The 118,139-nt window shown below is 43.9% G+C and overlaps 9 protein-coding genes across 11 annotated transcripts; 7 read left to right on the forward strand and 2 right to left on the reverse strand.

The window, feature by feature from the left end:
- The first annotated feature begins 3,601 nt into the window (after positions 1-3,601).
- On the forward strand, positions 3,602-14,155 carry dub (duboraya). Of its 2 annotated transcripts, none has more exons than XM_083986196.1 (6): positions 3,602-3,709; positions 9,197-9,286; positions 9,366-9,434; positions 9,573-9,644; positions 12,064-12,309; positions 13,355-14,155. In XM_083986196.1, exons 1-6 carry the CDS (start codon positions 3,704-3,706, stop codon positions 13,814-13,816), a joined length of 945 nt encoding a protein of 314 aa, XP_083842322.1. In that variant the 5' UTR covers positions 3,602-3,703; the 3' UTR covers positions 13,817-14,155. The 2 variants fall into 2 exon arrangements, with proteins under 2 accessions (XP_083842322.1, XP_083842323.1); XM_083986197.1 differs by having other exon boundaries at positions 9,576-9,644.
- A 5,685-nt stretch (positions 14,156-19,840) lies between these two features.
- LOC310996834 (deoxycytidine kinase 2) lies at positions 19,841-26,977 on the forward strand. Its single transcript, XM_083986328.1, has 8 exons — positions 19,841-19,973; positions 22,408-22,523; positions 22,617-22,700; positions 23,916-24,025; positions 24,121-24,268; positions 25,427-25,542; positions 26,731-26,830; positions 26,917-26,977. Exons 1-8 carry the CDS (start codon positions 19,871-19,873, stop codon positions 26,941-26,943), a joined length of 804 nt encoding a protein of 267 aa, XP_083842454.1. The 5' UTR covers positions 19,841-19,870; the 3' UTR covers positions 26,944-26,977.
- A 5,257-nt stretch (positions 26,978-32,234) lies between these two features.
- On the forward strand, positions 32,235-42,469 carry oatx (organic anion transporter X; the record flags this gene model as incomplete). Its single annotated transcript, XM_083986320.1, has 14 exons — positions 32,235-32,261; positions 33,872-34,060; positions 34,111-34,169; positions 34,699-34,828; positions 35,311-35,414; positions 35,508-35,662; positions 37,491-37,659; positions 37,752-37,875; positions 37,958-38,073; positions 38,195-38,249; positions 40,672-40,831; positions 40,911-41,019; positions 41,991-42,069; positions 42,338-42,469. 14 exons carry the CDS (start codon positions 32,235-32,237, stop codon positions 42,467-42,469), a joined length of 1,608 nt encoding a protein of 535 aa, XP_083842446.1.
- Positions 42,470-51,968: 9,499 nt separating this feature from the next.
- Positions 51,969-56,970, forward strand: pwwp2a (PWWP domain containing 2A). Its single transcript, XM_083987335.1, is given in 3 exon segments — positions 51,969-53,300; positions 53,620-54,811; positions 54,813-56,970. Coding segments are annotated over 3 exon segments (2,928 nt in total). The 5' UTR covers positions 51,969-52,362; the 3' UTR covers positions 55,611-56,970.
- A 3,206-nt stretch (positions 56,971-60,176) lies between these two features.
- On the forward strand, positions 60,177-72,135 carry slc23a1 (solute carrier family 23 member 1). The gene is made up of 14 exons (XM_083987338.1): positions 60,177-60,224; positions 63,271-63,450; positions 63,585-63,742; positions 63,954-64,042; positions 65,045-65,112; positions 65,819-66,000; positions 66,091-66,211; positions 66,420-66,576; positions 67,690-67,837; positions 67,924-68,029; positions 68,154-68,283; positions 70,286-70,429; positions 70,509-70,604; positions 71,737-72,135. Exons 1-14 carry the CDS (start codon positions 60,207-60,209, stop codon positions 71,991-71,993), a joined length of 1,854 nt encoding a protein of 617 aa, XP_083843464.1. The 5' UTR covers positions 60,177-60,206; the 3' UTR covers positions 71,994-72,135.
- Positions 72,136-75,744: 3,609 nt separating this feature from the next.
- Positions 75,745-79,953, reverse strand: LOC310997583 (uncharacterized protein). The gene is made up of 5 exons (XM_083987336.1): positions 79,735-79,953; positions 79,104-79,500; positions 77,794-77,880; positions 77,521-77,713; positions 75,745-77,443 (listed from the first exon to the last, which is right to left on the reverse strand). The coding sequence occupies exons 2-5, from the start codon at positions 79,488-79,490 to the stop codon at positions 76,014-76,016; spliced, it is 2,097 nt and encodes a 698-aa protein (XP_083843462.1). The 5' UTR covers positions 79,491-79,500; positions 79,735-79,953; the 3' UTR covers positions 75,745-76,013.
- Positions 79,954-81,815: 1,862 nt separating this feature from the next.
- On the forward strand, positions 81,816-90,113 carry mat2b (methionine adenosyltransferase 2 non-catalytic beta subunit methionine). Of its 2 annotated transcripts, none has more exons than XM_083986385.1 (7): positions 81,816-81,982; positions 82,766-82,963; positions 84,776-84,890; positions 85,015-85,167; positions 87,438-87,631; positions 88,922-89,035; positions 89,744-90,113. In XM_083986385.1, exons 1-7 carry the CDS (start codon positions 81,953-81,955, stop codon positions 89,915-89,917), a joined length of 978 nt encoding a protein of 325 aa, XP_083842511.1. In that variant the 5' UTR covers positions 81,816-81,952; the 3' UTR covers positions 89,918-90,113. The 2 variants fall into 2 exon arrangements, with proteins under 2 accessions (XP_083842511.1, XP_083842510.1); XM_083986384.1 differs by lacking the exon at positions 81,816-81,982 and adding an exon at positions 82,227-82,363.
- Positions 90,114-91,427: 1,314 nt separating this feature from the next.
- Positions 91,428-95,862, forward strand: pfdn1 (prefoldin subunit 1). Its single transcript, XM_083987344.1, has 4 exons — positions 91,428-91,494; positions 92,997-93,163; positions 95,472-95,556; positions 95,713-95,862. The coding sequence occupies exons 1-4, from the start codon at positions 91,462-91,464 to the stop codon at positions 95,794-95,796; spliced, it is 369 nt and encodes a 122-aa protein (XP_083843470.1). The 5' UTR covers positions 91,428-91,461; the 3' UTR covers positions 95,797-95,862.
- Positions 95,863-95,952: 90 nt separating this feature from the next.
- ttc1 (tetratricopeptide repeat domain 1) lies at positions 95,953-102,317 on the reverse strand. The gene is made up of 8 exons (XM_083987341.1): positions 102,250-102,317; positions 100,180-100,591; positions 99,520-99,580; positions 99,321-99,433; positions 99,189-99,225; positions 97,621-97,769; positions 97,416-97,470; positions 95,953-96,113 (listed from the first exon to the last, which is right to left on the reverse strand). Exons 2-8 carry the CDS (start codon positions 100,582-100,584, stop codon positions 95,983-95,985), a joined length of 951 nt encoding a protein of 316 aa, XP_083843467.1. The 5' UTR covers positions 100,585-100,591; positions 102,250-102,317; the 3' UTR covers positions 95,953-95,982.
- Positions 102,318-118,139: the final 15,822 nt, after the last annotated feature.

Below are 118,139 nucleotides of genomic sequence, written 5' to 3' on the forward strand. Positions count from 1 at the left end.
TTTAACTCCTGTGTCATTGTGGGTTTCATTAGAACTTGGAAGTTGGATTTTCTGAGTTCTCACTTAGCTCCATCATCACAAATACCCAATCAAGTTCAAACTTAAGTAACCCCAAACTCTGAATCCAAGATGTTGATTTTGGAAATAACTAAACATCCTTCTCAGGAAGAACTCAGCAGTTTAACCACCAGGTGGCAGCACAGAACAGCTGGGAAACAGCTGCACTGGAAATCATCAAGATTTCATTGAGACGCCTCAACATGAACTCTGTGCTCTTCAAAGACATGTTCCTCATGTCCTGAGTAAGTCCTGAGTCAAGAATAACAGCCCTGAGTAAAGCATCAAGTCCCAAGTAGTAACCATTAAGTCCTGAGTCAAGACTGTCAAGTTATGAGTCAGGAACTACAGTCCTGAACAGACCTGAGTCAGAACCATAAGTCCTGATTCAAGGCCATCAACTCCTTGGTTAAGACTATCAAGTGCTGAGTCAACCAACCATCCTGGGTCAAGACCAGTCCCTAGGAAGTCCCAGGGGTGACTTGATAACAGAATGGTTGCCCTGAGCAACGACTCTCTATACATTGTTCAAGTAGCTGATTAGTTAGCAGGTACCAGGTGTGTACTATCAAACCCACTTTGTTTGAGACCATCCCACCACACCTGTAAGTTCAAAGGGACAACGAGGAGTTTTGGAAAAGCGAAGTGTTTTCACACTACATTTATGAGCCTCCGCACACCGTGAAATTCTTTGACCGGCGCAAGACAGACTCATGTTTTCATTCATCAAGAATTAAAGTCAGAGGTTGGAAGACGATCACATACCGTCGTAGTTCCCACCATAAACGGTGATTCGGCGGCATTATTCTCATGACTCGCCACGAAACCGAAAGTAAGGAAACGCTGGTCGGCTCGCCCAGCATTTCCACCACCACTAATAATAACAAAATAACCATAGAGACAGAACGATATATTTATCAAAAATGGGCCCATTAACAAGTGTGGGTAGCGGAGATTCATCCACATTAACGTGAGACTTTTTTTTATAACCAAATAGAAACTCCTCGTTGTCCCTTTAAAGGCAATACATTTCCTTTCTATCAGATTGCTTATTATTTGTGTTGAATTATGTTCACCCAGAATGATTCTTGACTTATAAAGGTATTTTTGTACAGCAGAAAATAAATGTGTTATTAATGTAAGAAAGGTAAAGGTAAGTGTTTTAAAGGGCCAATATTATGCTAAATGTTTTGTAGCAGTTATAGTCTGTGTGTGCCTGTGGCCTCACTATGACGCCTGGAGGTGAAAAAAGTCTGTTCGCTCTTGATTGCTTCACTTTTTTGAGATGGTGTCTCCAAACGGGCCAGTTGGAAGTGTAGTTCCACTTGACGTCACGAGGGAGCTAACTTGGAGTGACTCCACCTCCCCCAACATCCCAAGTGTGAAGTTATCGGCTGCAACAAGCAGCATGAATATTTATTTTTCTAACTTTGTGATGGCTGTAGGAGTCTCTCCATGTTCCTCCTGCGCCAGTAAAAAGGCAACATTTACATTCTCTCAGACAAGTCTCTAGGGTATTTGATTTTATTTAAATTGAACAACTATTGATCATTCATTCGATCATTGCCCACGCCTATTCCCAAAGTCAACATTAGCACATGGTGAGAGAACCACATGACAGGTGTGGAGTGGACGTGGTTTACACATCTTATTTGCATTTCAAGGTGCAGACACAGAAATGGCTCGTTCTCAGGAGAGCCACTTTTAGATGGCTGAGATTTAGAACCGCAGATTGATTTGGGGACAACACGCTAATAGCCTACAATGTGGTTGGACCACTGACCAATGTGAAATGGTTGAAAAACAGCATCATATGGGACCTTTAATTTAGCAGTGTAATGAGTTGTCCTGTGTGAAGATGTGGATGAACAGAAGGTTTAGATTCCTTTGGACCGTGGATGTTTTGATAATATTAGAAAATGAGTGGTGAGCTGTTTTTAAAGTGAGCAGCTAAGATCTAACTGGTCGATAACTGCAGTCTGAGTCCATCACATATCTGCATCTGAGTTTTACGTTTCTGACAGAAGAAGTGATATTGCGTAACGTCTCTCCACTCATATTTCCTGTGGCATTAATTTCACCATATAAGGTTTCCCCTTTCATAACACGCCGTTGTTTTTTTCCTGTCAACTTCACTCCCCCTCTAAAACCACGTCCTGTCACCAACTGTCACTGCTGATTGGTCACAAGACAAACTGATATAAGTTCAGCAGTTTTATATGAAGTGAGGTTTTTACTCCTAGTTTTCTTCATTCAATAATCACTCGTTTTTGTTGCCGTTTGTTCCAGTGAAATTCACAAAAGTTGTTAAGTCAGTTAAGTTCTGAGGCAGACGTGAAGAAATACAAAAGGAGAAACGAAAGAAGTTTTTTTTTTCTGCTCGTGTGACTCAACTTCCTGCTCAACAAACAGGCAGCAGCTTCCTCTTCGTCCGCCATCACAGGCTGGAAACCACATTTACAAGGGTCATTAAATGAGGCAGGGAGGGGGCACTAATTAACTGTCACTGAACTATAAACTAAGCTGCAGAACTAATTCTTCTGAACAGCATATACAGAAATAATATAAAGCCAACTAGATTATGAGGCAAGACCCACTGCAATGAAAGTTGATGCGTTGAATGCTGAAAATGAGGCTTCACACTAAAATGCAGAGCCGTTGCTAGGAATTCTGGGCCCTCTGAAAGAATACTAAAGTGGGCCCCCCTCCCCTGACTTCTCCACTTTTTTTCTTAGACTACGTATGTATTATCATTTTTTATTTACTTTGTTTTGATACTAATGCAGCATCACTGTGAGTATAAGTCAGGGTCTTGTGCAGAATAATTCAGTCATACAAAGAATGTTTTGTATTGTTTTGTTTTGTTTTTATCCTCTGTGAGGCACTTTGTGTTACTGCAATGTATGAAAAGTGCCATATAAATAAAGCTGATTTGATTTGATTAGACTACTGGGGTTTTTTGTGGGCCCCACTGGGTGCTGGGCCCCTAGAATTATCATCACCTTTCTCCCCTATACAACGGCCCTGCTAAAATGCCACAACGACCAGTGATACTGTACAACAGAGGAGGGAGTGGGGGGGGTGAATTGCTGCAGGTGAAGTCCCGGCCTGCTTTTTGAGGAATCACTTGATGAAAAATGTTGTGAATCAACTGTAAACACTCACTGATGATGTAACAGGAAGTATCATTTTGAAAGAACGACAGCCAATGGAGGACACCAGCAGCAGCAGCAGCAACAGCTCAGGTTGTTTACTGGAGTGGACTTTTTTACATTTATTCCCTGCTGACTTCCATTCTCTGTCGTCTGTCATCATGTCAACAATAATTAAAAAGAATACGGCTTTAATTAAACACCATGAACTGCAGAATGACACAACTATGATCAACATGTGACAGAACATGAGCCCCGCCCCTCCCATCTCTCTGTCACTATGTGTCAGTAGTGACTCTGCTTCTATATTTAACCTTTCTCTCTCTCTCACTCTCTCTCTCCCCCACACACTCTCTCTCTCTCTCTCTCTCTCTCTCTCTCTCTCTCACACACACACACACACACACACTCTCTCTCTCTCTCTCTCTCTCTCTCTCTCTCTCACACACACACATACTCCACATAAGCCAAGCTGCTGAGAGACGACGAGCAGGATGGAGGTAAAACTCTTCTAATCTCTTCTGTACTGCTGCTCTTCAGTTGTGTAGATATATATATATATATATTTGTGTGTGTGTGTGTGTGTGTGTGTGTGTGTGTGTGTGTGTTGTTGTTGTCTTGTTTCTGTTTCTACCACAGACAGAGGAGTAAACAGATTGATTCTAAGCAGACTTACTGTAATTTGGTGTTTGGTTGAACAGTGGAGCGTGTGATGTGTTGGACTGTGCTGCAGGTGTCAGTCAGCGTGTGCAGCTGTGTCAGTGTGAGCAAACACATGATTTGATTTGTTATAAATAGGAATATCTTCAGTGTCGACACTGGATTTATCAGAATATCACGTTTCCCTCCTAAACTTCACACGTGCACATCCAGAACCGGATGTCAGAGCTTTCCAGCAGCACTTGAACACAGCACACCTCTGTCACCGTGACAAACACGTCAAACAGGTAGAGAGATGTAAATGATCTCACACCCAGCACCTCAGTTTGATCAACAACAAACTACAAAACATGTTTCCATGTCTGTGACGCAAACAAACAAGTTCATGTTTATGTAGACACTTCCTCATCTAAGCAAATTTTTCACACAAGTGTGACATTAATGAGTTTGATCAACATGCAGAGCAGCGTGGTGCGTTCACTGACTGGAGGTTATCACAGGTCACTGTCATTCAGCCTGAGGTGCCAAGTCTAAACTACGTGACTCTCTGATTATCACAGATTTATTGAAGGAACATTACAACATGTTTGTGAATCCTAACTACGGTGGCCCTGAAGGCTGAACTCACTGTAACTGCAGAAAACACACACATAGACACAAAATGTGCTACAAATTCAGAAAACAACTCCATCAGTTTGACAAAAAATGAGCTGCAAAAACTCACAACACAACAGCAGTGTTTCAGTTCAAAGCTGGACTTCATACGTTGTGCAGACGGCTACTGGTTAGTGGGTTTGACTATAAGATGAGTTTGTTTTGTCATTATAACGTCAATATCACATGATTCACATATGTACTGTTAGCTTAGCATTAGTGCTTAGCCATGTCCATCACTTTTTTGCAATAAAATGGCAAAAATGACAGGATACAATTCTCACTTTGTTTTTACCAACAAATCAATGATAGATCACAGATGACTATCTTCTCCTGTCTTTAGCACTTAGCAAAACACACTTCAAGGTTATACATCTTAAGATAACAAGAATTGCTTCTTTAATTTTCCTTGTTAATTTACTTTAGCAAATCACACTTTGAGGTTACACATCCTAAGATAGTAACAATCACCTTTTAGCCAAATACACTTAAGACTCATCGGCCTACATTTTAAAATAGTAAAAATTACTCCTTAGCCTAATACATTTTAAAAGTTACACATTTTTAAAATAGCAAGAATTACTCTTAAGCCAAATATTTAAAAAAAAAAGTTATACATCTTAAAATAGCAACAACATTTTTTTTTACTCTTTAGCCAAATGCATTTTAAAATAGCAAAAATGACTCTCTGACGGTCGAGCCTGGGAACCTCAATCCTTCTTGACAGTGGGTTTGTGTAGCCTACTACGTTGCAGTGTTTTTTTCTTTAATCCAAACTTTCTTTATTGTTTTTTTCACAGAACAGTCAGGATCTCAGTTCTTACAAATGACAATGGTTCCAGAACAGGTTAAAGATCCAGTTCTTATTTACCCGTATCGACCCAGGTGTAGCCACCCACCCAGCCATCTACCCTGAACTACACACATTCAATCCATTCACACTCATACGTTGCAGTGTTTTGAGCCTACAGGGCCACCGTAGATAACACATGAAGCACCTGCATCTTTTCATCTCTGTGGGGTTTTCCACTTGTGGTCGTGCTCTGGAAAGTTTTTAACTTCAATCACAATATTTTCAGTTTGATGGATCATGGTTTCATTTTTAAGGGGGACACAGGTGAACAGGGATAATAAATTTATGTAAATCATTACGATTGGTTGTCGAATCAGAGGAAATGACTTTTCTTTTTGGAGCCTACACTGTTCAGGAGAGAGAGAGCTTTACAGCGATACCTGAAACGACATGGGTCAGGCAACAGGCACAGCACAGTGTGTCACAGTAGCTGCTAACTTTTGGTGAATTTAGGAGAAATCTATTGACAAAAGAGACACAATGAAATAATATAACCACCTTAATGTGGATTTTCTACCATTTCTTTCCACTTTTCTGAAAGAATACATGTTAAAGGGATAGTTCACCCAAAATTCAAATTTCACTCATCTACTCACTCAGTAGTAGCTAGGGGTGCAACGGTACAGGTAGCCCACGGTACAATATGTACCTCGGTTTTTGGCCACGGTTCTCGGTACGGTTTCGGTATGTGTTTTGTCTGGCGGCAGCGGCCAGCGGCGCTCTTTATGTCTGTGGTGCGTCCCTGAATGCAGCGGAGGCAGCTCCGTGACACTACTGTGTGTAGGCTGACTACCTGTGAGTGCCCGCGGCAGCGCCGCTGCTCGTTGAAAACAGCTGTGATAACGTGATTTCAGGTCCAGAAACGTTTGTAATATCATGGGAAAAAGTCGCTAGATTTGTCGCTAGTCGCTTTTGACAAAAAAAGTCACCAAGAGGGGTTGGAAAGTCGCCAGATTTAGCGACAAAGTCGCCAAGTTGGCAACACTGGATGGGGGGGAGTCACTGAGTGTGTGGAGGCTCAACAGTGATTGGACATCAACTCGCGGGGGCGGGCTTTCGCCTTAAACGGCCAGGCACACACATACACGGCACAGCTGCCTGTAAAGCAGTAAGAGCTGATGGATGCTGAATCTGAAATACCGCGGTCCAAGAGCGTATTGCACCGTGCAGGCCGTACCGAACGGTTCGGTATTTTACCGAGAACCGTTGCATCCCTAGTAGTAGCGCAGCAGTATTTGTCCATATAATGGTTGTCAATGGATACCAACTTTCTTCGTCCAAAAAGACACACCAAAAAACATCCAAATACCTCCATAGTGCTCGTCTGTAATGTCCCTCTTGTATTGAAGCCCCGACATGAGAAATTGTTCCAAGACAAATTAAATAAGTCTATATTTTAAGCTTGTTTGTAGCGGAAGCTCCCAGTGTCTCAGTTCACTGCTCTTCCTGTGTCAGTGCAAACCGGCGGAACAATTTCTCATGTCGGGGCTTCAATACAAGAGGGACATTACAGACGAGAAGCATGGAGGTATTCGGATGTTTTTTGGTGTGTCTTTTTGGACGAAGACAGTTGGTATCCATTGACAACCATTATATGGACAAATACTGCTGCGCGGACCCCCCTGTAACTCAGAGAAGGAACGGAGGACTCTGAAAATTCTCACAGCTCTTGTGAAATTTGAATTTTTGGTGAACTATCCCTTTATGGAAGAAAAATAGCCCAAAATCTCAAAATTAAGAATTGAGAAAAAACTCAGGATACGATGAATCACCATGAGAGTTCCTAACTCGCTCACTGGACATTATTTCACATTTCTAGTGATGGCTGCCTTCTGCCTTGCTGCACTGATTCGGTTTATGTCTGAATGCTGAACAACACGACTGAGATAATAATGTAAACCTGTTACAACACGTGTCAGCACCTACAGTAAGTGGGGGTTTGATTATGTGATGCCGCCAGATCAGACCCATCACCTGAGTCAACACATGGAGACAGGAAGGGAGGGGCGTGTGGTGTGGTGGCCTAGAAGGCTCAGGGGAGATGGAGGCAAAACTAAGCTAATGTGAAGAAATCTGCCTGTCAGTTTGAACAACAACCCTCAGAAACAGGAAGTGGTTTACGGCTCAGTTTTCATCACTCTGCCTTCAGTTCAGAGGTCAACGACACAAGACTGTGTGTGTGTGTGTGTGTGTGTGTGTGTGTGTGTGTGTGTGTGTGTGTGTGTGTGTGTGTGTGTGTGTGTTGCAGACTGAGGATCATGGTGCTTACAACTTCAAAAGATGTGGTTTTAGGGTCTGTGAAAGAATCAGGTTTACATTAGAGTCAACAAGAGTCTCCATAAAGGAACAACCACAAGTATGTGTGTGTATGTGTGTGCATGCGTGCATGTGTGTGTGTGTGTCTCCCCTCCAAGCGATGTGATTTCATTATCTGTTGAATGCCAGCTATGTGAGACCTTCAGCTGAAATGGACATGGATCAACCCCACGTCAACAGCTGTGTGTGTGTGTGTGTGTGTGTGTGTGTGTGTGTGTGTGTGTGTGTGTGTGTGTGTGTGTGTGTGTGTGTGTGTGTGTGTGAGTGTGTGGCCTGAACCTTTAATAGACTTGCATAGCTCTGAAGGTCGACACAGTCCAGACTGGTGTTTTGTGTTTACTAACAGTTTTCATAGCTGTGCAGCCAGGGAGGGTCCGATGGCAGCAGTACTACAAGTACACAGTGGGCTAGGAAAACTACTACTACTACTACAGTACTACTGTACTTCATGTAGCAGTAGCAGCAGCAACAGTAGTAGTGGTATTAGGAGTAGCAGTAGCAGTGGTAGCATTTGTATTAGGAGCAGCAGCTAGAGTCATATCAGTAGTAGTAGTAGTAGTGGTGTTAGCAGTAGCGGTAGCAGTAGTAGTAGTGGTACTAGGTACTAGGTATCAGGTCTTGTGGGACCATGTCAGTGTGTGACATCATCCTCCTGCTGTTAGCTTCCTGTTGCTGTCTCTAATGACAACACACACCTGTTCCTAATATGGTCACAGTGCCACAGACAGGAAGTGAGCAGGAGGCAGGAGGCAGGAGAGGAGACAGGAGAGGAGGCAGGAGGCAGGAGAGGAGACAGGAGAGGAGGCAGGAGGCAGGAGAGGAGGCAGGAGAGGAGACAGGAGAGGAGGCAGGAGAGGAGGCAGGAGAGGAGGCAGGAGACAGGAGGCAGGAGGCAGGAGGAAGGAGAGGACACAGGAGGCAGGAGGCGGGAGGCCTGGTTGGAACCAAGGGGGCAGTTGTCGGTCTGAGAAGTGAAGTCACTTCCGCGTTCAACAAGCTGCAATCCCCTCTTCTTCCTCTGGGGGCTGGTGCCAGAAAGCAGCATTCTCCATAGACCCCCATGTTAAAATCACCGACTTTACATCCTCAATAAACATGATCAAAGCCTGGTGTCAGAACGTTTTTTGGTCTCAACCGATAGTTTCTACCCCCGCACACACTCTGAGGGGGGTAAATTTTTTTTTTAAAAACTCTACCGTTTTACTATTATTAGCTTAAAATTCTGGTCAATTAGGGCGCGGAAACGTTGAGTGACAGGTCCGGAGCGGTCCGTGGACAGCTGCTTCGAGGCCAGTGGGCGGGTTCTCAGCCGGTAAATCCAACATGGCGCTGTTCAGGCCGCCATATCTGAGTCACAAAAACGACTCCCCAAAACCAATGGGTGACGTCACGGATGCTACGTCCATTCTTTTTACAGTCTATGGTTGGAACCCAGGTGTGAGTGTTGAGTCACATGTCTCATCATGTATCTAACATCTAACATCCATCCTGGTGTGATCCTCAGGAGGAGGCTGTGTCCAGACGCTCTGTGGCTGAACTAGCAGGAAAGTTTACAGCTCCTCCTCACAATGCTGCTGGGACTGGGAGCGAAGTGGTGAGTTCAGGGAACATCAGACAAACAGAGACATGTTTGCTGCAGCAGGTTTAGTTAAGAGGTTCATGTTCTCTTACAGGAGAAGCCGGTCAGACGACGACCGCCTCGCACTCTCCCACTCCCAACCACACAGGGAGAGCAGCAGGAGGTGAGACAGAGACGCAAAGGAAACATCAGCTTGTGTCACCTGAAGTAGGTCCTGTTAACATGTGTGTGTGTGTGTGTGTGTGTGTGTGTGTGTGTGTGTGTGTGTGTGTGTGTGTGTGTGTGTGTGTGTGTGTGTCAGCAGGCCCCAGGTGTCACCTCACCTCTACCTTCCAAAGCCAAGAGGAACTCTGCTCTGATTGAGAAGCTTCAGGTAAGAGCGGCTGCTTTCTGCCGGTCACAGGCTGCAAACTGACTTTACACAAATGTAAAATGATGTCACTAAAGTTTAGGTGAATGTAAAATCCTCTTATGAAGCATGAGAAAGTTACAAAGAGACAGAGACACAGAGCATCAAGGTTACCATAGTAACCATCATACACTTGCCATAGGGAAGCAGCAGAATGGGAATAAAAGACAATATCTAAGCTGTTGATATTTGACGATGCTCTGTTGGACCAGGAGCTGATGGTCTCATGACGCAGTGACCTTAAACTAAGCTCAGCTCTGGTGGCTCATATGGATGAATATGGCCACTATGTTAAAGCAGAAGCGGAATGTTTGTGTTAATATAAGTCTTAAAGGGACAACGAGGAGTTTTGGAAAAGCGAAGTGTTTTCACACTACATTTATGAACCTCCGCGCACCGTGAAATTCTTTGACCGGCGCAAGACGGACTCATGTTTTCATTCATCAAGAATTAAAGTCAGAGGTTCAAAGACGATCACATACCGTCGTAGTTCCAACCATAAACGGCGATTCAGCTGCGTTATTCTCATGACTCGCCACGAAACCGAAAGTAAAGAAACACTGGTCGGCTCGACCAGCATTTCCACCACCACTAATAATAACAAAATAACCATAGAGATAAAACGATATATTTATCGAAAATGGGCCCATTAACAAGTGTGGGTAGCGGAGATTCATCCACATTAATATGAGACTTTTTTATTACCAAATAGAAACTCCTCGTTGTCCCTTTAAATAGTTCTATCTTCCGACAGCAATCACTTCTATAGAGTGTTTGGTCTGAAACACAGGTCTGTCAGTCACTCTGCTCTGCTGTAAGCCGAGGAGAAAACTTTCCTTGTATCCTACAACCTTTATCCAATGAGGAGAGAGAACGGCATAAAGGGGCGGTCCTCTCTGTGTGTGCAGCCAAGGGATGCGCGTGAATGTGGTGACGTAGGGACGAGGGCGGGGACTGCTAACTCCATCTGCTGACAAGAAGTTAGACAAAACCACCGGATCGCTTACTTCTGCTTTAACTTGGTAACATGTTTAGAGTTGCTTGCTTACAGGCTACTTTGCTAACACTACACACACACAACGTAATAACACCGGCCTCATAATAACACAACCACAGGTGGTGAGTGAGCTCAGTGTGTGTCTGCTCTCTGGTGAAAGGGCAAAGGTCAGATTGAGTGGAGACGGTGAAGCACAAAAGTGACGACAGCAACATGGAACAGACCAGAATCACAGAAATGATCATTCACTACACAGGCAGCATGTTCAAGTTCAACTCACACACCCTGACCAGTGACCACAGCCTCAGTTTCATTTGATCCAACCTGGGGAGGGCACAGCTGCCCCGGCTCCGCACGTCCCCTGATGACATCACTCTGACATCACTGGAATCACTCTGATATAACCGTGACATCTTTTTTTATTTTTTTATTTTCTATAGCACTTTTCATGCCCATGGCAGCTCAAAGTGCTTCACATGATAAAACCAAGCAATATAGGGAACACATATTGGGAGACATAGGGAATACATTCGCACATACATTCGCAAACACATACACATTCACACAATCATTTTAGAACATTGGATTTTATCGGGGGAAACGCTATCTTACACTCAATCATTTGCAGTGGGGAAAACACCAGATAAAATGAAGTAAAATAAATGAGAAGATGAGAAAGACACTAGATAAAATGAAGTAAAATAGACAGGTGTAGTGGGATCAAATAGAAAGAAGAATGGATGAATTAAAATAGAATAAAAAAGATAATAATAATTATAAATAATACAATTAATTAAATTAAATTAAATTAAATTAATGTTTTAGAATAATAAAAGTAGTAAGAATCAGTTAAAAGCAAGGCTGAAAAGGTAGGTCTTCAGTTTGCTTTTAAAAATGTCCAGATTCTCTGCTCTCCTTAAGTCTTAAAGGTGTACAGAAAAGAAAATTGAATTTGAGCCCACTCTGGGTCATAAAATTTGTGTAATAACTCATCTATCAGACGTTGTAGGCCAAACTTTGTGCAAAATTCTATTTTTGAGTAAATCCGGGATGAAAGTGTGTATTTTTTCCACATTGGATAATGCAGGCGCACGGATTATACGTCAGCCTGTACACGATTCACCAGCCACTGATATTGGATCCGTCATTCAAACGTCTGAGACACACACACGGAGCTCGGTCTCGCCCCAAGCTTTGAATATCCCGCCCGCTCGATAACGACCAATCAAATTTGTTTTCCTTACTCGGGTAAACTCGTGTTGCAGCTCGTGACAACTCGGCGCGACAAACAGGACAAACGGCTCCATAGGCGTGGGCCGTAGTGATAAAATGATGATATGTGAGGTCACTGACATCACTCTCTCTCTCTCTCTTTTCTCTCTGTAGGCCTCCCTTGTTCTCCCTGGCTCCAGCCCCATCCCCTCTCCAAAGAGCCCGGGCTTCAGGTTGCTGCCCCCCACCCTGACCCCAGCCTGCCCCGGCTCTGCCTCAGAAACCGTGGTAACCTCCTCGTGCGCGGTGACACCCACCAGCCCAGTCACTGCCTCTCCAGTCACTGAAGAGGAAGGCCCCACCTCTTTTGAAGCCCCGCCCACTGTGACAGAGGGCTCCATCCTGGCCAGCATGAACAAGGTCAGAGATCAATTCAGTCATCATGTGTTTAAACCTCTGTGAAGAATACATATAGCTTGCATTTACCCACTGCCTGATGTGAGGCGTTTAGGGGACATCTGTAAACTGTAGTAGGTATTCTTAGTCTAGTAGCCAGGGGGGTTCCCATGCACCCGAAAGATATATTTTTCTCATAGCTTTTTGTAATCCTTAAGGTGTCTAGTACAAGAATTTTGATGATCTCCGCGTCAATTATTGTCCCATGTTTTTTTTTTTACCATCTTTTGTGGCCATCCTGGATTTCCGACTGTGAAAAATGAAAATTTTAAATCTATATAGCTCCTGAACTACACATCCTACAGAGACAACTGACCCCATTTTCTTTTTGTCTTTGCACGAGGAATTGGTAGAGATGAAGATTCCCATGATTAAATCATGTGTGGTACATAAAAAAAATCAAAAAAACACAAAAAAAAGTTAACACAACGGCGGAATTCTATCACAGGAACTCCTCCCCAATGCGCCCCATTGACATTTTTTCCTAACTTTTATATTTTTACAATCTTGAAGATGTCTTGTAAACAAATGTTGATGATCCCAACCTGAAATATTATCCCATGTACCGGTATGTTTATTTAGGCTATTTTGGCTGCCACTGGATTTCCTAACATGATTTTTGAACATTCCGAAGTGTTTAATTTGGTTGTGAGGGGTCAAACTCAGGGTTTTTCACGATACTGAGTTAATTGCAAGCATTAGTTTTTCACCCGAAACACTCATTGGTGGTAAAAAAAACAGCCATGCCCACATTTCCCGCTCATCGGAACCCCCTACACACACCCCACTCCCCCCACCACCAATAGAATGTATTACAGAGAGGCTATTCCTTAGGGGTTGTCTTTAATGTCACATAAATACGGTATGTATATTACTACTAAATAGAGCAAAGCTAAGTTAGAAAAATATATCTTTCAGGTGCATGGAACCCCCCCCCCTGGCTACTAGACTATCTATAAAGTCATAATTATTAAGCTCAACTTGCTGTTTCTGATTGGTCCTTCTCCAGAGCCGAGCCCGTCACTCCATCCGCCGACGTCCTCCGTCCCGCCGCCACAGAAAGTCCAGCAGTGGAGACGAAGTCGGGGTCACCAGTGATGTCACAGACAAAAGCACAGGAGGAGAAGGAGGAGGAGAAGGAGGAGGAGACGTTTTCAAGAAGGACGGACAAACAGACGACTTGAAGGACGACAAAACGGAGGCTTCAGCATCTCCTGGAGAGGATCAGCAGCACCAGACTGAGTCCAGAGAGGAGGAGGAGGAGGAGGGGAAGGAGGAGAAGGGAGAGGAAGAGAACAGATCTTTATCAGGAGGAAAAGAGGAGAAAGAGGAGAAGGGGCAGAAAGAGGAGGAAGAAGAGGAAAAGGAGGAGAGGGAGGAGAAGGAGAAACAATCTGGAGAAGGAGTGACTGAGAAAGTGACAAACACAGAGAGCAGCGGAGAAGAGACGAGCAGTGTGATTCCCACATGATGAACTCCACGTTACTATGACAGTGTCAGTAAAACTCAGCAGCCGTTTCACTTTGAAAGGCTTGAAGGAGGCCTGTTGTTTCTGTAGGCTTTCTGTGTGAAGGACCAGCAGGTAGGAACTTACACTGAAACTCTGGACTTTTCCTTTTTTTTAAATGACGTTTTCATTTTTGCATTGCCATGAGGTGCCTGATGATGATGTTTTGTATTCTATAAGTATCTGTGAAATCCTGGAGTTGACCGGTACGGAGGTTATTAGACCTGTGAGCTGATCACCTGGTTTCTAAAGGGAAATCCTTTTATTGTCTCAGCAACTGAAGAACCTGTAAACTCTCATTGTGCCTTGACGTTTGAAACAGAAATTAAAAAGCATTTTTTTCTGCAAAATAGCTTTTTGTCTGCTCTTTAATGTCTATGTTTTGATTGACTAGGACAGGGGGCGGGGATAAATAGGCTACACACCCGAAATCTGGTCAGTAGGCTACTGACTAGAATTGCGACACTGATGAGCCACTGCCAGTTAGAAGCTAAACGTCATGAAAAGAGACTAACAACACAAACTGCTGGCTAACCATTCTGAAGGATGCTTAGCCTACTATGTTAACTGTTCTAAAAGATGTAAACTGTGCTAATTGTCCTCAAGGTAAGATATGTTTATTTGTGAGTCATTCCATAATTAGGGGTAGCCTACATGTCATGTCCTTCGGCTTTGGTCATCAACTATAAATTCATTGATAAAAGTTTATTTAATGTAATTACTAATTTTATGTCAGGGCACATTTCCCTTTCATTTGATATGAAAATCCAACAGATCCCATCCTTTATTTTTTGTTAAAAATGCATATTCTGTGCTGAAATAGCTGTTTTTGGGATGTCCGATTTGCTAAGTACAAAGTTTTGCTCTTCAGGAGAACACGAAAAAAAAAAAATTTTGTGTACAATTTTCACAAATATTTATTGAAAAACTGTGAAAAAACATGAGAAATGTGTTTTTAAAAGTATTTTTGCTTTAATGTACACACAGGGCCGGATTTACTAAAGGTTTGCGTGTATTAAAATGTGTGCAAACGTGATTGCACGCGCAAACACATGTGGAACCTGATCTACTAACCGGACGCACCGAGGATTGCGTCTCTCACACGGGCAGAATAGCACGTGCAATCCATTTAGCGTGTTTGCCTTGATGAATATGTAAATATGGCCGTTTCAGCCAGAACGTGCTAAATACTGGGAGGAGTAGATGCAAATAGATTTATTTAGCGCGTGCAATGTGATTTACCAAACCAGGAAGAGATTGCGGTGGCTGTTTTTGCGTCTTTATTCACCACGTCTGAAAACCATGTACTAACTGATACAACTTTGCCAAAACGTATGCGGTTATTGATTTGATACCTGTCAGAGCCCCATGATCTTACATCTCTGCATTTCCTCACGTCTGGGTAATTCTCTAACAGTTTTTCAGCCGTGTTAAAAGTCTTTTACGTGCCGTTACGCACGGGGCACGTCTGTCCTGCAGTGCGCTCCTCTCCTCTCCACTCCTTTCCTCTCCTCTCCTCTCCTCTCCTCTCCTCTCCTCTCCTCTCCTCTCCTCTCCTCTCCTCTCCAGTACCTGGCTGCTCAGCTCCGTCTCTCGGTCCCGGACTGAGACACGTCACCACTGCCTTCACCCGTCTTTGATCCCTCTGGTCAGTGGTCAGAGCGTTTAGATCCGTGTGTCCCACCTGAGCTCTCTATTAATCCACTCGATCATGGGCGGCATACACACACACGTTATAGGTGTGATTGTCGCTGCAGCTGCTGCCTGTTCGTCACTATATGATGAGTTGGGCCCTGTAGCGATTTGTGTTTATTTATCTAAACAGAGCGCGAGAGAGATGAACACACATGCTGTCATTGTATGCATCGGATCAAATGTCATTCTGTCCCTTCGTCCGTCCAGCTCTCTGTCCACTCTCTCCATGGCGGAAATGATTACGACGCGCAAAACCCTCATTTACATATTGCGGTTTGCACGTGTTTTCATTTAGCAGGTTACTCTTAGTAGATCACCTGTTTTGCGTGCACTAACCAAACTCGCAATATTATAGCGGGCGCAAACAATATAGCGCCCGCTATCTGGGATCTTAGTAGATCCGGCCCTAAATCATTCATTTTGTGAGTGTCCGAGAACTCATGTCAACCGTGTTACCAGTCGACCCCTTCCCCAATAACCAAGCAATGGTTCGCTCCAAAGTCCAACATCATGTGATGCCACTTTTCTTTTTGGAGGGAAACTTGAAGATACTATGGTAAATTTCTACTCCTCCTCCTCAATATTAGGGTGTGCGCATAGAGCGGGTTAATTGACCGTCAACTGTGTGGGTCCATGCCTATGTTCCCACAGCCTTATGTTCCCACAGCCCTATGTTCCCACAGCCCTATGTTCCCACAATTCTAAGATTTTTCTCAAAATTAGGCCCTATGTTCCCACTGGACTCTCTACCTATCTGGGCTCTATCTATCTGGCCTGTCTAGCCTCTACCGGGTCTTTTTACTAAACTTAACCAACTCTTTTATTCATTGCCTAAACACAACCAATGGTGGGACCAAAGGGCTGTGGGAACATAGGGCCTAATTTTCAGTGACAACAAAAGTTAGAAATGTGGGAACATAAGGCTGTGGGAACATAGGGCTGTGGGAACATAGGAATGACCCCAACTGGGGTTACCAACATATTCTTTTGAACTTTCTTTAGTTGCGATATTATCAAATATGTAGAGAAAGTGTATAAAAATATGAGTTAATTAAGGTCATGTGGTGATGGATCAGAAGTCTGCAGTTAGCACAAGACCCCAAAAATAGCTGAAATGTCAGCCACCTGTCAACCGTGTTACCCACAGTTGAAAGGGAGTAACACGGTTGACGTTGTTGGGAGTTTCAACTGTATACTGCTGTCAACCGTGTTACTTTGTCAACTGTGTTGTCATAAATGTTTAACTCTGATAAACTGTAACAAAGACGATTGGGGCTCTCTTATCTCTGGATAAGGGGATATTACATAAATATGGTGAATATTTCTGAATTCAGTGTTAGGTGGATTTATGTGGGAAAAAGATCCATCCTTCATGGTAATATCTCACAGAATTGACATTATAAAGCTCAAAAATTCATAAAATCCAATTAGTTAAACAAACAACCTCAAAACCCATCGGTGAGTGGACCTGAAAGCTTTCAAGAAAATGTGTTATCAAATCTGTAGCACTTCACACATGCTTTCTATGACCAAACATTTGTCCGTAACACGGTTGACAAAGTAATGTATCCAATGTTGATCTAAATTCAGACAGTTTAAAAACAACAACTAGGCTACCTGTTTCCACAAAGCACTTTCACTTCACAGTGACAGTAGCTACACCACCACAGGGTTTCCCCCGGGAAATATTAAGCCATTCTGCTGTGGCAATCCAACATAAATAGACTAGTTGATAAACGCCAGGCCATCTGGTAGTGCCTTGTGGTGTTAAGAACAGCATTTACAATACGCCTGAAACAGGGGGTTTGACCATGTTGACTTGCCATAATAACCCTGAGGTGTGTGACTATCAGTGTGAAGTGAAATTGATTAGTGGAAACAGGTAGTTCCCTCTTTGTAACTGTGAATGTAGGTGGGATATTGGGCAATTGTTGAATTTCAGAAGACTTTAATTCTGTGTGATCAGTTCAGAAAATGTGTGTCTCTTTTATAGATCAGTTGAAAATCGACCATTCTGCTTATTTTAGTAGCCTATAGGCCTAAGATCCTACCCTTCAATCACTTGCACTTTATAGGCCTACAATAACAGTGAGTCACAATGTTTCTCTTTACAATTAGGGGGCGAAATTAGGGGAAGAAAATTGAAGGTATAGGCCAGGGTTTAAGTCTGCACCTCTTAACCAACACACAACTTTTATCACTCTTAATCAAAACACTAGACAAAAAAATTAGAAGTCAATTGGAGCTGTTTGACCTTGAAAAGTAACATCCTTCACCTGTCAACACTCTTCCAGTCATCTGAAGTGCAGAGGCCACACCTTCATCCCAGACCCTCAACTGTTGACTAGGGTCGTATGCAGGGACGCTCATTCTGATGTAGCCTGTAGTGTTTTAGTCTCCTATGGCCTCGTGTAGAGGAACTGAAACTTCTTCTGATCAGGAACAGAAAAATCACAGTTACAGAACAATCAGCATCAGTAGGCCAGGTCAAAGCAAACCACTGAGTGCAAATATTTTACACACACGCAGCAAATAAAATAATCACCCACTTAGCAATGTTTATCTGTGTTACTGCTGTATCCAGTGGTAAAGTTGCTGCTAATGCTAACTTTAGTGTTAGCTGTTTGTAGCAGCTGCAGCCTGCAGGGTCAAGTTCAGCTCATCAGTGACAGTGCTGTTGTTGCCAAGGTTACCATCAATACCACCTTTAGTTTTCTGAGTTATTGCTTGAAGAAAATAGATTATTTTCTGCTGCTTAATGCTGCTCCTCCTCACCACTGTGCTGGCAGACTGGACTGTGTGCCTGTGAACCTTCCTAGATGACTCTAGAATCAGATAGAATAAGAAGAATACAGAATCCTATTATGGATCAGAGGTTTGTGGTGCAGTTTCTATGCAAAGAAAAGAGGGTGTAGTAATATAGGTTAACCACAAGAGGGCTGAAGTCTACAGTCAGATACTGACTGAACCATAGAACTGTTGCACATTCCCTGCAGGTTTTAATATAGGTACAATCTGTCTTTTCTGTTCTTGTCAAAAGTCTTTTTATTTTCAGAAATTTTCATATAGATATAGATCAAATAGACTGTAAAAACTACACAAACCAAGACTAGATAGATAGATAGATAGATAGATAGATAGATAGATAGATAGATAGATAGATAGATAGATAGATAGATAGATAGATAGATTAGTACAGGCAAAATAGCGTTTTACGACATACGTTTTTTTTTCACCATACAACTATGAGGTGTCCAGAACAACATAGCTACTAAACGTCGATTTACTGTATCACAATGAAACTTTGCACAATGAAAGTATCCATGAAATGTAACATTTTTTGTATTAGCCTACATTTCTTTGAAAATTAATTTGAATATGCAAATGAGCCATACACTAATGGAATATGCCCAAAATACACCCGAATAGGCTGGTTTTTTCCCCCTTTACTCCTACCACAATGGTACTTTACACAATGAAAGTATGCATGAAACGTTTGTAGGCTATTACAAGTTTCTTGGAAAATAAATTTGAATATGCAAATGATGTATGGTGGAAAAAAATCTATTACAATTAGTTCTATTTTTGGTCCAAAATGAGCTAGATTGCCTGGACTAAGATACCGTAGATGGATTTTCTACACAGTCAGGTTCATGGGCTTCTTTTTTTTTTTTTCAAACTTTATTTAAAGTTGTAGCAACAACAACATCTTTCCAGCTCACATTTGTTACAACAGTAACAATAAAGTTACAATTATGACAGTATAACAAAGGTTAAGCAAAAGAAGAAAAAAAACAGAAATAATCAAGTAAATTTTGGTGACAGACCTCGACTCGTATCCCATGAAAATTATAATTATAGTTATTGTGACAGATTATTCATTAAACATTTCTGAATGTATGTTCATTATTGATACATTTCTTGTTTGTAATTAAGTTAAGAGACTTAAAATAATAATCAACTTCAATCAAAAACAACTATGATGGTGAAGAATTCTGAAATTTACATTTATGGATATGAAACTTCCACAATAAAATATAAAGGTTTACTATAGTAGGCCTACATAGTTTCTTTTCTTTGAAATCAAAATAGCTAAGTGATAACGTTCTTCCCCTCAATGTTGATTTTGTTTAGGTTCATGGGCTTCAGAAACAGTCGGACATGACGTCACGTCTTTAGTCCCGCCCCCGGAAAAGGAACTCTGTTCTACTCTATTCTAGCGCGGGATTTAACTGAGGAGGAATCTCGCAGCTGTTTCCCTCCTTGCGGAGAACAAACAAAGATCAATAACTACAGATCGATACCCGTTCATTGGCTGATCAAATGGCGACTCCACCGAAGAGGCCGTGCGGTGTCTCCAGCAGTCCGTCTCCTAGCAGCAGCTTCTGCCGCAGACTGAAGAAGATCTCCATCGAGGGAAACATCGGTGAGTTGTGAGTGAGCGCCAGCGGGCTGAGCAGCGGTGAGCTTAGTACCAGGCTGCTGATCTCTGGTCAGCCGCTTTAAAGCTCTTAAACTCCGCTCAACACGGAGATCATTAGTGTTTCTGAGCTCAGTCTTCCTACAGCTGATCAGCAGATCAGTCTGTCTGATCAGTCAACACTTTACTGATCAATAATCATTAACGTCTGTGGCTCCGTGCAGGGCGGGAACATATCCAGACGTCACTGTGTTTGCTGTAAACAGCAGAGCTCTGATCGCTGATAATCTATCGAATCTATAGATTCAGTCACATGTTATTCTGTCGGGTCACACTATAGATCAGAGGTTAGAATGATAAAAACAACTCGGAGGAAGTTTACAACTGAAAAGGTCCAAATGTTTCTTGAGGTTTAGTTTCAGCTTTTCAACACAACAAACTGTAAACAAGATCATAACCGAGATTAACATCTGTAAACAAACTGTCAACAAGATTATGACCATTAACATCTGCACACAAAATCAGTAAACTGAGATTAACATCTGTAACAGTGAATTTCTGCACTGGTAGCCTATCACTGATGTCAGTAGCTATAGCTATTAGATGGAACTCCGTCTCACTATTTCATAGTTTCAGAATCAACAGGAATATTAATTATAAGTCACATAATACAACTTTGAGTGAGAATGGAAACTAAAGTAAAAAGAACAGGATTACATAAAAAGCTTCTTTGTCATTTAAAGCAGATATCAGTGGAATGTTTTTGTTAATATAAGTCCTAAATAGTCCTATTTTCCGTCAGCAATCACTTACATGAAGTATTTCAGCCTAAACACGAGTCTCTCCGTCACTCTGCTCTGCTGTAACCCGAGGAGAAAATTTTCCTTGTGGGATACAAGTGTTATCCAATGAGGAGAGAGAACGGCATGAAGGGCTGTGTGTGCAGCCAAGGGATGCGCGTGAATGTGGTGACGTAGCACGAGGACCAATTGATGCCTGACAAGGGCGGGGGCTGCTAACTCATGGTGCGTTCAAAGAAACTCGTACTTTGTGTTTTTCCTTCCTGTGAAGTCATACCAGTTCGATCTGGTACGAGTTCACGGGTCGGAAGTTACGAGTGGCCGTTATAGGGAACTTTCACAGACAACAGGATGGTAAAAACACGAGCTACGGGTTACCTGGAACGCTACCAAGTCGTAGTTGTGACTTGAAGCTGTAACTTACGGTTTCAAAAGCCTGCCTTGAACGCAGCATTAGCCGAAACGGCCGTGAAGCTGATATCTGCTTTAAGATTTTATTCAATATTTTATGCCGACATCAAACAAAAGATCAGACTTCAACACAAACATCACCATAGTAAACAAAAATATACAGAAAAAAAAAGGAGGGAGACAAAACAAAACAAAAAAAACACAAATCACAGCCCAGAAACAGCGCAGCACATCTCCCAGCACTAAACACCATGGTAACCGAAAAAAAATATATACAACATATACAGCCATCCTGCCAATTTTCCTATAACTTTTTTCCAGAAAGGGAAAATCAAAGAGAAGAGAATTACACTGATCCAGTGAAAACGACCCAGAACGCTGTAGTACCTACATACTGCAGGCGTGTGTGTGGAGTGTGTGTGTCGCTGCAGCGCTGCCTGCCACACATAAACACTTAAGACAGCTGAAGAAGACGGGAAGTCCCCGCTGTAATTCAATAGAAGAAGTCCCCCGCTGTATTGAAACTCCAACATGGATTAAATGTTGACAGGGAGTCGTGTCAGAGTAAATATGATGATCAGTGATGATTAAACAGACGTGATTCAGCTGCAGCGTCTGAGCGACGCGACGGCAGTCGGCCGTTGTTGTGGTTACGTGCATATAGACTGTCAGTGTGCAGCTGCTGCTGCAGCGGTGTGTGTGTGTGTGTGTGTGTGTGTGTGTGTGTGTGTGTGTGTGTGTCTCAGGTTACAGGTAGCGCGGCGGGGGGCATGACATCATCGTTTTAGAAAAAATCCGTATTGGCCGTCCAGACGGATACGCTGGGGCGGCGTTGTCAAATTTTCCCACTCTGGGACCCGTTTTCAAAAAATACCATTTTCACCCCCTGAAAACGCCGGATCCGTGTGGACGCGAGGCCAATCCGATAAAGTATTTATCCAGATTCGAAAAAAACTGATTCGTCTGGACGGGGCCTGAGTCTTAAGATCATTTGTTTTGTCTCAATTGATTAATGATTATTGTTGATTAGTTTGTTAGGAAAATGTCCGTTTCAAAATGATACACCAGTCTCTCACCTGTCTGTGTCTCACCTGTCTGTGTCTCACCTGTCTGTGTCTCACCTGTCTGTCTTACCTGTCTGTCTCACCTGTCTGTCTCACCTGTCTGTCTCACCTGTCTGTCTCACCTGTCTGTCTCACCTGTCTGTCTCTTACCTGTCTGTCTCTCAGCTGCAGGGAAGTCCACATTTGTGCGTCTCCTCCAGGGGGCGTCGGAGGACTGGGAGGTGATCCCGGAGCCCATCGGAAAATGGTGTAACATCCAGAATGACCGTGACATTTACCAGGTGCAGTGATGATGTCACACTGTGGATCATTCAGGGCGCTTCCTGTCCTGTCCTTTCAGAATAAGGTGCTGATGTTTAGCTGTGTGTCTGCAGGAGCTGAGTTCTTCTCAGAAGAGTGGAGGCAATCTGCTGCAGATGTTGTACGACAAACCGAGCCGCTGGTCCTACACCTTCCAGGTGAGTGTCACAACCAGTGATGGGAATAACGCCGTTACTAACGGCGCTACTTTTTTCAGTAACGGGTAATCAAAAAAGTGACTATTTCCCCTGTTTTAATGCCGTTACTTGACTGAAGAAGTCCCGTCACAAAATATTACACTCATGTATGTCAAATCTAAACGGGAGGTTAGGGGGGCGAGTCCAAGTAATTTGACATATTTGAGCATTTTATAAAAAAGTAACACAATGTGGTCACAAAACTCACAATGTGTCCCTGAGGACCTTCAGAGGTGGTCTGGCCGACGGGATCACAGTCCGTCCTCAATGTGCCTTGGGGGCGTTTACACCTGTACTTTCATGTACAGGTGTAAACGTAGTCTGATCACTGACAATGCATGTTAAAGGGATAGTAGCATTTTTTTAAAGTGGGGTTGTATGATCTACAAATAGCCCCTAAGTACTTTAATTACAGTAGAAGACTCTCTGCACTCCTCCCGTTAGCAACGCCAGCCCATAATAGCCCTGCCCAGAGATTTACAACATACAGTGTTGTGAACAGACCCAAAGAAACGGCCTATTTTCGCGGCCTAAAAGAGGTTTTACCTGGAAAAAAAATACACAGTTCCATTGTTCGCCATAATATAATTTTTTCCAGCCCTTCAAGTGCAGGAAAAACACAGTTTTTATTTGGACCAAACCAACTCACGTATCCCTCCGCCCAGGGTTAGCGCCCGCCGGTCAGCAGTTGGTTGGATCCAAATAAAAACTGTGTTTTTCCTGCACTTTGAGGGGCTGGAAAAAATTATATTATAGCGAACAATGGAACTATGTATTTTTTTTCAGGTAAAACCTCTTTAAGGCCGCGAAAATAGGCCGTTTCTTTGGGTCTGTTCACAACACTGTATGTTGTAAATCTCTGGGCAGGGCTATGGGCTGGCGTTGCTAACGGGAGGAGTGCAGAGAGTCTTCTACTGCAATTAAAGTACTTAGGGCTATTTGTAGATCATACAACCCCACTTTAAAAAAAAATGCTACTATCCCTTTAATGCCAGGTGTAAACGGGGTACCGATGAACATCCTCGTCATGTGGAGGCTTTATTAGCGGTGGCAGGAAAGGCTGTTAAAGGCAGCGTAGCCTGTTAAAGGTTGAAAGGTTCAAATTGAAAATAAGTCCGTACTGAGTCTTCGGTCCAGAACATATCCCAACATGTCTCCTGCTGTGTGTTTCTGCAGAATTACGCGTCTCTCAGCAGAGTTCGTGCTCAGCTTGAGCCTCCGTCAGTCAAACTGCAGCAGGCTGAAAACCCCGTCCAGTTCTACGAACGCTCCGTCTATTCAGACAGGTAACCACACTATGGAGTTACTACAATCAGCATATAGTGTAGTGTATATAGTCAGTGTGAAGTATTACTACAGTGGGTGTGTACTGTGTGTACAGGTATGTGTTTGCGTCCAACCTGTATGAGAGCGGTGACCTGTTGGACACAGAGTGGCTGGTCTATCAGGACTGGCACACCTGGCTCCTGAAGCAGTTCCAGTCTGAGATCGCCCTGGACGCCATCATCTACCTGAGAGCCCAGCCACAGGTACTACTCTACTCCTACTACTACTACTGTTACTACTGTAATACTACTACTACTACTACTGGACGCCATCATCTACCTGAGAGTTCAGGGAGGGCAGAGAGCAGGCCAGCTTAATGGGAGGACTGGATGGCAGACTGGTTCATGGGAAAGGAGGGCAGGCCGGTTTAACAGCAGGGGAAATGGGGGTAAGGGGTCATGCAGGTGGCGGCTGGTGCAGAGAGATGGAGCTCCGGTGGATCTGTAGAAACACAGAGAGAGTGCCAAGGCCAAACTACAAAGTACAACAGGAAAAGACAGTTCAAAAATATATACTGAGAGAGAAGAGAAGAGAAGACAAGACAAGACAAGAGGAGAGGAGAGGAGAGGAGAGGAGAGGAGAAGGGAGAGGAGAGGAGAGGAGAGGAGAGGAGAGGAGAGGAGAGGAGAGGAGAGGAGAGGAGAGGAGAGGAGAGGAGAGGAGAGGGGAAGGGAAGGGAGAGGAGAGGAGAGGAGAGGAGAGGAGAAGAGAGGAGAGGAGAGGGCTCCATGTAACCAGATGTGTCCCCAGCAGTCTAACCCTATAGCAGCGTAGCTATAAAATGGTTCAGAGCTACCTGAACCAGCCCTAACTAAAAGCCCTGTCATAAAGGAAGGTCTTAGACCTCCTTCCTTTATTTCAGCCTTTCAAAACACTATTTATGCCTTCAAAATTTTCAAATCAGAGATTCGCCCTTTCAAAACTCAGGTTTCAACATGTCAACACTTTTTTCTAAATATATTCACACCAGTTTTCAGATCTCCATCTACAAGGTTTCAAAACTGGATAACAAAATTATACTGTGGGAGAATAGTGCCAAATTTTGAACTCTGAAAGTGTGTTGTTGAAACACTGTAAAAACAGTGCTGTAGTTGTAAAGAAGTGAAAGAAAAAAACAAAGAAACGCTGCAGAGATTTGAAATGAAAATTCAAATACAAAATAATGTTTTCAGAGATTTTAATTTTTATTTCAACCTTTCAAAACACTATTTACACCTACAAATCTTTTGTACGCTTTCAACATTTTTTTATTTCAGTTTTGCTTGATTGCAGTGTTTTAGCTCCATACTGCTACTACTATTGTTGGTGTGTGTGTTTTGGTGCTGCCTTCAGGTTACTGAGTGAGTGTGTGTATGTTTCAGCGGTGTATGCAGCGGTTGCACCAGCGGGGTCGGGAGGAGGAGCAGGGGATTCCTCTGGAGTATCTAGAGCAGCTTCACTCCAAACACGAGGCCTGGCTCTACCACAGGAACCTCAGGTGGGTCAAACATCTTCACCAACACACGCTGGAAACTTTTCTGTCAAACTGAAAGCTCTGCAACAGATACAGGAAGTAGCAGCAGCTTTCCAGTTAACACTTAGGCCCTGTCAACATTTAATCCCATATTTGAGTTTGAATACAGCGGGGGACTTCTTCTATTGAATTTCAGCGGGGACTTCCCGTCTTAAAGGGATTGTTCACCCAAAATTCAAATTTCACTCATTATCTACTCACCCTCATGTCGACTAAGGGCTGGGAGAATTTTCAGAGTCCTCCGTTCCTTCTCTGAGTTACAGGGGGGGTTGGCGCAGCAGTATTTCTCCATATAATGGTTGTGAATGGATACCAACTTTCTTCGTCCAAAAAGACACACCAAAAAACATCCAAATACCTCCATGCTGCTCGTCTGTAATGTCCCTCTTGTATTGAAGCCCCGACATGAGAAATTGTTCCGCCGGTCAGTGCAAATCTCGCGTGATTTGCACTGACACAGGAAGAGCAGTGAACTGAGACACTGGGAGCTTCTGCTACAAACAAGCTTGAAATATAGACTTATTTAATTTTTTTCGGAACAATTTCTCATGTCGGGGCTTCAATACAAGAGGGACATTACAGACGAGCAGTATGGAGGTATTTGGATGTTTTTTAGTGTGTCTTTTTGGACGAAGAAAGTTGGTATCCATTCACAACCATTATATGGACAAATACTGCTGCGCTGACCCCCCCGTAACTCAGAGAAGGGACGGAGGACTCTGAAAATTCTCACAGCTCTTAGTCGACATGAGGGTGAGTAGATAATGAGTGAAATTTGAATTTTGGGTGAACTATCCCTTTAAGTGTTTATGTGTGGCAGCGCTACAGCGCCACACACGCTCCACACAGGCCTGGAGGATGTACTACAGCGTTTTGGGTCGTTTTCACTGGATCTGTGTGGACGCAGATATTTCTGGAAACGATGCCGTGTTTACGGAGATTTTTTTCAAAACGATTAAGAAAAAGATCGGATTCAGTGAAGCCGCGTATTCGTGTGGACGGGGCCTTAAAAGTCACTGTCCACTGAGCCTAAACATGCAAACATCAGATTTCAGAGGGAAGATTTAGCAGTTGGAGTTTCAAATAAACTCCAAATCAGACGTCTTTAAAGTCAGTGAACACATCACAGTACTGACCCCACTTTGTGGCCAGGTTGGACTTTGATTACCTGAATGATCTACCTCTGCTGGTCCTGGACGTGGACGATGACTTCATGAACGATCGCATCAAACAGGAAGACTTCATCAGCAGGGTTTGTTCTGACTCTTTGTTTTTTAGTTGTTCACAACTTTTTAATTTTTTTTTACATTCTGACCTCGAGTCTGTTCCCTCCTGCAGGTCAAAGACTTCCTTACCACACTGTAGGTTCATCTACCAATCACAGGCAAGGATGCGAGTGGCGGCCGCGTCTGATTGGATGATATGTACAGTTCCAGTTTACAGATACAGTTTATTAATGTCAATGTTTCAGTGCACAACTCAACATTTGTAGCAACAGAGTTTTAACCTCATCTATGTTTTTATTTTTTTATATTTTGTAGATACTTGTAAATGAGCCAGTGAAGGCATCATATCTGTTTGTGTGAGTGTGTGTATTAACACTATGTATTTACTTGAATTATGTGACTTAGCTAATATTTATATTTCAGGCTGGATCATTTCTCTTATGAAAACCTGGTGCTTGACTTCAGTGACAACAACCTGTCAGTGAAGATGCTATGATGCCTTCAGGAACACTTGATGTTTTTCTCTGTCAAACATCTGTTTTTCTAAGTGATTTTTGACGTGTTCCGAAAACCCATTAAATCAAACTTCAAACCAAACTAGAGAATGCATTTCCTGAAGGAAATACATGTGAATGCTGAAAGCTGAACACCATTACTGAAGCAATGCTGAATGACCTGAAGAAATTACTTATGCAATGTTGAAAAGACTGACGCTAAAGCTGAAACATAACACTTGAAGAGCTGGAGATATTGGTGAAGACTCAGAAAGTAGACATTTATTTTATTTTTTCGAATCATAACAACACTTGTGTACATCCCACCTAATGGCAACTGCTTAAGTTCCATCTGAAGTTCTCCATGAAGTTGTTGCTAGGATACAGACTAAACATCCTGAGGCACTAGAGCACTGAAGAAGGAGGAGGCAATTCTGGACGGCCTGGATCATCCACTTCATGGCACCTTGACTGACCAGGAAAGCAGCGGTGGTGGACGGCTCCTCTCTCCTTGCTGCAAGATGGAGGAATATAGTAGTGGGGCAGATAGGCAAAATGATTTGGCCCCTCCACCAATGATCCTGATCCACCCAGCTGCCTCTTCACCATCGGTCCAGCTCCACCCGGCGGCCCTGCTCCACCCGGTGGTTCCTGCTCCATCCGGCGGTTCCTGCTCCACCCGGCGGTTCCTGCTCCACCCGGCGGTTCCTGCTCCATCCGGCGGCCCTGCTCCATCCAGCGGCCCTGCTCCATCTGGCGACCCTGCTCCATCTTTCTTTCTTTTTTGTGTCATTGTCATGTGAGCTACTACACTAATATGAATTTCCCTCCTCGGGATGAATAAAGTATTCTCTACTCTACTTGTAAGCTGATGAATGCCTTTAGGGGTAAAAGCAGTAGGAATGTTAAAAAGGTAGAAGAAAATGTAGAAATCCTGCCTGCTTATGTAAGTGAAACAGTTGAAGATTTCAAAGAGTTGAAATCTGCAGCTAACCTGAAAGTAAAGAAAACTGATTTACTGAAACTAACATAGCTGAAGCAATAGCTGAGAATAGATTAAAAAGTAAGACTTTAAAGAAGGAGGTTGATTTTGTATCAAATGGTTGGAAATTACTTGAATTGTTGAAAATTAGTATGAAGAAATTGAAAAGCTTAAGTCTACTCAAATATATTTAAAACTGACAGCTTGAAAATATGGTTGAACCATTACTTATATAGATGAAACAATAAATGAAGAGTAAAAGTAGAACATTTAACAGTAGAAATAAAAATAAAAAAAAGTAGAAGAAAATGTAGAAATCCTGCATATTTCAAGTGAAACAGTTGAAGGGTTGAAATCTGAAATAGGTATGAAAAGATTAAAAAATAGAATTTGTAAGAAGGTTGATTTTTTTATGGAAGTAGTGTGTGTACCACACTACTTTGTTAATGATGATGCTTTTAGATTGAAGGTTGGCTCTAATGGACATGATGGTCTGATTTTGTGGATGACTACATTTGTCCAGATGACTGTAGTGAAAAGTTGAATAGAGTTAGTTTTGCAGTTGTCAGGTTGATAACGGGCTAGTAAAACATGGTAGATGTTCATGTCCGAGGTCTTGTCCCAAGGTGTTAACAGACAATCTGACAATGATTGAAGGGTTTAACTGTGTAGTTAATGCTCAAGCGAAGGACATGTTGAGTCACCATGAGGTGGTGTACCTGGCTAATCACTGATGGAGCAACATGTCTCCGCTTTACAGCAACTAAAATGGGTCATTCAAACTGATCTGGGTGGTGTTAAGACTTACACAAGCTGTAAACACCAGCATACAGCATGGCTGACAAGGTGAGCACGTTCAGACTCAGACCAACATGAACACACAAGAAAACACAATTAATACTTACTCAAGGTTTCACATTAAAACTGATCCACACTCAATTCTAATTAACATAAAACATTATAAAATGCTCTTTGTCTTGAGAGCATTTGTTTCAGGAGGGGAGGGGGCATGGTGCGATGAGCATCTGTGTGTTGACTTTGTTGTCCTGAACCCTAAAAAGTTTGTTGACTCAAACTCAGTCGGACAAATTCCAGGACAGAAAAACTCAGCAAGAGGCGAGAACATGAAAACAAACTTTAATCAGACCCCCAAGAGACCTGGAGGAGGTCTGGAAAAGCCTGGAAGAGGTCTGGAGAGTCCTAGGGACTCGGGAAGAGGCCTACATGATGTTAAGGTAAGATCTTTTAGACCAGTGGTTCTCAACTGGTGGGTCGTTCTGGATGGGTCGCGGACAGCTGGTCAAAAAAGTAAATATTTAATGCACATCTGATGTTGGACATGTCTTTTATTTTGAAAAATAACTTCTTTTGAAAGGCACGGGTCACGTGAACACATGCAGTTGTAATGCTCCTCCTCACTTTCTTATTATTTGCTCTGAATGCAAATATATCAGTTTCTTATTAATGTGGCCTGAATGCAGTGAATCTTGTTTTGTTTTGTGGGTCTTTATTTTGTGCAATTTGATATTGCTTCACTTTTGTGAATATGTTCTGAATGCAGAGATGCATTAGAAGTCAAATATATTGTTTTGTTGGTCTCCATTTTGTGCAGTTTGATATCTTTTTATTCATTTCCGTACATGCAGTTGTCATGGTAACTCCTCAGTTTCATTCATGTGCTCTGAAATGCACTTTGCTCAATAAAGAGCAAAAGGAGTTTTTAAAGGCTTAAAAAAAATTCTTGGTTTGAATTCTATAAAAGTGGGTCGCGACTTAATGACCATGGGAAAATGTGGAGCCCAGAGTGAGAGTTGAGAACCCCTGTTTTAGACTACTGATTAGACTAATCTGATTTTTTTTTTTTTATCGTAGTGTGCCTAAAGGTGCTATGAGCACTTTGTCAAGTTTTTATCAAGTTTTTCATCTAGTTTGTTCAGAAATTGAGGCTTTTTTATTTCTTGCCTTAAGGCAATGTTGTGCCCTAAGGGATACTTTTTGAGAGTGTCTTTGTCAACATTGTTTTGGAGGGGTAATCACATTATTGCATGTGTTTTTGCCCATTTGAAATAACACATTTTCACACATGTTGACTATGGACAAAAAACTGTTTTATGGAAGGAAAGACAGGGATGAGCATGTTAGACAGATCCCATCTGAAAGTGAGGACAGTGACACAGAGTAAGTGTTCAATTTTCGGGGCGGTGCATAGCAGTGGTTAAGGCGGCCGCCCCATGTAGAGGCTACAGTCCTCAACGCAGGCGTCCCCGGTTCGAATCCCGCGTCGGGCAGACCTTTCCTGCATGTCATTCCCCCTCTCTCCGCCTCCCTCTTTCCTGTCTATCTCACTGTGCTATCAAATAAAGGCAAAAACGCCCAAAAATATACTTTAAAAAAAAAAAAAAAAAAAAGTGTTCAGTTTTCAGTGTCACACTGAATAAAATCTAGTGCAGCCCACATAATGTATCAATTTACACAGTATACACCCAGGCCTAACATTCTGAGCACTGACAGGTGAAGTGAATAACACTGAATAACACTCCATCATGGCTCCTGTTAGTAGGTGGGATATATTAGGCAGCAGGTGAACTTGTTGTACTCAGAGTTGATGTGAATGTTAGAAGCAGAAAAATGTTCAGCATAAGGATCCGATCCAGTTCTCCAAGGACGACTGGGTCTCTCGTGTGAAAACTGCAGCTCTTGTGGGCTGTTCCCGGTCTGCAGTGGTCAGGATCTATCAAAAGTTGGTCCAAGAAAGGAAGAGTGGTGAAGCGGCCACAGGCTCATTGATACACGTGGGGGAGAGAAGGCTGGCCCGTGTGCTCCCATCCAACAGACCGGCTCCTGTTGCTCAGACAAGTTCATGCTGCTTCAGATAGAAAGCTGCAGGATACACAGTGCAGCAGTTTGTTGTGTATTTGGCAGAAAAAGGGGTACAACACAATATTAGAAAGGTGGTCATGATGCTATGCCTCATCAGTGTATGTTATAATATGTTCAAGTAAGTACAAGTGTTCTCTCTCTTTTTACATGATAGATAGTTTATTTTTATGATGTTGCACTGCTTTCAAAGCATTGTCTGATGATCTGTACATGGATATATACAGTATATATTTGTATTTGTGTGTATATACAATGGTATGGCGTCATTTTTATCATGCATAATCGAAATGTGTGCAGTATAGGGTTAATATTAACTGTTTTTACTATCGATTTATTGATCTTCAACATCAGACTGAAGACTGAAGAGGGAGAGAGAAGGAGAAAGGGAGAGACATCAACCGTTAACTGAACAACAAATCATTGTCGAGCCAATCAAAACAGAGGAGTAGGAGGGGGGGGGGGGGTCATGTCTCTGCAGAGAGAAGGAGACAGCAGGACAGGACACAACCACAGAGTCTTTTTTAAAGTCACTTATTAATGTCCAGTCGTTGGTCATCTGCTGCGCCTCCTCTCCACATCCGTACTGTTCATCCCACCGCCTCTCCACTCGTCCACCCCGGCAGCTGCAGACTGTAGGTATGTTGAAAGCCTCTTTTCACTGTTTCCATGCAGCCCTAATCCGTTAAGAACTCTCACCAGACTCCATGCAAATATTTCCCTTTTTTAGAGTTGTGTGAAACGTGCTGAGTTGGGGAGAATCACACTGATGTGGATCAGCCCCCGAGTCTGCACTCACAGGAGGTCTGGGAAGTTATGGAGGAAGTTCTGGTGGTCCACAGGTTGTAGTTTTCAAAGAGGAACTAACTAAATAATTGTGTTGTTTTGTTCTCAGGTTCGTTCTTATGGAACCAAAACTCAAACCTGAAAGTGCATATTAGTATTAATCTATTATTATTGTAATTGAACAAACAGCTGTGGTGCAGCTGCAGACCACAGCAGCTACAGCAGCTGTCCAAGAAAACACTCAGACAGATAGAAAGAAGAGATTTTTTGAACTCAGATAAATAGAGAGGGATGGGCTTCTCCGACCTGCTGGACGAGGTGAGTTTACAACTGTCAACTGTAATCTGATTACTGGATCGTGTAATCTGATCACTGTGTAATGCAATTGTGTAACAGCATCTAAATGTAATCTGATTACTTTGTTTCTTAAAGCAGAAGTAAGCGATCTGGTCGTTTTTCTGACTTCTTGTCAGCCGATGGAGTTAGCAGTCCCCGCCCTCGTCGTGGATCTATTGGTCCTCGTCCCTACGTCACCACATTCACGTGCATCCCTTGGCATCACACACAGAGAGGACCGCCCCTTTATGCCGTTCTCTCTCCTCATTGGATAAAGCTTGTAGGATACAAGGAAATAAAATAAAAGTTTTCTCCTCGGCTTACAGCAGAGCAGAGTGACTGACAGACCCGTGTTTCAGACCAAACAGTCTATGTAAGTGATTGCTGTCGGAAGATACAACTATTTAAGACTTATCTTAACTCATTGAGTGCCGCGCTCCTTTCCAAAGTTTTAGTCAAGTGTACGGCAATTTAGACAATTTTTGGCGATTTTTGTAGAGCCACAGTGTATTCTATATTATTGCCACCAACACATACTGTGGCTCATTTGAAAGGTGAAACTTTATGCTTCAAATGGCCCTAAACCGTTTGTTTCTACGAGCCTCCGTTCCTGAGAAAAGTCAAGCTAAACATGGCTGGGTTTCACCAAAATGCTTTTTTTCTAGAAAAGGAGATAGAGCGTCTTTTATGAAAGGTGCGCTGTTTGTGTCTGTCGCTCTCCTGACACTGGCATTTCTGGATCAAAGGGCTCGTGTAAGATAAATATATACAACAATTGTTGTTGTATTCACAAAACCACCATCAGGGGTGGGGGTGGGGGGGGGGGGGGGGGGCACCACTGAAAACAACAATAACACAGACGCACCGTGCTGTGTCACAGCCTCTCGCCGCGGAATGGGATGGTCTCTCGGCCACAGCAGGTCGGGAACACCGGAATGTGATGGTCTCTCGGCCACAGCAGGTCGGGAAGACCGGCCCCACCGGTGGTCGGGGTCCTTCTGTGTTACGGGTCGGTGATGCCGGCCTGCTTTGACCGAGGGATCATCACATTTTACGGCGGGAGGACCTTGGGGAGGACACGGTGTTGCTCCAGGTGAAGACCGGGCGGGACTGTCGGCTGAGAGCTTCCTGTTTCGGCTCCGAGCTGCTGGAGCCTCGCGGGTGAGAGCAGAGCAGCTGCTGCATCCACATGCAGAACTTCGTTTGCAAAAGCCGAGTTATGATAAAAACTTCCAGATCATGAGCTGTCATGAGACTTTGATCGTCATCTATTTCAGTTCTACTCGTCATAGAGTCCCCAAATTTACACATCAGGTGTGTTAAAGTGTCTAGTTTCATAATAAAAAAAAAGAAGCAAAAAACTTAAAATCTCGTTTTTGGCACTCAACACATGGGAACGAAAAACAAGAAATTACGTGGTTGGCACGTTAACACAGACATTCCGCTTACTTCTGCTTTAACAGTGTCATTGACATGACAGTCATGTAAACTAACTTCAGTTGAACCCACCTAGCCTGGTAAACCAGATGTGTGATGCAGATGTGTGACCAAACCCCATCTACCCCCCACCCCCACCCTCCTGCCACGGTGAGGTGGGTGGTTTTGGCAGGTATCAGTGGCTCCATGTGACCCTGATCAGTTTCCCTGGTCTGATGATGGCCAGTCAGAACCTGCTCAACAACTTTGTCTCCGGAATCCCCGCCCACCACTGCAGTCTGCCGGCCAATCACAGCTTCTACAATCTGTCTCAGCAACAGGTAATCTGTCTGGCCACCATGCAGGTAACCTTTCTCTCCAGCAGGTAATCTGACCATGTGATTGGTTGTTTCAGCTTGTGAAAGCCTTCATCCCTCTGGACCCTTCAGGAAATAGACTGGACCGCTGCAGGAGGTGATGCTTCTTTTTGCTCTCCAAGTTTTACTGTGTCAATGAATAAACTTCCTCCTCCTCGGTAACACTTTACTTGAATAGGTATTCATAAGATTGACATAAAACTGTCATAACCATGACATAACAGCTGTCATAAACATCAATGAATACTTATGACAGTTGTCGTTAAGTGTCATTCGGTAAGTTATGTCACTTTTGATGCAAAGTTGACATTATTTGAGATGTCCTTGTTATGAGAACTTGACATAATTTTTTAAAGTTTGGCAATTAGGTCTGCTATGACAGTTTAAATTGTCTTTATGTCAAGTTGTCAGAACAAAAACATCTCAAACAATGTCAACTTTGCATTAAAAGTGACATAACTTACCGAATGACACTTAACGACAGCTGTCATAAGTATTCATTGATGTTTATGACAGCTGTTATGTCATGATTATGACAGTGTTATGTCAATCTTATGAATACCTATTCAAGTAAAGTGTTACCACTTCCTCTAACCTCACTTCCTATTCCACCTGCTGTTGTGCAGGTATGTGGAACCTCAGTGGCATCTGCTAAGCGCTAACAGCTCAACTAACACAAGTCAGCTACAGACTGAAGAGTGTCTGGATGGGTGGACCTTCGACCGCTCCGAGTTCCTGGCCACCACCGTCTCTGAGGTAACAGAAGAAAAACTTTCTTGCGTTAATGAATGTTAATAAGGTTATTAAAGGGATAGTAGCATTTTTTTTAAAGTGGGGTTGTATGATCTACAAATAGCCCCTAGGTACTTTAATAGCAGTAGAAGACTCTCTGCACTCCTCCCGTTAGCAACGCCAGCCCATAGCCCTGCCCAGAGATTTACAACATACAGTGTTGTGAACAGACCCAAAGAAACGGCCTATTTTCGTGGCCTAAAAGAGGTTTTACCTGAGAAAAAAACAAAAAAAAATAATCTTTGGGTCTGTTCACAACACTGTATGTTGTAAATCTCTGGGCAGGGATGGGCTGGCGTTGCTAACGGGAGGAGTGCAGAGAGTCTTCTACTGCAATTAAAGTACTTAGGGGCTATTTGTAGATCCTACAACCCCCTTTTAAAAAATGCTACTATCCCTTTAATGATTCTGTGCTGTCTGTGTCCCTGAATATGTCTGTCTCACAGTGGGAGCTAGTCTGTTCTCTGCGACCTCTCAAACAGATGATTCAGACTATCTACATGGGCGGAGTCCTAACAGGAGCCATCGTCTACGGTGGCCTGTCGGACAAGTACAACTCACCTCTTCATATGTCCACCAGCATGATGTCTTCATGTAGAGTTCCATGTTTTAGCTCCGATGTCCTCTATCTGTGTCCCCTCAGGTTTGGGAGGCGGTCTGTCCTTATTTGGTCATATCTGCAGCTTGGCATACTTGGTTGTAGCTCTGCCCTCTCTCCTACATACGCTGCCTACTGCATCTTTAGGTTTCTGAGTGGGATGGCGGTGTCTGGGGTCATCCTCAATGGAGTGTCACTGAGTATATCTATCAGTTCACCTCTCTGTCTGTCTGGAGCCTGGTTTATGCTTCTGCATCAACTCCACGCTGTAAGCACCCCGCTGCTTCGTTGCCATTGTGCACATTTTGATGTTCTGTGTTGAGGGAACACGTCGCTGTGCAGCTAGTGGGTGTGTGGTTTCAGGAGGGTTCTTAATCTTCCTGCTTCATTCTTCTGGACACAGTGAAACATGGAGACCGAAGAAAAAAGAGTGTTTTTGGTAACAACACTACGCTAGGATGAAGGAGAAACTGTCGGAAGATCCTGGAAATGACGTTCTGAGAGGACCACTCACAGCCCTTGTGGTCTGCATGCTTTTGACATTTTTTGTAGGTGCACATCAGGCGAGGGTGTAGGGGTTCATGGCGCCACAGAAGGCTCTGAGGGGGTATGCCGTCAACCTGATGCAGAAGCATAAATCAAGTCTGTCTGTCTGCTGTCCGTCTGTCTGTCTGTCTGTCTGACTAGCTGTGTCCCAATTCTGGGGCTGGATCCTTCGGGGGACCCAGCCTATTGAGGTCTACGGAGGCAACGGCTCTAGAAGCTCCTCTGAAGGCCGTGTCAGCCGTTAATGGGACGGTCTAACCTTCGGAGCATTACCCGATTGTGTCCAAACACAATCAATGTCCTAATGTCACGACAGAGTGAAAGATCGGTCGTCGCTCGAGATGAGAAATCCCAAGTCTCTGGCTGTCAGTCACTCAGCGCTGATTGGCTGCCGTAATCCTGGTGGTGCCAGTGTATACAGAGAGACATGGCAGTAGGTATGACGCCATCAAAGCAAAAAGGCAAGTTGTGACGAGTGATTGCAGCTGAGCAACAAAAATAAAAGGCCACACCTTCAGCGGGTGACCACGCTTCCATGCCGGCCACAGAGCGGGGCTACCATGGCAACAGCATAGAGCCACCTCAATGTTCCGATAGCCGGGTCCTATGTTCCCCACTTTGTATGGGACTGGGGAACATAGAACCCTTTTTCTACAAAAGGGTCCTATGTTCCCCTCTGTGTCCAGACCGGGGACTAACCCTTTTTTAGAAAAAGGGTTCTATGTTCCCCACTTTTCCCCAAAAGGATCTGGGGAACATGCAATTTTTGTACCCATACCTGTTGTGACTTTGCAGATTTTGGGATATTTTTGAGTGAGAAGTTGAGTTGTGACTTTGAGTGAGAAGTGTAGGCTAATTGTACCATTGGTTGGGTTTAGGCTGAAGAAAGGAGTTGGTTAAGTTTAGTAAAAAGACCAGGTAGAGGCTAGACAGGCCAGATAGATAGAGAGTCCAGATAAGTAGAGAGAGTCCATCGACCAGCAACAGTGGGGAACATAGGATTTTTTTTTTAGAAAAAAGGGTCCTATGTTCCCCAGTATGCATTGCGACCGGGGAACATAGGACCCTTTTTGTGGAAAAACGGGGAACATAGGACCCTTTCTCAAAAAGAGGGTCCTATATTCCCCTATGGGGGAACATAGAACCCGGGGAACACAGGTACGCTCACGCTAGCATGCTAGGTGGCTAATAATAACTGCGCAAATAATCTTGGGATAGGTGCAGTGCGTCCTCCTTCAAACTGGGACAGGCCTTGTCGGGACACTGTGGTGTTACCTGCCTACAAATGCAGGATGCAGCGGCTGGACTGGGACACAGCTACTGTCTGTCTGTCTGTCATTTCTACTGGCTCTGACGGGGAAAAAAATGATAATGATTCTTTGAGCAACCTGTCTCTCTCTCTCTCTCTCTCTCTCTCTCTCTCTCTCTCTCTCTCTCTCTCTCTCTCTCTCTCTCTCTCTCTCTCTCTCTGTGGGTCTTAAGAGGTGGAGTGGATCCCAACTAAAGCCAGGACCTTGGTGGGCACGCTCACCTCCTTCTTCTTCACGTTTGGTCAGATGATCCTGGCGGGGTTGGCCTATTGGCTGAGGGACTGGAGGAAGCTGCAGGTGGTTGTCTGTGCTCCTCAGTTCTTGTTCTTTGCCTACAGTTGGTCAGTAAATATCAATCTTCTGTCTGATTGCTCAGGTGGTTCTGATCCGTCTTCTCTCTGATTTCCTGTCTATCTTTTCTCTGCTTGGACAGGTGGTACTCGGAGTCGGCCCGGTGGTTGGTCCTGAAGCGTCGCTCTGAGGATGCCTTGAAGAGTCTTCACAGAGTTGCTCGAATTAACGGAAAACCAGAGATGGTCAACAAGTTAACACTGGAGGTACCTGCTCTGTCTGCCTGCAGTCTCTTTACCCGTCTGTTTGTTTGCCTGTCTACCTGTCTGTATGTCTGTCTACCTGCAGGTGCTGAACTCCCACATGAAAAAGGAGATTGAGTCGAGCCGTCAGTCTTTCACAGCGTACGACCTGCTGAGGTCCAGAGGGATGAGACGTATCTCCATCTGTCTGGTAGCTGTCTGGTCAGAGAACAGTCATCTCTACTCACCTCTTCTCATTCTGTGTTCATTTCCTTTCTTGTTTATTCCCACAACATGTGTCTTCCTGCTCACCTACCTTCCCAATCTGTCTCCCTGTCTACAGGTTCTCTACTAGTTTTGCATACTATGGTTTGGCCATGGACCTGCAGAAATTTGGGGTTAGTCAACTGATTAGCATCAATTCCACATGCTAGATAAACTTCCTTCACATGTTACCTTCCTGATACCTGAGGTTCAAATTCCTGACAGGCAGAAGGATGGAGAGGAGAACATCTCCTCCTATCCACCACTTTCCAGAGAATGACGCTGGGTGTCGCCATGACACTCCATTCCACCGTTACTGTATTGTTGATAGCATAGACTGGTTGATAGACATTGGCCGTGATGACTTTATTTATAATCATCACGTAATTTTAATGAGAACAATACGGACGAGTTTTTAGCTTTATGTCACATTTTCACGTCACTATATCACCGTTGCGACTACTCTGATGTTTATGAAGTCTATAAAAAGAATTGTTGAACAAACATTTTAGATTAGCTGGGCTAACCGTTAGCTGTTAGCCGTTAGCAGTGTCAATAAACAATAACTCAAACGGCCCATGAAAAAAATATTTTTTCCAGCGGATATCCTAGTTACAACATGACTGAGCTAACTGGAGTAGTTTCATGTCGTGTCCGACAACGGGAGGGTTTTAACAGCTGACGTCCTGATGTTTGCTGCTCAGCAGCAGCAAAGCTAACAACTATGATAACCATGATTAATTACAAAAACGTGCACACAGAAATAGTAATGTTTGTTCAATAATTCGTTTTATAGACTTAACAAACATCAGATTTAGTCAAAACGGTTTTGGCAGCCCGGAGCCCCCACATTTGGTGCCTACACCCAGAGGCGGATTAAGGTAGTCATGGGCCCCTAGGCTATTCTTTCTATGGGGCCCCCTTATGCAGCAGCAGCGGCATATAAAGCTAATAAGGGTACGTGCGGCGGGAGGGGGGGGTATGATCAGGAAGGTACCAAATCCATACAAATCCATCTGGTGGCGAACACACTCAGTTTCAATCCTGACGTCATTTGTGGGTGTGTTTTTAAGCAAAATATCTGAGAAAAAAATAGTTTGACTGGAGCGCAGCCACTCCTCTTTCAGGGGCTCCCGCAGCTCGAAGCTGAACAGGAAGGGATCTTCAGGTGTTGAGAAACACCGTGTGTGTCCCCGTGTGGCAGACTGTAAATGTACAGAAAGAAATATTTTTTTAAGTTTTACTGAAAGTCACGTAATCCAATGTGGCTGCCACCTGGTGACGTCACAATATGCAAATTAGATGAGTAAATTTACTCCAATCACAAACTTTAGGTCATTATGAATATTTTTCTCATTTACACCATAGATTTATCCCTCACCACTTGCAAGCTACAGCCTTGTGAAATCTTGAAATCCAAACTTAATGTTTTCCTAAATAAACTCTGGGGCCTAGAGGGTTAAGAAAATAAGTAAAAGTCAAGAAATTGGTCTCAGACCTCAGAGGATGTCTGTGTGTGTCTGTCCATTCAGTTGTAAGCAGTGTGTGTGATTTGGTGTTTGCATTTGGAGTGTTTTGGGGGCCACAAACAAGATCATGTTTAGGGCCACCAAAATCCTAGGGCCGGCCCTGTATGAAGGACTCGTGTGTGAATAACTGAACCAATAGCCTAAGCCTAATAGCTAAGGTCTAGAGAACAAGAAAGGCACTGCAAACGGATTTGATTCGGATACGTTTCTCTAGAGACTTTCTATTCTTGCATATTTGTCTTCTCTATTGTTTAGAGACAGCAGGCCTATACGGTTGTTCATAAAGGGTAAAAAAAAAAAAAAAAAAAAAAAACATGTGACGGTGGGATTTAAACATTAGCGCGAATAAGGACGGCAGCTAAAAAAAAAAAAAAGAGGACGGCAGCGGGAGCAGCGCTACAACAAAGGTAGAACAAGTTCTCTGGGAACATGAGGAGCAAAAACACATCCTTCACATCATAACACTGGTGCACAGTGTTTCTGCCCCCTGCCCTGCCGAATGAACGGGCAATTGAAAAAAGAAAAAGAAAAAAAAAACGGCATGTAACCCAGCTCTTTACAACAACAACAACAACAACAATATCCTTCTACAAATGAACGATCGCCCCCGTATAATCGTGTAACTTTGGCTCATCATGATGTAACTCACTCTCAGTGGAGGTGACCAGAGACAGGTGATTGAGTCCGTTTTGGCCCATATGGATCTCAGTTATAGGCTAGTTGTTGGTCTCTTTTTTCTTTCTCCCACTTTGCGCTCTGCTGTCGGGCTCCGCTGTTTTTTCTCTAACATTGCGGCTCCGTGACCACATAGCCTAATCTGACCAATCCCGGGGCCCTTCCACACGCGGGGCCCCTAGGCTGCAGCCTAGGTCAGCCTGTGCATTAATCCGCGCCTGCCTACACCGGTGGCTAACGCTACCAGTTCGCTAGAATGCTACTAAAACCGACTTCCGTTGTGGTGTGACGCAATGGATCATGGGAAAATAAAGTGGTGGATTGGCTGCTTCAGTCTGAGTTGTTGTTCCAGGTGAACATCTACCTGATGCAGATCATCTTCGGAGCTGTAGACTTTCCTGCCAAACTAATGGCTCTCGGCATGCTGTCTTACCTCGGGAGGCGGGTGTCTCAGGCTACCTGTCTCTTCCTGTCAGCCTTGATCATCTTTGCCAACATCTTCGTCCCCTCAGGTGACAAGTACACAAAATTCCCACAATACATATGGTACACACAATGATATCAACCTAACCCTTCACCCCCCAAAAACAGACATGCAGACCGTCAGGACCACCCTGGCGTGTCTTGGTAAAGGTTTCACCTCGGCGTCCTTCACCACCGTCTACCTGTACACAGGAGAGCTCTACCCCACCGTCATCAGGTGAGATGGAGGCTGCTGGTTCAAGTCCTGTTTGTGCTCCATTTAAATGTTTAAAAATATTACTGTGTATTTTATAGTCATTTGATTGTATTGATTATATTGATTGATTATATATACAGCTCTGGAAAAAATTAAGAGACCACGCCCAAAATGATCAGTTTCTCTGGTTTTACTATATGTGTTTGAGTAAAATTCTATTTTTTTGTTTTTGTTTTATTCTATCAACTACCGACAACATTTCTCCCAAAATTGAAAAAAAAAAATTGTCATTTAGAGCTTTATTGGCTAATGACTAAACTAGTCTAAATAACAAAAATATCAAGTCTTTTCAGACCTTGAATAATAATAATAATGCAAAGAAAACATGTTCATATTTATTCCTAAAGAACACAGCAAGAATATTTTAACTCAGGAAAAGAAAATAATGACTGTCGTACTTGTAGAGATGCTTTTAAGAAACATTTTGTGAAAGTGGTCTCTTATTTGTTTCGGAAAAAAATAAGAGAGCACACTTTCACAAATGTTTCTTGATTTATAACTGATAAATCTGATTTATAAACTCTTCCTGAGTTAAAATATCCTTGCTGTGTTCTTTAGGAATAAATATGAACATGTTTTCTTTGCATTATTATTATTATTCAAGGTCTGAAAAGACTTTGAGTAAGACTATATTTTTGTTATTTAGACTAGTTTAGTCATTAGCCAATAAAAGCTCTAAATGACAATATTGTTTTTCAATTTTGGGAGAAATGTTGTCGGTAGTTGATAGAATAAAACAAAACAAAAAATTGAATTTTACTCAAACACATACCTATAAATAGTAAAACCAGAGAAACTGATCATTTTGGGAGTGGTCTCTTAATTTTTTCCAGAGCTGTATATGTCAGTATTTTTACATTGGGTCAGAGCTCAACTCATGACAATCTATGAATCAGTGTATTGATCACCTGTGTGTGTGTGTGTGTTTTCAGGCAGACAGGAATGGGCTTTGTCTCGACCATGGCGAGAATCGGCAGCATGGCGGCTCCAGCTGTCCTCATTTTAGATGAGGTATTGTTTCTGATGCAAACTTAACTAAACCAAAATAATGTTCATACTGTGTGATGACATCACATGACATCAGTACGAATGAATTTTGCTGTCTTCATGTGAAAAAACGTTTCAGAATGACAGTAAATGAACCCTGAAATTATCATCACACGTGTGTCATTCCTACAGTTCTGACTCTGTAAGAAAGTCACAGCTCTTGTTTTAATGAGTCTTAATGTACAGAATGGTATCATCAGCATTAACTCTGGTGATGGACTCCATTCCCCAGGTCCTCCCTGCTCTACCCAGTATTGTGTATGGGGGAGCAGCAGTATTGGCCGGATGCTTCGCCTGCTTCCTGCCAGAGACGCTCAATGTCCCACTGCCTGACACCATTGATGATGTGGAAGAGAAATGGTGAGCTAACAACTAACAGTTAGCTTTAGTAGTGGGTGGGGGTGGGCTCATTTCACAGATTTGAACTCTTTAATTAAAGGGACAGTTCACCCAAAATTCAAATTTCACTCATTATCTACTCACCCTCATGTCAACTAAGAGCTGTGAGAATTTTCAGAGTCCTCCGTTCCTTCTCTGAGTTATGGGGGGGGGGGGGGGGGTCCGCGCAGCAGTATTTGTCAATATAATGGTTGTCAATGGATACCAACTTTCTTCGTCCAAAAAGACACACCAAAAATCATCCAAATACCTCCATAGTGCTCGTCTGTAATGTCCCTCTTGTATTGAAGCCCCGACATGAGAAATTGTTCCGAAAAAAATTAAATAAGTCTATATTTTAAGCTTGTTTGTAGCGGAAGCTCCCAGTGTCTCAGTTCACTGCTCTTCCTGTGTCAGTGCAAATCTCTCGTGACTTGCACTGACCAGCGGAACAATTTCTCATGTCAAGAGGGACATTACAGACGAGCAGTATGGAGGTATTTGGATGCTTTTTGGTGTGTCTTTTTGGACGAAGAAAGTTGGTATCCATTGACAACCATTATATGGACAAATACTGCTGCGCGGACCCCCTCGTAACTCAGAGAAGGGACGGAGGACTCTGAAAATTCTCACTGCTCTTAGTCGACATGAGGGTGAGTAGAAAATGAGTGAAATTTGAATTTTGGGTGAACTATTCCTTTAAAACAGGTGATTCTAATGGTAACGATGATGTTCCAGCCCTTTTTTTCATCTATCCCCTAAGTGTCTGTGAGAGGTTCATTAATGGGAGTGGCTCTCTGTTTGAGGATGTCAATATTGCACCTGTTCAATTCAAATGAGACGAACATGAAGCTGTAGATGAAGCTAAAGGCCAAGAGTAACTCTGGCCTGGACAGTCTGGCATCACTGGTGGAATATTAACAACACCCATACTGTGTAACAAATCCTCCAACACAGTTAGCTCATGAGAGCAAGTATTAGCTCCACCCAGTCGAGCAATAAGTTAACCCTAGCCAACACTCTTAACTTGAGTATTTAGGTCTGAACTTACTGCTGATGGTGAAACTCTTGAAGTGGGTCAGTGGGTTCTTCCATCTGGAACCACCTTTAACCTCTGTCCAGTCCATTAAGTGAAATCTGCCTGGTGTGTATCTGAAGCTCCTCTGTCTTCTTTTAAAGGCATATTCTCCTATTGCCATAATCCCTATAGTCATAGCAGTAGGTTGTGACATGCACATTCACCACGTTATGAGATAATAAAGTAAGAGTGATTTCAAAAGCACAAGTAGTTCCCGGTATTCACTCCATGCATCGTAATGTTACATAATTATACGTTATTATTTCATAGCGTGTTCGCTGAGCAGCTCGCATCTCTGCCCTGCAGATCTCAAAACAACATGCACCGATAGTTAAAGGTAATAAACCTATTGCTAAGACTATAGGGATTATGGCAATAGGCAAATTTGCCAAAATATTGAACTACACCTTTAATCGTTGTTGAGATTTATCATCTGTTTTCATGCTCATAGTTTTTGCTTTCATTCTTATTTGTCATTTCAATTGAGAACGTTAAATGTAAATACATTAGCCTTCACTAGTTGCATTAGTGTTAACATTCCCTACTGACACGGAGCAGAGTGATGCCGATGCTAATGGGTCACTAGTCTAGTCTAGTGTTGTTTATCACCCAACTGTTCACTGATGATGAATACTAGCCTAGAAATCTAGAAGCACCCTAGCGACCCTAGAAACGAGCCATTTAAAAAAAAAATTTTTTTATTTAAAGCAGAAGTAAGCGATCCGGTCGTTTTGGCTAATGCTGCGTTCCAGGCAGGCTTTTGAAACCATAAATTACAGCTTCAAGTCACGACTTACGACTTTGTAGCGTTCCAGGCAACCCACTCGTGTTTTTCCGACCTGTTTTACCTGTGAAAGTCACTATAACGGCCACTCGTAACTTCCGACCCGTGAACTCGTACCAGATCGAACTGGTACCACTTCACAGGTCTGAAAAACACGAGTTACGAGTTTCCTTGAACGCACCATAACAGTCCTCGTCCCTACGTCACCACATTCACGGCGTCCCTTGGCTGCACACACAGCCCTGCATGCCGTTCTCTCTCCTCATTGGATAAAAACTGTAGGATACGATAAATGTTTTCTCCTCGGCTCAGAGCAGAGCAGAGGGACTGAGAGACCCGTGTTTCAGACCAAACACTCTATGTAAGTGATTGCTGTCGGAAGATAGAACTATTTAAGACTTATATTAACACAAATATATCACTTACTTCTGCTTTAACCTTTATTTACCCAGGCGAGCAAATTAAGAACAAAATTCTTATTTTCAAGTGCAGCCTGAAGGGGGAGGGGAGTGCTAAAAGTGAAAACAAGGTTATATAAATTACACTTCAATATATTCACAAAAATTCAATATAATACAATATAATACAATCTAGTCTCGAACACCGATTGTGTTCACCAATCACAGCGCTCTATCTGTTTAGACAGTTGTTGGGCGGGCTTAACGCAATGACGACATACATTTTAATTATATCGTCGGGCTTGTCAGGCCAACGTCATCCTGCTCTTTGCTCTGATTGGTCGTAGCGCTACCCTATTGGTGCAGAGGCAGTTTGAAAGACAGCCTTCATCCCGCCCCCTGGATTGAGCCGAGGTCTACCGGTCGTTGCCAGACTAGACATGTTAATGATATAGTCTGGCTTGTCAGGCTAGATGAATACATCATTTTGGTAACTGATTACTGTTTGTCTGTTTTCATAGGTCAGGACAAAGCCCCACCCCCCAACAGAAAGAGGCCACGCCCTTACACGAGACCATGGTCTCCAGTGACGACGTCAGCGGGGTTTCACTGGGGGATGTTGCTCTAAAAGATTTAAAGGAAACAGAGGAAAGCGGTCTCAATGCCCTCTGACCAATCAGATGTTGCTGCATCACACAGTCAGAGCCAACTGAGTGAAACTGAAACTCCCTTGGATCATCTAACAGTCATGTTACTGACTAATCAGCTCATATATATCTCCAAATACTACATTACCCACAAGTCTCAGCTGCTGTGTCCATGGGGAGGAGATGTGAATCAGGGTGTAGTAGTAGAAGTAGTAGTGATAAATGTAAGTGCACTTCCTTCCTTTGACTTTTGTATTTTCATTAATTGAGGAAATGATGGAAACAATGTGGACAGTTTGATTTCACCGCAACATAATTGTTGGATTCATCAACGACCAATTTGATTATTGGTAGTTGTTGATTATTAGTGATTGATCAATTGCTCATGAAGTTAAGGCATGATGACAAACGTGTATTCTGTCGTAAATAATTCAATAAATAATAAATAATGTGCTCACTAAAAAGTTTAAAAAGTGTTTAAAAACAATAAAAATGATTCATATCAGTCAGGTGATTGCTGTCATCTCTGCTTCTATAGGAAGTTTACAGTGAGGAGTAAAGTGTAGGAGGTTTATTAACATGTGATCAACTGCAGTGCTGAATGTTACACCCACACTAGCATCAGTATTCTAGTGTTGTTTTAACTCGAGTCGTGTGATTAGATTGCTTACAGTTCACCCTGTGGAATGTTTTGATGTGGCTGTAGCAGAGGGATGGAGGGGAAATAAGTGACTGGTTTAAAGCCAGGAGAGGTGGAAATAAAAGCCCTGTGTTGCTTCTCTTCAATGGAGCTGCTCACCCAGCTGTGTTTGTCTTTCCAGGCCAGAATCTAAGGAGTACCTTCACATTGCTGTGTCCATGACAAAGGCACGGACATGTGACAGCATCATGCACGGGAATAAGTGTGGAAAAGATCACAACATCCTGAAATATGAAGTAACAACCTTGTAGTGTGCTTTTGACCGTCTCAAAGTGGCGCTGCTCAGTTCCGGTTGGCCATCAACATGGCGGTGCACAAGACCACGGGCGTGACCCCTGCTGTGTTAGCTCTGGGACGCAGCCTTCAAGGGCCCCTGGAGCGGCTGGTACACAACACACCTGCATACCATACACTACACTCAAAGGTCAAAGGTCAAAATCTTTATTTGCCATTTGTGTATGCACACATAGGAATTTTTGTACGGTTGTTCCAGCCAGGTCAGGTGGAGAAACAAAAGAGAACACACAAAGACATACAAGACACAACGAAAAACACTTTAAAAAGACTCAGGCCTGGGATTAAAAAAAGGACAAGGACATAAAATTTCTAAAAAGGCCAGAGATCTATGTCTATAAGTAAATAAATGTAAGAATAAATAGGTGTAAAGTGCCAAGTGCTACTGAGGTGGGTGCGTGTTGTGTTGCCATGTGCCCGGGTTATTTTGTGTTTGTTGAGGGAGGTGGAAAGACATGTAGGTAAGGCCAAAGCCAGACAGGCCAGGTACTACAATGCTCGGCGCAAAGAGGTACACTTTGCTGCTGGGGTCCTGGTTTGGATTAGGTCACATCTGCTGTGTAAAGCCTCCACCAAGTTCTCTGCCAAGCTGGCCCCCCGCTGGGTCGGACCCGTCAGGGTAGAGAAGAGGCTCGGTCCTGTAAACTACCGTGTGAAATGGTTAACTGATAAAGATAAGGTGGACACCATAAATGTTGTTGACATGAAGCCGCTGGCTGGGGGGGGGGGGGGGGTGTAGTGATCCACTGTGTTTTGCCTGGCCATAGAGCTATTGGAGCTGGGGGTAGTTAATTTGCAGTATTGCGCCCCAGGTTTTTCATTGTGTATTTGGCCAGGGAAGTGATCAATTATCCTTGTTTGCGCACGGGGAGGTGCGGACCTGTAATGAATTAATGAAAAAAAAAAATCTGCTGTGAGTTGTGTGCGTAATGCGCACAGGTGCATTATGGGACCGAGGGTTTAAATGGGGAAGTAACGTGGGGTTGTGCCAGTTCCCCTTATCATTATTGTAAGGGTAAGTGTTACAACCTAATCCTACACCTAGTAGAGTGTATTGTCACTTTTTGTCAAAGCAAAACAGGCTCAGGAGGTCAGAGACTGACATTAACATTGGTATGCAGAAGCCTTAAAGAAAGTGGAAGGGGCAGGGGTCCAGTCAATGTTAGGAGAATACCTGTGGGCGGGTCTTTGTTTCATCATCTATCATGTTGATTTTTTTTTTTATATACAATAGTTTGCATCCTTCATTTGAATGCAAGACCACAACAAAGAAAACATTATCCAGGACTTTGAGATATAACCTGATTTTTGATGTGTTGGAGTATATACTGTATGTCTGTACAAAGATAGATCTGATTGATCAGGACCTTTGCTAAAAACCCAGTAAAAAGTTTGTGAGTATGATTTATCCCTTGAGTGTTTCAGAGTAGAAATGTGGAGTTCTCAGGGGAAAATAAATTTAGTTAATTTTTGGAATCCTAAGCCTCTAATCCTGGTTATGAGGAAATAAGATCAAGTCCCCTGTTATGTGGCTTGGTGATTTTAATGCCCATAATCCACTGTGAGAAAGTCATAAGAGATGCAAATAGTTACTGAGGAATTAAAGCAGAAGTAAGCGATATATTTGTGTTAATATAAGTCTTAAATAGTTATATCTTCCGACAGCAATCACTTACATAGAGTGTTTGGACCGAAACACGGGTCTGTCAGTCCCTCTGCTCTGCTCTGAGCCGAGGAGAAAACTTTTCTCGTATCCTACAATTTTTATCCAATGAGGAGAGAGAACGGCATGCAGGGCTGTGTGTGCAGCCAAGGGATGCGCGTGAATGTGGTGACGTAGGGACGAGGACTGTTATGGTGCGTTCAAGGAAACTCGTAACTCGTGTTTTTCCGACCTGTGAAGTCGTACCAGTTCGATCTGGTACGACTTCACGGGTCTGAAGTTACGAGTGGCCGTTATAGTGACTTTCACAGGTAAAACAGATCGGAAAAACACGAGTGGGTTGCCTGGAATGCTACAAAATCGTAAGTTGTGACTTGAAGCTGTAATTTACGGTTTCAAAAGCCTGCCTGGAACGCAGCATTAGCCAAAACGACCGGATCGCTTACTTCTGCTTTAAGTAACAGTACCACATCGCTGAAAATGCCATCTTGATTTAACTTGTGTCTAAAGTCAGTTTGGGAGGACCTTCATTATGGATCCTGGTACTAAGTTTAAAGATTTGATTTTGTTCGAGGTAAATGGGTTGAGTTTCAGGTTGATAAAGGAGAAGGTTTGTGAGAAATCAATAATTGCGGTCTGGATCTGTTGATGAGTATAATGATCATTTAACGTGTTTGATAAGGCAGTGAGGATGAGAAAGCAAGCATTACAACACATCACGTAAAAACCTCAGGAAAATGTTATTTATTATAAATGGTGTAGGGCAACAGCAAGGGAAACTATCAACGATGGTGAAAAGAAAAGCTGGAGGTGATTTTGTGGCACTCTGGGTCAGTCAGACAAGTTTGGTCCCAAATTTATAAAGTATATGAGAAAGTGGTGAGATCAATAATACCAGCGCTGAGTGCTGGATGTGCTGACAGGCAGTAAAAAAAATAAAGAACAAGAAAGTATGTGTGTTAAGGTTTTTCAGGGGTTCGTGACTCCATATCTCTCAGATATGGAGTTTGAGGATGAAGGGGGGAGTTAAGCAAGAAAGATGGAATGATGCTAGTGAGGAAAGTCATTTTTACAATGTGTTCTGATGCCTACAAGCAGGGGCAAATACCACTCCACACCAAGAAAAGATTACAGTTAGATGATATTGCTTTGGAAGAAATTGGCAAATGACCAACAAAATGGAAACATGCTGTTGTGATTCCAGTTAGAAACCAGCAAAAGATCCATCCTGTCCATAGCATGTACATCTGTCTTGTGGAAATCATGGAGTGAATGGTTCATAGACTAGTTTCTTTTTTAATTTATTAATGATTTTTTTGAAAAAGCATTCAGTTAAAGGAAGGTGTGCTAACTGAACTCTATGATAATAACTAAAGTCAGTCAGTTGGAGAAGATTTCTCTAAAACTGTCAACATTGGAAATGGGTTTTCCCCATGGGTGAGTCATCGGTCCTGTCCTTTTCAATATAATGATTAAATATAGGCTATATTGATGAAAGTCCCTCAAAGCTCTACTTGCAGATGATGGTGCAAACAGGAAGAGAGCGAAATTGGTCAGTCTCAGAAGGCTTTGGATCAGATTGTTCACTGGGGTTTTAAGGATTTCCCTGTCTAAAAGTAAACTTATGACAGAAAAAATGAGGGGGATGGGGAGTGCTGCAGAGGCCAAAGGAAAAAAGGTGAAAAAAAATGTTTAGAATAGCTCAAGGTGCTCTTCAAGGGAAAATGAGTGACAATAAACTGAGGAAAAAAACGGCAGAGATTTTTTAATAATAAATAAAAAAGGACCCAACGCATTTCAACGCTGTCTTCATCAGAGGTGTGAAGCACAAGGTACACAGGTGGGTGTATTTAACCAATCATGTGACATCATGTGACAATCATGTGACAGTGGATTTTCTTGAAGGGACCACTTTACCCTACCATTGTAAATACAAAAACACATAGAAATACACACACTGCATGGAAAAAAATGTGCATTAAAAGACTATGGTTGGCCAACCACTAAAGTGAATGAGTTTCTTAAAGTACCATCGAAGGGAAAGAAGACCATCTTGGAAGAACACGAATAAAATTACATTCTATGAATAATCTTACAAAGTGCCATCAATGGGAGAATTTCAGATACCATCAAAGGGAAATCCTTGAATACCCACAGGGGGAAATATTAAGGTACCATTAAAGAAAGAAAATATAAAATTTTATTAAACTTATGACATTTGGATAAAAAGGAAAATTCAACATTTCTTTGTGTAATTGTTCTATAGAAAGGGTTGAGGTTTTTGAATTCCTGAATGTGGACGGATGAAAGACTTCCATGGAAATGTCATACAGATACTTTGTAAATGTGAAAAAGTGATTGGTGTCCTTCATAGTTTGTCAGGAAGTGACTGGGAGGTGAGAGAGACACTCTGATTATGAGCTATGATAAGGTCAAACTGTGCTTTTAGCTCTGCAGTCAGTGTAGGTTTTGGAGGAGTCAAGGGCCTGTTGCCTGTCCTGAGATTTGATGCTGTTTATTTAGGATCCATGTGTGTATATTTTTCGTGGGCAGTTGGACACTCAGGAGTTGAGGAGAATGATATCATTGATACAATCAAAAAACATGCATGGAGTGCTGCATGGGTATCAGTTGTCTTTGTCTCTTGTCTCTACCTCTGGTGCTCTTCAGTGTGACGATCCAAATACTAGATGGTAGCGGCACTGAGGCACTCAGAGTAGGAAGGTGATTTTAAAAAGCCTTTATTGCATGCTTTTTAAAATCACCTTACTGTGTTAAGAGACGCCATTGATTTGAAAGGGAAAAGTGAATTCTTTATCATTTGTAAAGAACAGGAACATCAGTGCACTGAGGAGCAGAGGGGCAGGCATTATTTCTCTCTTCATCTTCTGTAAAAATAATAATAATAAGAGGATTAATCTGTGCAAAGAGGTGATGTTGTCCCAATCGGACTGAGACTGTGACAAATTAGTCTTGCTGAATGAAAATTCTTCGGGAAAAATCCAGATAAACTGTGAAACATGTTGTGATCACATGAAATAAATGTGAAAGGCCGCAGTTAAGAGAATTGTCATATTTTAGTTTGTCTTTTTCTTCTTCTTGTGAGTCCATTTCTGGAACAGAACAGTCAACCTGTTGGGAGAGCTCATAAAGTATCTTCATTCTGCTGGACGGTAGCAGTGATGTGAAAAAATATGATAATGGATAATTATCTTATGCCGGGGGAGGGCAGCATCAGGCTCTTTGTGTACAGCCTGCTGAACCTTATCAGAAGAAGAACAAGCTCTATCTTTGTTTTCATGTAGGACAAAAAGTTGAACCTTTGATTTGAAAGGTTGGCTAACGATCAGTCTATTCAAATATTCATAGTTACCTAATTGTGTTAACACATTCTATGCCCACGGTGCTGTTATTCTGAAGGTCACAGAAAGGGCTTTTGTGGAGTTGTTTACAAACAACTTTCATCAATTTTTTTGAACTAAACTTATTTTTTTTGGTTTGACTCAAGCAAATACAGAATATTAAAGGGACAACGAGGAGTTTTGGAAAAGCGAAGCGTTTTCACACTACATTTATGAGCCTCCGCGCGCACCGTACATTTCTTTGACCGGGCGCAAGACGGACTCATGTTTTCATTCATCAATAATTAAAGTCAGAGGTTCAAAGAGGTTCACATACCACCGTAGTTCCGACCATAAACGGCGATGCGGCTGCGTTATTCTCATGATTCGCAACGAAGGAAACGCTGGTCGGCTCGACCAGCACTTCCGCCACCACTAATAATAACAAAATAACGATAGAGACAGAACGATATATTTATCGAAAATGGGCCCATTAACAAGTGTGGGTAGCGGAGATTCATCCACATTAACGTGAGACTTTTTTATAACCGAATAGAAACTCCTCGTTGTCCCTTTAATATTTATATTCTAGATTATTGATAACATGTTGTTTTAATCTGATCAAGAGGATTTTTTTTTCATATGAATTTTGATGTTAGTGGAGATCAGATTTTTAGTCATGACGTCTCTTTTCATCCGACTACAGTTTTATTCATCACATGGTGATCGATCACATAAATAATCAGCTGTTCACTGGTCTTTACTGCTTTTGTTTTTGTTCCTTGTAAAAGGAAACGCCCCCTGGCGGCGGTCTGACGCTTCACAGCCTCTGACAGAATCAGCCACTCAGAGACCACGCATTGCCCTATTGAGTTTGACTGACGGCCACCGGGGCCAATGGCAGCGCGCCTGAGCAGCTGGCAGCGTCGCGGGGAGGAGGGGCGAGGCGCTGCTCGGCAGCATAGCGGAAGAAAATGGCGGCCGTGGCTGCAGAGCCAGGAGCTGCGGCGGTTCCGACAACAAAACCAACCGCGGCGACGGACGACCAGGCCCCGCCAGAACCGGGTCCTGGCGGCCCGGGACTCACAGCGGCTCCGCTCGAGTCCAACGGGCCGCGGGAGTCCGGCACGGCCGTGGAGCTGCTCGTCCCCCGGGTGGAGGATGGTGAGGACGGGGAGGAGCGCCGCCATGTCAGGCCGGAGCTGGAGCCTACGGCGGGAAAAGCTCTCTGTGAAAACGTCGTTAACGACGACCTGGTCAGCAACTTCCCAGTGGACCGGATCGGCATGGACCGGTTTTCGCCCGTACTCCTGGGAGAGCCGGAGGGCGGCGGGAACGTGTACCGCAGCATCCTGCCGGACCCGGACCCGCAGCCCTCCGCCGTCTTCCTGCACTCCTTCCCGGCTCCGCCGCCGGTCACCGAGGCCGGACTGTCTCTGGCCGAACCGGCAGAACCCACTACTAACGAGACCACGGACCGGGCGGAGCCAGCGGGCTGCGACCGGGGCTACACGCTCTTGGTCCAACCTGAACTAAGGCCCGGGCCCGCGGAGGACGCCATGTTGGACGATAACGCAGATCCTCTGTCGGTCCCAGTCAGCCTGGCCAGCCTGGACCCGGAGACCGGCTGTACTAACAGCTCCTTAGGGGCCGAGGAGCGGGACTCGTCTCCGCCGGGGCGCTCTCCGAAGAGGAGGCTGATGACGGACACTGTGAAGCAGGAGGAGTCCTCCTGCTCCGAACCCGGACCTCAGCTCAGTCTTGGTGGTCCTCCTCTCGCCTCTTTCCAGGATCTGAACCCCGGGTCCGAGGTCCGGGTCTCCCTGGATCACGTCATAGATGACGCGCTGGTGGTGTCCTTCCGGCTGGGGGAGAAGGTCTTCTCCGGGGTTCTGATGGACGTGTCCAAGAGGTAATGTTGATGTGTCCACATGTCAGAGGATCATCCTCCACACACACTGTTGATGTTGTCTGATGTTTTTGTCGTCACACTGATCCATAAACAGAAGAGTAAAAGTCTATTAATCATTAGTTCTCTACCTCATTCAGACATATGGTTGTTTTTATGAAATAAATTCTAACAGTAGAGCAGAGTGAAGACACAACAGACACCTGATCATCAGCTCAGACACGTCAGCTGTGCTTCGATGTCAATGGTACTCATCCTCTGTCTGTGTGTTTGTGTTTATGTGTGTGTGTGTGCGTGTGTGTGTGTGTGTGTGTGTGTGCAGGTTTGGACCCTACGGTATCCCCATCACCGTGTTTCCCAGACGAGAAGATCGAAGTCCACCTCAGATGTCGCTACACTCAGAGCCCGTAACCGACGACAACCCCTCAACGAAGCAGGAGGAGGTGGCCGTCGGCGCCCCGCCCCCTCTTCCTCCTCCTCCTCCTCCTCCTCCTCCTCAGCCCTGGACCTCCAAACCGCCGCCGCTGTTCCAGGAGGGGGCGGCGTACCCCCCTCCTCTGTTCATCAGGGACACGTACAACCAGGCCTTACCTCAGCCGCCGCCGCGCAAGATCAAACGGCCCAAAAGGCGCTACCGCTGCGAGGAGCCCACCTCCATCATGAACGCCATCAAGCTCCGCCCCCGCCAGGTGCTCTGCGACAAGTGCAAAGGCGTGGTGGCGTCAGGCGCGCAGAGGGAGGTGCGGCGGGGCCACGTGGACCTACGGGGCGAGGAGGCGTCTCGCCGGCGGAAGCAGACGGAGGGACCGATCTCGGCCGAGGTGAAGAGGCTGCGGAGCGACGACCGGGGAGGACGGCCCGCCGCCGACCGCCGCTCCGCGCCGGGGATTTGCGTTTCATCTTCATCCTCCTCCTCCTCCTCCCGACGCGTCCTGAGGGGCGTGGCTTCGTCTTCGTCCTCGTCGTCGTCCTCGTCCAGTCGCATGCGTCTGAAGCTGAACTCCAAGAAGAGTCTGGCCAAAGGTCCGGCCGCCGGCGACCGCTCTAAAGCGCGGCAGGTTCTCAAGACACTGGCTCGGAGCTCGCAGCCGCAGCAGCAGCCGCCACCGCCGCCGCGCCGGCCCAAAGAGCACAACCAGGACCAGAGTCAGTCCCAGATCCAGGACCGCACCAAGGCCGTCACCCGGGCAACCACCCTGCAGAACCACAACCAGAAGGTTCACTTCACCCGCCGCCTGCAGCACCTCGCCGGCGCCGGCGGCGTCTCCTCCAGCTCCCACACCTCGCTGCCGCCCAGAATGCGCCTCAAACCCCAAAGGTATCGTACCGACGACAGCCAGACCCCCCAGACCCCCCCGTCCCCCTCCCCCTCCTCCCCCCCCACCCCGCCCAAACAGATCACAGCTCGCTCATCGCCTCCCAAACCCGCTTTAAGTCCCGCCCCCACATTGGACCTGCTCCCACCCAAATCCCCCCCACAGCCCTCAGCCGCGGTGCCCGCCCCCCCCTCGGTGCCCGCCCCCCCCCTCTCCTGCACTCAGCGTCGCTATGGAGACACAGGTCCACTCTGCAGCGGAGGAGGAGGCGGGGTCGGACCAGGAAGGAGGTGGAGGTGAAGAGCAGGTAGTGGAGCCCCCTCCGCCCCCCCCCTCCTCCTCTTCCTCCTCTTCCTCTTCCTCCTCCCTGGACTTGTCCCACTCAGAGTGTAGCTCCACAAAGACGTTTGACCCCCCTCCCTCCCTCTCCCCTCCCCACGCCCCCGCCTCCTCCTCCTCGCCGGTGCCTCGCTGCTCCCCCTCCTTCCCCCCCGCGCCCCCGCCCCTCAGACCCGACGGCAAGGAGCTGGAGGCGGGCGACGAGGAGGAGGAGGGGGAAGAGGAAGGAGCCGAGATGAAGATGAGGCGCCGCAAGTCTTCCACGTCCTCCTCCTCGTCCTCGTCGTCTTCCTCCGTCTTCTCCAAGTCGGTGTCCAAGTGCTCGCTCCCCGACGGCCGCACCGTGTGCGTGGGCGACATCGTGTGGGCCAAGATCTACGGCTTCCCCTGGTGGCCGGCGCGCGTGCTGGGCATCACGGTGGCGCGGCGCGGCGACACGGGGCTGGCGGTGCGGCAGGAGGCGCGCGTGTCCTGGTTCGGCTCCCCCACCACCTCCTTCCTGCCGCTCGGCCAGCTGTCGCCCTTCCTCGAGACCTTCCAGTCCCGCTTCGACCGGAAGAGGAAGGGGCCGTACCGCCGCGCCATCGCCGAGGCCGCCAGCGCCGCCAAGCAGCTGACGCCCGAAGTGCGAGCGCTGCTCACGCAGTTCGAGACGTAGCGTCGGCCGCCGCCGCCGAGCCCCGCGCCCGCGCCCCCCCCCCCCACACACCCACCTGTCAGAGACTGATGCAGACCGGTGGACTATGTTTGTGGCTCTGTTGTGTCTGTATGCGGTGGGGGGGCGGGGCTTCTGTCAGCAGTCAGTGTGTTGGCGAGGGGCCGTTCAGGGAGCTCCTCAGTTTTGGGGGTCAGTCGTTTCCACTGGCCGTTGAGTTCTGGCATCAAGTCCCCGATGATGTCACAGTGATGTCAGCGTTCATCCGTTCCCCATGAGCGACATCACTGGAACTGTGATACTGATTGGCTGACAGACCAGTGATCAGGAAGCAGCAAACACTAACCGGACGTTCTCCTCTCCACACCTCCTTTTTTCCCGTGACGTCAGATCTAAACTTTTGTTTGGGTTTGAAACCAAAGTTTAGATCTGACCCGTTTTTGTTGAGTTGTTCAGTCCAACACGACGTTTTGGTCGAGTTGCGTAGCCCGACGTTCTTTGTTCCTTGTCGGCCCCGGTAACGGAGGGGCGGTGTGAAATGGTGTGTCACTTCCTTTTTTTGGAGTCCCTCTGGGTTCTACCGGGGAACGTCTCAGAACTTTTACTTTCCGTTCACTAAGAAATCAAGATGAAAACTGTGAAACACAAAGTGTCCAAACTGAGGCCGGAGGTCTGAGTCAGAGCGCCGTAGCCATCCTCACGTTGTCAGCTGTTCTCTGACCCATCGCCTATCAGACGTATTGATACCTCCTCAGGGTGTTTGATCAGGGTGATGTTCTGCTGCTGTCTCACTCTGACGGTTCTTTAAATCCGAGGTGGTTTATGCAGACGACGCTCTGTGCTCTGACCTCCTGGCCTCAGTTTACCAACAGACAGACAGACAGACGGACAGGTAGGACACACTGACTGTTAGACAGGACAGCTGCTGCTCTGATGATGATGATAATGACAAATGATGATGATGATGAAGGTGGATTTTCCCTCTCTGCTGTTTGTAGTTTCAGCTGTCAGACTCTTTTTACCGTCTGTTTGCAGATCAGAGATTCTGAACTAAGACTGTTTGGACAATAAAACGGAACAAAAGAATCAAGTCAAAATAAAGAATCGTCTGAGTCGACCTGTGTTCATGTTTTTTCTCATGTTTTAAATCTACTAATAAACTGTCAAAACTTCTCTTTGAATCGTCGTCGTCATTTAAACTCCTCTCCTGTGATGGACTTACTGTAGGAATCACACCGGTGCCTTGCTCAGCAGCACGCTGGCAGCAAACCTCATGCTCAGATTTTCTCACCTGCAAACAGATGTTTGGTAAATGGGTCAGTCAGAGTTGATGTTACCTGAAATATCAGCAACAAAATAAAATACTTGCAAGTTGAGGACATTTTAGTCACGTCTGGAATCACAATGATCCCTTTCAATAAACGCAGCCGCAGGTTTTCATCCAATCACGTGACATGTTGCTGGTTTCAGGTGAAACACCTCTGATAACCAGAGTGGGAAAATACCAGCACGATAAGTCAGGTTAGACCGAGAGTCACTTTAATGGGTTGTCTGGAAACATGTGATATGAAGTGTGGGTAAAGGTGAGTTTGACAGTTAAAAAACAAGATGAATGTTTTCATGAGGAACACAGATGGAATGGAGCACATGTCACACACACGGTCATATATGTAGAAATGAAAAACATATGAACAGGAAGTGAAAAGAGCAGAGAAACAGAAACATCGGGTTAGATTGTGTCATTCTGACTGAGTGATTTGTACAAACATTTTATTTCCAGAATCCCGGGATGAATAGGAGCTGCTGGTGGTTGATCATGTGACTCATTAGAATATAGATCAGGCATTCAGTTCACTTAGGTCAGTGGTTCTCAACGTGGGGTCCGGGGACCCCCAAGGGTCCTTGAGAGGGTTCAAGGGGGTCCCCAACTTTTTCTTGAAATTTTACCACTTGTTCTAGATAAAAAAAAAATAAAAAAAAACTTGTTTTCTTTTTTGAGAAATATAACCACTTTTCTTCTAGAATTTATTTTACTTAAAAAAAGTAACTTATTTTTTTTTACGATAAATGTTACCACTTTTTTTCGAGAAAATTTTTACTTTTTAAAAAAAAAAATTACTAATTTTTTTTTCCTCCTAGAAAAGTGAAAATGTTTTACCACTTTTTCCAGAAATGTCTCTATAATATTTCAAATCTAATTTGTGTCTATTCAGGGTCCTTGATGTAAAAAAGTTTGAGAACCACTGACCGAGGTATCAGGAGACATCTGGTAGACATGATGTGAACAGTGATGATGTGAACATACATCCGTATGAATCTGTTGATGGTGGATCATGTGACTGACTGTTGATGACATCATCTCTCTCTCTCTGCAGTACTACTCTGAAGAGCTGCTGACGCTGAGAGTCCTGTGCTGTGGATGGTGAAGAGGCTGTTGGGTGAAGTCCGATCGCAGATGATCAATCTCATGGACATAAATAATCAATAATCAATGATTATTTAACTGAAAAGTTTATATTTATAAAAATAAGGAAATATATTGATCAATTTGATCTGATCAGTGTTTCCATGGATACCAGGTTCATAGCGGTGACGACCATTTTATTTTGCGTCCTCCAATCAACAATCAGATCATAAGCAATCAGTGATCAATCAGCTTGTAGGTGGACTGTTTAGTTTTTATCTTGCTCATTTGCAGGCGAGCTCTGGTCTCCATGGAAACAGGGAAACAACCGATGTCACTCACTTGACAACCAAGAGATTTTGCAAGCATTTCCACTGCACCTGAATGCACCATCTGCCCTTTAAAAACCAGAGCCGAGGCTCCGCCCCAACTGTCGGCCTAGCTTAGCACAAAGACTGGAAACAGATGGGAATTGTTAGCCTAGCTTAGCACAACGACTGAAAACAAATGGGAATTGTTAGCCTAGCTTAGCACAAAGTGTGACCAACAGGAGTCATTGCTCTTGATCAGGTGCAGAAACAACTGTTGTTCAGCTGACTGTTCACACCGGCCAATAGTGTGTTCTGGTCCCTCCCCTGATGGGCGTGGCTAACCATGCTAAGCTATGATCTGTAGAGTAGGCTACGTTGTAACCATGGTTCTCTGAGTGAAGAGACTATCTTCACCTAGCTACATGTTCCCTGTAGGAATATGTAGCTTGGTGCAGAGTATCAGTATGATAGAGAACTGACCTCTGGTCAGGAGAGACCACGGAGGAGTTTAAACTCTTTGTACACGTTTGTGGATGAACAGCTGTGATGTGTCACTAAGGTTTTCTCAGATGACAGGGTGAACAACGTCTCATTAAAACGATGGATATTCACAGATAGACATTTCTTAAATTAGTTCTGTGTTTAAAGTGACAGAATAAACAAAACTTAAGACTCAACATTGTAAAAGAAAAAAAAAGATTAAATATCTCGTTTCAGTAGCCTACCAATGATTGTCGATTTGACGTTTATGAAAAAGACAACCACAACGAAACAAACCAAAAAATGAAACAAAACATCAAACTTTCTCATCTAGATTCTCAGTAGTTCTTAAGTACCGGTCAGGGATCAATCAATAAACCCAGTAATAATCGATAACGTGATGATTCTTCACCAGGTCCTACAGATTCTTGGGGCTGATGTGACTGGTGGTTCACATGTGGAGTTAGGCTGCGCTTCACCCTTCTGTTGTCTTGACAACCGTCACACTAACATCTGTCAATGAGAAAGAACAGCTTTGATGGGAATTCAGCTTCATCAAAATCTTGTAGGCTATGTGAGCATAGAGAGAAACCAGTTGACACTAGACCAAGACCAGCTGATTCTAGACTACTGACACAGTTGGTTCTAGACTGGAACCAGCTGAGTGTAGACTGAGACACTGGAGTGATGATAGAACCAAACAAGATTTACACCCGGTCTTGTTACATTTCTGTTTGAACATCTGAGAATCCGGATCACTTGATCTGATCTTACCTGGTTTCTGGAGATTAGTTAAAGCTTTGACTTGTCACATGTTTTTATTTCTGAAAATAATGCAAATATGTGATTATAAAAACTGAGAAATTATTATCTTTATTGTTATTATCATTATTATTGTAATTTTGTGTACAAACAGATGATAAATGCAATAAACAAGCTGCATGTTTGAAAACGGTTGTTTTAGCCTATTTATTAACCAGTGATAAGAAATGATCAGAATTATGTATGAGAAGTTTTATCTGTTTTAAACAAGTTGAAGAAAATAACAGGAAGAGTCGAGTACTGCATCACACATCAGTCGGTAGATAAAACAGTGTTTAGAAACACACGTTCTCTGTTGGCAGGTGCACAGCTGATAAAACAGGTTTGTTAGTGGACCTCATTGGTAATCAATAATCATTAATCACTGATCATAAAACTTATTTCGGAGAAAGTGACTCACCTGAACAGGTGAGAAATTCCTGTCACGTTTCTAAGTGTGTGTGTGTGAGTGAGAGAGAGAGAGAGAGAGAGATGTGTGGTTAATAATCTGTTCACTGTGGACTTTCGCCTCAAACTCACTCTCTCACTCTCTCTTTGGTTTTCGGTGCTTCATCAACTTCAAGTGCGACAGTTGCAGGTGAAATGGAAGACGGCCATAAGGTAAACTGATCATCCATTATTGATCCATTATTGTCTCTAAAACAGTCAGTCAACAGGTGATGAGCATGTGAACTGTAGGACAGGTGGACAAGTGATGGAGTGGTGGACTGGACTCTGCAGTAGAACAGGTGATGAACAGGTGGACAGTTGATGAACTAATAGGACAAGTTGTGAATAGGTGGTCTGTAGGACAGGTGGACAGGTCATGGACAGGTGGTCTGTAGGACAGGTGGACAGGTCATGGACAGGTGGAATGTGGAATAGGTGCACAAGTGATAACAGGTGGAATGTGGGGAAGGGGAACATGTGATGAACAGTGAATTGTAGGTCAGGGTGAACATGTGATGAACAGTACAGTGTTGTATCGAGCAATGGCATCATGGAATGCACTGCCAGAACACATTACCAAAGAAAAAACAAAACGAGGCTTTAAGAGGCTATTGAAATGTCACCTAACAGCCCAGAGGTAGAAAGAGCACATGTTAAAGACACACGAAGAGTGCATAGGCGTACACATATAAATACATACACATACATACTCACAGATGTTGATGATTTAGATTGTTATTAGGCTACTGTCTCATTTTATTTATTTATTTTTTCAAGTTGATGAATTAGATTATTATTTCTGTTTCATTTTATTTCTACCTGATATCACTATTGTTATCATATCTCATCATATCTCTAATTAGCTGCTAATGGGGATCCAATTAAAATAAACAAATAAACAGTAAATTGTAGGTCAGGGGAACATGTGATGAACAGTAAATTGTAGGTCAGGGTGAACATGTGATGAACAGTAAATTGTAGGTCAGGGTGAACATGTGATGAACATGTGATGAACAGGTGGACTGTTTCACACATCTCCAGGTGTCTCATACCTGAAGGGCCTTAAAACCCTGTCCACAGATTAAAACTGATTTAACCATTTAAAACCCAGAAACCTCCTGGTGTCAGAACTTCATTTAAAGGGATAGTAGCATATTTAATGTGGAGTTGTATGATCTACAAATAGCCCCTAAGTAGGCTACTTTAATTGCAGTAGAAGACTCTCCAAATAAAAACTGCGTTTTTCCTGCACTTTGAGGGGCTGGAAAAAATTATCTTATATATATATAGATAATATATAGTGAACAATGGAACTGTGTTTTTTTTTTTTTTCAGGTAAAACCTCTTTTAGGCCACGAAAATAGGCCGTTTCTTTGGGTCTGTTCACAACAATGTATGTTGTAAATCTCTGGGCAGGGCTATGGGCTGGCGTTGCTAACGGGAGGAGTGCAGAGAGTCTTCTACTGCAATTAAAGTACTTAGGGACTATTTGTAGATCATACAACCCCACTTTAAAAAAATGCTACTATCCCTTTAAACTCTGGTGAAAAAAACACATACACACAGGGGACAAATTCAAGTGTGTGATGAACCAGGACTAACTTTGGTCCTGGTTCTCCCTCGGGTCAGGGTCTCTGAGGGTATGGTCTGGTCAACATGTTCTTCAGTTTAATCATTAATTAAAATTTCACAAAATGACCAGTGATCGGTTAATGTTCTATGTTTTCTGGGTTCTATGTTCTATGTTCCCCGCTTATCCAAAAAAGGCAGCAAATAGCAGTAGCATTAACTCATTTAGTGCCAACAACGGGTTTCGACAAGTTTTTTTTAAAAGCCCAGCGTGCCAAAAATGAGTTTAGATGAGTTTTTTTTTTTTTCACTGTTTATGCTAGAGGGCGCCCTTCCCCACCCTGTGACAAATTTTGGTGTTACTATGATGAAAGGAAGCCATGTGATCATGCATCACATGTATGGATGTATTGATCACGTGACCACAACAAATTCGTCCCACTGCTGCGGGATTAAACTGTAGCAGCCAACTCTCGGTACACTGGCCATGAATGGACCGAACCATGAAGGGACGGCCAGAAGCCCCCTGATCATACCATCATGTAACCATAGCAAACAAGTGTCTCATCAAACCTATGAACCCTTTGTTTTCTTGTAATCAATGTCTTAGGTATTCACGATATCAAAACAAACAGATAATCGGTCACAGTGACTTGTGTCACTGTGACCCTTATCAAAGGTGACACTGCATTTTTTCCTTTGATCCATCATCCCACCAATAAAAAAAAAAGATTAGCCTATTTAGGTCATTTGAGAGAGAGACAATCAGACAGACACAGAGACAGAGAGAATCATCAGTCATCCCATCGGCAAAATAAATTTAAAGGGTAAAAAGAGAGTTCTGCTTGAAAATGTCTCCCTCACTTTAAACCTGTTTTTCACAGAATTATCCTCCCAGAATGCTGAATTTGGAGAAAACATGCCGTATTCAAATGAGGATAACTAAAAAGTGGAACATGCTACGAACTCACCTTTTTCCCTGGTGAAAGCAGAGAGTCTGCCCTTTCATTTGAGATATTCTGTGTCATTTTAGTCATAGCACAACATATTCTGTGGCTGTTTGAAAAGTAGTTGAAATCCTCAAAAGTGCTGGTACTTGCTGTACATTAAGTTTTCATGGTCTTGTCTGTGAGAACTCCCTAACTGTTCGTTCACACCAAAAGCTTCCAAAGCGTCAAAACGCCAGAAGTCAATTCATTTTCAATGAGAGCCCAGCGACACTGAGCGACCAAAGTGTCATCTGGCGTCACTGCGCTTCCAAAGCGTCCAAAGCATCACCAGGCGAAAAGTTGAGCCTTGGTTAACTTTAGGATAATCAGCTGTCACCTGTCAGAATAGAGACGTCCTTCGGCTCCCCAATGACCAGCGTGATCGAACTTTGATGTCAGTCACATGACAAGCGACCAAAAATATTTGAAATTTGAAAATATTTTGGAAGCTGTCTTATCTGAAGCCCACCCTCAAGCGCTTTTGGTGTGAACGCACAGTAAGGTGTTCACCCCCTGAGGTGTTCACTCCCTGAGGTGTTCACTCCCTGAGATGCACAAGAGCATGAGGCCACGTGACATTCTCATGAACCAGTTTCAGACCTGTTCAGACCTTTGTTGTTATAATGTGACTGAATGTAACAGTGTACCTGTATTAACAGGTGTGTGTGTCCAATCAGAGTCCTGAAAGAAGGATTCAAAAGGTAGACGTCACTGACCTGCCAATGGGAGAAGACAAAAAAGCTACACGGCCAATGGAAGTGAAGGGGGCGGGGTCAGACATGATTTATACCATTGAAGATGTTCCACCGTGGTACCTGTGTATTTTACTGGGACTTCAGGTAAGGCTTGTATACTGGTTCATAGGTTTACACTCGTTAATTCTGTGTTTGTGATTGTTAACATTAACATTGGATGGTGGGTAGACTGGGAAGTTTGGTCTTGACCTTCTGTAACTTCTCTACTGTGTCCGCAGCATTACCTGACATGTTTCAGTGGGACTGTAGCCGTACCCTTTCTGCTGGCCGAGGCCATGTGTGTGGGCCGAGACCAGAACACCGTCAGTCAACTGATAGGAACCATCTTCACCACGGTGGGAGTCACAACCCTAATCCAGACCACGGTGGGGGTCAGGTGAGTGTGGGGTCAGTCAGCCCTGGTTTGTTGTGTCTCTGGTTTGATGATTAAATGATGTGGTCATTTGCATAGAGAGCAGGAAGTGAACAGGCAGGTCTGACTCTGTGTGTGTGTGTGTGTGTGTGTGTGTGTGTGTGTGTGTGTGTGTGTGTGTGTGTGTGTGTGTGTGTGTGTGTGTGTGTGTGTGTGTGTGTGTGTGTGTGTGTAGACTTCCTCTCTTTCAGGCCAGTGCGTTTGCTTTCCTGATTCCTGCTCAAGCAATCCTTGGTCTGGACCGCTGGAAGTGTCCCAGTGAGGGTGAGACAGTCACCGACATGAACATTTTTTCCGAAAAAATTTAAGTCTATATTTGGTCTATATTTTAAGCTGTCAGAGCACAGGCAGAGCAGTGAGCTGAGACACTGGGAGCTTCTGCTACAAACAAGCTTAAAATATAGACTTATTAAATTTTTTTTGGAACAATTTTTCATGTCGGGGCTTCAATACAAGAGGGACATTACAGACGAGCAGTATGGAGGTATTTGGATGTTTTTTGGTGTGTCTTTTTGGACGAAGAAAAGTGAGCACCGTTCACAACCATTATATGGACAAATACTATATGCCAGACCCGGCTCTGCCTGTTGTTTCTATACTGAATATCCTGCGATTGTACACGGAAGTGATGTTTTAGAATGTGATGACGTAGCCACTAGCCATTCCCATAGTCATAGCAGTATACCTTTAATTGTTGGTGCAAGCTGTTTTTAGATCGGCGGGGCAGAGATGCAAGCTGCTCAGCTAACGCCACGCAGGCATATGGTATTTTAGGCTTTCCCTCATCAAACTCATCAAATACACAATCCAACAACTCCACAACGCTCTGGTGGACAAGTTGTGACCTGCACATTCACCACGCTATGAGATAATAACACAACGCTACCACACAGAGTTGTTTTAAAGGGAAATGCGTAATGGAACATTCTGCTGGGCGGAGTGATTTCAAAAGCAAGTAGTTCTGAGAATTTGCTTCATGTGTCGTAATGTTACATAATTATACGTTATTATTTCATAGCGTGGTGAATGTGCAGGTCACAACTTGTCCTCCAGTGTTTTGGAGTTGTTGGATTGTGTATTTAGTTCGATGAGGAAAATGTGGAAATACTGAGCAGCTGGCGTCTCTACCCCATTGATCTAAAAACAGCTTGCACCGACAATTAAAAGTAATGAACCTACCGCTAAGACTATAGGGATTATGGCAATAGGCAAATTTGCCAAAATGTTGAAATATCCCTTTAATGTGTTTGTATTTTTTCTCTGCAGAGGAGATTTATGGCAATTGGAGTCTTCCTCTGAACACCTCACATATCTGGCAACCCCGAATTAGAGAGGTACGTGATTCTCATTGTCTTATTGTGGGTCCAGGTGGGTCCAGGTGAGTCCAGGTGAGTCCAGATCAGAAGAAGAGGATCAAACAGAAACTCAGGAGGTGGAAGGAGGTGTTTGTAAGCATGCTCGGTCTGGTGAAAGTAAATCCAGCCCGAGCATGTGTAATTATATGTTTTCTTTTTCAATTAATCATGTCAATCACAACTATAGATATATATTTTTATATTTCAACGAACCATGTCAGCCACATCTGTATAGATATATTTTTATAATTCAACGAATCATGTCAAGGACAACTGTATAGATTTATATTTTTATATTTCAATGAATCATGTTAATCGCAGCTATATAGATTATATATATATATATTTTTACAATCCAAAGAATCATGTCCAACCCTGTAACTATGTAAATGTACTTTTCTGTTATCTACTGGTCCTCCGTCTTTATGGACTTTTTATGTTAATTGTTGTATTGTTTTGGGGACTACGGATGTAATTTAGCACATGTGTATTTACTGTGGTACTCTAGCGCTCACTGTTCATTAATACGCATTGTCCCGACTAAATAAATAAATAAACAAACAAACAAGTTGGGCTTAGTCTAGAGACAATGTAGTCTCAGTGAACTGGTTCTCCCTGGAGGACTGAGGGTCTGGACAGACTCAGCCTGCTCAGTGTCTGTCCCACTGTGTGTTGTGTGTCTCAGATCCAAGGTGCCATCATCATGTCCAGCGTGGTGGAGCTTGTGGTGGGGCTGTGTGGCTTGCCAGGATTGCTGCTGGAGTACATCGGCCCCCTCACCATCACCCCGACCGTCTCACTGATCGGCCTGTCTGTCTTCACCATGGCCGGAGACAGAGCCGGGTCTCACTGGGGCGTGTCAGCACTGTGAGACACTGTCTGTGTGTGTGTGTGTCTGTTCTTCTGACAGAGAGAACAGACAGACAGCTACATCTCTCTCTCCCTCTGTCTCCTCAGGTGTATTTTTCTCATTGTGCTGTTTGCTCAGTATCTGAGAGCCACATCACTTCCTGTTCCTGTTTACAGCCGGAAGAAAGGACTGAGGTCCACCAGAGTCCAAGTCTTCAAGATGTTTCCTGTAAACACACACACACACACACACACACACACACACACACACACACACACACACACACACACACACACACACACACACACATACACACACAAACACACACACACACACACACACACACACACACACACACACACACACACACACACACACACACACACACACACACACTGTTTACAGAAACAGGTGCTGATGATGTCATGCTTCACAGATTATCCTCGCCATCATGTTGGTCTGGCTCGTCTGTTACGTCCTCACCCTGACTGACCTTTTGCCAAGCGACCCCGGTCGCTATGGACACAGAGCTCGGACCGATGCTCGAGGTGACATCATGACTTCATCTCCCTGGTTCAGAGTTCCCTACCCCTGTAAGTCAGCCAATCAGAGCCCTTGCTTGTTGAGTGTTTAGCTTACAGTTTCCAGTGTTTCCAACGCTAATGTCGGCTAACATTAGCTTATAGCCAAAAGACTCATAGTACTATGAGTTAAAGGGATGGTTCAGCTTTTTTGAAGTGGCAAGGCAAGGCAATTTTATTTGTATAGCCCGTTTTTACAAACAGTTTGTCTCAAAGGGCTTTACATGGCATCGTAACAACATCCTCTGTCCTTAGACCCTCACATCGACTGAGGAAAAACTCCATGGAAACCCTTTTAACAGGGAAAAACAGGAGAAACCTCAGGGTGAGCAACAGAGGAGGGATCCCTCACCCAGGACGGACAGACGTGCAATAGATGTTGTTACAGACAAGAAAACAGTTTACAAGTGGGGTTGTATGAGCTACAAATGCCCATTAAGTATACACTGCAAAAACCCAAAATCTTACCAAGAATATTTGTCTCGTTTCTAGTCAAAATGTCATTTCTAGTCAAAACAAATCTAATTCTACTTAAAATAAGACTCATCACATTAAAACGTAGCTTGTTTTTAGACACTTTTTACATCTTTCAAGCATATTTTACTTGAAATAAGTAGAAAAATGTGATAGTGGATCAAGTTTTTCTTTTTTATTACAAGCACAAAAAACTTGCTTTCACTGGCAGATTTTTATTTCAATTGAAAATTAGTTTGAAACAAGTGAAAATGATCTGAAAACAAGTTCATTTTTAGGTGTTGAGTCTTCTTTTAAGTGGAAAGAGATTTGACTAGAAATGAGACATTTTGACAAGAAATAAGACAAATATTCTCGGAAAGATTTTGAGTTTTTGCAGTGTGACATCTACGGTAGAAAGGTATCCCCCTCCCCACTGAGAAACACCGGTACACTACACTGTTGTGAATGAGGGACCATTAGCTGCATCTAGTGTACTTAATGGGCATTTGTAGCTCATACAACCCCACTTCAAAAAAACTGAACTATCCCTTTAACGTGAGCCTACATTAGCTCACACTGACACACAAAGCAACGCTTAAATTTTACATTTAGACAATGCTAGCTGTTTAGCTAAACATGCTCATCCAACATGTCTTTGACTTCTGATAGGTCAGTGGGGGTTGCCAGTGGTTACAGTTGCTGGGGTGCTAGGGATGTTAAGTGCCACCATGGCAGGAATTGTGGAATCGATTGGAGATTATTATGCCTGTGCTCGTCTGTCTGGAGCCCCGCCCCCTCCTGTCCACGCCATCAACAGGTGAGACAGGAAGTAAACAGGAAGAAGAGTCATTGATGTGTTAGAGCAGACACACACACACAGCAACTGCTGTTTGTGCGTTTCAGGGGGATCTTCATCGAGGGCTTCTGTTGCATCATCGCTGGTCTCTTAGGAACAGGAAACGGCTCCACTTCCTCCAGTCCCAATATAGGTGTTCTCGGTATCACCAAGGTAACTCAGCCAACAGGTAACCGAGGTAACTGGTCCTGCACCTACTGGTTCCTGGCCAGAGGTGACTGAGTTGTGGGTTGTTTGCTGACGGTGTGGACGTTTGGTTCTCTGACCCTGTGAACAGGTCGGCAGCAGGCGGGTGGTGCAGTACGGCGCTGGGATCATGTTCCTGTTGGGATTGGTCGGGAAGTTCACAGCTCTGTTCGCCTCGCTGCCAGACCCCATCCTCGGAGGGATGTTCTGCACGCTGTTTGGTGAGTGTCGCACATCACAATAAACCAGATGTGTCACTCAAATAGTGTCAGCCACTTAAAGGACAATTCCAGGCAAATTCAACCTGGGGCTCTAGTTTCCTGATATTTTAGGTCTAAAAGAAGGAATCTGAAGGTTTTCTTTTTAAAGGGATAGTTCACCCAAAATTCAAATTTCACTCATTATCTACTCACCCTCATGTCAACTAAGAGCTGTGAGAATTTTCAGAGTCCTCTGTTCCTTCTCTGAGTTACGGGGGGGGTCCACGCAGCAGTATTTGTCCATATAATGGTTGTCAATGGATACCAACTTTCTTCGTCCAAAAAGACACACCAAAAAACATCCAAATACCTCCATACTGCTCGTCTGTAATGTCCCTCTTGTTTGAAGCCCCGACATGAGAAATTGTTCTGAAAAAAATTAAATAAGTCTGTATTTTAAGCTTGTTTGTATTGCATTGACAACCATTATATGGACAAATACTGCTGCGTGGACCCCCCCGTAACTCAGAGAAGGAACGGAGGACTTCTCACAGCTCTTAGTCGACATGAGGGTGAGTAGATAATGAGTGAAATTTGAATTTTGGGTGAACTATCCCTTTAATATCTCCTGTTATGCAGTAGTTCTGTCTGTCTCTGCATCACCACAGCACAGTATAATGGGAGTGGACCCATCTTACCTGTTTAGGCTGTTTACATCCCACAAAACCACTTTTTTTTCACAGACAGTGTCAGATGGCTTCACGCCTACGATCCACTGGCGTCAATGCGATTTCTTGCCGGACGCGACACCTCCAAAAAAACGGACGCTTCGGTAGGCGGGAACACAGATCGGCGAGTTAACGGACAGTGGACAAGCAGACCCCCGCCCCCCCCGAGCTGTTCTCTATCTCGCTCCCCATTGGACAGTGACCCTGCGTCGGACGGATTCATTTGCATAAAGTTGAGTTGCGGTCAACTTTTGGACGCGCCGCAACTGCTCGAACGGACGCGCCGCCTACCCAGAATGCTTTGCGGGCGCGTCATTAACGGTTTGACGCGTCCCATAGAAAATGAACAGGCAGCCGCGTCGCGGCGGACGAAACGAACGCCAGTGGATCCCAGGCGTCAAACAGAGGGGTTTTTTTCTCTTTACGAAAGCCGACATGTTTGTAAACAGAGCTGTAATACAAAGTCTCGCGCGAGAGTCTTTCGGATTTCGGACATGTTAAAAGAAATAAAACATAATACAGAAATGGACAGACTAACAAATACTTTGCAAAGACAAGATATGAACAAAAAAATAATTGAAATTGAAAATTGAAAATAAAGATAATTTGATTTTTTTTTTTCATATCCGAAAAGGAGTGGGAAGAAGTAAAACTTATTTACTCCCACCCCTTATTCATAAATTATCTATCAAGTTATCTAGTCATTATAGTCTATACTACAATAAATTAAATTAGTTATTTAACTGGATTTATTCTAATATATATTTAGATTTATTCAAACATATGATTACTAATCTTTATCTCTCTATATAGTCATATACGTATAAAGACAAACACATTCATATGCATTCATGTCCACTTGCTTGACGAAAACAAACCCCTTGGTGTCTGTTTGAATACATCTGGCGTTGTCTGTGGAATTTGCCCAGAATTGTCCTTTAAGTACAATCAGGTGAAGATTTAATCTCACACAAATGAAAAGGAGGTAAAGTCAGTGGGTTTGTTCATTGCAGTTCAAAGTTCTTGTTTGAATATTTGCAACTACCACCAAGAAGGGGGGGTGGGGGGGGGCTCTGCAGACAGTCACCACACAGTAGAAGCCTGTAGTGATTAAGCAGGATTTCAAGTCTATATTCAGTTTTTTTTTAGAAAAATCCTGAAGACCTCACCTTTAACATCAACTATACATAGATTATTTGTGTACATTTATAAAACCCTGTCTTAAATAATGGCTGAAAATATAAACTGTGAAATTCACATAACTGCATTTACATCTTCACATTATGGTCTGTCAGGTATGATCACGGCTGTGGGTCTGTCCAACCTGCAGCTGGTGGATTTGAACTCATCTAGAAATCTGTTCGTTCTTGGCTTTTCCGTTTTCTTTGGTATGACGCTGCCGACATACCTGGACTCACACCCCAACTCCATCCAAACAGGTGAGGCCCGGCCGGCTCTAGTCCACATAGACCTGCAGGACATGGATCACACACATCTGACCACTCTTTGTTTGTTCAGGTGTTGAAGAACTGGATCAGATCCTCACCGTACTTCTGTCCACCGAGATGTTCGTTGGAGGTTTTATAGCTTTTTGTCTCGACAACACAGTGCCTGGTAATACACACACACACACACACACACACACACACACACACACGCACATATGCACTCGGTCAGCTGAGGTTAGATCAACACTTTAGATTTTAGATTGGGCCCAGAACATCCAAGCTCGTCCGTAGACTGTATCTATCTATGTTCTTGATCCCAATTTAAAGCCAACATTTTAAAGGGATAGTTCAACAATTTGGCAAATAATCCCTACAGTCATAGCAGAAGTTTGGTTACCTTTAGTTGTCGGTGCAAACTGTTTTTAGAACGGCGGAGCAGAGCCGTGAGCTGCTCAGAGCTACACTACGGAGGCTAATGGGATTTCTTGGTTTCCCTCATCAAACTCATCAAATACACAATCCAACAACTCCACAACGCTCTGGTGGACAAGTTGTGACCTGCACATTCACCACGCTATGAGATAATAACACAACGTTACGAGACAAAGTTTCAGAGAGCACTGATGCGCGTTGCCTTCAGGGACAGTTTTTCATCAAGCAGTCTCTGTATTTCCCTCTAAAACAACTCTGTGTGGTAACGTTGTGTTATTATCTCATAGCGTGGTGAATGTGCAGGTCACAACTTGTCCACCAGAGCGTTGTGGAGTTGTTGGATTGTGTATTTGATGAGTTTGATGAGGGAAACCAAGAAATCCCATTAGCCTCCGTAGCGTAGCTCTGAGCAGCTCACAGCTCTGCTCCGCCGTTCTAAAAATAGCTTGCACCTACAAATAAAGTTAACGAACCTACTGCTATGACTATAGGGATTATGGCAATGGACCAATTTGTCAAAATGTTGAACTATCCCTTTAAATAGGATGTGTGTTAAAGTTGTAAACTCCAGCTCCAAGTTGTTTGACTGATGGACTGTTGGTGCAGATTATATGTGACTTGTTGGAACCTTCTGATGCATTGATCACAGTTGCCGTGGTTTAAATCACGCTGTTCTTACACAAAATGTTTCTGATAATCAGAACAGTGAACTCCACATGACATCTATGGTCTGACCTGGGTCCTGGGGGAGGGTGAAGGTCCTGGCTTCTGGTCTGGACTCAGGCCTGGGCAGAGAATCTAGCCTCTGGAACAGAGGAGGGAGTGATGGACAGAATAAAAGATGTTTTCTCCTCTTCTGTTTTCAGGGACCCGAAAGGAGCGAGGTTTGATCGAGTGGAATGCTCCCTCAGTCACCTCCTCCTCCTCCACTTATGAGTTTCCTGTGGGGATGGGCGTGGTCAGGCGGACTCGCTGGCTCCGACGGTTTCCCATCAGCCCCTCCTTCAGAGGTTTCAGGGCATCTGATGATCGCACGCCGACACCTGAGAAGGAGGAGGGGCAAGAAAGAGAGGGAGAGGCACAGGAAGCTGCTGACGGCGACCTGACCAGCACCAAGGTGTGACTGTGATGTCATCAGTCAGCTGACTGAACCAATCAGCAGGAGCTTCTTCTGTCCAAGGGCATTCCATCCAATCCAATCTGCCGTATCAGCAGGTGATCAACGGATGTCGATCGATCAGCAGATAACCATCAGTCGGTTGATGTTAACCGGAGGATCGATACCGTTACCAGGCAACGGTGTCCCGTGAACAGAGGCGGGTTTTTTTTAAAATCACTTTTGTTTATAACATCAAAAATGTTTTATTTATTGTGTGTGTGAGAAAATTATTTAATCATAGTGTTTAATCATTCAGTTTGATCAACAGTCACAATGGGCTTATTCCCCCCCCCCCCCCCACACACACACACACACACACACACACCCATCCCCACCCACAACTGTAGTGTAGTAATGACTGTTTTAATATTAAAGTAGAAATTAAAAAGCATAAATAACTCACACCTCGTGAATGCCCACAGATGTTCACAGATGCTTACAGTTGTATTAGCTCCATCTTATTATTATTTAGTTATATTATTGTAACATTCTTTTTGTAATATTTTAGTGTTCAGATATGAGAATCAGAAGTGTTGAGATTTTTTGTCTTGAACAATTAAGCAGCTGTCAAAATGATCTCTGCCTGGTTTTCTGTTGTTGAACTAATGATTATTAAATGATGAATGCTCTGATCAGTTTAGATCTTAAATGATGACACAGTGTTGGGGCTGACGGGCCCTCATGACAATACATCTGAACAGTCAGAATCATACATTTGTCAATATTATGTCACATATACATAATAAAGGTCATGACTGTCTGTGTTTAAAGTGAATTTCATATCAGCACGTTTTATTTTGAAAACTCTGAATAAAACATTTTTTTATACAATATGAACTTAAAGATGGATACTGCTGTGCCCCTGAGCAACTGTGTGAGAACTACTCTACGACCTCAAAGTGACACGTGTGCCAGTACAAATCAATATCCAATCAGTGACCAACAAACAGAAAAACTTCAAACGTGGTGAGGGTAAGAGCTCGGCCCGGGGATCTGTCTCCTCCTCACCACCACGGTCCAGTACAACAGTCAGTTCTGACGCTGTCCGTCATTCCTGTCCCACAGGCAGGGCCGTTGTATAGAGGAGAAAGGTGATGATAATTCTAGGGGCCCAGCGCCCAGTAGGGCCCATAAAAAACCCCAGTAGTCTAATCTTTGTATGACTGATTCATTCTGCGTAAGACCCTGACTAATACCCATAGTACACTGTAATAACTCAACATCTTTCCAAGAATATTTGTCTTATTTCTTGTCCAAATGTCTAATTTCTAGTCAAAACTAATCTCGTTCCACTTAAAATAAGACTCATCACCTAAAAATTAACTTGTTGATCATTGTCACTTGTTTCAAACAAATTCTCACTTGAAATAAGTAGAAAAATCTGCCAGTGAAAACATGTTTTTTGTGCTTGTAATAAGGAAGAAAAACTTGTTCCACTATCAGATTTTTTCTACTTAGCCTATTTCAAGTGAAAATATGCTTGAAAGGAGTAAAAAGTGTCTAAAAGAAGCTACTTTTTAATGTGATGAGTCTTATTTTAAGTATAATGGGATTTGTTTAGACTAGAAATTACATTTTGACTAGAAATAAGACAAATATTCTTGGTAAGATACTTGAGTTTTTGCAGTGTAATGCTGCATTAGCATCAAAACAAAGTAGGCTAAATAAAAAATGATAATACATACGTAGTCTAAGAAAAAAAACTGGAAAAGTTAGGGGGAGGGGCCCACTTTAGTATTCTTTAAGGGGGCCCAGAATTCCTAGCAACGGCCCTGCCCACAGGTGAGGGTGGGAGGCGTTGACAGTCGGGGGGGGGGACTGTCCGCTATTCAGAGGGCTCAACGGTGGTTCCGTGGTTTGATTTCTGGCTCCTCCTCCGGTCCATGTGATATTCCTTGGACCCCAAATGATCCAGATGTAACATGCCGGTGTGGAAGCTAAATGTTAGCATCTACATATTAGCGTCTACATGTTAGCAGTTACATGTTAGCAGCGTTTGCTGAATAGAGTGTGCCAGGGCTGACGTCAAAACCCCGAAGTTTAGTAGGCGCTGGTTCCAGGGAAAGAAAGTGAATGGGATTTTTGCATTGCGTTTTGGATTATGTCAGAAAATAAGATCTGTGGCTAACACAAGTTTATGATACTTACAAGTTTTGTTCAGCGAGATAATCTTCACATATGAACACCTTTTCTACCGTATTTGAAGCTTGAATGTGATTGCCAGAAGTAAAAAGCTAACATTAGGCTTTAACGGACGACTACACGGTCGCATGACTTTTGACGTCACCACCACGAAGCTTTCCACTGATTTAGGCTGATTTCAGCCGCTTCGTTTAAAAACATTGTAGAATGGGGAAATCGGACTGTTTTTACTTGTTGAAGACCCATCATAAAATAACATACATAAACAAACACAAACACTCCCCCATCGACCTGTCAGACTTAACCTCTGCAATTACTTCCACTTGTCTGCTGGATCCAGTCCCGACTAGACTACTTAAGGATGTCTTCCCCTTAGTTAACACTTCTATATTGAACCAAATCAATCTTTCCCTAGTCACAGGCTACGTGCCACAGGCCTTCAAGGTGGCTGTCATTAACCCTTTACTTAAAAAACCTTCTCTTGACCCAGATGTCCTCGCCAACTATCGGCCTATATCCAACCTCCCCTACATCTCCAAGATCCTCGAGAAGATTGTCCTGGAGCAGCTACATGAACATCTGCACAGCAACGAGCTCTTTGAAGCTTTCCAATCCGGATTCAGAGAACACCATAGCACTGAAACAGCACTTGTCAAAGTCTCTAATGATCTTCTTGTAGCTTCAGACAGAGGTCTCGTCTCTGTTCTTGTACTTTTGGACCTCAGTGCTGCATTCGACACCATCGACCACAGCAAGACCTCATCATTCCTTACTGTCCTACCAGAGCACTCCGCTCCCAGAACGCAGGTCTGTTAGTGACTCCCAGTATCTCTAAAAACAGACTGGGAGGTAGAGCCTTCGGTTACCGGGCTCCTTTACTGTGGAACCAGCTCTCTCCATGGGTCAGAGAGGCAGACACTCTAACTACATTTAAGTCTAGACTGAAGACCTTCCTTTATGACAGGGCTTTTAGTTAGGGCTGGTTCATGTAGCTCTGAACCATTTTATAGCTACGCTGCTATAGGCTTAGACTGCTGGGGACACATCCGGTTACATGGAGCCCTCTCCTCTCCTCTCCCCTATTCTCTTCTCCTCTCCTCTCCTTCTCTTCTCCTCTCCTCTCCTCTCCTCTCCTCTCCCCTATTCTCTTCTCCTCTCCCCTCCTTCTCCTCTCCTCTCCTCTCCTCTCCTCTCCTCTCCTCTCCTCTCCTCTCCTCTCCTCTCCTCTCAGTACATTATCTTTATCTGTTGCACTTTGTAGTTTGTCCTTGGTGTCTCGCACTCTCTCTGTGTTTCTACAGATCCACTGGAGCTCCATCTCTCTGCACCAGCCGCCACCTGCATGACCCCTTCCCCCCTGCTGTAAACCGGCCTGCCCTCCCTTCCCATGAACCAGTCTACCACCCAGTCCTCCCATTAAGCTGGCCAGCTCTCCCTGCCTTTCCTCCCACCAGAAGCTGCCTTCATTCTTGTTACTGTAATCATTTACATGTTTTTGCATATTCTGTGTTATAAACTGTTTTCTTGTCTGTATACAACATCTATGTCATGTCTGTCCATCCACAGAGGATGTTGTTATGATGCTGTGTAAAGCCCTTTGAGACAAACTGTTTGTAAAAATGGGCTATAAATAAAATTGCCTTGCCGTGCCTTTTTTTTACAACACATAAAAGCTTCAAAATTCACAAGTAGGGTACTTACTGACATGTTTTGTGTCGTATAGAACAAAACCCGAAACTCGCTTAAGCTTTTGTTAACCACAGACCTAATTTGAGGTATTTTACCAAAATCCCATTCAAAAAACGTAGTGACTTTTAGACGAGAGAACCAAGTATAATGTCGTCACGGTGCTGTATGTGTGAAGTTACCTGGTGTGTGCAGGGGGAAGGGGAGGCACAGAGGGGTGTAGAGGGAGGGGAGGGCCATGGTCGGCTGGAACCGCATCACTGAGACAACAGTGGGGTTAGCAGTGCCCATCTGCAGCAGAGTAGGGGCGGGGTTTGTGATTGTGGGGCCGGGGTTGGGACAGCACACAGGAAACATGGCGGCGTTGGGGACTGAGCTAGCTGCAGGAAGAAGCACCTGGATGAACTGACCGGTCTCTGGATCCAGCAGCATCTTTCTCTGATGCTTTGGGGGCGTGTCCACATAGTAGCACTGCCCACTTTTGGGCTCTAGCATCACGTTACAGAAGGCGGGGCCACCGAGGAGGGCTCCGGGCGGTACGGCCGAACCAAGAAGGTCACTGCCCACCTGTGCAGGTAAGACGCCCTGGACATTGGACAGAAACGGCTGCTGCAGAGTCTGTGTGGCCGCTGTCGCCGTGTTGACATATCCCTCCTGGTCTCCTGTGGTCCTGGTCTGCTGAGGGGGGCAGGACTTGTTGAAGTGGTTGGACTGGTCCTCCTCAGACCTCCTCAGCAGCTGAAGGGTTGGAGCGGGTGGGAGGGGCTGCAGCTGGATCTGGAAGTAGTTCAGGGGGCTGTGGACGTAGCTGACCTTCCCCAGGTGAGGATGTTGGGCAGAGAATACAGGAAGAGTGCTGGAGGAGCTGCTGGGGGGGGCGGGGGTCAGGCTGGATGGACCGGCCCAGGGGGGGGCACTGTTCCTGGGCAGAGAGCAGGGGCTCTGCCCCCCAGTGTTACTTAGTGGAGGAGGGGGGTGCAGCTGGATGCTGGATGAACACAGAGGGGGGAGGGGGGCGCCTCTGGCTCCTTGCGATTGGGGCGGGTTGGGGGGCTCGCTGCCTCGTCGCTGCTGTGCCATTGGACGACTCAGCGTGTCACTCCGTTTCCTGTCGAGTGATTGGCTGAGAGACGCGGCGACCTTATTGATGTGTCCTCTGGAGAAGTTGCTCTTCCGGTGACACTGAACCCCCACAGCCTGCTGGTAGGTGGGGGGGGGGCTGTCCTCTTGGCCAATCACTTTGAAGCTGGTTGGCCTGCGGTCGTCAGATGCGGTCGCCGTGGGGAACGACAGGTTATAGGTGTTCTTCACCAAACTCCTCACGTCTCTGACCACGTGGACCGGGCCTCTGAACAAAGCCCCGCCCCCCTCCCTCGCTGCCTGCTGGTCTGCAGGCGGCGGGAGGACGGGTAACGTCTCAGGTGTCTTCTTCAGGTGAGACGTCTGGGTGCTGCTTTGCTCCACCTGCATCTTCTTGGAGAGGACGCTCTTGATGATGCATGACGCCATCTTAGTTTTTGTCTCATCCAGAGAGATGGACTTCTGCAGACGTCTCTGTGGCTCGCCGCTTCTTCCCACCTGAGTCCCTGAAACACAGACAGGATCAGACCAGAACCTGGTGGGTACAGATAGGGGGGGGGTTTCAGACAGCACATGTTGTTACCTTGGCTGGCCCCTGCAACCAGACCCCGGTAGACCCTGTTGCTGTCAACGTCACTGCTGTTTGTCATACGCGTGCGGAAGGACGCGGGCATACTGTGCTGGCGTAGCAGAAGGTCAGGGCGGGGACGGACAGTTGGACAGAGGAGCTCATTATCAGCTCCTCCCCCTTCAGAAGGTCCATCATTCAGTATCACCTGGAGAGACAGACAGACAGGTAAACAGACAGGACAGCAGCAGACAGGAGAAGCAACAGCTGAACAGGAAGTCATCATACCTGTAGTTTCTCTGTGCTTTGCTTCTTCTTCAGATGTATCTGTCGTTTTGGGACCATCTTTGGCACCCCCCCCTGCTGACCCTCCACCTGGACAGGTAACAGTTGAAAACAAGACCATCAATAAACTGGTCAATTCATGGAGGAAACTGATTTTTTTTAAAGGTCTAGTGTGTAATATTTGTTGAGGTTTATTGGCAAAATCTGAACATACAAGTGTATAATCGCTATAGAATAAAATTTGTTTGGTCTTCGTAGACTTCGTAGCCTTATGATTATTCTTTTATATATACAGTAAATATAGCAAGGGTCTTGCTTTAGAGCAGTGTTTTTCAACCTTGGGGTCGAGACCCCACGTGGGGTCGCCTGGAATTCAAATGGGGTCGCCTGAAATGTCTAGTAATTGATCAAAATAAAATAAAATATTTAATAATTTAATAATAACTAATTATAATTCTTTTTAAAGTGACAACAAGGAGTTTTGGAAAAGCGAAGTGTTTTCACACTACATTTATGAGCCTCCGCCCACCGTGAAATTCTTTGACCGGCGCAAGACAGACTCATGTTTTCATTCATCAAGAATTAAAGTCAGAGGTTGGAAGACGATCACATACCGTCGTAGTTCCCACCATAAACGGCGATTCGGCGGCGTTATTCTCATGACTCGCCACGAAACCGAAAGTAAAGAAACGCTGGTCGGCTCGACCAGCTTTTCAGCCACCACTAATAATAACAAAATAACGATAGAGACAAAACCATATATTTATCGAAAATGGGCCCATTAACAAGTGTGGGTAACGTAGATTCATCCACATTAATATGAGACTTTTTTATAACCAAATAGAAACTCCTCGTTGTCCCTTTAAAATGTGATTAAAAACACCACACAATCTTAAACAACTGTATTCTATATTTTCACTTTCTCAAATATAAATCAAGTTCAAATTAAATGTAGCATATACAAATTTCTGATCTGGCGCATCTTGATTGACAGACGCGATCATGTGACTGCACATGATTGCGTGGTTGCCAGAAATTTGTGATGTCAAAATAGGGTCACAAGCCAAAAAAGGTTGGGAACCGCTTAGAGAGTGTCACCATCTTGATATGGCTTGATATGCGGAGACTGTTCCCCCCATTTTACACACTGGACCTTTAATATAAAAATAAGTTTTCATGCATACGACAAAAAGTTTTGATTTGTTGATACAAAGGTCAGGGTTCAGGGTTAAACCTGACCTCTGACCCTTGATCCTCAGTCAAACAGGACCACATCATATCAATGAAATGAATCAATGAAAAATAAGACTAACCTTTGTTTCCACGAGAACCTCAACACAATTGAAGCCACTCTCGGTGTCTGACTCCTCATCTTCTGATGGGAGGATGACGGATGGAGAGAAATGGAGAGACAGATCCTCCTCGGACCAGTCACTCATGCTGCCTCCCCCCTCCTCCTCCTCCTCCTCCTCCTCCTCCTCCTCCTCCTCAGAGGGACAGGAGGACACCTCCAGGTAGTTGGCCTCTGACCCACCTGAGCGGGTGAACTCAGGAACTAGTGAACATGGTGGAGGGATTATCGTCTCAGAGTCGTGATATGGCAGCAGCTCAACCTCAGGGCAGCGGTGAGCACTGAGGAAGACCTTCTTTCCTCCCCCTCCTCCTCCTCTTCCTCCGCCTTGGTCCACTCTGCTGCTCATTGTTTTGTCTCTGGAGAAACTCGTCACAGATTTTAAAATCAACTGTTTTCTGCTGTGAGGGCGGAGCTAATTAACCACCGCAGGGACCAGTCACAAAGGGGTCACAGGAAAATACTTGTGTCTTATTGGCTGAGAGGTCTGTTAGTTGAAGGGGGTCACGGGTCAGTCGTTAGCATCAAGACATGAAGCTGCCGGACCAAACTTGAAAACAGAATCAACAAACTGAATCAGAACGAGGTCTTACCCGGAGCAGGAACCGGATCTGATCTGGATCAGAGCCTCCTGTCAAAGGCACGGGTTCACACTTCTCTCATAGTGGTCCTGGTTCTAGTTCAAGTCAAGGCCGGTGTTCAGAGTCCAACAGCGTTTAGGACCGGGTCTTTGGTCCAGTTATGTGGTCGGTATGACCTGGTCCACAAGAGGTTCTGTTCCGGGACGTCAGAGTTTCAGTTCAGACACCGATAGTCAGGGTAGGCAATGCTGACTGAGAGAGAGAGAGGCTGAGATAAACAGAGAGAGAGAGTATGAGTGTTGCTGACAGACTGCAGGTCCCAAGAGAGAGAGAGAGCGGTAGAGAGACATAGAGGCAAACAAATAGAGAGAGTCGGTGTCGGACTGCAGGCTTCTATTTTAGGAGGTGATTGACAGACGAGGCTGCAGCCCCCCCCCCAACAGCCGGCCTCAAGCATGCAGCCAGACCTGGGGGTGGTGGTGGTGGTGGTGGTGGGGGGGGGGTCTGGTCTCACTAACAAGCCTCTGGTAGGTGGGCGGGACATCAGATGGATCAGCAGCAGTTGAAAACCTGGTCCTGTGAGTAATCCAGCCTGAGGATGGTCCTGGTCCAAACCTGCTGAACCATGTGGAGTCTCTGGGGGACTAAGAACCCTCGGACTCTGGTCTGGACCCAGGTTTTCCAGGGATGGTCTTATGGAAAAGAGGAAAAGTAACCCAATAGTTATTAATTGATTGATTTGTTGTGGTCTGCCCTGAGCCAGGTGGTCATAAATTACTAACTCAGTTATTTCTTTGGGAAAGTAACTAGTAACTGTAACTAATTAACATGAGACAAACTACATTTCTAGCCCTGGAGAAATGTAGTTTGTAAAACTGTTGCTTTAGCAACTATAAACTCATCATTATATTCATTTAACTCAGCATTAAATAAATCAACATGTGGTGAGTGGTGGATATGAAACAAAATATAATAGCCTTGAAAAGCATCATGGCAGGAAATGGAAAATGGAAATCAACCTCTCAACTCAGTTTTATAAAAGAAAAAAAAAGAAAAGAAAAAAGAAAAGAATAGTTGACATTTCTGGTCAACATCCTGTAGGTTGACCATAGACATGTCATGTTGGCTAATGTAAAGAGAAAATGAAAATCTTATCACATCATTTACAAATTGTGTCAGACTCTACAGTCTATGGTTAGACTACTTACTGATTATTTTTTTAAATCGTGACGTAGAAATAACGGCCGCGTCTCTAACGTCCGGTTGTTGTTGTTGCCATAAACAACGTACGGTAATTGAGAGAAAAATGGTGTCACATTCCCTTATGGTCTGTATTCTGGCATATTTGTACTTAAGGCACCGGCAACGTGAAAGAGCCTGTCGTGAAAGAGCCCGTCGTAGACGTCGACTTCGAATGAGAAGACTGATTGCCTTAACCCTTGAGCAAGTAAGTTTGAACCTGGTTTGAACCTATCGTTTTTTCTTTTGCTAGCTAGCCGCTAGCGCTGCGCCACCAGGTGGTTGTTTTTTTTCGTTTTACATGTCCTCAGGCCTAATATTTTAATATCTTAATATGAAATATATAATATATAATTATTCTTTTAATATCTTAAAATGTATTTCATCACCCTGGGGACTGGAGATAAGAATCCCTTAGCAGTGGTGAACATGAATAACTACTGGCGTACTTTTTAAACCACTTCATACGTCCAATCCTCTATATTTCAGAGACATACCGTAGTAGCAGCAGCAGCAGCAGTAACTTTAGTACTACTACTACTATTATTAATAATAATAATGATAACAATGAAAACGTTTTTTGTATGTTACAAACCCAGAGGAAAAAACTTGGGGATAAGGGCGGTAACATGATAGGCAAAAGAAGTTAGGGAACCAGAGATGACCAAAAACAAAGATTATATTGACAAAAAGCCAACAACTAAGGTAAACCACAACGAAAATGCAAAGCTGGAGGGCTTTACCCTACTTTTTCAAAGTAATGTGGGATAGTGGCCAGCAGGAGGCGGAAGCACATGGCTGTGGTCTGTGCTCCGGCAAACCACAGAAGAAGACTAAGAGGAAAAGCGGTGGTGGTCTACTGGTCTCTACTGGGTTCTACTGAGTTCTGTTGCTTTCTGCTGGTTTCTACGCCTGTGACTGGACTGCCCCAGTGTGTGAGCTGATCTGTGAGCTGGTCTGAGAGCTGGTCTGAGAGCTGGTCCCGGATCAGATGCCGGGGTTTGGGTACGGAGCTCGGGAGGTAAACTGTCAGTTTGTCAATATTCCTCTCAGCGCCGACGCCGACATATTGACCGTGTTAGACCAGGTCCAGGCTAGACCCGGTCCAGGTTAGACTTCACTGAGTAGTAGTCTCAACAAACGGACTTTTCGTTTTCCGTCTATTTCTTGAAGCCCATTAGCCAGCATGCTAACAGGTAGCATCGGCACGACACGACAGCCGCTTTACGGCAAACAGCTGATCAATGCGGAAGCGGAAGAGACGGGAAAGTGCGCATCTTAAAACACGGAGCAGAGCGGAGTGATCGATACTTGTCAATAAGAGCTATCAGACTCAGACATGAGCCGTCCAGGCGCAGAGCTCAGGATCCTGTTCAGCCCGGGCCGCGTGCAGCTGGTGGAGGTAAAGCCCTGATGCAGCGGAGCTAACGGCTAATGGCTAACACCAGCTGCTGACTGGCCTGGGAAGTTTGTCAACAGATTAGATCAGATTAGCATTGTTATTTCAACTGATACAGTTATTGATCAGTGGATTTATTGTTTTTTGTCTCTCTTTTAAAAAAATTGTATTTGTAAGAGATATTGATTATCAAAGTCATGTCATAATAGTGTGTGTTCTCTCAGTGGATGGAGGTTTAATGATTTATGGTAATTAGTTGACCGGAAGTGACATCATGAATGAGCCCAGTGTCTCCAACAGTTGCCTCTGTCCTGCTATCTGATGTGTTATCTAGAATCGTGGTAGTTTATTGGTGTTTCTATAGGTGATGAGGTGACATCATTGGTTGTGTGTCCTGTCCTCCAGGAGGAGGTGGCGGCGGCCCCGGGTCTGAAGGTCCTGGTCACCGGGGCGACGGGTCTTCTGGGTCGAGCCGTTTGCAGAGAGTTCCAGAACAACGGCTGGATTGTTACTGGCACCGGATACAGGAGGGCCAGGCCCCGCCTCCTCCGCTGTGACCTCACTGACGAGGATGCTGTCAGAGGGCTGATGTACGAGTACAAGGTACTAACACACAATACGACATACAGTACTCAGTCACACCAGTAGGTTTGTTACCTTTAATTGTCCGTGCAAGCTGTTTTTAGATCGGAGGGGCAGAGACGTGAGCTGCTCAGCTAACGCATACTCATCACACATTCACCACGCTATGAAATAGAATGGGATGTTACGAGACGGAGTTGTTTTCGGGGCAAATGTGTAGCCAGAACTACATGCTGGACACGGCTGCTGGGCGGAATGATTTCAAAAGAGCGTAGTAGTAGTTCCGAGTATTTGCTTTGTGTGTCGTAATGTTACATAATTATACAGTATGTTATTATCTCATAGCGTGGTGAATGTGCAGGTCACAACTTGTCCACCAGAGCGTTGTGGAGTTGTTGGATTGTGTAGCCTGCTCATCGGTATACCCAACAAACACCTTCAGAAACTTCAATTCATTCAGAACTGTGCTGCCCGAACTCTGATGAAAACCCGCAAATACGACCACATCACCCCCATTCTTCAGAACCTACACTGGCTTCCCATAACCTCAAGAATCCAATACAAAATCGCCCTCATCACCCACCTTTGCATCTACAGCAACGCCCCGCAATACCTCAAAGACCTCCTTACCCCTCAGTCATCCACCCGTAACCTCCGGTCCCAAAGTACCAACCTCCTCCATCAGCCCCGCACACGACTCCGCACCATGGGAGACCGAGCCTTCTGCTCCACTGCCCCCCACATCTGGAACTCCCTCCCTGAAAACCTACGACAACCCCAGTCTGTCGATGCCTTTAAAAAAGGGCTTAAAACTTTTCTATTCAAACAGGCTTTCCTAGGTCGTTCCTAGATGTTTTTATTCTCTTTCTGCACTTTCTTCTCCTCCTTTAGCTATTCTTTCTTCTGCTGATTTTAATCATGTCTGATTTTTCTCTTAGTCTTTTGTTTATTTTGTTTTTTGGTTTCTGTAGCACTTTGAGATTACTTTATGAAAAGTGCTTTACAATTTTTTTTTATTATTATTATTATTATTATTATTTGATGAGTTTGATGAGGGAAACCCGGAAATACCATATTCCTCCGTAGCGTAGCTCTGAGCAGCTCACGGCTCTGCCCCGCCGATCTAAAAACAGCTTGCACCAACAAAGGTAACATAGGGGTGTAACGGTACACACGAGTCACGGTTCGGACAGAACACAGCCAACAGACACTAATTGAATGTAAAACTAAAATCCATCTTCTGTTATACAAGTAAAAAAAATAGAATAAAAAATAAAACAAGTGCATTAGGAGTGTTATAATACCATTTATTAATTCTAGAGGAAAAAAACTTGCACTTGACAACTGGCAACTATTATATAAAAAAACAAGAAACTAACATCAATGTTGGTTTACACAGTTAATTTAGACTAAATACCAGTTGCTTTGCTGATGTTTCTGGTCCTGTCTGTGTTCATGTCAAGAGGCTAAACACGGTGGAGATAAGTTGTTGCACACAACTTGTCTTTTTCCTCACACCAGTGATGGACATATTGGGGTGAACATGCGTTAACGTGTTTGATGTGTTTCTAGCGACGCAGCGTGCATCCGTGAAACATCATCGACGGAATTTGTCCTGTCGACCAGTTGCGAGCTGCTGAAGGAAGAAAAAAAAAATATTCACTCAAGCGTATTCGTTGTGTGACTGTGTGCAACGAACCGTGATGGCACGGGACGAATACATAGTTACACCCCTAATACCTACTGCTATGACTATTGGGATTATGGCAATGGGCAAATTTGCCAACATGTTGAAATATCCCTTTAATGATGAGCTGTGTGTGTGTGTCTCAGCCGGACGTGGTCGTCCACTGTGCAGCAGAGAGACGTCCAGATGTTGTGGAGAGACACACGGACGCAGCTATGAACCTGAACGTGCATGCTACGAGCACACTGGCCAAGGAGGCAGGTCAGTGATGACATGATGCTGTGTGTGTGTGTGTGTGTGTGTGTGTGTGTAATATGTGTATAACCTGTGTGTGTAATATGTGTATAACCTGTGTGTGTGTGTGTGTGTGTGTGTGTGTGTGCAGCTGTGTGCGGCTCCCTCTTCCTCTACATCAGCACTGACTATGTGTTTGATGGGAGGAATCCTCCATACGGAGAAGACGACAGTCCAAACCCGCTCAACGTGTACGGACGCAGTAAGCTGGAGGGGGAGAGAGAGGCGCTGCGCCACTGTCCAGGTACCTGTCCCTCTACCTGTCCCCCGACCTGTCTGTCCACCAATGTTCTTCTAAACTCCTAAGCAGGTCATCAGCTCCCCTGATGACCTGCTTGAGCGACTGTCATGTTAAGCATGTCCACATGCCGGCGCTATGGCCTCACCTCTCCAACTCAACTCCAAATATCATTACAACTGACTATTACTATAATGATTAGTAATCAGATTATTTTGACAACATGATCTAGGCTACTGCAACTCTGGGTATTGCACAAAAGTAGAATAAAGAAATCCAGGATAACTGAGTAAGCGCGGCTTGACCTAGTCTGCTCGGCGCATCTTGGTTTAATTGGTTGCACTAACGGCGAGCCAGGCTGAGGAGCAGCGGCTTGGTCAAGCCAGGTGGAACTTATTCTCTGGTCAGTAGAGACAGAGACTGATCACAGATTCACCATTGAGAGGACAGGTGTGGCTACTTTCCTCCAATCAACAGCAGATCTTAATGCTGACGTCAGGTGACTCACCTCTTTAAAAAAAGAAAAAGCCCCATTGCTGTGGTAAAGCTCAGAGAGCAGACTGCAGACTGAAAACTAAAATCACAACTCAAATTCCAAAGTAATACAAGTTCATACAGCAAAAGTGGCCAAAAGTGCGACAGGTTAAAATGAATGAAATATAAGAACATTATGCAGTCTGGTGCTTCAATAAACTGCTGATAACAATGTTCACATGAGGTGTAGCCTATAAATGATTTGGAAGGTGTCTGCTCACACTCACTCAATTTCATTCTTAATTTCTTACCTCAACCAATATTTAGGCCAATATATTTTGTAACATATTTTATAAAAATAAATCTATATGCTATTTTCGCTCCATTGCTTTTTATGAGAAGTCAGTGATGTATAGCTACTAGTGGTCATAGAAAATATCATACAAAGATGATGATGTAAATGCATTTTGTTTGTTTAGAAATCAGGCCAATACAGTAGCCTATATAAGAACATGGAATAACTGTATGAAACACATTGATTTCTGATCAGAGTGACTGCTGACTGCTGAGAATAAATCACCATAGTAACTTGACCAGGATAGATTTAGCCTGCTTTTGAACAACCGACTTGAGGCTAAATTCAGCCAGAATAACCAACATATCCCGGCTTAATCCCTGATCTAGGTTTTGTGCAATACCCGGTTACAGTTAATGATAACAAAATACAGTATTGTTCTGGGGCTGTGTTTAACTCACTTGGTAGAGCCAAAGACGGTTTATAAACCAAGACCCCCATGACGAGTCAGCTTCCTGTATGATGTCACGTGGGCTTCTGCACGGCCACGCCTTTTTAGGAGACTAGAGGCAGCCTTAAGTGTATTGACTCCAATGGGAAAATTGAACGTGATCACAGATTATGGTCGATCCTTTCGCCCCACAGTCACTGAAGTAAATTTTAAACTCATTTTTCACAAGCCACATCTCTTCTTAACAGTTTGACACAAAAATGGCAATTTTCAGACGGACACATCAGGAGAAAATGAACATTGTTCACGACCTGTCTCTGTCTCTACGACACACTCTCGTGAGATTTGGCACAGATCTCCTAGGCAACGTCAAACAAACGGCCGCGAACTCCTGTGAAAATGATTGAAGTTATTTTCGTCATGCTAAATATGACTGTTAGTGTAAATATTTAATGTTATCATAAGAAAATATAAATATCTCTCTTTCATCTACCTACAAATTTTATAACTCCACACACACGATCACAGAACGAGGTTTAGCCATCTAGCGCCCACAGAGGGGTTCATATTCACGGTTTACCTAACAAAACGCATGTTGGGGAGAAGAAAAAACAGTGAAACTGGTTGGGGATTTTTTTTTTTTAACACATATCTTTATTGATTTTTTTAGTCTTTACACAATTTCCCTCCCTCCCCCCAACCCTGAACTGGAGCCATCAGTTAAACAGCAAGAAAAATGACATTTCCTTTGAAAAATGAAAAACAGAAACACAAAAGCAATATACAGTACACCTGCCTGTCTTCTAGTTAAAATTTTTTACATACCGTAATCAATTGAAATAAATAGGCAAAAGTGAGAGAGAAAGATGGAAAAATGAATAAAAATGAAAATAGAGAGAAACATACATGCAGTATATTCAAACTATATCTATACATGTTTTGTTTTAGTTTTTTTTTATGGTTGGGGATATTTGAGTGTGCAACTTTTTAGTCGTCTGCTCAAAGAGGTGGGGACAGTGCTGTGTCTGTCTGACCTCCCTCCACCCGTCTGGTCAGGTGCGTTGGTGCTGCGGGTGCCCGTCCTGTTTGGGGAGGTGGAGTCGGTGGCGGAGAGCGCCGTCACGTCTCTGTGGTTGAAGGTTCAGGAGGTGACGGAGAGCTGCACCCTGGACCACTGTCAGCAGAGGTTCCCCACCGACGCCCGGGACGTGGCCGCCGTCTGCAGGAAGCTGTCGGAGAGGGCCAGACAGGTATAAGCAGCCGTGAAAATCACTCACCTTTCAGCGAAATTCGCCGATTTGAAACCAAAATAGATGAATTAACGGAACGATATCGCGTAGATGGAAAAAAAAACAACAAAAAACAGAATCTATTTGTGGCTTGGTCTACACATTGGTCTGGGAAACAATAGGTGTGTGTTTGAGTAAAATGATCGTTTTTGTTTCATTCTATAAACTACTGATAACAATTTCTCCCTAAAATTACAACTGGTCAAAATAACAAAAAAAGATGCAGTGTTTTCAGACCTCAAATAGGCAAAGAAAACAAGTTGATATTCATTTTTAAACAGACCACTAATGTTTTAATTTAGGAAGAGTTCAGATTAAAGCAGAAGTAAGTGATATATTTGTGTTAATATAAGTCTTAAATAGTTCTATCTTCCGACAGCAATCACTTATATAGAGTGTTTGGTCTGAAACACGGGTCTCTCAGTCACTCTGCTCTGCGTCGATGAGAAAACATTTATCGTATCCTACAGTTTTTATCCAATGAGGAGAGAGAACGGCATGCAGGGCTGTGTGTGCAGCCAAGGAACGCCGTGAATGTGGCGACGTAGGGACGAGGACTGTTATGGTGCGTTCAAGGAAACTCGTATTTTTCCGACCGTGAAGTGGTACCAGTTCGATCTGGTACGAGTTCACGGGTCGGAAGTTACGAGTGGCCGTTATAGTGACTTTCACCGGTAAAACAGGTCGGAGAAACACGAGTGGGTTGCCTGAAACGCTACAAAGTCGTAAGTTGTGACTTGAAGCTGTAATTTACGATTTCAAAAACCTGCCTGGAACGCAGCATTAGCGAAAACGACCGGACCACTTACTTCTGCTTTAATATCAATGGAAATTTCAATTTTAATCCTGCAGCAGCAGTTATTGTTTACTGATTATTTACTGATGCATATAGGCCTATTATAGTTCTAAGATTTTCTATTAAAATAAAGTCAATAATGACATTTTTGTGTTCTCTTTTTATTTGGAAAAGTATCGAAAAATATGTTGGTACTGATACCGTCCGGTACCAAAATGTTGGTATAGTATAATGTGACCATGTAGATACTTTACTATACACTCATACTGTCTTGTAGTCCTGCTTGAAATTCCTCTCAAAATGCATCAGATTGATGCTTTCAAATATGAAATATTCAAAAAAAACCCTAGAGGGGTCGTATCCTTCTCACCTTTTTGACCCATGACCCGTTTTCATGTCTGATAAGAGAGAGACGGCTCAGCCAGCTGTGTGTCTCACCTGTCTCTGTCTCTCAGGACCCGTCCATCAAAGGCGTCTTCCACTTCTCGGCGAAGGAGCAGATGACTAAATATGAAATGGCCGTTGCCATCGCTCAGGCCTTCAAGCTCCCGTCTGACCACCTGATACCTGTAAATATACACTGTTCAATAACTGATCAATACATTAAAGGGATAGTTCAGCTTTTTTGAAGTGGGTGTATGAGGTACATATGGACACTAAGTATAATATCTAATAGTATAAGGCCTCTGCCCCCCCCACTGAGGAACACCGAGACACAGGCAGTATACTGTTGTCAGTGTGGGACGATTAATCAGGGACTTCTCGTCAGCGGCAAAAATATGCTGATTAATCGTCCCCCATTCACAACAGTGTACTGCCTGTGTCTCGATGCACGGTGTTTATCAGTGGGGGGTGGGGGGGGGCAGAGACCTTTCTACTGCAGATAGTGTACTTAAAGGAGAATTCTGTTCATTTTTGACCCCTAAATCGTTGTCCTGATGGTCAACCAGGGTTGGTTGGAGCAAAAAACGCGACTAAAATTGATGCAGGCAAACCTGTTTTTTGAGTGTTTGTTGTGGTTGAAAAAATTGCCCCATAGGTTAGCGCTGTCGTTGCCTGCATCAATTTTAGTTGCGTTTTTTGCCCCCCCCAACACTGGGTGACCATCAGGACAACGATTTAGGGGTCAGAAATGACCAGTATTCTCCTTTAATGGGCATTTGTAGATCATACATCCCCATTTGAAAAAAGCTGAACTATCCCTTTAATCAATGAATTTCTATGGATATTTTAATATGGTTGTGATAGCTGTGGTACTAACCCTGTGTCTGTGGCAGCTGACGGAGCAGCCGGCGGCGGCGGCTCCTCGTCCAGACAACAGCCGGCTCAACTGTTCTCGTCTGGAGCTGCTCAACCTGAGCGTCCAACCGCGACCTTTCACCTCCGCCATCACAGACTGTCTGTGGCCCTTCACCCCAGACAAACGCTGGAGACAGACTGTCTTTCACTGAGGACAGACACACAGTCGTACAGATGCAGAGTCTGTGTGTCGCACCTTTACCCCCTGAGTTTTGTCTGCAGGTTCAAAATGAGACCAACGTGTTAACAGTATAAATGTAAACACAATCATGTGTGTATGTTTGTGTGTGTGTCAGTTTGTTATTTGTCGTATATTTATTGTCCAAACAGTTGCTGGTTTCTACTGTAATTCTACTGTTGTCGTTATTAAACGTCTGAAACACTGAAGGACTGCAGGTTTTATTCACACTGTGACATCACACAGGGGAGGTGTGACCTCACATCACTTTCAAGCTGTTGTAAACAGGAAGTAGATCGTTAGTTACATTAAATCCTCTAAATGAGGAGCAGCAGTAGTGCTGCTGTAGACTAGAATGCTTTCCAAAAGCGGAAGTGTTACTTAATTGTTTTTCATCAATTAACAAAATGTAGTGAATGAACAGAAGATAAATCTGAATTAAATCAGTGCTTGACGTGACCATTCTTATTGATATAATACAACAATTAAATTATCTTTGTAAACCTTTGTCCACCCAAATATTCCAGTGTCTTAATGGTCAAGTCCATAAACAAAATTACTACATCGTCTGTAATTAAATGCCTATAATCTAATAAATCTAAATCCAATCTTAAAAAGTTATGTGTAGACCGACTGGATGTCACTTCTATCTGTCAAACCATCATCAAACCTGTTGGCAATCAATCACCAATCAGTGTTGAGGGACGAGCAGGGAAATAGTGGACAGAGGGTTCAGTCCAGCAGGAGGCGCTGAACGTCACCTGTTGGAAAATTCTTAATATAAACAACAAGCTCTCCAGATGATTAGACATAACTGAAACAGCTGTTGGAAAAGCTTGTTTCTCATGGAAGAATAAGAAGAAGTTTATTCAACTATCAACTATACACCCTCTGCTTTATCTTACTGATCTACTTGTATTGGCAATATTAATTGGGAAAACATTTGGCTATTACCTCATAGGTTTTTATTAACTAACAAAGTCAAAGAGATATAATTTAAAATGCTTCACAGATTTTACCCAATTTATCCTAATCTAGAGGCTCAAGAAGGATACTGGTGTGAACACACCAGACAAAACTGACACGTTTTTATCAGTGATCATATTCACCCCCAGTTTAATTTATGTTGGAAAAATGTTTTGTTTGGTAACACTGAATTTGATAAGAAAACTAAATTATTCTTATTAATGTATTAATTGTATTAACAAAATGTCACATACACAAATCAAAATTTTCAGGCAAAAAGCCAATAATTCATTTGTTCTATATCTGACTATGAAAATAAAAAAGCTGTTAAAACATATGATCTCTTTAAGCTTTACAAAATAGGATTTAATTAAATATTTATTTCTTCTTTGTCTTGTTGTCAACCCCCTGGCGTGTTTATGATTATAGTTTATGTTATAATAATGTCGTAGACTGTTTGCTTGTATTCATCTGTGTTGTCAATAAAGCATTAAAAAAAAGACATGCGCATGCGCAGTCTCTGCACGGGGATACGGACCGGCACTGTTGAAGATGGCTGCGCCCATAGACCTGGAGCTGAAGAAGGTACAGTCCAATTAAACATGTCCTGTCTCGTGTCCTCTCATCTCCTGTCCTGTCCCGTCCTGTCCTCTGCTTCTCTGTGTCTCTGACCCGGGCTGCGGCGGCTACATTAACTGCTGCATTAGCATTAGCATTAGCATTAGGAGCTGAGTGTTAGCATGAGTCGCCGAGGGTTAGCATCGGAGCTGGGCGTTAACATGAGGCCTGCCCTGCAGCATGAAGCACGGGCTCAGCTTATTCAGCTGTCTACAGTTCAGTTTGAGAAGACCACTTTTCCATGTAAGTGAACACAGCCGTGTTTACTCTTCTCTCATCACCTAACACTCTCATCGTACGGCAGCCGCTCAATGCCAAAAAGCCCATGCGATATAAAATCTGGTAGATAACTAACCGAGGAATATACCAATGCGCACTATGTGTTTGAGAATCTAATGATGGCACAAAAGCTCCGCCTAGTTCCAATATAAATTAACTTAGTTAAAGGGATAGTTAAACATTTTGGCAAATTTGCCTTTTGCCATAATCACAATAGTCATAGCAGTAGATTCATTACCTTCAAAGGTATAGTATGTAGGAATTCCCCCCATCTAGCGGTGCGGTTGATGTTGCATTCACGTGAAATGGGGCAGACGTCAGACAGACAACAGACGCTGCATGTAACAGGATAAACAAGGGTCTATGTAAACAAGTGGTCGGCCAACACGAGGCAAAACAATACAGGCGTGACAATATGTTGTCATGATGATGTCTTATTGTTTACCTGACCCACGTTTTACAGTCTTTCTCTCTTGCTGACGACCGTCTGCCTGACTGCACCTGAATGCAACAACAGTGCCTCCGTCCTTCCTCAGACTACACAGTGGTGACAGTTTTAACAGGCGCTACCTGGATGTGTGATTCGACTTCAGTGAAATACGTATAGCCTAAGCAATATTTGATTTTTGCTAAAAAGCCATGTTGTTTGGAGATCTACAGGGCAGAGATGCGAGCTGCTCAGCGAACATGCTAATAATCATGTATAAATATGTAACATTACAACACATGAAGCAAATACTGCAGCTGTCTAGAATGTAGTTCCATTTGCCTCAAAAACATGATTATTATGATTACCTCATAGCGTGGTGAATGTGCAGGTCACAACTTGTCCACCAGAATGTTTTGGAGTTGTTGGATTGTGTATTTGATGAGTTTGATGAGGGACAGAGGACCTGTACCGTTCACCTCCATTGTGTTAGCTGAGCAGCTCACGTCCCTGCCCCGTGGATCTCAAAACGACATGCACCGATAATTAAAGGTAATGAACCTGCTGCTATGACTATAGGGATTATGGTAATGGGAGAATTTGCCAAAATGTTGAACTACTAACCCTTTAATGATTTAATCCAACGATTTAGATCATAGATGAAGTGGATCAGATTCCAGGTTTACAGGTTTGACTTGTAGGTAGGTAGGAGCTCCTGTGTGGTATGTGTTGGTGCTCAGCGTGTCTCCTCCCGTCTCTCCAGGCCTTCTCGGAGCTGCAGGTGAAGATGATCGACACGCAGCAGAAGGCGAAGCTGGCCGACCTGCAGATCGATCAGCTGACCTGGGTCCAGAAACACGCCAAGCTGACTCGCACCGAGGTGGCCACGCTGCCCGACAACACGCGGCTCTACGAGGGAGTCGGACGCATGTAAGTCTCCATGACGACCGCCACGCGTCTCTGTCGGCCTGGGCAGGTGGTGTGGACAGATGAGCTGACGTCAGTGACATCACCAAACCTCAGTGTTTTTACATAAAGGGAGGTTCTTAAGTTAGTATTCATCACAGACAGTTCAGCCTAATCTACAGTGTCCCAGTTCAACAACACAAAGCGGGTCAGGTGGTTTTGTTGTGGTCATGTGGTGATGATGTCACAGCTCACCTTGTTGAACATCACTGTACCACAGTTCACCTGCAGGTGGCAGCGTTTCTCTTTGTTCACGGTTCTGTTGTTGCTGATGAGTGACAGGAAAACACAGTCACCTGAGCCACTGGTGAGTCTCGGTGTGTACTACAGGTTGCCATGACGACCTGTGTCTGGTTACCCAGACAACAGGACAGGCCATGGATGTTAGCGAAGTTAGTCACTTGACCCCATAGTAAATATTGGACTCATCTGTCACAAGCCACATCTCTTCTGAACAGTTTGACACGAAAATGACAATTTTCAGACGGACAATTCAGGAGAAAATGAACTTAGTTCCAGACCTGTCTCTGTCTCTGGCTCAACAACACACTCTCTCCAGATTTGGCTCAGATCTCCACAACGTCAAACAAATGTTCGTGAACGCCCGCGCTAATTACAGTATTTTAATCATTTTCGTCACTGTTAGTTGTGTAGATGTTTATTAATAGCTCACTTTTGTCTACCTACAACTTTTATAAATCCTCACGACCAATCACGATGTGCCACGTCATCGACAGTCGCAGCCCGGACAAATTTGGTACCTACACCGGTTCAGTGTAATGCTGAGGCAGTCGCTATGGCAACATATGCCAGGTGGATAACCAGTAGGTTTATTACCTCACGCATCCTGGATGTCATTTGTTATCGGAGCAGATTTGATGTTTTTTTTTGTCATTCGATTCTTCACCGACAGCAGCAGTTTTAAAATTATTTAATTTTTTTTTTCCATTGGAGACAGTGAATGCATCATCAACGGCTCGTTGGAGCATAAGAGACGAGACCGTGCACATTTCCATGTGGGACAGTGCAAGTAGAAATTGTTATACATATTAAAGATGTACAGTAAACTTCTGTAGGCCCCTCAGTCTCCATAGCAACAGCAACATATGGTTCTTCATCCTCCTGTGGTAAAGAGGCCTAATGATGTTAGATGTAGACTGCTGAAAACCATCACACACAATCTGTGGAATGTTAATTTACTTCCAATCAGAGAGCCTGCAGTAGGAGGTCATCCGCAGCCTCCTCAGTACTGACAAAGAGCTGAATGTGAACATGCCATAATGATTCAGCACTGAGACCAAAAACATTCCACATGGGGCAGTTTGGAGCCCCACATGTCTGTACAGTAGACACCTGCTCTACAGTGAACTGTACAATAAATATCTGTGTGTATTAATGAGCTTTGAGTTTTTCAGAGAACACACTCTTCACCCCACGCAGTTTCAGATGAACTAGATTGTTTTTAATGTGTTCAACTTCATACTCCACGTACGCCGTCATTAAAACCTCCAGCTGGGTTGGAGTGAAATGAGTGCTCACGGTGAACGCTCCTCCCTCAGGATCAACATACTCTAACTGATCCTGATCAACTGTTCTAGTTTTCCAGCTCAGGTTCAGTTAATCTGGAGATCAGGATTAAGATCAGTTTGTTGAGCTATACTGTATATAGATATAGCTACTATAGGGATTATGGCAATGGGCCAATTTGCCAAAATATTGAACTTAGGGCTGCTCTTCTCTGAAAAATCTATTTACGATTACGATTTTTTTGTTAAATGACAAACTATTTTGTGTGCCGTTTGTGTCTTTTTAAATTGACCTAGAGTCTAATTTTAAAAATTGAATTAAAAAAATATCTATCTATCTATCTAAAAACGTGAGAGTTGTAACTGTGTAGTGGAAAAGGGCCGTTGGTCTTTTTGGCAACGAAATCCTCACTGGTCTTAGCAAAATGCCGACATGCTTGTTTACAGTGTGTGGGGAGTGTGATGGGAGGAAGGAGGCAGCAGTCATTACGATAATTCAGCGCAGCCCAGATTAATGAACGTAGTACCCTTGTTAGAGTAAAAAATCGATTTTTACGATTCCAAATAATCGCAATTACGATTTTAAATCGATGAATCGAACAGCCCTAATTGAACTATCCCTTTAAAGCATTAAAGTGTAGCGCCTACGTGACATTTCTACTGGGGCTTGGTGACGTCCCGTAACACACCCTGTTGACCCTGCTTCAGTGGGAAGCTGCTGCTGACCTTCAACTTGTGTGTTTCAGGTTCATTCTTCAGTCTAAAGAGGAGATCAACAACCAGCTGATGGACAAACAGAAAACAGCTGATGAGAAGATCAAAGAGCTGGAGGTGAGACAGACCAGAGACCAGAGACCAGGGGATTCATCCACACCACTTTTTGCTTTAATGTTTCAGACAGAAAAACACAGACACTTGTGTTATGTGTCACAGTCAGTGTGTGTGTCTGTGCCCTGACTGTGTGTGTTTTTTTTTTGTTATTTCCAGCAGAAGAAGGTGTACCTTGAACGCAGCGTGAAGGAAGCTGAAGACAACATCAGGGAGATGCTGCTGTCCAGAAGAGCTCAGTGATCATGGATCAGTGATGTGGTTGTGACTCTGTTGTGTTTATTTGTTGTTCATATTAAACTGTTGTAGCTTCACTCAGTCTCTGCTCCTATTTTAATCAACCAATCAGTGACTGATGACGCAGCACAAACAGGACACTTATCAGGCTGCTGTGATGTCATCACTGTCTGTGGTGACGTCACCGCGATGTCATCTGTTGTTGGGTTTCTGCACAAAGTTGATGGAGTACGCGCCCGTGTCCGTGTCCTGGTTGACCTGGAAGTTGTTGGTGGAGAGTCCGAACGGCCTCAGCATCATGTTCCCCAGGTCCTTCAGCTTACCTGTGTGACATCATCACCTCTTACATCACTGTTTCTCACAACATGTCAGAGCAAAGTTTCACTCGCACAACAAATACAGTGGTGGAAAAAAGTTTTGGGACACCCCATTCATTTGTGTACGGAAGAGGGTTAGGACAGTCAACTCAGTCAGTTCTGACTTGTTCTCAGAATTCGAAGAAAAAACTTTAATCTCAGGGGCCGTTCATACAAACACAGGTATTTAGTGTTTCTCTGCACGGTTCGGCCTTTCATCCACACGTAACCGCAGTTGTGGCTCCTGAAACTGGAGTTTTTTCTAACCAGAGTCCAGGGTGAACTTTTTCAAAAAGTCCGGTTTCAGCGGTCATGTGTGGACAGGAAAACCGCAATTTTCTTGTCGACATTGTTTGACGTCACACTGTGCGACGGTAAACAGTAAGTTGTGTGCATGGAGACTTGTGGAGCTCTAGACGTGACCAGCTGACTGATTTTAAATTCATAAGTGACAGTGAGAAGTAACTCAACCTCGCTGTCAGTCCACACGAAGGAATCTGCCCGGCCTCGGTTCGCCATTTTCCAGCCTTGTGATTGGCTAAAATGGCCGTCCTATTAGGAGAGCTATCACCACCTACTCCACCACCTTCTGACTTTTTTGGTAAAAAAAAAAAAGAAAGACCGTCTGGAGCTCTTTTCTCAGAATCCTGAGAAAAACGTCAGAACTAACTTTTTTCCCCCACAGCGGCCATAATCCTCTTCTGTATTTGTGACATATTGCATAAGAATCACTCTTAGGTCGTACAGTGCAATTTCTTTTAGTCCAGTCACAGCCAGAATACTAAACAAATCCTAAAAAAGCCACATTTTGACAAAATGGCTAAAACAAGGAACCTAAGGCAGGAAACAAGCCTGAAGAGAGCTGCTTCCAGAGAGCCAGGAAGAGCAGACCAACCAACAGCTTGGAAGACAAACCAACATCTGGCTTTTAAGGTTTTTTTCAGCAAGAAATGACACATCCTGATCCGCATGTGCAGGGAATGGGCTCTCTGCACAGCTCCACTACTTCCTGAACTTATACTTTGTTTCCTGTCTTACATTATGATCAATGATCAATGATCAGACACACCTGGATTAATCAGTTCGTCCAATAAGGTAATACAGGAAATAAAGGCGCTTGTTGAAGTAATTAAGTTCAGGAAGTAGTGGAGCTGTGCAGAGAGCCCATTGTGTAAACTTTGAAGGGTGTCTGAAACTTTTTTCCACCACTGTAAAATCCTTCAACAGTGATGTGAGACAAGAAGACAGGACGGTGTGGTCTGTACGTACCCATCATTTCCTCCTTCAGTTTTTCATTCCTCTCCTGTATCTGCTGAGGCAGCCTCTGAAACACAGACACACACACACAGACACACAGACGGGTCAGTGCTCCGGTGGTCTTCATGTTTCTTGATGGAACGCCACATCAATGAGCTGATCACTGTGGTACTAAAGGAGGCTGAGTCCCGGCTGTCCCAGCAGTCAGTGAACTCACCATACAGGCCTGCCTAGCACCGGTCTGGGTGGGATCTCGTTCCAGAACCTGCTTGTAGTCCTCTAGAGCCTCGTCCAGCTTCTCTGTTTGCTCGTAGAGCTCCGCCCTCCTCAGCAGCGCCCGCACGTAGTCTGGATTCAGCTCTATCGCTACGGAAACCAGAAATAATAAATCAATACCAGCAGCAACCCAGTGTTGAACAGAGGCCTGTACTGCGAAGGAGGTTCAACAGATCCACGCAGCTCAACTAAACCTGAAGCCCCGGTATCAGCTGTTACTATGGTTACTGGTTATCAAGTTGGTTTGTTAAGTCGGCTCTGAGCCTTGTGCTCTGTGTTCACATCAAAGGAGGCGTCATGATTCTACTTCCGCACAAAATGGACCAATCACAGGCTGCTGATTTCAGCCAAGAGGAGCAGGTTGTTATAATGGGGAGTATGAGTAATACAAAAAAGAGTTAAATTGTGTTTTATATTGTTTTTATATTTCACTGATCGAATGTGAGTGTGTGTTTTATTGAAAGCGAGACTGTGTGTGTATGAAGGGTTTTTAGCTGCTGTACAGTCTCATATTCCAAAGACAATACAAAGTCCTTTTAACTGTGAAACCAGCGTAGACCTATTCAGAATGTGTGTTTGGGCAACACTGATATATAACAGGTGAAACATTGAAAATAGTTTATTCATGGCCACATCAAAGTAAAATGATTAACTTTACTGTTTATCCATCTGATTATCTGCCCTGCTGCGAGCGGACAACTTCTTTCAGTGTCCTCCATAGACTGTATAGAAAAGTAAAATATATCGGCTATAGCCTAATAATGAGCTGCTGATGCTGGGCTCAACAGCTGAGCAGCGTATTCCCTCAGCTGAACATCTGTAGGTGGAGACGCTCAGAGAGAAAGTCAACAGCAGCGGATCAAACGCTCCGTTCTGATCCAGCTCCACTGGACTTTCAGAGTAAAGGTGACGCAGCTCTAGATGAGTTAAATAGTGAAACAGCAGCGCTTTTATAGACCATTTTAGGATGAAACTCTTAACATAACCTGGTCGGGACAAGGTTAGCCCTTTGAGACAATCTGTAAAAAATTGCCTCTCCTCTCTTCTCCTCTCCCCCCTCCCCTCTCCTCTCTTCTCTTCTCCTCTCTCCCCTCCCCTCTTCTCCTCCCCTCTCCTCCCTTCCCCACTCCTCTCGTCTCACCTCCCCTCTCCTCCCTTCCCCCCTCCTCTCCTCTCCTCTCCTCTCCCCTCCCTTCCCCACTCCTCTCCTCTCTTCTCCCCTCTCCTCCCTTACCCACTCCACTCCACTCCTCTCCTCTCCTCCCTTCCCCCCCTCCCCTCCTCTCCTCTCTCCTCCCTTCCCCCCCTCCCCTCCTCTCCTCTCTCCTCCCTTCCCCACTCCTCTCGTCTCGTCTCCTCTCTCCTCCCTTCCCCACTCCTCTCGTCTCGTCTCTCCTCCCTTCCCCCCACCTCTCCTCTCCTCTCCTCTCCTCCCCTCTCCTCTCCTCCAGGTGTTAACCGGTCTCCCCCCTCATTATGAACAGCACACAGCGCAGCAGTGACACTGACCTCTGGTGCAGTCAGAGATGGCCTGATCCTTCAGCTCCTGTCAGGAGACACAGTTAGCATGCCGTTAGCAGTGTGTTAGCAGGGAACCATTGTCCTGTATCGGCTGCTGTGTGTGTTGTTAGCGTGTGTTACCAGGTGCAGCCTTGCAGCAGCTCTGTTGGAGAACAGCACGGCTCTCTCTCTGCTGAAGCAGACGGGGCATAACACCAGAGCCTCCGTGTAGCTGCGCTCCGCCTCCGGCCAGTCTGCCACGACACATGTATACATACTGCTTTATACAGATTCTGCTTCTGGCTCAGATTCTGGACTCAGACTGGTGTGTAGTACTCACCTCCAGTTTTGAACTGGCTGTTTCCTTTTTCCTTCAGAGTTAAGCTCTGCTGCCGTCGACTCTGAAACAGACAGAGACCTCAGTAATGTGTGTGGGGAACGTACCTATGTTCTTGTTGAAAAAGGGTCCTGTGTTCCCTGTTTTTCCCAAAAAGGGTCCTATGTTCCCCGGTCGCAATACATACTGGGGAACATAGGACCCGTTTTCTGAAAAAGGGTCTTATGTTCCCCACTGTTACCAGGGAACATAGGACCTTTAAAAAAAAAAGGGTCCTATGTTCCCCACTGTTGCTGGTCGGTGGACTCTCTCTACTTATCTGAACTCTCTATCTATCTGGCCTGTCTAGCCTCTACCTGGTCTTTTTACTAAACTTAACCAACTCCTTTCTTCATTGCCTAAACCCAACCAATGGGACAGTTAGCCTACACTTCTCACTCAAAGTCACAACTCAACTTCTCACTCAAAAATAGGCAAAAATCTGCAAAGTCACAACTCAACTTCCAGTTATGGGTACAAAAATTGCGTGTTCCCCAGGTCCTTTTGGGGAAATGTGGGGAACATAGGACCCTTTTTCTAAAAAAGGGTTCTATGTTTCCCGGTCCCATACAAAGTGGGGAACATAGGGATGACACCGTGTGTGTGTAGCTGAGCAGCTCTTACCTCCCTCTCCTCCTCTGTCAGCTCCTTCTCCACCTCCCGTAAGTATTCATCATCAAACTCCAGCGCTGGACTCTCCTCCTTCATCTCTGAATCTGAGTCCTCCTGCAGCCTGTCATCCTGCTCCTCCTCTACATGGTCTCCTTCTCCTCCTCCTCCTCCTCCTCCTCCGCTCTCAGTCTCTGTGTCATCTCCTCTGTCATTTAGTCTTTCAGTGTTCATGTGACAACATTTTGACTCAGCATCCTGTTGATTCTCCTCCTCCTCCTCCTCCTCGTCCTCGTCCTCCTCGTCCTCTCTGGGGTCTGGAGGCTCCAGAGTCTCCTGGCAGTCGTAGAAGTCGTCCTCCTTCTCCTCCTGCTCCCTCACTGCTCCGCCGTGTCTCTGCTCGTCTCCTCGGCTGCTCATGTTGAACCTGAGACACACAACCAGTCAATCAAGAGATGTAGGGCAGACTCACACTCACACACACACACACACACTCTGGGTTCAGTGCTGTCCACAGACTGAGCTGCTGTCTGTTACAGTTTTTCTCGATTGCTAAGACACAATTCTTGAAACCTTCTCTCCTTTTCTCTAAACTGTGAACACAAACCCCAATTTTCAAGCTTCATTCACAAAACCTCAGACTCTTCTTGCAAAACCAAACCTTCACCTCAAAACAGTTTAATCTGTTCTCAAAACTGAACTCTGTTGTCAAATCGTCCCCCGAGTCAATCAACATTACTGTAAAAACATTACTGAGCAGTCACTAAACACTACATAGACAAATAGAAAACACAATGCTCAGCACATGAAGCTGTAGAAATATGAATGTTTATAGTTCACTGTAGCTAAATGCATGTTGCAAAACAACAAACCTGTGCATTTACACTGTAGCACTTCTCTCCTTCCCTTTCTTTCACATTCCTCCCTCCCTCCCCATGTCCATTTCATCCCCTTTTCCTTCCTTCTTCTTTTTTCTTCCCAGTTCATCCCTCCCTCCCTCCCTCATCCTCTCTTCCTTCACCCTGTCGTCTCTCATCTTCTCCTCTTCCTCTGCTCCTCCTCTCCCTCCATAAATGCATGTTGCAAAACAAAAAAACCTGTGCATTTAGCAGCACTTGTACATAGTACTGTAAACAAACAAACAAACAAAAAAACAGAAATCCTGTGCATTTTACAGTACTACACGTAGCACTTGTACAGTACAAAAACAAACAGAAATCTTGTGCATTTAGCACTTGTATACAGTAAGCCTAAGTACAAAAATATAGAAATGAGAAGTGCATCACTGAGCCACAGCATCATTTCTCATCCTGAACTGGCTTTACGTATATATGTTCCCTCACATCATTGGACACAAGTGTGATCTATTTTGAGTTGATGTGTTCAACTTGTGCTTTACTTGTGTTTGACTTTTGCCACCTGTGCTCAGCATTATGCAACACAGGTGCATCACAATGAAAATGTGTTGGTAAGTTGTGTCTAAACAGGTGAAAAGTGCTGATGGTTTTGCCAAAAGAGACTGATTCAATCAGTGGGTTCAGACAACTGAGCTCTTGGTTCAGACAACAGGGTTTAGTGTTTTAGCAACTGAGAAAAAGTGTAACATCCTCCCCTCACTCAGCACAGACCATCCTCTAAACCAACTCATCACACACTCTGCACATTATTCATCAGCAGCGTGTGTGACCACAACCAGAACCAGGTGCGTCACACAGCCCAGCAGCTCGGTGACTGAGGACTCCACCGGACCGGGACCGGGACCAGAACCACGGACGGACCGAGTCCGGAACTCGCCACTGTTGTGGTCACCGAACGATTCAACACCCGTTTCTGTCCACATGTGGCTCGGATCTCTGGGGAACCAGGACCGAGGTCTCGGAGCCCGGTGCTGGTTCTGGTCCTCTCAACATTATGACACAGCTAGCACGCGGCTAACGGCTAACAGCCCATAAACAGCTGCGTGCTGACGGACTGCTGCTGTCAGCGCGAGGACACTGCACTGACGAGTGTGACGTCATCAGTGTGACAGTTTAACAGAGGTTATAATGTTAAAAACATTTAATATTTACACATTTCTCTTCTCACCTGCTAACAGCTGCTAGCCTGCTAGCCTGGAGACTCACAGCGACGCCACTTCCGGTATGGGGACGGCTCTTCTTCTGTGGTGCTTTACGGCAGCTCGCATCATGTCGTTGCTATGGTTGCTTGACTGACTGCCGCCTTCAGGCTCTCTTTGTTGGTGCTCAAATTCAATCATATGCAAACAAATGGGAATTTTTAATATGTAATGTCAGAAAATACTCTATATCCTATAGTAAAGAAAAAGCTCTTAGGGCGAGAAAAGAAGAAAAAGAGCTCATTTAAACCTGAACACACTTTGTAACAAAAGTAGTCACACAGAAGAAGACAAACAGAAAATGGTGGAATTGCATAGCAAACTTGACACCATCTTTTATACACAAAGCCAAAGGAGCTTATATCCGTTCAAAGGCTAAATGGATAGAAGAAGGAGAACAAAACACTTCGTATTTTTGCCGACTAGAAAAAAGACGTCAAGAAATAATACTGTCAAGACATTATTGATTGAAAATGAAGAATGTTCAGATCCCAAAATGATTTCTAATGAAATCTTCTCCTTCTATAATGACTTAGCCTATATAAAAAATCATAGGCTACTCTGAACAAGATTGCTTAACATTTTTTTTTTTAATTAAAGACAAAATTCCCACAATTAACCAAGATTACAAACTGTGATGCAGAAATAACAATTGAAGAATTAAATAATGCACTTCATCGTCTTCATCTGGACAAATCCCCAGGCTCTGATGGTTTGACAGCCAATTTCTACAAACATTTCTGGGACATAATTAGATAATTTTTATACAAAGTTTTAGTTGAAGCTCTCAATGAACACAATCTTCCCACAAGTATGAAACAGGGGGTTATAGCCTAGTTTTAATTCCAAAGCCAGGTAAAAATCCCCAAATCATAGACAACCTGAGACCTATTACATTGTTAAATAATGATTATTAAAGCAGAAGTAAGTGATATATTTGTGTTAATATAAGTCTTAAATAGTTATATCTTCCGACAGCAATCACTTACATAGAGTGTTTGGTCTGAAACACGGGTCTGTCAGTCACTCTGCTCTGCTCTGAGCCGAGGAGAAAACATTTATCGTATCCTACAGTTTTTATCCAATGAGGAGAGAGAACGGCATGCAGGGCTGTGTGTGCAGCCAAGGGACGCCGTGAATGTGGTGACGTAGCGACGAGGACTGTTATGGTGCGTTCAAGGAAACTCGTATTTTTCCGACCGTGAAGTCGTACCAGTTCGATCTGGTACGACTTCACGGGTCAGAAGTTACGAGTGGCCGTTATAGTGACTTTCACCGGTAAAACAGGTCGGAAAAACACGAGTGGGTTGCCTGGAACGCTACAAAGTCGTAAGTTGTGACTTGAAGCTGTAATTTACGATTTCAAAAGCCTGCCTGGAACGCAGCATTAGCGAAAACGACCGGACCACTTACTTCTGCTTTAACTATTAGCACATATCAGGGGTCGCGTTAACCGGATATTTTCCGTCATTGACGGTTTTTTTAAAACGGTGACGGAAAGATTTTGAGGCCATCCGTCATTTTGACAGATTGCAATTCACAGCCATGGCCGTCTGGCCATGTGCATTTGTTTACAATGAAGCCGGCGGATAATCAATAAATGGAGCGGTGGATAACGATATAAAACATATACAATGTCACAAAGTCACTAAGGTGAGAATTAGATTAAAAAAAAACCTCACAGCTGGCTGGTGCGCTCAGTAGAAAACGCTGTAGTACATCCTCCAGGCCTGTGTGGAGCGTGTGTGGCGCTGTAGCGCTGCCACACAGAAACACCAACAACAGAGAAGAAGACAGAAAGCTTCCCCGCAGTATTCAAACTCCTTCAAGTGGATTAAATGTTGACTGGGAGTCGTGTCAGTGCAAATATGACGGTCGATAATGATTTAACGGGCGAGATTCAGCTGCAGTGTCCGAGGGACCGACAGTAGTCAGCTGTTGTTAAGTTACGTAGCTGTAGCTACACAGCGGTGTGTCTCGGTACAGGTAGAGCGGTGGGGGTAGGACATCACCGTTTCACACACTCGCCGCGCACAACTCTTCTAAAGGTAACGTTAAGCCTCTTTTAATGTATTTTGCCCGCCGTGGCCTTGTTTATAACACTTAAAGCTGAGTGGGTTTTGTCCTGTCTGAATTTGTGCTGCATCTGGCTGTGTGGTCTATAGCTTCAGTTGTTTCAGTGATGCGCAATGGCTGCGTGCGTGCGTGCGTAAAAGAGAAATGAGAGGCACAGAGAGAGAGAGAGAGAGAGAGAGAGAGAGAGAGAGAGAGAGAGAGAGAGAGAGAGAGAGAGAGAGCTAACGCCAGTGCACTATGCGGTGCCTATGTGAAAACATGCTCCTTTGGATGTTTTGGTATAACACATGGGTTAGCATGTTGATTGTTGACAGAAAACTGATGTCATCTAACGTTGTATTTAGATGTTGAGTGGCAGAAAGTGACCCCCGCATTCACTGACTGACCCACGGTTAGATGTGCTCTGACGCAGACTCTGCTCCGGAGCATTCTCTGTTCAATTTGTTTGGACTTGATATGAATTAAACATGAATTAAAATTGAATGCTATTGAATATGGCATTATTATCATAAAAAAAAATGTGACCGGTAAAAATAGATTATGACGGAATTTTTATGACCCCGTCAGTCAAAATGACCGGCGACGAAAAAGTCTAGCGCAACCTCTGGCACATATATACACAAGTCGTCTCAAAGAAGGTTTATCTCAAATTATTAGTGAAACTCAGTCAGGTTTCCTAAATGGCAGATCTATCCATAATAACACCCGACTCATCTTAGATATTTTAGATTACAGTGAAATGATTGAGGATAAAGGATTCATTTTATTTCTGGACTTTAAGAAAGCTTTCGACACAGTCGAACATCCTTTCATGATTCACACTCTGAAGGCTTTTGGATTTGGGAACTGTTTCATAGAAGTCATTGAATGTTTTTACAAGGACATCAATAGTTGTGTTTCACTACCTCATGGAACATCACCTCGTTTTAATGTCCAGAAAGGAATCCGTCAAGTATGCCCAGCAAGCCCAGGACTATTCATCTTACGGTAGCTGCAGAAATGCTAGCTATAATGATTTAAAAAACTGTGAAACGTTGAAAAAACTTAATGTACTTGGAACAGAACTTGGAATAAGTCAATTTGCGGACGACACAACCTTCCTGCTAAAGGATGAACATCAGATTCCTGTTGCCATACAGAACATTGAAGTATTCTCAAGAGCCTCTGGACTATTCCTTAACATCCAAAAATGTGAACTATTGTCTATCCATAAAAATGCTCAAAATGTCATTTGTGATATACCTGTTAAAACTGTGGTAAAATATCTTGGTATCTATGTAACAAAAAACCAAAATGAACAAAACTTACTTAACCTGACCAACAAACTAAAGGAATGTAAGCAAAAACTTAACATTTGGTTGCAGAGAGATCTATCTATTTTTGGTAGAACTTATCCCACCAAAATGGAAAGCATCTCTAGAGGTATTCATCCTGCATCCTCTTTAGCACTCTGTTCAGATTTTGTTAAATCCATCCATCCAAATTAATTTTAATTTTATATGGAGGAATCGAACTCACTATATCAAAAAAGCAAACGACAGTCCAAGATCTCTCTGAAGGGGGATTAAAAGCAATAGACTTTGAATGTATAACTCTGAAATTGAACTGGCTGAAACAATATGTAAAATCCCCGATCAGTATATGGCACATATTCCCTCAAACTATATTTGATAAAATGGGTGGTATAGAGCTTATTTTAAAATGTGATTAAAACATAAGCAAACTACCCACCAAGTTGGCAAAATATCACCAGCAGGTTCTACTTTTTTGGAAATTGCTTTACAAGCACAACTTCACACCTCACAGTACTCCACTGTGGAATAATAGATAACAGTATATTCTTCATAAAGGAAAATCTATATTTTATAGAGACTGGATGGATAAGAATATTTGGTGCATAATGGATCTTTTAGATGCAAATGGAGATTTATTATCTTATGACAACTTTTGTGATAAATATGACTTTAATTGCAATCTCCAAAATTTTAAATCTCTTACCAAAGCCATACCAAAAGCATTTCTTTCCCTAGCCAAAAATATTTATTTGTATTCTCAGTCCCCATCTTGTCTCCCTACGCTTGTCATAAATGATATTAATTTCCTCGACAAAAAGTGCTCAAACAAATAAATGAGATCTATTTTAACCCATGATCTATACCCTGCTCAAGCTAATAGAAATAAAATTAGGAATACTTTTGATCAATTTAGCGTATCTCAATTAAGAGTGACATTTTTTAAATACCCAGTTCCACCCAAAACAAAAGAAAAACATTATAAAATAATGAATAATTTCTATCCATCTAGTGAATTTTTAAGACTAAGATTTGGATTTGAAAGTAATTTGTGTGTTTTCTGTGAAGATGATATTGAAACAACAGAGCACCTCTTTATTACATGCTGTAAAACCCAGCTGTTCTGGAAATGATTTACAGACTGGTTGAAAAGAAAAGAACCAACAATGCCAGACTTAAACTACAATAGTATTACCTATGGTGTTATATTAAAAGACAAACAATTGGATTTAACGATAAATGTCTTACTAATCCTAGCCAAATTCTTTATTCACAAAGCCAAATATCTAAAAACTCCACCCATCTTCACATACTTTTTAAATGAATTCCATCTCCATATTAAGTCCCAAAAATGTATTAAGTCCAAACATGCCAAAGACCTCTATGCAATGTTCAAAAATGATCTGACTAATGAAAATACAACGACGATTGAAAATACTTCATGTAAACACCTCAAACCGTTTCAATTACCCCAAACCGGTTGAAATTCCAAGGGGGTGGTTTAAACCTTTTCTAAAGCGATCTGTCTGTCATGTATAGGGTAGAACGGGGGGGCGCATGACGTCTGTCCGACTACCCATTTCTCCGACCATACATTTCTTTATTTTTGCGTCCATTAGTCCGACCTCCCACTTCTCCGACTTAAAGGGACAACGAGGAGTTTCTATTCGGTTATAAAAAAGTCTCACGTTAATGTGGATGAATCTCCGCTACCCACACTTGTTAATGGGCCCATTTTCGATAAATATATCGTTCTGTCTCTATCGTTATTTTGTTATTATTAGTGGTGGCGGAGATGCTGGTCGAGCCGACCAGCGTTTTTTACTTTCGGTTTCGCAACGAGTCATGAGAATAACGCAGCCGAATCGCCGTTTATGGTCGGAACTACGACGGTATGTGAACCTCTTTGAACATCTGACTTTAATTCTTGATGAATGAAAACATGAGTCCGTCTTGCGCCGGTCAAAAGAATTTTACGGTGCGCGCGGAGGCTCATAAATGTAGTGTGAAAACGCTTCGCTTTTCCAAAACTCCTCGTTGTCCCTTTAAGTAGCCCTACCCTTAACCTTACCCTAAACCTAACCTTAACACTGTAAGGGTAGTAGTCGGAGAAATGAGCCGTCGGACTTTTGGGCAGTCGGACTGACGTATGCTCCCCAGAATGGGGTAAGTTGCCCCCCTTAATTTTCTCTGAATATAATTAATTTGAATGTCAACATAATATGTAGGCCTACACAAGAAGTATGCCTAAATTAACACATTTAGAGGGAAATCAAATCACACCAGACTACAACTTTGTTATTATAAAACAAAATGTAAAATCTTGAAAAGGGGCATCTTACCCCAGGGCCTGGGGAAGATGCCCCCCCGGGCATCTACATACACACACACACACACACACACACACACGTGCACACACACACACGTGTACAGTAGGCTACAGTTTGTGAAGAATCCAGCTAGCTTAATGCTATTATCGTGACATAAAGTCAGCTAAGGAGCTTTTTAAACTGGCAATAATACATTTTTACCACCAATTAGCTAATGGGTTAATTATGTTAGATGATGGTGTACATTTTTTATCAGCAATATAACATTAGCAAGTCTAGATATTCAAAATCATGGGGGGGCATCTTAGTAAGATGCCCCCCCATGATTTTGAAAGATGAAAGATTTGTAAGATGATCTTACCCCATATGGGTGGGGGGCGTCTTCCCCACAAAGTCATACTTTTACACTTTCACGTACTGCAAAAAAAGTATTTGGTATTTTTTGTTCAAACTAATGGATCAATCTCCTCGAGACTATTATGTTAACATAAAAAAAAAGTTTGTGTATATATCCTTCCAAAAAAAACACAGATAAATATTACATCAATTTACCCCAAAATCTTTTCTCCGGTTTCCTGCCGAAAATAAAAATGATTTCAATGCTAAATAAATATTAGCAAGGCCACTACGATCCAAGGAAAGAGCTGAGATAAAAATTGTCGCCATAAGTGGTCAGGAGGGAAATTAAGGGGGGGGGGGGGGGGGGGGGGTTCTTACCCCGCTCTACCCTACACTTGAAACGGGTTGATCCCTGGCTGCGTTCGTTCTGCGCATGCTTGACATACGTACGTACGCACGCTTGAGCACGTACGAGCCGTACTTGGCTGTCACTCTAGCTGTCACAACGTCTCTGTTAACATGTCGCCCAAGAAATCCACAGCTCCAAGGTGGACATCGGGAGAAACCCTTTCGCTTTTAGAAATTCTGAAAGAACAAAACGTAATGCAAAGAATAGACGGGAGGAAGGTGAGGAATGATGACTTGTTTTCAGAAGTTCACATGAGAATGAAGGGATACGACAGGAGTCTGAAGCAGATAAAAACTCAGTGGAAGAATTTAAAAACGGCAACAGCGGGTTTGACCCATCTAACTTCGAGTACTTCCAAGTAATAGATGAGTTTATGGGAGGACGGCCACTTGCCAATGCCAGTGGCAATCACTCTTGTTTGGTGTTTGGTGGATTGGATGAGTTGAAATGTGAAGAAACAAGACATATAGGCAATTTATCAATGTATTCATTTAACAAACAGGAGCCTCAGTAGCATGTGGAAGAACCATACACCGCCACAACAGCCTGGCACCTCCTCATCATGCTGGTCACCAGCCTGGTCACACACTGCTGTGGGATGGCATCCCATTCTTCAACCAGCATTTGTCACAACAACAGCACGCCCAAGCTGATCCCACAAGTGTTGAATGGGGTTGAGGTCAGGACTGCTGGCAGGCCATTCCATCCTCTCCTATCGGACTTGGCAGAGAAGATTTGGCACATTTTTCTTGGGCGCAACCCAGATACATAGCTCTGCTGCTCACCCCACAAATGCATGTTCCTTACAAGTGTGGCACCATTTAAAAGGGTAATAAACAAGCTTTAAAGGGTAATAAACAGCAGAATAGCACGTGCAATCCATTTAGCGTGTTTGCCTTGATGAATATGTAAATATGGGCGTTTCTGCCCGAACGCGCAAAATACTGGGAGGAGTAGATGCAAATAGATTTATTTAGTACACGCAACGTGATTTACCAGACCAGGAAGAGATTGCGGTGGCTGTTTTTGCGTCTTTATTTACCACGTCTGAAAACCATGTACTAACTGATACAACTTTGTGAAAACGTATGTGTTAATTGATTTGATACGTGTCAGAGCCCCGTGATCTTACATCTCTGCATTTCCTCACGTTGGGTAAACTTTTCTCGAGATCCCGCAAACATTTCTCGACATCCCGCAAGATCCCAGATTCTCGAAATCCCGAGAAACTTTTCACAAACATCTGTCTGTGATGTAGCAGATAAATAAATAACAGATCTAAGGACATTTCTCACTGTAACGATGCTTTTAGTGCTGTTACAGACGTGTTTACAGTTCATACGCGATATTGTTTCTTGTGACAGCTGCAGCATGATGTGAGACGGAGCCTCAGTCTGGTGGGTCTGGCCCAGTGTCGCCAACTCCTCAGTAAGCAAAGTCGCTATTGGCTGTCGTAAAAGTCGCTAGAAGTCGCTAAATGACGTCATTACCTCAGCGGGGGGGTGGGGGTGTGCCGGCGGCAGCGGCGCTCTTTATGTCAGTGGCATGGAGCAGTGCGTCTCTGAATGCAGCGGAGGCAGCTCCGTGACACTACTGTGTGTAGGCTGACTACCTGTGAGTGCCCGCGGCAGCGCCGCTGCTCGTTGAAAACAGCTGTGATAACGTGATTTCAGGTCCAGAAACGTTTGTAATATCACTGGAAAAAGTCGCTAGATTTGTCGCTAGTCGCTTTTGACAAAAAAACTCGCCAAGAGGGTTTGGAAAGTCGCCAGATTTAGCGACAAAGTCGCCAAGTTGGCAACACTGGTCTGGCCAGATGTTCTAGGTGAGTCTGTAGATGATGCTGGCCATTGCTGGCAGACAGCGTTGGGTGTAACGTGCTATAAAATAATGCGTTACTGTAATCAGATGGCTTTACTCTTCTGAAAATAGTAATCATATTACAGTTTTCCAAGCTCGTTACTTGCGTTACATTGCTAGTAGCAACTTGACCACACACGCACGCATCACACAGAACAGAAGGGAGGGGGAGGGGGGCGTGAATGGAACAGTGATTGGTTGGGGTTTGGCATAGGGTATCATTTACCATCACCGATTGGTCGCCACCCGGCAGTCGGCACACGCAGGACAGATGGGAAAAAATGGAAGCGTCAATAAGCCCACAACATTCTGCTGCAAGCTCTTTTTCTGAAGAAGGTCCCCAGCTGCAAAAGGTGGAGATTCAGTCATTATTTTGAATATGTGCAACGAAAGGAAAATAACCTGATGGTGAAGTGCACACTTTGCCCGGAGAGAAAGCTGCTCTCCACTGCTTGTAACACCACCTCCAACTTGAAGAAGCACTTCAGCGACAGCACGGACACATAAAGCTCATTGAAGCAGTGGAGTGACATGAACGAGCAGCCTCGCAAGCAGCTAAAACTTTAATTCGAACAAAAGGTACTGGTACCAACATCAAAATCCGAGATAAATAAGCTTGTTGCCTCGTACATAGTAGAGGAAATGTTACCTCATATACATAGAATACCTATACCAGTATTGGCAAGGCCAGTCTGTTGTTGGTGCAATAAAGACCCTAAGAACACTCCTCCTTTGTCTGTTCTCCTTCCATCTTATGCATCTCAGGCAATTTTAGAGTAGAGTAACTAGTAATATAACTAATTACTTTCTCCAGGGAGTAATAAAGTAATGTAAGGCATTACTATTTTTGACAGTAATATGTAATGTGTAATATATTACTTTTTTGAGTAACAAGCCCCAACACTGCTGGCAGGCAAAAAAAAATCAGGCACAACAATAATAAGGAAATTCTCTCTCTTTTGGCACATAAACACGCTGTGGTCATAAGTATAAGGACGTTGAAGAGATTGTGTCGGAAACTTGGTTTGTTAAAGAGGATAAACCACACAAACTTGAAGGAGGTGGCCACTGGCCACATTCATACAGAATGAAATAGCTGGAACTGGACAGATGCAGGGATATGGATGGTTGCACCTACGTGCAATCCAGAGAGGGTATGTTGTATCACAAGATACAATAAGACAACTGATCAAGTTGCCTGATCCTGTCGGTGTGGAGCTGAGACAGACGCGGCGTCTGAGACGCAGACATTACCGCAACAAAGGCCCTAACGCGCTATGACATATCGATTCCTACGACAAGCTGAAGCTATATGGCATTGCCATAAATGGTTGTATCAACGGTTTCAGTCACTATGTAGTGTGGATGGAAGCTTATAGAACGAACAACGACCTAAAAGTAATAGCGGACTATTTCATTGCATCCATTGCGTGCTTGGGTGGATGCCCGGAGCGAGTGCGCGCTGATAGAGGCCACAAGCCTGTCGTCCTCCAGGGGGAGTGATGCCAATACTGGTGCGTGTTTGTGGTCATTTCTATGTTTTCACTGGTGGCTGTTGGTAGGACAGAACACTACCAGCTTGCACAGGTCCAAATCGGAAGTCAACCAAAGTCTACAATCAGTAGACATTACCATAGTACACACCAATGGCCTGGATAAAGGGTCAAAGTTCTTGTATGCCTCTTCAAACTGGAGCACAGAGAAGTCAGGCAGAGGTAGAGTGTTCTGTAAAAACGGTCCAAATTAGGACCACAGAGTAGTAAATCAGTGTGCTCCACATCTCAGAGTTTATTACAGGGTTCTTACGGATCCTTAAAAAGTCTTTTAAGGCATTTAATTAATTAATCTAAAAACAAGGCCTTAATTGGCATTAAAATGTCTTAAATCAGTTTTTCAAAAGTCTTAAAAATGTTAACACGTGGTAAGTGGTATTTTATGGTTGTAATTAGTCTCAAATCTCAAAAGAATTGGTAACATTCCGACATAGAGAAGTTAGTGGCGGCCGTCAACGCTAAATTTCTCACCGCCTCCAGCTCCCGAGTCAGTGTTTTTTTTTTTTTTTTCAGACTTTTTATGCATTTATTTTGAAAGGAAAGCTGGAAAGAGACACAATCCAATGTTCATGTAGCAGTCACTTTACCTTGGAAGTGGGTAAAATTGTCAAGCCTAACCCTATGTAATTGATGTGGTGTTTTTTTTTTCTTTTTTCTGCATATGTGTTTATTGTGAAGTCGGTCTTAAATTTCATTTCAAGTGGCTTTAAAAAAGTCTTAAAGCAGATATCAGCTTCACGGCCGTTTCGGCTAATGCTGCGTTCAAGGCAGGCTTTTGAAACCGTAAGTTACAGCTTCAAGTCACAACTACGACTTGGTAGCGTTCCAGGTAACCCGTAGCTCGTGTTTTTACCATCCTGTTGTCTGTGAAAGTTCCCTATAACGGCCACTCGTAACTTCCGACCCGTGAACTCGTACCAGATCGAACTGGTATGACTTCACAGGAAGGAAAAACACAAAGTACGAGTTTCTTTGAACGCACCATGAGTTAGCAGCCCCCGCCCTTGTCAGGCATCAATTGGTCCTCGTGCTACGTCACCACATTCACGCGCATCCCTTGGCTGCACACACAGCCCTTCATGCCGTTCTCTCTCCTCATTGGATAACACTTGTATCCCACAAGGAAAATTTTCTCCTCGGGTTACAGCAGAGCAGAGTGACGGAGAGACTCGTGTTTAGGCTGAAATACTTCATGTAAGTGATTGCTGACGGAAAATAGGACTATTTAGGACTTATATTAACAAAAACATTCCACTGATATCTGCTTTAAAGGTGTACAGAAATGGCCGTTTGTCCTGTTTGTCGCGCCGAGTTGTCACGAGCTGCAACACGAGTTTACCCGAGTAAGGAAAACGAATTTGATTGGTCGTTATCGAGTGGGCGGGATATTCAAAGCTTGGGGCGAGACCGAGCTCCGTGTGTGTGTGTCTCGGACGTTTGAATGACGGATGACGGATCCAATATCAGTGGCTGGTGAATCGTGTACAGGCTGACGTATAATCCGTGCGCCTGCATTATCCAATGCGGAAAAAAAAATACACACTTTCATCCCGGATTTACTCAAAAATAGAATTTTGCACAAAGTTTGGCCTACAACGTCTGAAAGATGAGTTATTACACTAATTTTATGATCCAGAGTGGGCTCACAGTCAGTTTTCTTTTCTGTACACCTTTAAATTTAACTTGGCTTAAGCTGTAGGAACCCTGTATTAACTTATTTAATCACAAGTGAATAACATTAGAATAAATTACCTAACGTAAAATACTCCATTACAAGAAAGTAAGTTCATTCAGACAACTCTGGAGTTCAGTATTTGAATTATGCATAAACAGCTTTTGGCTGAAGCAAGTTTGGCATCTCATTTTATCCATTACCTGATAATCACCACAGACAGACATTACAGACCCCCCCCCCCCCCCAGGTGATGATAGAAACAGAGCACACAGGTGGATGCTGGGGAGGTGGTGGGATTGAGCAGCAGGAGCAGCATCATCAGGAGCATCAGCAGGGCAGAATGAAACAGCACACTGGCTCAAGAGAAGCAGGGGTTTTACAGTTTTTCTCGATTGTTTACACACACACATGTACTGAAAGCATGCCTCACACTCAAATCCAAACACACACACACACAATGGGCAAAACCACTCAATTCTCCTGCAAAATGAAACTTTACATTCAAAACAAATATTATTTCTTCTCAATATGGTATTTTGTTTTCAAATGACACACACAAACCATCATATGAACAGACATTTATAAGAACCAGTTGAACACTGATGCACACTTCATCATAATGACTGTCTTTTTTTTGTTCAGATATGTGTGTTGTAAAATATTTTAGAATATTGTTCTTATACTCAAAACACACAAATTCATGCTAACAAATATATTTTATTTCCCCCACAAAAACAATGTACACAGTGTACCAACCAACACAAAGTTGCACATACAGTGGTCTACATGCAAAACAACAGAAGAATTTACTGTACAGTAAAAAACAAAACAGTGCGTCCTCTCTTCTGTTTGGGTCTGGCAGCTGGCGACAGCTCCTCATCCACATCACATTATCATGTTGCCCTTTAATGCTAAAGCTCTGATAATGAGTGTCCGACAACATACTAGAAAGGAGAAATGAGCGTTTGTCTACCTTTAGCTGGAGGTCTCTGTTTGTTGTGAAATCTCGTTCTGAAATCTCGCGATAACTCGCGGCAAAACACCGGTGGGGAATACTGTTACCTGACTGAGGTGAAGAGAGACGACCGGAGCATTTACAAATTGTGGCAACAAAATGTTGGGCTGCTCTTCACGCAGCTTTCACACAGCTTTCACAAATTCTGGCTAGCTGTGCTACAAATGGATGCTGACACGCCTGTCGATGCACTGCGCCGTCGCCGTGCCGACCACAGGATCTGCTGTGACCGGGATGACTACTGCCAGTCAAAGAAGAGACGCGCTAAAGGTAGAGACATACGTTCATTTCTCCTTTCTAGTATGTTGTCAGACACTCATTGTAACTATCTGAGCCTGTCAGTGTGAAAAAAAATGCCCGTTTATAGGGCGAACTTTGACGGGAGCCACCTCAATAATTGTATTATCCATCAGTCATGTATACAGAAAAACACATGAAAACAGGGCCCAGGTTAAAAAAAAAAAATGAAGTTTCCCTTTAAAAGGTCTGTAATCATTCATTCATTGCATCATATGCTAGCTATGATTTTCTCTTGGATTCAGATATCAGGGAAAGGGGGTAGGCTACGGGGTCATCCCTGTGTTCCCCGGGTTCTATGTTCCTCACTTTGTATGGGACCGGGCAACATAGGACCCTTTTTCTAAAAAAGGGTCCTATGTTGCCCGCTTTTCACCTGGAAGTTGAGTTGTGACTTTGAGTGAGAAGTGGAATTTTCCCATTGGTTGTGTGGAAAAACGGGGAACATGGGACCCTTTTTTCAAAAAGAGGGTCCTATATTCCCCTATAGGGGAACATAGGACCCGGGGAACATAGGTACGCTCCCGTAGGCTACTCAAGCCGAAAAGGTTTGAGAACCACTGATATAAGCAACAGGTCTTCAGCTGTACCATCGGAGGAAGTTGCCAGACTCTCAAGTGACCTGGACCTCTGTCTTTAGCTGAGATGTGACACATGGGAACAGGTGGGTCAGCAACATCATAGAGAGTCTTTCTTCTGTCACGAGTGGAAGTGGAAGACTGGCACCCTCCTGGAATCTCTCAATCTGTTTGTTTTCAATTAGGTGACATTGAAACTCCCACCATGTAGTGTCTTCTTCTTCCAGTCCAGATTGTCCATAGCAAACACATGGGGAATCTTGCAGTTTTTAGTCATTGTCTCTGGGACATTTCACCAACAGTTTCAACCTGCTGCATGATCTTCTCACTGTGCAGTCAGCTGACGCTGCAGACGTTCATAACTGATCCCAAGCCCCAGCCTGTTGTTCAGCATAATCAACCATTTACTACGTGTCTGATTGAACATGTGGTAGGCAGTGGCTATGCCCAAAGGTGTTGTTACCCTGGAGACATGCTGTAGGATATGCTGTGACACAATGATAGCATTCTCTACTGTTGGCGATCAACAATGACTCTTCCCTCTGCACTGAGTTCTGGTATCTTGGCATTAAACAGCAGAGCTGTGAAGTTGAAGAGAACCATGTTATTAGCAGATGTGAAGGATATCTCAGTGGAATGTTTCCTATGAGTTTGCCTCAGTTCACACAATCTGCTTTAAGAATCTTTGCAGCTTGTTGCAGTGCATGATATTTCTCATCCTGCATATGCTTCTAGTCTCCTCAGCTTCTCTAGGGCATCACTGAGGGGTACGCCTCATGCACACATGAAACCTGAACCTTGTCTGATTAAGGACTGAAACACGTGAACCAAAGTGTTGCTGCAGCTTCAATTTCATACTAATCGTTCGGTACTCATCTGCATTTGTGACACCAAGCTGTTCTCCATTAAGTGCTGAAAAATATTATTTTTCATGAGAATTTGTCAGGCGAATGGTAGCCTACTTTTTGTTTGTCTTTTTGGGGATGTTGAGGGTGATATCTTAAAATAGTAGGGGTGGGAATCTTCTACTATCTCACGATTCGATTCCGATTTTTGGAAGTCTCGGGACTTGGACTGAGAGACGGAGCTGAGCAGCCAGGTACTGGAGAGGAGAGGAGCGCACTGCAGGACAGACGTGAGTCGTGCGTAACGGCGCGTAAAAGACTTTTAACACGGCTGAAAAACTGTTAGAGAATTACCCAGACGTGAGGAAATGCAGAGATGTAAGATCACGGGGCTCTAGTAGGCATCAAATCAATTAACACATACGTTTTCACAAAGTTGTATCAGTTAGTACATGGTTTTCAGACGTGGTAAATAAAGACGCAAAAACAGCCACCGCAATCTCTTCCTGGTTTGGTAAATCACATTGCATGCGCTAAATAAATCTATTTGCATCTACTCCTCCCAGTATTTTGCGCGTTCGGGCAGAAACGCCCATATTTACATATTCATCAAGGCAAACACGCTAAATGGATCGCACGTGCTATTCTGCCCGTGTGAGGGACGCAATCCTCGGTGCGTCCGGTTAGTAGATCAGGTTCCACATGTGTTTGCGCGTGCAATCACGTTTGCACACGTTTTAATACACGCAAACCTTTAGTAAATCCGGCCCAGAGTGTAAACAACGTTACCTATCAGCACCACGGACAGCTGCAGGGAGGAGGTGGGGGGAAGAATCGCGATTGTTATGTGAATAAATTTTTTTGCACACCCCTATAAAATAGAGTTGCAATAAACCCCAGAATCTTTTTTTTCCTGCCTTCCCCTATGTGTCAAGATACTCTGTCGGTGAACCCGGCTAGCTGTTGCGGCGCTAGTCTCCTGCTGCAGCCGGTTTTGACCGTCAACATGACCGCTGCAGCTGCCCCCGTCGCCGCTTGTGGAGGCTTTTCTCACTCGTTTTGAAGTGTCATGCAACTCTTCCTTCTTTTTGAAAAAAGACAGTAAATTTAACTGTCTTTTTGACATGTTTGCGTTGAAATGCCTAACCGTTTTTCCTCTCTGCTTGCTCCTCAGATGCGGCGAATTTCAAAGTTTAACTTTTTTTTTTTTCTGTGACAGTGACAGGGGCGTGGTTTGTTGATCTCCGACTATTTCAAGTGACGTTAAATCTTAAAAAAACAACATGTAATTTATGGGATTTGTTCTGTAAATTAATATATGCATATTATTATTTTATTATATATATATTATTAAATATTTGCATTTACATATTTTGAAATTGTCCCCAGAACAGGGTTTTTGGCCCCCTGTAGCTTTCCAGCAGCTAGTTGACCAGGTTGTCCACCCAGATTATGATCCTTGAAGGTCCTAGATATCATTTCTGGTGTCAAACCTTTTACAATGTTCCATGTCTGTTTTATTTTTAGCTTTGCCCCCTGGGTGAAAGGAAATATCAATCTAGTATAGTGATGCAATCAAGAAATACATGT

Source organism: Trachurus trachurus, assembly GCF_905171665.1.
Source record: "Trachurus trachurus genome assembly, chromosome: 14".
NCBI lineage: Eukaryota > Metazoa > Chordata > Actinopteri > Carangiformes > Carangidae > Trachurus > Trachurus trachurus.

What these genes read in the sequence shown, in the direction of transcription:
- dub (XM_083986196.1), top strand. An exon ending in CTGGGACTGGGAGCGAAGTG is followed by an intron (nt 9,287 to 9,365) that starts GTGAGTTCAGGG and finishes GTTCTCTTACAG; the next exon opens with GAGAAGCCGGTCAGACGACG. An exon ending in TCCTGGCCAGCATGAACAAG is followed by an intron (nt 12,310 to 13,354) that starts GTCAGAGATCAA and finishes GTCCTTCTCCAG; the next exon opens with AGCCGAGCCCGTCACTCCAT.
- LOC310996834 (XM_083986328.1), top strand. Translation starts at nt 19,871, where the DNA reads ATGGCGACTCCACCGAAGAGGCCGTGCGGTGTCTCCAGCAGTCCGTCT. An exon ending in CGCTCCGTCTATTCAGACAG is followed by an intron (nt 24,026 to 24,120) that starts GTAACCACACTA and finishes CTGTGTGTACAG; the next exon opens with GTATGTGTTTGCGTCCAACC. An exon ending in AGGAAGACTTCATCAGCAGG is followed by an intron (nt 26,831 to 26,916) that starts GTTTGTTCTGAC and finishes TCCCTCCTGCAG; the next exon opens with GTCAAAGACTTCCTTACCAC.
- slc23a1 (XM_083987338.1), top strand. An exon ending in GGCAACCCCGAATTAGAGAG is followed by an intron (nt 65,113 to 65,818) that starts GTACGTGATTCT and finishes TGTGTGTCTCAG; the next exon opens with ATCCAAGGTGCCATCATCAT. An exon ending in GATGTTCTGCACGCTGTTTG is followed by an intron (nt 68,284 to 70,285) that starts GTGAGTGTCGCA and finishes ATGGTCTGTCAG; the next exon opens with GTATGATCACGGCTGTGGGT.
- LOC310997583 (XM_083987336.1), bottom strand. Translation starts at nt 79,490, where the DNA reads ATGAGCAGCAGAGTGGACCAAGGCGGAGGAAGAGGAGGAGGAGGGGGA. An exon ending in AGGTTCTCGTGGAAACAAAG is followed by an intron (nt 77,881 to 79,103) that starts GTTAGTCTTATT and finishes TTACCTGTCCAG; the next exon opens with GTGGAGGGTCAGCAGGGGGG. An exon ending in GGTTGCAGGGGCCAGCCAAG is followed by an intron (nt 77,444 to 77,520) that starts GTAACAACATGT and finishes TCTGTGTTTCAG; the next exon opens with GGACTCAGGTGGGAAGAAGC.
- mat2b (XM_083986384.1), top strand. Translation starts at nt 82,301, where the DNA reads ATGAGCCGTCCAGGCGCAGAGCTCAGGATCCTGTTCAGCCCGGGCCGC. An exon ending in GCCGCGTGCAGCTGGTGGAG is followed by an intron (nt 82,364 to 82,765) that starts GTAAAGCCCTGA and finishes CCTGTCCTCCAG; the next exon opens with GAGGAGGTGGCGGCGGCCCC. An exon ending in GGCGCTGCGCCACTGTCCAG is followed by an intron (nt 85,168 to 87,437) that starts GTACCTGTCCCT and finishes CCGTCTGGTCAG; the next exon opens with GTGCGTTGGTGCTGCGGGTG.
- pfdn1 (XM_083987344.1), top strand. Translation starts at nt 91,462, where the DNA reads ATGGCTGCGCCCATAGACCTGGAGCTGAAGAAG. An exon ending in TACGAGGGAGTCGGACGCAT is followed by an intron (nt 93,164 to 95,471) that starts GTAAGTCTCCAT and finishes TGTGTGTTTCAG; the next exon opens with GTTCATTCTTCAGTCTAAAG. An exon ending in AGAAGATCAAAGAGCTGGAG is followed by an intron (nt 95,557 to 95,712) that starts GTGAGACAGACC and finishes TGTTATTTCCAG; the next exon opens with CAGAAGAAGGTGTACCTTGA.
- ttc1 (XM_083987341.1), bottom strand. Translation starts at nt 100,584, where the DNA reads ATGAGCAGCCGAGGAGACGAGCAGAGACACGGCGGAGCAGTGAGGGAG. An exon ending in CATCTCTGACTGCACCAGAG is followed by an intron (nt 97,770 to 99,188) that starts GTCAGTGTCACT and finishes TGGTTTCCGTAG; the next exon opens with CGATAGAGCTGAATCCAGAC. An exon ending in ACTGAAGGAGGAAATGATGG is followed by an intron (nt 96,114 to 97,415) that starts GTACGTACAGAC and finishes GATGTCACACAG; the next exon opens with GTAAGCTGAAGGACCTGGGG.